Source organism: Peromyscus leucopus, chromosome 1, assembly GCF_004664715.2.
Source record: "Peromyscus leucopus breed LL Stock chromosome 1, UCI_PerLeu_2.1, whole genome shotgun sequence".
Lineage (NCBI taxonomy): Eukaryota > Metazoa > Chordata > Mammalia > Rodentia > Cricetidae > Peromyscus > Peromyscus leucopus.
Window position 1 is genome coordinate 20159612 of NC_051063.1, and position 144179 is coordinate 20303790.

Sequence of the window (144179 nt, forward strand, 5' to 3'; positions counted from 1 at the left end):
CTTACTCCCAGTTTGCTCATGTAGATTTCATCTATTTCTCCTTATTAATAAAAAACCCAGAGACATGTAGACAAATTTCTAAGTGGTCTTGTTAAATAAAAAACACAGAGCCAGAAATGGGGATGAAAATCTGACAGAGATCAGAGGAATCAGAACAGCCACCAGCTAACCTTACCTCACCACGCTGCAACTTCCAAAGTGCGAGCTACTTCCTGTCTTACCCACGCCTTTATTGCCTTGCTGTTCTGCTCTCTCATTGGCTATCTTAGCCCATCTACCTCACTTCCTTGAAACTGCCTATCTGTACAGACCTCAAGGTCTCTACGGTTGGTACTGGGATTAAGGCATGTATCACCACACTTGACTCTGTTCCTTAGTATGGCCTTGAACACAAAGAGACCCTGCCTGCAAAGTGATCAGATTAAGGGCATATGCTACTACTACATGACTTTTGTGTTTACTTATTCAGCCATATGATCACCAGAGTAGGCCAGCTCAGGTAACCTCTCGACTATCGCCAGTAGTCTATGGTAGGGTCATCCTTGTGGATTCCTGGGAACCTCCCTAGCACTCTGCTTCTCCCTATTCCCATGGTGTCTTCATTTATCATGGTATTTCTTTCCTTGCTCTCCCACTCTGTTCTCATTCCAGCTCAAACCTCCTGTTTCTCTAAGCTCTCATCCCCCCCCCCCGTCCCTTGCCCTCCATTAACCCCCCTCACTCCCAGTTTGCTCATGTAGATCTCATCCATTTCTCCATCACTGGGTGATCCATGCACTCTTCCTAGGGTCCTCCTTACTAACTAGCCTCCCTGGAGCTGTGGGTTGCAGTCTGGTTATCCTTTACTTTACATCTAGTATCCACTTATGAGTGAGTACATAACATATTTGTCCTTCTGAGTCTGGGTTACCTCACTCAGGATGATATTTTCTAGTTTCATCCATTTGCCTACAAACCTCATGATGTCATTGTTTCTCTCCGCTGAGTAGTACTCTATTGTGTATATGTACCACATTTTCTTTATCCATTCTTCAGTTGAGGGGCATCTAAGTTGTTTCCATGTTCTATTACAAATAAAGCTGCTATGAGCATAGTTGAGCATGTGTCCTTGTGGTATGATTGAGCATTCCTTGGTTATATGCCCAAGAGTGGTATAGCTGGGTCTTGAGGAAGATTGACTCCCAATTTTCTGAGAAACTGCCATACTGATTTCCAAAATAGCTATACAAGTTTGCATTCCCACCAACCATGGAGGAGTGTTCCCCTTGCTCCACATCCTCTCCAACATAAGCTGTCTTTAGTGTTTTTGATCTTAGCCATTCTGACAGGTGTAAGATGGTATCTCAGAGTCATTTTGATTTGCATTTCCCTGATGACTAAGGATGTTGAACAATTCCTTAAGTGTCTTTGGCCATAGCTTCTGTTGAGAATTCTCTGTTTAACTCTATTGCCCATTTTTCAATTGGACTGTTAGGTATTTTGATGTCTAGTTTCTTGAATTCTTTGTATATTCTGGAGATCAGCGCTCTGTCAGATGTGATGTTGGTGAAGATCTTTTCCCATTTTGTAAGATGTTGTTTTGTCTTATTGACTGTGTCCTTTGCCCTACAAAAACTTCTCAGTTTCAAGAGGTCCCATTTATTAATTGTTTCTCTCAGTGTCTGTGCTACTGGTGTTATAGTTAGGAAGTGATCTCCAGTGCCAATGCATTCAAGACAACTTCCTACATTCTCTTCTATCAGGTTCAGAGTAACTGGATTTATGTTGAGGTCTTTGATCCACTTGGACTTAAGTTTTGTGCATGGTGACAGATATGGATCTATTTGCAATCTTCTACATGTTGACATCCAGTTATGCCAGCACCATTTGTTTAAGATGCTTTCTTTTTTCCATTGTATAGTTTTGGCTTCTTCATCAAAAATTAGGTATTCATATATGTGCGGATTAATGTAAGGGTCTTCAATTCAATTCCATTGGTCCACATGTCAATTTTCATGCCAATACCAAGCTGTTTTTATTACTGTAGCTCTATGGTAGAGCTTGAAGTCAGGGACCGTGATGCCTCCAGAGGTTGCTTTATTGTACAGTATTCTTTTAGCTATCCTGGGTTTTTTGTTTTTCCATATGAAGTTGAATGTTGTTCTTTCCAGGTCTGTGAAGAATTGTGTTGGAATTTTGATGGAGATTGCATTGAATCTGTAGATTACTTTTGGTAAGATTGCCATTTTTACTATGTTAGTCCTGCCTATCCATGAGCATGGGAGATCTTTCCATTTTCTGATATCTTCTTCAATTTCTTTCTTCAGAGACTTACAGTTCTTGCCATACAGGTTCTTCACTTGCTTAGTTAGAGTTATCTAAAGGTATTTTATATTATTTGTGGCTATTGTAAATGGTGATGTTTCTCTGATTTCTTTCTCAGCCCTTTTATCATTTGTATATAGGAGGGCTACTGATTTTTTTTTCGAGTTAATCTTGTATCCTGCCACATTACTGAAGGAGTTTATCAGCTGTAGGAGTTTCCTGGTAGAATTTTTGGGGTCACTTATATACACTATCATATCATCTGCAAATAGTGAAAGTTTGACTTCTTCCTTTCCAATTTCTATCCCTTTGATCTCCTTTTGTTGTCTTATTGCTCTAGCTAGTACTATATTCAAGTACTGGGGAGAGTGGACAGCCTTGTCTTGTTCCTGATTTTAGTGGAATTGCTTTGAGTCTCTCTCCATTTATTTTGATGTTGGCTGTTGGCTTGCTGTAAATTGCATTTATTAATTTTAGGTAAGTTCCCTGTGTTCCTGATCTCTCTAAGACCTTTATCATGAGTGGGTGTTGGATTTTGTCACAGACCTTTTCAGCAGCTAATGAAATGGTCATTTTTTTTCTTTCAGTTTGTTTCTATGGTGTATTACATTGACAGACTTTCATATGTTGTACCAACCTTGCATCTCTGGGATGAAGCCTACTTGATCATGTTGGATAATTTTTTATGTGTTCTTGGATTTTGTTTGCCAATATTTTATTGAGTGATTTTCATCAATGTTCATGAGAGAGATTGGTCCATAATTCTCTTTCTTTGTTGCATCTTTGTGTGGATTGGGTATCAGGATAACTGTAGCCTCATAAAAAGAGTTTGGTAATGTTCTTCTGTTTCTATTGTGTGGAACAATTTAAAGAGTATTAGAATTAGCTCTTTTTTAAATTTCTTAAAGAATTCTGCCCTGAAACCATCTGGTCCTGGGCTTTTTTGGTTGGGAGACTGATATCTGGTTCAGTCTTTGTTCGGTGGGTGTTTTGTTCCTTGGTTTCTATTTTCTCTCTGGATCTTAGGAGAGTGCAATGGCTGTTTGTTGCCTGGTAGGAAATTTTCTGTGGACCCATTTCCCTGACCTGCTCAGCTGGTGTGTTCCAGGGTATGCCTGCTGGTGTTGGAGGCTGAAGAAATGGAATGAGTTGGGGTGAGGAAGGTTGGAGAAGATCTTTGTGATACCTTGGGGATGGGGTCAAAGAGAAAGGAGAGATCATAGCAGGTGTTCTATTGAGCAGTTTATCTCCACCAGCCTCGAAATATTCCAGAAAGTACTTTGTTGCCTACACCTCCCAATTAGTTTGCTCATGCATGTTATTTTCCCACATCTGACACTGCAGCAATCAGTCCCTTCCTAATTCATTGAGCCCTTTACAATAATAGAGTACATTGACAGATTGCCTTAGTATACTCCCAAGTCAAACAACAAAAATATTTTAAAATCTATTTTAATAAAGCAGTGCCTTTACATCTATGCTTCTTCCTATTAAAAATAAAAAATTTATATTGCAGAAAAGAAGGAAAATAAATATTTTATATTATATTGAATCTAAATCAAAGCAATAAAAGTATTTAAACTCCTTTAAGATATTCTTGAGAATTAGGCAACAATTTATTAAGAAGCTATTAATTAAAATCTTGGAACTATTCTTCTCTGAATGACAAGGTACAATAGGAAAATAAAACCCCATTATCATTTCAGGGGGGTAAGTTTTTCTAAGTAACACAATAAAATTATAACTACAATTTCTCCATCATTTAATAAAAAAGAAACACTCACTGAACACTAATTATGTAAAGGTGAACACATTTCTAGTGTCATTATCGAAGGAATCTCATATGTTTCTTTCTTTGTCTGTAAAGTGGATGCTCATTGTGAAAAGACCTTGTGAAAGTCAAGGGCTCAGAGGAGGAGACAGGCCTGGAGGCAGATGGAGTAGCCTTCTCCCTAGAGGTGACAATTATAGTAATGGAAGTGGGAGATTTCTTTTCCTACAACCCCTAGAAATGAAAAGGGAGAGAATGAGAAGGGACAGAAAGATGTCACAACAGTGTTACCTAACAAGGCGTCTCAAAAGTCAGTGGCATCTAATAATAAGGATTCATCACCATGCTTAGGTTGTCTGGGCTGACATGTGGGTTTTGTTGTGTAGCCCAAGCTGACAGAACAGAAACTACAGAGGAGACTGTCTTCTAAAGGCACCGACATACATATAAGAACAAACCAACTACATAACCGTATTTAAGCATCACTTCAGTTTGAGTTCATTAGCATCACATGGACCACAGCTTGAGCCTGTTGTTTAAAGAGCTGCTGGGACCACTCACGGGCAGTCTTTGTGTGGACACCCATTGTTACCTCTGTTTGATAAATACCTGGGAGTGTGATTGCAGCCTAGTGTGGATAATGTGCCTGCTTTATAAAGAAAGCCTCATTTGTTTTCCAAAGTGGCTCTAATCTTTTGCATTTTTACCCACAGTGAGAGTTCATGGCATTCTAAACATTTGCCAATGTGCAGTGTGTCATCTTTTTAATTGTAGTCACAATGACAGGTGTGCAGAGCTACCTTACTGTGGATTTTATTTGCACTTCCCTAATAAGTAAGTGCAAAAATATTTCCTGTGCTTATCTGCCCTCTGAGTATCTTCTTTAGAAAGATTTCTGTTCAGCTACTATGACCATTTTGAATGGACTGTGGCTCTCTGTGATATTAAATAGCAGGTGTATATTGAGTCTGGAGACACAGTAGATAAATGTTTCTGTGGTGGTTTGAATGAAAATGGTCTTCACAGGCTCATAGGAAGTGGCACTCTTAGGAGATGTGGCCTTGTTGGAGTAGATGCGATCTTCTTGGAGTCACTGGGGGCGGGCTTTGAGGTTTCAGAAGCTCAAGCCAGGCCCAGTGTGGTTCTCTCTTCCTGCTGCCTGCCAAACCAGATGTAGAACTCTTGGTTCCTTCTCCAGCACCATGTCTGCATGCATTTTGGCATGCTTCCTGTCATGACAATAATGGACTAAACCTCTGAACTGTAAGCAAGCCCCAATTAAATGTTTTGTTTTTTTTTTTAATAAGAGTTGACATAGTCACGGTGTCTCTTCACAGCAATAGAAACCCAAACTAAGAGTTTCCATATATTTTCTTCAAGATGGTAGATTGTCTTTAAACTTTCTTTTAGAACTTACTTTTATATGTATGTGTGTGTGCACTTGTGTGGATTTATGTGTACCACAAGTGTGATGGATCCAAAGGAGTCTAGACTTGCTTGAACTGGAGTTACAGATAGCTACGAGCTGTCATGTGGGTACTGGGAACTGAACCCAGGTCCTCTACACAAGCAACAAGTGCTCTTAAGCCTGGAGCCATCCCTTCATCTTATCTTTTGGCTTTCTTAACAATATTTCTCAAATAACAAAATGTCTTAAGTTTGAGGATAAAATCAAATTCATCAAATTTTTAAAATTACAAGTTGAGTGCCCCACTTAAGAATTCTTTGTCCATTAAAAGCTCAAAGATTTTGTCTGTGTTTTTAGTTTTTTATCAATCTATTTCTTACATATAGGTTTATTAGTGAATTTTTATATGTGTTTAGAGGTAAGGTTGAGGTTCATGTTAATAAACATATGAATTTTAATTGAAAAAGCTACCCTTTGTTTTTGGTATACTCGAGGGAAAATTGGTCTGATATGAATGTGTCTATATTGGGGTTCTTTCTTTTATTACATTGTCCTGTGTGTCCATTCTTATGACAATAGTAACCATTGCCTTGGTTATGATGAATTTGTAGTAGACTATGGAATCAGTTGAAATCCTCCACCTTAGTTATTCTATTCTGTTTTGCCTATTCCAAATACACACACATACACACACACACACACACACACACACACACACACACACACACACACCCCACATGCTGAAACTTAAGACTACAATCATTGTGGAGAGAATTAAATCTTGGCAATGCTAGTTTCCAGTTGATGGACATGATGGACATGGTATATCTCTCTACTGGTCAAGGATTATCTTTTAAAAATTCTGTCAGTAACCAGGTAGTGGTGGCACATGTCTTTAATCCCAGCACTCAGGAGGCAGAGCCAGGCAGATCTCTGTGAGTTCAAGGCCAGCCTGGTCTACAGAGTGAGTTCCAGGACAGGCACCAAAACTACACAGAAAAACCCTGTCTTGAAAAAAAAATTCTATCAGTAATATGTAGTGGGTAGCCATTCCAGCTTTGATCTGGAAGTTCCAACCCCCATTGAGACTTTGGTAACTGTCACGCCTACAAGGCAGGGCCAAGAGAGGACCCTTAAGACCCGAGATCCAGATATGCCGCCACTCTTGGTTCCTGGATCCTGGACACTGGAGGTAGACCAAGCAGAGTTCTCCAGAGAACACCACTGGACTGCACTACGTCTTTCCCAGACCCTGTAACCTACCTATCCCTTCATTTGTAAGTTATGCCACTAAATAAACCTCCCTTTTAACTATGTGGAGTGGCCTTAATAATTTCACCAATTGTAATGTCATTTTTGATGTACATGTCTTATACTTATTTTGTTAATTTTATTCCCCCTTTGAATTATTTTGTGTTCTAGATATTATTGTGTATTTTCTAAATATCCTCTCTAGGTTTTTAGTTTTTATATACAGACATACAACTGAATTTTCTGTTGACAATATATTTATAGATGAATTATATTCATTCCAAAACTTACTTAGTTTTAAAAGCTTTGGGGTAGAATTCTCTAATTTTTCCCAACAGACAATCATTTTGTGTTTTCATTAGCAAAGTAAGTTTTATTTATGTTTCTTCTTCCTCTCTCTTGCTGCACTAAACTATCAGAGAGTCTAGATAGGCAGCATTGAACGTAAATAGTGAGAATGAATATTCTTGCCTGGTTCTCCATTAGGGAGATGGCATTTCAGGCCCTCACCATTAAATATAATTTTAGCTATGTTTGCAATTTCCCTGTGTCAATTGATAAAATTATCTTAATGTTTTAGTTACTTTTCTATTGCTGTGATGAAACACCATGACCAAGGCAACTTACAGAAGAAAGAATTTAATTGGGGGCTTGCTTACAGGTTCACAGGGTGAGTCCATGACCATCGTGGTGGAGAGCATGGCAACAGACAGGCAGACATATCACTGCTGAAGTAGCTGAGATCTGACATCTGATCCACAAGCATGAGGCAGTTTTAAAACCAGGCATGCAAACATAGGAGCCTATGGGGCGGGGTGTGTGTGTGTGTGTGTCACAGTCTCATTCAAACCACCACACTTACATCTTACATTCATGGGTTTATGTACAAATGAATGATGAGATCATCAGATGGACTTATAAATGGATGTTTGCTTCAGTTTTTAAGCTTTTTTTTCTTTTGTTTGTGTGTATTGTGTGCATGTCTGGTGTGTGTGTGTGTGTGTGTGTGTGTGTGTGTGTGTGTGTGCATTTACTTGTGTGGGGACACAAATGTATACATATAAGCATGTGTGTAGATATGTATGTGGAAGTCAGGAGTTAATATCAGTATCTTCTTCAATTGCTCCAGCCTTATATGTTGAGGTATTTAGCCGGCTTGTTTCTGAGGAGCCTCTGTCTCCACTTCCCAGGGATGGAATTACAGGCAGGCTGCCATGCACAGCTGTTTTTTTTACATGGATGCCCCAGTCTGCACACTTCTGCGTCGAGCACTTTACCCATGTAGCCTTCTCCATAGGCAGATATTTTAGTAATATGATGGATCGTATTGATTGCTCTTTAATTATTACATCAAAATTGAATTCCCCTTTTTATATTTCATTTGATTTGACTTTCTAAAAAACTTACTAAGGCTTTTGCATCTGTGTTCATGGAAGATATTGGTCTTAAGTTTTATTTTTCTAATTTTTATTTGAAGTAATTCTGGCATCATAAAATGAGTTGGGAAGCATTATACTCTGGAGGACTTTGTGTGCAACTGGTATTATTTCTTCATGAAATATTTAATATAATTTACTATTTAAATCATCTGTGCTTGAGTTTTCATGAAAAGATTGTTTCCCTACAAATTCAATTTCCTTATTAGATATAAGGCAGTCATATTGTCTATGTTTTCTTAAGTTTGTTTTGATGTTTTTTCTTTTAAGTTTTGTTGGCATACATCTTACATAGTGATTGGTTTCATAAACACATTTTCATTGAGTGTAACATGTACTTGACCGTCTCTCAGCCACTCCATCCCCCATCTTACCCCTCCTTCCTCCTCTTTGTCCTTCTCCTTCCCCCAGATGGTTTTACTTCTAGTTTTCAACATTGGTGTCAGATATATACACACAAGGTTTTAAGTATTCACACACAATTTGAAGTCGTTTTTAGTTTCATCTACAGTATCAAATTTATTCTCTAAAATTATCTATAATATTTCGTCTTTAATATGTTGACATCAACACACTTTTGAAATAGTGTATACTTTTACTCATGATTCAGATAATCCCTGTGTCCTTTGTTTCTATCACTAATATGACTACAAACTTACAATTCAGTATTTTAGAAGAACTACTGCTGACATGCAGATATGTGTCCTCTGCCTCATCAATTACATATTATAGAATTATATTTCTATGATACATTTTCTTCATTGCCCAAAGCCTTAAAAGTTCTTCATGTAATCCTAATAATTGTGGTTGATATATTGTGAACCCCAATAAACGTATTTGGGGGTCAGAGATAGAACAGCCACTATATTAAACATAGGTTTAGGCAAAGGTAACACATGCCTTTAATCCTAGCACTCAGGAGGCAGAGATCCATCTGGATCTCTGTGAGTTCAAAGCCTGACTGGAAACAGCCAGGCATGGTGACACATGCCTTTAATCCCAGGAAGTAATAGCAAGAAGCAGAAAGGTACATAAGGTGTGAGGACCATGAACTGGGGCCTTTGTTAAACTTTTAGGCTTTTAGCAGCAGTTCAGCTGAGATCCATTCAGATGAGGACAGAGACTTCCAATTTGAGGAAACAAGATCAGCTGAGGAATTGGCGAGGTGAGGTTAGCTGTGGCTTGTTCTGTTTCTTTGATCTTTCAGCATTCACCCCAATACCTGGTTCTGGGTTGGTTTTTATTAATAAGACCTTCTAAGATTTGTGCTACAAATGGTATTGCTGGAGATTCTAACATCCTTACCATCAGTACAGACCTTATGTTCTTACATGGTCAACAGAGCGCCTGCACAAATGTGAAGATCAGGTCAAATGAACGACAAAAGAGTGACCCTGAGCAGTTGTAAGTTTGTAGAAGTTTTACATGGAAAATGGATTCCAGGGGCTCTGGTGTGGCTTCATAGGTAGAGGGTTTGTGCTTGTAGGAAGCCTTGAGTTCTGTCTCCAGTGTACACAGGCCTATAATCCCAGCACTCAGGAGGTAGAGGCAAAAGGGTCCAAAGTTCAAGTTCATTCTCAACTACATAGTGAATTTGAGGCCAGACTGGGCTACATGAGACACTATCTCAAAATAAAATAAGTACAGGAGTTTGAACCATAGTTCACTGGTATAGAATTTACTTAGAACGAATGAGCCCCTGGGTTCAATCCCCAGTACTGTCAAAAATAAAATTAAAAAGTAAAAATGCTACGCTTTTCAAATAAAGTACATGTAAATACAATGCTTCTTATTTGAAAATTGATTTTCACTGGATTGGCAATCTGGTCTTAGTCTTCCTTTCTTTCTTTTTTTTGTTTTCTTTTGTTTTTTGTTTGTTTGTTTTGTTTTGTTTTTCGAGACAGGGTTTCTCTGTGTAGCTTTGCGCCTTTCCTGGAACTCACTTGGTAGCCCAGGCTGGCCTCAAACTCACAGAGATCTGCCTGCCTCTCTCTGCCTCCCGAGTGCTGGGATTAAAGGCGTGTGCCACCACCACCCGGAGCTTAGTCTTTATTTCATTGTTCTAATTCTTCCTAAGAGGGACGTGAAACTTTTAGAATTTCTTGTCAGTTTTCAGTAGCGCAATGTTTAAATCTCCACCATGACCATTTCCCAATGTCCCTTTGTCTGGTTTGGGCCATGTTTCTGTCTTAATGATGAAATTGTCCTTCATCTGTGTGTGTACTGCCACTCTCCTACAGCAGAGGTTATGCTGTCTAAACCTTCCCGTGAGGCACCATGGAGTTCTCAGGAGCTGTCAGCCTCACAAATGGGAGAAGCTTGGCTTCTCAAGGGGCTGATTTTATGTGTACTCTTTTTTTCTCTCCATCCCTGACCTAACGTTCATTTCTTGAGACTTCAACACCTTCTCCAACACCAGTCTCTTTCTTGAGAGCTTTTGCAACACAACAGAGTTGTCCAACCGGATGCTCCCAAAAAGAACTTGGCAAAACCACTCAGATCCCTTCATCAGCCACACCTGTCCCACTCGCAACTGCTGCCAGGGAAGCGCAGTGGCAGCCCTAATAAACCAGCTGACCTTTTCCTAGCACAAACCCAAATGGATGCCTTTCCACTATCAAAGAAAGAGATCAAATCAAATGTATTCAGAGTTAAACAAAGTGCAAAGAAGTATAATTTAAATCATTGCAAAAGAAATCTAAAACCCATCACAAAGTTAAAAGTAGTGTGGACAGCAAGAAAACAAAGTATATTGATTATCTATTGCAATGGAATAAATTACCAGACAAGCTAGCAGCTTAAGACGATGTATATTATCCCATCATTTTTATGGGTCAGGATTTAGGAGGAGCTTATCTGGCTGGATCTCCTCAGGGACTAATAAAGCTTCAGGCAATATGTCTGCCAGGGCTGTAGTCACCTGAAGGCTTGACTGGAGCTAGAAGATCTATTTTTCAGATGTCACAGGCACAAGCTGATAGAAAATCACCCCTTTTGGCTTGCTGGAAGAACCCAGTTCCTTGACGGAAACATGCCCATCTGTCTATTTGAGGTCCTCACAAAATGGTAGCAAGATTCTAGGCAATAAGTGATGGGCATATGGAGAGAGCCATCAATCTTTCTATGACCTAGGCTCAGCCTCATATCATTCATGCCCTATTGATATGTTACAAGTAAGCCACCAAATAGTGTCCCTACTCAAGGGGATTAGTGCTGTGGGATGTTCTGTATGGCAAATGTGTTGCTCTGATTGGTCAATAAATAAAATACTGATTGGCCAGTGGCTAGGCAGGAAGTATAGGCAGGACTGACAGAGAGGAGAAAAAAAAGAACAGGAAGGCAGAAAGACACACTGCCAGCTGCTGCCAGGACAAACAGCATGTGAAGACACCGGTAAGCCATGAGCCACGTGGCAAGGTATAGATTTATGGAAATGGATTAATTTAAACTATAAGAACAGTTAGCAAGAAGCCTGCCACAGCCATACAGTTTGTAAGCAATATACGTCTCTGTGTTTACTTGGTTGGGTCTGAGCGGCTGTGGGACTGGTGGGTAACAAAGATTTGTCCTGACTGTGGGCAAGGCAGGAAAACTCTAGCTACAGATTAGAATTAAAAGTGACTCTGAAGAAAACAGGTATTAGGAAATCTGTGGACATGTTTCAAAATTACTATTGGTAAAAAAATCTATCAAAAATGTAACATCTTCACCACATTGCACAGGGTTATACTGTATTAGAAAATAACCAATATCAAATAAACAATGTCATGTGTGCAGTTTAACATTTGTTGAAACTCTGTGTGGTCTAAGATTGGGTGAGAATGTCACTTTATGTACCATGTCATAGTTGTAGAGTGCCGAACGCTGTTCTACTTTATCATGTGCAGGTGTACAAAGGAAAGGCGTCACTGAACAAAAGCAGTTTGCTCCTAAACACCTACTCCCAGAGTGCTTTGCTCATAGAGAGTGGCCATCCACATTGCTTGCTCTTTCCTCCAGTTCTGGGGGAAATGGTGGTGTTTTAAATAAAACCAAATTCCAGTCTTTTCCATCGCTTTTGTTTCTTCTTGTTGTTACTCCTTCTTCCCCTTCCCCTCCCTTCCTCCTCCCCCTCCCATTCCTCCTCCCCCTCCCCTTCCTCCTTCTCTCTTCTTTCTTCTCCTTCTTCTTCTGGCGAAGGAAAGAACAGCCATGCAAAAATGTTGCCTCCTTATATACAAGAGCTCCAGCTATGATGTGACTCTTCCATGTGTTTTTATTCAATGACGAGTGAGAATGGAGCTAACCCATCTTATTGGAGTTGTCAATATCGTTTCTGTGAGTGGCTTGACCAAATGCAGTTCAGATAGAAATCATAGCATTGAGGTCTAAAGGCTCTGAAGTCAGTGGCCTGAGTCAAGCCCCATAATCTCTATGACTCAATTTCACTGTCAGCAAAACTACTATAAATAACAATTACCTCAAAGAATTGTCATTATAACATCACTGAATTATCTATAGAAAATGCCAATGCTCCAGATATTTATCAAGAAATAAGTATTCAACATTTGAACAATTATAATTATATCTAAATTTCAGTCTAGCTTATTAATTACTGAGGAAGTGAAAACAAATCATCATGATTTGTACCAACATTGTATTATATCCATTCATCACCTAGAAAAAAAAAACACAAATTTTTTGTTTGTTTGTTTGTTTTTTGTTTTTTGTTTTTCGAGACAGGGTTCCTCTGTGTAGGTTTGCACCTTTCCTGGAACTCACTTGGTAGTCCAGGCTGGCCTCGAACTCACAGAGATCCGTCTGTCTCTGCCTCCCAAGTGCTGGGATTAAAGGCGTGCGCCACCACTGCCCGACATATTTTTTAATATATGTCTAAATCTATAGCTATAACACTGCCATAGAATTTGGTGGAAAATTAACTCACCCAGATACAAGCAAATAATGAATTCATGTGGTGATATTTTATTTGTTCAACCCAATAAAGTTTATCTGAGGATCAGAGGAAAAAGCCAGCCACTATATTAAATGTAAAAGTCAGGCATCCCTTCAGGAGGCAGGGATCTGTCTGGATCTCTGTGAGTTCAAGGCCACACTGGGAACAGAGCCAGGCATGGTGGTGCATGCCTTAAATTCCAACACTAGTTAACCATAGAAGTCTGGAAGTCTGGACAGACAGATAGGAAGTGACAGAGCTGGGCAGGAAGAGGAAGTGATGTAGCTGCACAGAGAGAGCAAATGAGATAGCAGAACAGAAAGGCATATATAGGTGGAGGTATACAGGAAGTGGTTCTTTTGGAAGCTGAGGTCAGTAAGGTGAGGTTGGCTGTGGCTTTTCCTATTCCTCTGATCTCTCAGGTTTTAACCCTGATATCTGGATCCAGGTTTTTTACTTAATAAGACCGTTTAGCAATTCATCTACAGATTAGCAATCCTTCATCTTTCTCCTGAGGAAACTCACTCAAGTTTCCCAGTTGGCAGCAGGTATTATCAACAATTGTGAGCAGGAAGGGATGCTCTATGTCATCTTTAGTGGGAAATCCAGCCCAAAGTTTGGCTCTTTTTCAAAGCTAATGTGTAACTGTCTACTCAACCATTTATTGTGAACCAGTTTCCTACTTTTGCAGAAATAGAGACTTAGAAGAATGAGTAGATAAGAAACTGACTTGTGGATTGACCTATCCATCATTGACTTGGGTGTGGGCTTTTGATGAGCTATTGTATCACCTCTCATGTATCAAATAGCTATTGCTTCCAGTTATATATATATATATATATATATATATATATATATATATATATATATATATAATATATATTAGACTTTTATATATATATATAACTTTTCCAGATATATATATATATATATATATATATATATATATATATATATATATATTAGACTTTTAAATTAAACTGTAGTGAATCTACTTTGACTCCTTTTTAAATTGTTGTTGGTTTGATGAAATGCCTAATGTATATGTTTCCACAAAGGCTGAGAGTTTTATTATCATGCAAGTCCATAAGATAGAAGCAGTCTACACACAAAAACTGTAAGACAGCAGACCACTCAAGGGATGGAAAGTTGAGAGGAGAGGGAGATGCTGCATAGGCCAGAAGTCACAGCAGACTTGACAGGAGAGGGTAAGACTGAAGGGAGCCTTAGAGCGGGAGCACACATTTAATCATATATGTGTGTGTGTGTGTGTGTGTGTGTGTGTGTGTGTGTGTGTGTGTGTGTAACCTGCTCAGTCTGTATAATGTTACTTGGAAGTGTGTTTTCAGGGCTGACCATTTGGTATTGGAAAACCAACTGGTGTATCCTCCCTTACACTGACTGTTTCCACACTTTAGGCATTCCTTAGTTGCCTGTAGTTCTTTGTTAGGGTTGAGGCCTCGTGGTCTTTTCTCTGTCCACTTTGGCAAGTCCATTAGTGTCATCCTTGTTCAGCTCACATTTGGGCAGTCATGTTGGTGAGAGTTTATGGATGTAGCTTCTGTTTTTACTAGGAGACAGTTCTCATAGAAAACTCTCTGATCCTCTGGCTCTTACAATTTTTCTATGCCCTTTTCTGTGGTGTTCCCTGAGTCTTAGGTACAGGAGTTGTTTTGTAGATTATATCCACTGGGACTGGGCTCTATAACTCTGCATTTTGATTGGTTGTGGTTTACTGTAATGGTCTCTGTCTATTGCAAAGAAAAAAAATTTCGGACAGCTTTTGAAGGAAAATCATATATCATAGCATGACACTGGGAAGGCTCAGGGCTTGCCCAAGAGACCCAAAATAGAGTTTGACTAGAAAAAGTGATGATTTTAGAGCCACCCTATAAGGTCCATAAGATATGTAGCACCAGAGCTCATGTTTAATGTCTGCTTACAAACTGTACTTAAAAAGCAGGTGGCAAATTGAGAGAGTGGGGGAAGGACAGTGGTCACAATGCATTGAGGACAGGGTTCGTCTCTTTGGCTTCTATGCATCATCAGATATTCTGTAGCACCAAAACACACATCTTTGCCCTTCTGAAAAACAACCTATGAAAGGTATCTTTCTCTGTCAAAAAAGAGAAAGCTTTCTTTGGATAAAAAAGCAGTATTAGGAGATCATTACTTAGATTGTCGTGGCGATGGTTTTGCTGTGAATTGGCAGATTTACAAGTCTTCACTCCACATATTTATGACTGGTGGGGAAGACAACCAAAGTGGATATATAGCTCCATGACTTTGAGTCAAATTCAAGAGTCATTTCAGTGGCTTGCCTTAGCATTCTACTGTGCTTTTCAAGAAATGTAAACCAAGGCTTTGCTCAGTTACCTCTTCATTAAAAGCTGTGTCCAATACTTAATGTTTTGGCTGGAGCAAAAATGCCTAAATGAAAGGTCATCCTCATGCTCTGTCTTCCCATGCTCTGTCTATTGCACCCAGCTAACTGGCTTTATTTTTCTTAAATGAAAAATCTTCACTTCATTGTTTCATTTCTGCAAGGAAATTTATATTTTAGTTTTGATGGATTAACACCCATTGAAACAGTGATTAGAAGCCTTCTGCACACCCATCCCACACAAGGTTCAGACTCTGGCTGGGAATGCTTATGCTTCCCTGTCTCCTATGCTGTCACAAGAGAAAAATATTCTTGAGAGAAAAGTCCAATCTGATGAAAGTCATCGTTCCCCAAGAGTGTCTGCAGGTGGGTAGAGAGTGGGAGGAGGCAGGGGACACATGATGATGTAGGTGCAGCCTGAGGAAGAAGGGCATTGAGTCAGAGCAGTATTAACAAGAGAGTTGATTTTTCAGACTAGATTCTCGAGGCTCCCCTAAAATTACCACAGTGTTGGATAATAAGAGCAGTTAGGGGATTTTCTTCAGAGTCTCTGTGACTTCCGTTTCGTGATGGCTTACTTTTGTGACTCACTCACATCCCCTTTCTCCCAGCATCACACAGAAAGTAGAATGATGAATATGTTCAGATAAACACATATGTTAGAAGGAATAAGGGACCATCATCAGATAATTTATGTTGATGATTTTCTCCAAAATAAGGAACAAGTAGAAAATGTCCCCAACTTAAAAAAACAGAGAAAACTTCAACCCAAGAGTTTTACAAGGGAACAAAACATAGAGCTAATTTTTTCTTCTCAGAACAATCTCCCTGAGGCTGCAGACACAGCTGTAAGAGCTTGGGTGGGGAATGAGAAAGGACCAAGAATGCCTAAAAACAATGGCTTGACCTAAGGGCCTGAATAGCAATCAGCTCCCTCTCTTCTCCATAGACAGAACCTATAACTAACTGAGAATCTACTCTGAACAAAATCACCACAAAAATACTGTGAGAATACCTCCTTTGGAAGAAATTGAGTAGACTATAGCCCAACTAGTAAAGAATTAGGAAAAGTAGTACATTTGATACAATACAAAATAAAGACAATTTAGATTCTGTGGATCTGCCTTCCGTACCCCAAATTCAGTGCTTGGCTCATAATTGTAAATCCGTGACAACAAGTGTTGTCAGTCACAAAACCTCACTCCTACATCTAAAGAGTCGTAGTCATCATTTCTCCACTCATAATATAGACTGACAACGAGGTCTATCAGATGTATCATCAAAACCTCCAGCATAGACGGCACGACACTTTCGATCATAGAACTTGGAGAAATCAAGCTGGTACTGATCTGAAAGCCTCCACACTGATGGTTAACTCTTGTGGTGTCAGAGGGTTTATGCAAGCTGCCAAGAGGGGAAAGTTATCAGTAGTCTTACCCTGATATAAATCCTACAAATCACTGCTGTGAGATAGTCTTTATGTATGCTGTGGATATGTGTTACTACTACTGGTTAATAAAGAAGTTGTTTTGGCCTATGGTAAAGCAGGATAAGAGCCAGGCAGGAAATCCAAGAGAGGTAAAGAAAGAAGAGGGTGGAATCAGGGCAGACACCATACAGCCCCTCAAGGAACAAGATGCCAGCAGACTGGTAATAAATACCATAGTCACATGGCAAAATATAGATTAATAGAAATAGGTTAATTTAAGATGTAATAGCTAGCTAGCAATAAGCCTGAGCCATAGACCAAACAGTTTGTAATTAATATTAAGCCTCTGAATGATTATTTTATAAGCTGCTGTGGGCAGGGTGGGACACAGGAAAACTTCAGTCTACAAATCACAGTAACTACTAGCCTGGCAAGATATGGCTGATGGTGTGATAGTGGCATTAATATCTTGGAGGTAACTGACTGTGGTCTGATTGGACTTACGGCTCACCAAACTGGGGGGCAAGACTCATGCTTAATACTGTAAACCTAGCCTTGAACCAGTGCTGGAAAGCTTATAGACTCCAGAGAAGAACCAACTACCACCATTTTGCTAAACTGATAGCCTTCTAAATACTTATCCTTATACCCACAGATAAATAAAGCTCTCACCGTTCATCCAAGAACCTTCTTTCTGCAGCTGTAGAAGCTATTATGGAGAACCACAACTTGTTAAAGTACCATGTGCAAGTAGTTGACCCAGTTCCAAATGGGACATCTCTAACACAGCCCCTACAGCCAACGATCAGGAAACATTCTGGGAGAGGGAGCAGAAAGATTGTAAGAGCCAGAAGAATGCTGTGAAAGAGTGTCATTAGGCCATGGCAGGGATGCTGCACCGAACCTCAATAGCTGTGGTTGCCTGCACAGGACCTGCAGAGAGCACACCAATTAACATTCTAGCATGATTGGGAAAGGACTCGCAAGGTCCGACCTGTAGTTGAAGAGCTCTGGGAAGTCCATAGCTTCTGGGGGAGTGAGGGTCAATTTTCTCCAGGGACAAGCCCCCTAATAGATTCCTCATGTCCAAATGGTCAGCCCTGCACCCAAGTCCATCCAGCAACACTAACTGAGCCCACATAATTAAAGAAGAGGGCGTGAGTTTGAGAGAGCGATGGAGGAAGCATTGGAAGGGGAAGGAAGAGGGATATGATGAAAATACATTGTACTCATGTATGAAATTTCTTCAAAAATTCAAAAGTAATTTTAAAAATCTTCAATCATGAATGAAAAGAGAAAATTAAACAAATATAAAAATGGAGAGGGGGATCAGAGATAGTATAGTAATAAAATATAACAATATTTTCCTAGGGAAGACTTGAAGAAATACCACCTTCATAAACAATAAACCAAAAATGATAAAAATAGCAGTCACAGAATGACAAGTGGTTCTTATAAATATAAATATGTATCATTACCAAAAAATAAAAATAAGGAGCTAAAGAGGTGGCCCAGTGGTTAAGAGCACTGTCTGTTCTTTCAGAGGACTCTAACTGGGTTCCTTGCACCCACATGAGGGCCTCACAACTCTCTGTAACTCCAGTTCCAGGGGATGAAACACCCTTCTCTGGCATCTTGGGGTACCAGGCCACACATGGAACACAGACACACATACAAGCAAAACACCCATGCAATAAAAATAAAACATTTAGAGTATTCAAAGAAGGGAGATAAAGACAAGTCACTGGGCAATAATCAATTATAAAAAGAGAATTAGAAAGAAATTATAAGTGTTTCTAGAAGGAAAGAGGACTAAGAAAAAGAAAAAAGAGGACATGTACAGACATAGTAAGATAAAGCATTTCAGACATGACCCTGGTCTGCTGGCATACTTTTGAAATTACAAGGGGTTGAAACAGGAGTGTGTGTTCAAGGCCAGCCTGAACCATCTAATGAAAGCTCGCCTCAAAATATATTGTTGGTATAAGGGCCAGGAACATAGCTTGGTGGCCTAGTAATGGCCTGGCATGTGCAAGGCCCTGCTTCATTCTCCAGTATGAAGGAGAAACATGAGTTTTAAGTCTCTAACAAAAACATTTACACTGTCTCTCACATTCCCCCTTGCTCCACCATGTAGATGATATAAATTGTGTCCTACGATAGGTGAACTCTCACAAAATATCCTAAAGTGGGAAAATAATCCAGTTAAATCAGTTGTATTTTCTCTTGGAAAGGAGGTGTTTAGTGTTGTGTTGTGTTGTTTTAACTCAATGTGATTAGCTGATTGACAGGGGCTTTGTCTTCTGTTATACCACTGTGCTATTCCTTTTTTTTTTTTTAAATCAGGCAGATAGAATTTTACCTGGTTCCTTTTAATTAAGCATCATTGATTATATACTCACTAAGACATTAAAATTGCAAAGTAGTTAAAGAATAATCTATGCTCCCACAGCCCCTTGTTCTCAATCCTTTTCCACAACTTCTGATGTTGACTTGTTTTCCTTCCCACCTTCTGCAGGCAGGCATGCAGGGCCTCACTGTCCTCTGATTGCTAGACCCATTTAATCCTCTCACATAAGACTTTCCACAACCTTAGGGCAATAGAAAAGGAAAGGGAAACCACATTTGCTGAGCCTAAGATAGACTACCACATTGTTGTACTTTATTGGAAATGCCCCTCAAGGCCTATGTACTAATGGCTAATCTCTACCTTAGCACTGTTGGGAGAAGGTGGAAATCTTGACAGGCAGCGCCTAGTGGGAGGATTTAGGTCAATGGGGGTGCATCCTTGAAGGGGTTGCTGAGAGACAGGTCTCTTCCCTCTCTCTTCACATCCCAGACATGAGGTAACCCACTTGGCTCACTGCTCTGCCATGACAGGCTGCCGAGACACACCCTCAAAAGCAAAGGAACCCTGATTATAAATGGAGACCTCCACCACTGTGACCCCAAAGTAAATCCTTTCTCTTTATAAGCCAGTCAGCTCAGGTGTTTGGCTAACATTCATACTTATTGTTTAATTTTTCCAGTACTCCTATGAGGCCCATGTTATTTTCACTTTGATGAGCTATTATGTCAACATTCAAACTGCCATTCTCTGTTTTGAAGACCTGTGATTGGCTAGTTTATCTGGATGCCTCCTTTGTTCATTTCATTATCATGTAGTTACTTTTCCCACTGGGGAGAATACGAAAGTGTGTTGTAAGAAAAATCCTATGATTTGCTGTAATGATTTGTATGGCAAGATTGAGGACCTTTCTGCTTGCCCCTGTGTCCCATGGGATTAAATCACAATGATGGGAGAACTTTAAATTCCAACATCTGGAAGACCTGCAGGCCAACAGTTCAAAAGCAGCTGGCCCTCCTGATTTCATTATAAAGTCGGTCTGCTGTGGATATTGTTCTATATAAATAAAACACTGATGGCCAATGACCAGGCAGGAAGTAGGTGGGACAAGGAGAGAGGAGAATTCTGGGAAGCGGAAGGCTGGGGGAGAGACACTGCAGCCACCGCCAGGACAAGCAGCATGTAGAGACTCTGGTAAGCCACCAGCCACGTGGCAAGGTATAGATTTATAGAAATGGGTTAATTTAAGATAAAAGAACAGTTAGCAAGAAGCCTGCCACGGCCATACAGTTTATAAGTGATATAAGCGTCTGAGTGATTATTTTATAAGTGGATTGTGGGACTGCGGGGCTTGGGGAACCTGGAGAGAAGCCCTCCAGCAACAAATGGCGCCCAACGGCTCGAGTTTCCATCTTAAACCTGAGAATATTTAATAACTAATTCTAAACAGAGCCAAAACCAGGTTCCTGCTTCTTGTCTCGTATGGGCAGCTAGACGCCGCAAAACGCAAGTTTGGACACTGGCGGGTTCCTGGCGGGTGCGTTTGACCGGCAGTATGGCGTAAATGAGGTGTCTGCCAGCGGCACATTAAGCTGTGTGGTAGATTTAGTCTTTACTATTATTTAAAAAAAAAAAAAGGTTTCTGGGCTACACGCTGCTTTGATAAAAGCTTAGACCCACTATTTCTGAGACTTGATGACTCCCAGAGCTGGCGGAAAACGTACCACTGCCATGTTGGGAAGCTGAAGTGGGCGGAGCCAGCAGCCACAGCGCCGTTTCAGGCTTACAATGGTGCAGTTTAAAGCAACAGGCTCAAGGCTCAAGGTAATATAAAAAATAAGCCACGTAACGATGGCTACCACACAGAGAATCTGGATTATGTTGTCTTTGATATTCGTAACTGAAGAAAAACATTTGATTGCAAAAGCTGTTGAGTTATGCCAAAATGTATATTTTAAAAGTACCTTGACTTCAAAATTTGGATATAAGGATATGTTACTTTGGAAAAGAGGTTCTGCTTTTGTCTCCACAGAAAGCCAAAGGCTGTGGATTTGTTCCAGATTAAGATACATCAGGTTTCACCAGCCAAGACCCCTGAAAGGTCTCCGATGACACCATGGCCCAGATGATCCAACATCCAGACCGGTTTCAAGGCAACTGGTTCACACAATACAGCCTCACGGACTACCCCATAGGTCTAAAATTTTCTTTGTATCCCCATAAGATACAGCGCCCCCCTCCAGCAGGAAGTAGTAAGAGATGCTACGCCCAAATTCCCAAATATACCAAGCTGGCTTTAGAGGTGGAATTGGCTCACTCCCCCTCTAAACCCAGACATATTGCTTTAAAAAAAAATGGTTAAAAGATTCTTGTGTCCCAAATCAGAAGAGCCCTCTGATGTGGGACAGAGAAAAACCAATATTTTTATTTAAAACAGGTTGATTATAAATGTGATCTCTTTCTGAAAAAGAAAAGGGGATATAATATAGATATATAGGAGGATATGGAGATGATAAGATAAAAGGGTAGATTAATGAACCTACTTTTAAAGAACAACTTGTTTAAAATGTTTTACATTGGTATAGATTTTAGTTTATGTTTAAAATGTTTTACATTGGTAAAAATTTTAGTTTATTGATACAAACTTAAAGTTAATTTTGTTATACTGTATATATATATTTCTATTCTTGTTTGAGGTATTATGTTTAACTCATTTAAAATTGTAATGGATGATTAAAAATAGATTAATAATCAGTCATCTATGATAATCATATTTGTAGCCATGTTAGTTAAGTCTTCTAGGTATACATAGATATATTTCAGATAGATAGGTAATCTTCAAACACTTCATAGACCTAGAGAATATGGCATTTAAATAACTTAAAATTCTGTTGATGTGAGACACAATTGCTCCTGGCTGCACCAATTGATCCCGAGAGAATGTTGGGCTTCTAAGACATTTCCATTTGGAAGTTTGTCTTCTTGGCACAAAATGACCTACTGGACAAAGAACTGCCCTTGCCTTGACGGCTGACAGTACAAATGCAATGCTGTCCTTTCTGGACAAGCGGGACACAAGGAAAGCGACCACTGTACTCTGCCAAGACAGGGTAAGATGGTCTCTCAGAATTCCTGCTTCTGAAAATGGTCTGTCAGATACTCTAGGCCTGTAGCCAATTTGCATGCACCAACAATGCTGAGAAACATCAGGTAACTGTCCAGGCTGCCAGCTGTCTCGGTCTACTCTTGCAAGATTCCTGAAGTTGCTTGCATCCGTCTACCATTTCTCAGGTACCATTATGTTCCTTCTCAGGTCTTTGATGTGGTTGAAAACTAGATAGTTGTAATTTCCTCAGTTATGATAAAAGATAGGTTAGATATAAAACCTTAAACTCACAAATATAAGATAGATAGGACATCTTCTTTAATATTGTAACTATAATTCTTGCTCGGTAATTGTTTTGTTATATGTAATTTTACCATGTTAAAGTTAAAACCTTCCTTTTTAAAAAAAAGAAAAAAGGGGAAGTGCTGTGGATATTGTTCTATATAAATAAAACACTGATGGCCAATGACCAGGCAGGAAGTAGGTGGGACAAGGAGAGAGGAGAATTCTGGGAAGCGGAAGGCTGGGGGAGAGACACTGCAGCCACCGCCAGGACAAGCAGCATGTAGAGACTCTGGTAAGCCACCAGCCACGTGGCAAGGTATAGATTTATAGAAATGGGTTAATTTAAGATAAAAGAACAGTTAGCAAGAAGCCTGCCACGGCCATACAGTTTATAAGTGATATAAGCGTCTGAGTGATTATTTTATAAGTGGATTGTGGGACTGCGGGGCTTGGGGAACCTGGAGAGAAGCCCTCCAGCAACATCGGTCTGTGCTCACAATCCAAAAAACCGGAGGAAAAAAGTGAAAAGGTTTGAAAAAAAGTCTTGACACATTGAATACATAGACTAAAAAAAATGAAAATTTGAATTCAAGACTTCTGATTTTAGCATGAAACACAGTTAAAATAAAAATACAAAGAATGAAGGAAGAACATTGCCAAAGGTGCCTACAATCTGAGCAGGGCCCACTTAACAAACACAGCATCAACTGCCCTAGATACAGGGCTGGACATCTGACCCTTTGTATTGACCATAGCTTGACTCTGGACTGCAGAATCCTAGCTAGCTTTGTTTGTTTGTGTGTTTGTTTGTTTGTTTTTGTGTTGCTTTAGCTTGTTTGTTTTACCACACTTGTTCTTTAAGAAATTCTGAGAGGAATCAGTTTGATGACCTGGAAAATTACTATTAAAATCCCCAAACATTTGGCCAGAAAAACAGTGGGAAACGTTCAACTTCTAAACCCTAAGTTTATCACCATTGACATATGTTCCTCCTCCCTCTGGCAAAAAAAAAAAAACCTCATCGGTAACCTCATCGGTAATCAATGTTAGGAAAACATTTTTAAGATAATAAAGGTGTGAGAAAAGGCTTATCCTGTAGGTACTGAAGCTTTTGGAAGACCTGAGTCAGAATGTGGTAATCTGTCACTTGGCGGGTAAAATCAACCTACCTTACCTGTAAACTTAGGCAATTTGGTATAAATTTAAAACCTGTCTTACCTCCCATACTTGGCCAAGAAAACTCTTGCCTACAATTTCTTATAGGCAATCCTTCTGAATTTTAATGCTTCCCAGGGTAGGAAGCTTATCCCTTCATAAAAAACCTTTTAGATTGAGAAGAAAGGGCCTCACTGGTAGATGTATGTCCACAGAGTGTGCTTTTGAAGGTTGTACCCAGTCCCTTGTCCCTTCCATCCTCCTTTGTATCCTGTTCAGTGTCCCCCACTGCCCTGATGTTTGCCTCACTAAAGTCCTAGCATCTACAGAACCAAGAACTCTGGACCGACAGGTCCAAAGCTATGAACTAAAAAAAAGAAAAAAATCAATCTTTGCTTCTTACGTTGCTTGTTGGGTATTTGGGCACAGCCACACAAAGTCTGATTAGCACAATTAGTATGAGTATTTTTTCCACACACATTTTATATGCCTACTTTTGAGAAATGACCTCAAGACTATGTCTTCTAATTTAATTGTGTTGTTATTATGAATTTTTGTTATTGAGTTGTTTAAGTTCCTCACACAGTCTAGATATTACCTCCTCGTCATATGCATAACTGCAAATATTTTCACCCATTTTGTAGATTGCCTCCTCACCCTGTTTCCTTCACTACATAGACACTCCTTTAGCTTGGTGAAGTCATAGTTCTATTTCTTTGTTTCTTGTGCATTTGAAATCTTATGCCCCAAGCCTTGCCTCATACAATGCCATGATGATTTTGATTTCCTGTGATCCTTCTCTTCTTGTAGTTTCACAATATTATGTAGTCTCACAAATATTATATTTAAACTCATGCATCTACTTTGAATTGGTTTCTATATATGATGAGAGACAGAGGTCTGGTTTCATTTTTCTGCATGTGGATATCCAAATTCCCCAGTATACTTTATCAAAAAGACTAATTAGCCTTTCTCCACTCTTACTCTTGGGAGTGTTGCCAAAGATCAGGGTGGTTTATGTGCTACTGGTCATCGTGTCTGTGTTCATGGTTATGGTAACTTTGTGGTATGTTTTAATATCAGGTGGTGTAATGATTTCTGATTTGTTTTTTGTGTTATTTTTCAATATTTCTTTGGCTACTCAAATATTTTTGTTGTTTTTTAATTTTACAATGCTTTCTTAGTTCTATAAAGAATGTAATTGGTGTTTTTCTAGGAATTATATTGAATCTAAAGATTATTTTAAGTAGTATGTGTAGCTAGAGTTTTCCAGCCTTGCCCACAGTCAGGACAAATCTTTGTCACCCGCCAATCCCACAGCCGCTCAGACCCAACCAAGTAAACACAGAGACTTATATTGCATACAAACTGTATGGCCGTGGCAGGCTTCTTGCTAACTGTTCTTATAGCCTAAATTAATACATTTCCATAAGTCTATACCTTGCCACATGGCTGGTGGCTTACCGGCATCTTCACATGCTGCTGGTCATGGCGGCGGCTGCAGTGTCTCTTCGCGTCAGCCTTCCACTTCCCAGAATTCTCCTCTCTCCTTGTCCCACCTACTTCCTGCCTGGCCACTGGCCAATCAGTGTTTTATTTATTGACCAATCAGAGCAATTTAACATACAGACCGTCCCACAGCAAGTATGAATTGATAACACTGTGAATTATTCAAATACACAGACATATGATGTTTTCTGTGTGTAGGTGTGTGTGTGTGTGTGCCTACCTGTCTGTGTCTGTTTTCTGTGTTATTGTCCATATGAAAAAGCACTCTCTCACTGGATTGTATCAGCAGCTTTGTTTTTAGATAGAGTCTCACAATGTTGCCCAGGCTAGACTAAATAACCTAAGCTTATGGACACTGAATTTGCAATTCTCCTGCCTTAACTTTCTGAGTAGCTGGGCTTAGAGGCATACACCACCAACCCCAGTTTTCAATTTCTTTCATAAATATTTTGCAGTTTTGATATTGTGGGTTTTCTCTCTCTTTGATGAAGCTCACACCTAAGTGTTCATGTGTAACTAGTAGAATTAGGGTTGAATTCTATTTTTGGATGATGTTTTCTCTTCAGATAAATCATTATTGTTGTACAAAAAATGTTGTGAATCTCTATATGTTGATGTTGTATCATAACAGTATCTAATGATCCTTTGTATTTCTGTAATGTCAGTTAAAATGTCTTTTTATTTGGTCTCTGACTTTATTTGAATCTTTTTTTCTAGTCAAAGTATTTGTCAATTATGTTCATCTTTTTTTCTTGTGTGAGTCTGTATGCAGGCATACATGAGTTTATCGGTTTGAAAATCCAGCTCTTCATTTTGTGATCTTTGGTTTTTAGTCTCTTTTATTTATGTCTCCTCTGAGGTTTGTTATTTCTTTCTTTCTATTTATCTTTAATTTAATTTATTATTATGCTTTTTCCTCTTAAGTTGCAAGCTATATTATAATTTTATAGAGCTACTATCTTCTATGTGGTTCATCCTTAGTCAAATGTAAATAAGTATATATATATATTAATATAGTTGAAGGGGCTGTGTATCCATTTGGTTTGGGGAGAGAGAGAGGTGTATATGTGTATACTAAGACACAAACATATGAGCAGCACTAACTGAACTTAGTTTCATATTTTTTTATAAAGATATAAAGTTGGGAGGGGACATGTTGAGGGAGGAAATAAGGGAGGGTAAATACAATCATATATATATATATATATATATATATATATATATATATATACATGTACAAAACTCTCAAATAATAAAAAAAATTAAGAGAACTCTATGATTGCATCAGGTTCTGGATACTCAAGGATATTTAAAGTCAACTGGTTGTCAAACTCAATTCCACCTACGGCACCAGCCCTTTTACTGTGGGACATGGCAAGTTCACATGTGACGGGGATAAGGGCAGTGGGACTTTCAGTTTCCTGTTCAGCACTGAAATCATCAGAGTCCTTCTCTGAAATCTAATGACCCTTTCTAGAACATAAGACTTGTTCCACCGTATTGCTTTGTCTGATGCTTATTCAGCCCTTTGTGCTAGAAAAGGCAGCTGTCCTTGGGTCTATTTAGAGAAGACAGAGAATGACTCATCTGAGAGATGGGAATCTAGAACCAAGAGAGAGACTGCATCCTCTCTCTGGATGAAACTTACTAAGTGACACCCAGGTGTTTTATTCGTAGCCAAGTTCTCCAGCTGTTAATCCACCTCATTTTGATCATCTAAGAGTTCCCATGCTGGCCACAAGAACATCATGAAACATATTGCCAGACACACACTTCTCTAGGTCAAGTAATCAAAAGTGGTCTTGAAGATAAATTATTCAAACATTTCCTTGGGAGAGGCATGCTGACAGATGTTTTTCTTTCATTTTTTTAAGAATATAAAAATTATTTAAATGCTAGTCTATCTTGTGAGAGCTTAACAATCATTTTACTGGCCTATAGATTTTTGCGACACACCTTTATGCATTTGGATAATATTCTCATCAACTTTCATCAACTCACCCTAGTTGAATCCTGCTTCCGTTATCCAACACAGGAGTCAAGATGCAGCTGTTTTAGGTGGTCAAGAATGACCAAGATTCAAGTCTAACATGAGAAATCTCTTTTCTTTGGAAGTCATTGTCATGTCACTGTTGGTCACCTGTCAACTTGTTGATACCGACTCTACAGCCCTCTGCCTCTTGAAAATCTCCCCTTTCCTGATGTCTTTGCTGTGTTAGGTCTTCTAACATATCCTAGATCTTCAGCCTATTTAATAGGCAGGAGCAGGTACTTAATGTGCCTTCTCACCTCATCAAGAAAAGACACCAGATTGCATTCACAGCAAGCAAAATGGTGTGCTCAGGAGCCCCAGGTAGGCAGCCACAGTTGTGACAACACAGTAGTGCTGTCATCGAGTATTAAGGGCATTGGCATAGGTACGGTACATGGTCCCCATTTTGTTGAGTTTTCTATCATTACATCATTCACAACTCACCCGTCCCCAGTGCTTGTCTGGTTGAACTCTCTCTGAATCTGTATTCTGCGGCTCTTTTCTTCTGTTTCTCTGTTCACTGCCTCTGAACACGAGCACCTCCCAAAGTCCTGCCTTTTTTCTTTGTGTGTTCTGTCTCGAAGGTCTTGTCTTTTCTCACTTCAAATCTATTTCATATGCAGATAATTCCCAATCTATGTATCACAGCCCAGCCTTCCTCCTTTGATCTGGTCCTCAGACAGCAGACTCCTCAGACCTTCTCCTGTTCTGTAAATCTTCACATACCCAAGACAGATGACTTCACTAACCCGGAATTCCTTCTCTCACAACTTAGCATCTTTGTCTCTCCCTCCTCCCCCGCCCTGTAATAATTGCTCCCTGGATGGTATGGCTGTCACTTCCTCTTTACCTCCACGGTTCCTGCTCCATTCTGTCATGTCCCCTGCTATCATCCTAGCTCAAAAACTTATTATATGCTGCATGATTGCAATAATCTAACTCAGTGAGTCCCAGCCCTGGCTGCACATTAGAATCACCTGGGGGAGCTTTAAAGAAATCCTATACCTGGTCTTAACCTCAGAGATTCTGATTAAATGGAACTGGGGTGGGGCCCTGACACTGCCATTTAAAAAACAAAAAACAAACGGAAGAGCTCCTCTGGTGATTCTGTACACTGCTGGGTTTGAGAACTGTGAGGTGCAGTTCACTTTCAATTTTCCTCTCATCTTTAATCTGTTTTTCCAATTAGGTTATGATTTTAAAGGATTCCTTCTTCAGACACTCACCCATGCAAAATTTAATTTGTTAATGCCTCTGTGGTAATTTTCAAGCTCATTAGCTTACTTCTGCCAGTCCTCATAATCTGACCCCAACCCATCCTATCAGCATGAATCAGTGATCCCCTAGCATTTCACCTAGCGACTGACTCTGCCTCACCATCTCCTACCTCCTGACGTCTTCACACTCCTTTCTGAACCCATTTCTGTGCACTTAGAATTTGGGCAATGTGTCCATGCTCCAAGGCCCAAACTTCTCTTCATTTAGGTACCTCCTCACACCTTTCCCTCAAAGCCAGAACATTTGGTTTGTGCCAGAGTCTGCACATAGCCCCATAAAGGATCGGAGTTTGTAGTTGCTGAACAGGTTCAAATCCTTCTTTCTCTGCTTCTTACTGTGGGGTTTTGAGGAGTTTGGGGGGGGGTGGTTCTCCTGAGCTGTGTTTCTACAACATCTGTTCAAAGCCTATGGTGATACCAACCTCCTAGAGCTTTCTGAGGAGATGCCTGAGTAAATTTCTATGTGGAAGATGTCTAGTCCACAGGAAGTGATAGGGAAATGTTAGCATGGTTACTTTTGTGATGATTGCTGAACACATGTGCTGTCACCCCAGATGTATTGTGTGACATTGGAGTACAAGACATTCTTCCTACAGTTCTTGTCTTGACAGCATCCTGAGCTGTTACATGGAAAGTACTTAACCTAACTATTAAATGAGTAATTTGATAAGTAATTCTAAATACGCCAAATAAAATGTAAGTAACTATGATCTTAGCCTGGCTGGACCACCCATTGGGAATGGAAGGGTTTAGAGAAATTGTTGGTTACAAGCTACTGTATAGCCTCAGAAAGAGATGGAGAAAAGCACCTTGCAACCTTTTTAAATGTTTGTAATTTTCTGGATACAGTTCAAGTATTAATTTTTAAGGGTCCACAAATCTCTGGGGATTCCGCTAAAATGTTTGTATGTCCTCTCACAAAAGAATGTTCATAAGACCCTAACACATCCAGATCAGCCATACAATATGGAATGAATACTTCTGAGACCCATTTCCTGGTCATTTGCATTCTGGAGCACAAACAATATTGGGGAGTGGTTCCTGTTTTGTTTGAACGCATCTCTGATTAAGCTTCATGCAGACACATCTCTGGGGGGATCACATGAAGGGTGTTTGGGCTATAGCACTTCACTCTTTCTGAAGATCAGCATGTCAACTTTTTCCTGGGGTTCTAGGTTAAAGATGTTTCTCTTTTCTTGCTTATTCTTTTTAAGATTTTTTTCTTACAATTTTTTCTCCTAATCTACAAAAGAAGAGATGCTCTCATTCAATAGAACAGATATCCATATATATGTCTCAGTAAGGGTTACTATTGCTGCAATAAAACACCATGACCGAAAACAAATTGGGGAGGAAAGGGTTTGTTAGACTTTCACTTCCACATTACCGTTCTTCATCAAAGGAAGTCAAGGACAGGAACTCAAACAGGGCAGGAATCTGGAGGCAGGAACTGATGCAGAGGCCATAGAGGCATGCTGCTTACTGGCTTGTTCCTTGTGGTTTGCTCAGCCTGCTTTCTTGTCCAGCCCAAGCTGAGGGTGACCCCACTCACAATGGACTGGGCCATCCCACACCAATCACTAATTAAGAAAATGCTCTACAGGCTTGCCTACACCCTAATCTTATGGAAGCCTTTTCCCAGTTGAAGCCCCCTCCTCTCAGGTAACTCTAGCTTATGTCAAGTTCATATAAAACTAGCCAGCACACCATATAAGTAAGGAGGAGGCAAGAAGTATTGGTGAAATTATTAAGGCCACTCCATGTAGTTAAAAGGAAGATTTATTTAGTGGGTAACTTACAAATGAAGGGATAGGTTTGTCGTGGGGTCTGGGAAAGGTGTATCTCAGTCCAATGGTGTTCTCTGGAGCTCTGCTCTGTCAACCTCCACCGTCAAGGGTCCAGGAACAGAGAGAGGACTGGCCCATCCAGATCTTGGGTCTCCAGGTGCCTCCCTTGGCCCTGCCTTGTAGGCGTGACAGTTGCCAAAGCCTCAATGGGGGTTGGAACTTCCAGATCAAAACTGGAATGGCTACCCACTACAAAGAAGTCTTTTCTTCCCTGTTCTTCTCCTAGTCACCCACTGCTATTGATGTTCTCTTGACCACCATGATGCTGTCCCTGCTAGCCTAAGACTTTACTGTTAAAACTTTCCCAATCCCCTCTATGAGATTTCTTCTGAAACCCAGAGGACAGTCAGGACACAGCTATCCACAATCTGTCTGAATCATATTTCCCAGATAAGTAATTCCTTACCCCTTATCATTCTTGAGGGAATTATTCATTTAAAAACTTTAAAAAGTATTTATCTTTATTGTTGTGGGCACATACTTTTCACTGTGTAAGTATGGAGGTCAGAGGACAACTTGGTGAAGCCAGTTCTTGCTTCCCATCTTTACATGGCTTCTTAGGGTCAAACTCACTGCATCTGGCTTGTGGGGCAAGTACCTTTCTCCACTAATCCATCTCATCAGATCCACAGAAAAACTTCCCTAAAGATTTTTTATGTGTGCATGTAAATGCTATGGTCAAATGCTAGTTTGAATTGTGTAATTTCTTAAAAAGGAAACAATAGTACTACTTTCATGTCATCTGTATATTACCTCTTCTCTACCCTGAGTCAATATTGTGTTGAGATTGAGAGTAAAGATGCATATAGAGGTTGACATTGGTATCTTAATAGTAAATCCTCATACAGCCATCTCATATTGTTAGTGAACATCATAATCCACTCACATACCCTGGCACGCTCAATCCTCAGAAGCACACATATTAAGTAGATCCATTGTCCTGACTGCTCAAACAAGGACACTGAAATGCAGAGAAGCCCAGAGGCCTTGAAATGGGGCCGAGCTACACCTCATGCATGTGGCCACCATCCCCTCTCTGCCTCTGCTAAAGACCGAGCTGTGAAAGCCCAGGACCAAGGCCAGCCACAGCCCTGGTTTGGTTTCTTGATAACTTCTTCGAGGTCAGTTGTTTAGGTGGCTGATTCTCTTTCATAAACACCACACAAAGTTCATGCACAGCCTGAAATTTATGGTGGAATTCAGTGAGGGCTCTACAAAAGTCTTGATGACCTCACAAGTTCCCTACTCCCAACTGGACTCTACAGCCTCGTCAACAAAGCTGTCTTCTGAGTGTTTTATATTATGTGTATGTGTGTGTTGGTGCTGGTTTGTGCACATGTGTGCAAGTGACCTCTGAGGCCAGAGACGTCAGGTCTGCTGGAGCCGGAGTTACAAGAAGTTGTAAGACAGTTGTAGGTGCTGGGAATAGAACATGTGTCCTCGGCAAGAGTGCTTTGTATAACCACTGAGCTGTCTCTTCAGTTCTGTCTTCTGAATGTCTACATGGACCCTTCCGTCTGTCAGGACAATTCCAGTCATTTTCATTAGTCACAGCCTCCCTCAGATGATGGTAATATTGATGTATATATGCCACCAAGAAGTCAGTTCAGAACTTGGAAACAATCAATGTGTCACAGTTAGATCTTGGTTTCTAAAATGATTCTCCAGTGAACACAACTGAAGCTCTTTAGAAAAATGACAAGGCTCAGGACTGGAAATGGACAAATACAAGATAACCCTGGAGCATCTTGGGGTACCAAAAAGCTATACTCAAATTGTTTTCTCAAAAGCCACGATGATATAGAGACATCAAAAAGACAAAGCCAACTGAAAAGAACTCCCAGAAATAACATCTGCAATGACTGGAGCAACAAAATAAAGTTTTATTAGTTTGCAAACAAAAGAACAGTTATGTGTGTGTGTGTGTGTGTGTGTGTGTGTGTGTGTGTGTGTGTGTGTATGTATGTATGTATGTATGTGTGTATGTATGTATGTATGTATGTATGTGTATATATGAGGCTATGCTAATCTAAATAAATGACAAAATTAATAAATACATAAGAGAAAAGAAAGATTTCCTAGACATGCAAATTCCAAGTAAATCCTGTAAACACACCACCCTAAAATAGGGAAAACTGAACTTCCCAGACTTAAATACAGACTGTGTGTAGTGTCTTACTTCCAAAGGGCACAGTAATAGAAAAGGGAGAAAATAAAAGCAGTAACGTTACATTGAAAAACCTGGCAAACATTGCTGCAGTAAGGTGGTCAATGCCAATAATAACACTGGTAAGAGGCATTGATGGTACCCACTGTCGATATGATGTGTTGAGAATAGTTCTTGTGGTCTTCCTCCCTCCAAACACATCTCCGTTATCTGAAGCTAACCATGACAGAACTATCAGACAGATCTTACTAAGGGATGTTCGACAAAAGCATCTGAGGAGGAATCATCACAACTGTGAAGGCCATCAGAAAAAATGAGAGTCTGGAAAACTGTTGCAGCCAAGAGGAGCCTAAGTAGACAGGATAAGAGAATATATCAATCGTGGAGGAGAAAAGTGGGTAGTGTTAAAAGTTACAGAAATCTGAAGTGTGGGCTTTGAATAATCCTTGTGTATCACAAAAAGTTAAGCAACAAATGCTCTATTTTTAATATAAGATTCCATCAAATAGAAGTTAAATTTATGCTCTCGGTGAACTCTATACTATCTGCATTTTTTTTTTTTTTTTTTTTTTTTTTACAGATCTTGGGTTACTCTCTAATTGGACTTAAGGCCACGTTCAGCAAGAGGGAAATCATGACTTGTATTGGAAACCCAGCCAATTACCTGGGGCTAATGAGGATCTGGATCTTAGAGGATAGCACACTACTGCTACTTTTCTAGACCAGCATAATTCCCAACTACATTCTAAATAATTACCTTTATACCCCATATGAATGCAGCTCTCACCCCTCATCAAAGAAACTTCTCTTTGCAACAGACAGAGACCATTACTGAAAACCATAACTGATCACAATGCAGAGAACAAGTGACCCTGTGTTGTCCAGTCCCAAGTGACATATTTATATGGAACCATTGTTCCTAAAACTCAGGAAATCATGGGAGATGGGATAGAAAGACTGTAAAAGCCAGAGGACCAGGAGGTCTGCTGACAGACTATATCACCTGGAAATGTCAGGGGAGCTACATCCATGAAGTCTCAACAACATGGCTGTCTACACAAGACCTGAACAAGGATGACAATGATAGGGGAGAAACCTCAAGAGGCTTCAACCCTAGACAAAGAACTATAGGCAACTATAGAATAGTGAGAGTGAGAGAAATAGTATCCCTGCCCCCAGATAGAGTCACCCAGTGGATTAGCCAATACCAAGTGGTCAGCCCTGGAATTATAGACATACAAAGAATAGCACACCACCAAAGAAAAGGAGGCCATGAATTGGAGAAAGAGCAAGGGGAATACACGGAAGGGGTTGGAAGGAAGAAAGGGGAGGGGAAATTGTATTATATTTTCATTTCAAAACCATTTATTTAAAAAAGTAATTGCAGGACATTTCCTGCCCAAAGTTGTCTAGAGCTGCAGTTACATGATAACCTGTCTCTCAGCTAGCAACTGCCTAGCTCTTGCACATTCCTCTAAGCTCATTTCAGCATGGGGGGTTACACAGGTGCCACAGTACAGGTGTAGAAGTTAGAGGAGGACTTTTGGGAATCTGTACTTTCCCTCCAATGTGGAATCCAGAGATCAAACTTACATGGTCACACTTGTGTGACAAGTGTCTTTGCCTTCTGAGCCATCTCACTGGCCCCCAGTGCATTTTTAGAATTTTTTTTTCAATCATTTGTGTGTGTATGACTTTATGTGTACGTACGAGCAAGTGCCTGAGGAGTCCAGCAGCCTTGGATCACCGGTGGAATGGAATTACAGGTGTCTGTGAACCAACCAAAATAGGTATTGGGGGTCGAATTCATTTCCTCTGCAGGAACTCTCTTAATCCCTGGCCCTCTCTCCACCCTCGCCACACATGATGCGTTTTTATTTGTGCTTCTAATACTATGCCTTTCCTGCTCAAACAAGATAACTCACAGATGAATTCCTTCCAACTTCACTTAAACAATAGGCTTGATTGCTATATTTCTCCAAAACAGAGGGTTAAAATGGATGAAGTACCTAAGGGTTTCCTAAAGTAAAAGTAAACATGAGGAGGTCAGAAGTTTGGTGTCCCGTCAGACCATTGCACAAATCTGACCCTGCTGAAGAAGAAAGGGAAGGCAGGATAAAAGCATCCTAGGTAATTGTTCAGTATAAGAGAGGCTGGTATATTTGAAGATGACCTCAAAGCAAAGCTCGTTGTCAAAAATATATCATCTCCTAGATTAGACCTGTCTTGGAATCCCTTCTGTGCTCACTTGCTGGCCAGAGCAACCTCTGCACACGGCAGCTGGACTCATTTATGAAGTTTGCTTTCTATAGGGGACATTATGGCAGCTTTTCCTTGTAACGTGGGTCATATCAGCAGGGGGCACGAAGCACATGGCTCATCTACAGTCTCCATCAAACGGTCTTACTCTTTGACATAAGAGAATTTGGGGTAACCCCACATAGAATGTTGCACATCTGAGAGTGAAATTTAAAGTGCATGTGATCTGTATTTTCATCAAAAAAAGTCTTCGTTCTGAATCATGCCTTGGTTCCCAGGTAAATCCAAGAAGGTGGTAAGCTACAGCGAGAATGCAAAAGTGCGATGAAGTTAGGGACGCCCTTGTTATCCACAGGAATGTTTATGCTGTCTTCAAAATGTATTCAAAAAATCATATATTTCGGGGGTTACAATGCATTTCAACACATGTACCTATTCTATAATAATAAAATCCTGCTAATTAAATTATCCATTATCTCCAACATTTATCATGACTCTATACTGAAAACACTCAAAATTCTCTTTGATTATTTTATTTTAAAGTTTGTAATGTATTAACTATAATCACTGTATGGTATAACAGAACATTAGAACCTATTCCTCCCATCTAGTTAGAACTTAGTACCCTCGGTCCAACTTCTCCCTACCCCTCTATATATTCATTCTCCAATCTCTAGTAACCATTATTTTATTTTCTACTTTTTAAAAGATTTTCACTTTTTAAATTATTTGTGTGTGCACATGCATGTTTGCACGTGTGTGTGTGTGTGTGTGTGTGTGTGTGTGTGTGTGTGTGTAAGAGAAAGAGAGAAAGAGGGGGAAAGAAAGAGAGAGAGAGATTGTGAACATGAGACCAGTTGCCTGAGGAGGCCAGAGAGGGTTTTTAGATCTCCCTGGAAGTGGAGTTACAAACAGTTGGGTCCTGGGAACCAGATTTAGGTCTTCTGCAAGAGCAGCAAATATTCTGAATGGGCGAGCCAACTGGTACTTCCTGCTATTGTGACAACATCTTTTGACTCCATATCATATGATATGTGTCTTTCTGTGCTTGTTTTTTTTCACTGAATATGTTAAAGAACTATTACTTACACTGTTTTTACAGATATCTAGTTTCCCCTTGTTGTAAACACACCATATCTTCTTCCACACTTGTGGCTTGTTACTTAGACTGATTTCAATCCTTATCTGTTATATAAAAAAAAAAAAAACTATAGTAAGCATGGGATACATGTAACAAGTCTACATACTGGCATCAGTTCTTTCAGAAATATACCCAGTGCTAGGGTTTCTAAATCATATGACTGTTTTATTTTTCATTGTTTGAGGAACTACTATACTAATTTCCATTGTGGCTGCACTAATTTACCTTCTCTCCAACCCTGTTCAAAAGCCCCTTTGTCCTACATGCTCAGTAACATGTGTTTTCTTTGGGAATCCTTCTAACTGGACCATGGTGATGCCTGGTATTGGTTTTGATATGCGTTTCCCTTGTGATTAGTGGCACTCAGCCTTTCTTCTGTTCTTCCTAGGCATTCTTCTGTCCTCTTTGGAGAAACGTCTATCCATATAGAACAGACTTCCTTTCTACCACTAAGCAGTTAGAGTAACCCTTTGCCAGTCATGTGGTTCTCAAATATTTTTTACCCATTCTGTAGGTTTTCTCCTCACTTTTTGATTATTTCCTTCACCATGTAGAAATTCCTTACATTGATATAATCTCATAAAAATAAACTTTTGCTTTGGCTATGGGTAATTTGGGAGTTAGATCTTAAAAGATTCTTGGCTATTTCAATATCATGAAGCATATTTCCTACATTTTCATCTAATAATTTCATAATTTAGGTCTTATATTACCCATTTTAAGCTAATTTTATGATGGTGAGAAATAAACCCTTACTAAATTTCATTGCCTATGTGTAGCCAATATTGCCAGCATCTTTTATTAGAGAAAATGTTTTTCCTCATGTGTGTTTTTGGCACATTTTGGTCTCTCTAAACTGTGGCAAGACTATCCACTTTGACCACTCCTATTCAACATAGTATTCCCAGCCAAAGCAAGGCAAGAAGAAGAAATGAAGCACCCACCCATGGAAAGGAAGGAGTCAAATTGTCTCTGTTTGAAGATCAGGTGAGCATATAAGTTAAAAGTTGAACAGTAACATGATTAGAGCTAGTCAATGAATTCAAGATAGTTGCAAGGTATTACATTTACATACCGCAGCATTCAGAATTGAGCAGCATTTCTGCCTGCCAATAGTGAGCTCTCTGAAGAAGAAATTGAGAAAAGTCTCAACAGTACATCAGCCTGGGACTCAAAGTTGTAAACAGTTGATAAAACCAGTGTTTAGTTCAGTTAGTCCAGTACATTTTAACTTAAAATCTATGTGTTACCTATAGTGATAAAATGGTGATTTCCCATGACTTTGATTTATATAAATTGAAAACATTGGTAGATGTCAGAAGGGTCAATGTGCTATTATTCAATAATTAAATTAAATTATTTAATATTACATGTGTTAAACTATAGGTGGCTTTAGGCAAGCTCCTTGGCTATGATGAGGTCTATCCTGATAAGCCCATCATAAGTTGAAAATATCCTAAGTCAAAAATGCATCTAATACCCTTAATCCACTGAACTTCAGAGCTTAGCACCCCAGCATGTTGTAGGATATCTGTTGATTCCTCTTGTAATGGTTTGGCTGACTAAAACTGCAGTTTACTACTGCCCAGCATCCTAAGGTGGTGTCATACTATATATCACTATGCTAGGAGAAGAGAAAGAGTCAAAAGTGAAAGTACACTTGCCGTGGAACACAGACCATAAAGCTACATTGTTCTCACAATTGTGAAATTGAAAATTTTTAAGTCAAATCACAAGTCAGAAACCATCTGTACTTGTTAGCACCTAACTAGAGCATGGAGCTGGCAGAGCCAAGTCAATCAGTGGACAACTAACTAGTCAGCAGCTCATTAATGCTGAGAAAGGCACTGCATAAAGTAAAAATTAATATTTACTAAAATTCTAAGTTCCATCCAACTCTCTGGTCTCCCTCTGAGATCCAAGATCAACTTTTCAAAAATTAAATAAGAAGTGTGGTTCAATCCAAAAGACCCAGGCCAAGAATAAGGGAGTGGGGCAGAGTCCAAATAGCTGCATGTTGTGATGTGTTGTGTTATGTTGTGCTGTGTTGTGTTGTGTTTTCTTTTCTCCTCTGAGGACCACACACTATAGAGTCAGTACTTCAATTTGGGTATGTTCACAAAGACATGTCACTCTACCATTTTCCATGGCACAGAATCCACAAAAATCCATTTCAGTATCTGATCATTCTCTTTCCTCAACCCTAACAGCATTCAAAGCAAATTCATCTACCTTGACCTACCCAGCTCTGAAATGTGATACTCTGGAAAAGGTAGGCACCAAGTCATAAAATGGATCACAGGGGGTGGATCAACAAAACAACACTGGTACATATCATTTATTTTTCAAGTCAGTGAGTATATTTGAGATCACGCCTGTGTAATCTAGGCTTGGGCCCATCTCACTGGAAGGTGCAATGATAGAGTGTGTCTACAAGCAAAACCGTTTGCAAACAAGCACAGCCTGACTACGTGGCACTTTATAAAAGTCCCTGCCTCCAACTCTATATCATATCTCCACTTTGTGGGGAGTTCACAGGGCTTTGTCCCTGCTCACCTTCTTGATAGGACAAGATGCTGTGTTGCATCTTGTGAGCATCCCCATGAGGCCACTGCTGCCACAGTCATGACAGAACAAAATTTCCTGGGGATAACCATAGCCCCCAGAGCACTCAGGAAATTGTTTCTCTTCTCTCTCTCCCAAACCAGAATGGATCATCAGACACTCCATTGTGCCTACCTCCACTCAAAGTGTGTGAGACGGAGGCCAGGTGGAGAGTAGACCAAATGATTACATGCAGCAGAATTTCTGCATACTCAATGAGCCTCCTCTATGCTGTGTTCAACACTGTAGAACCTCATGCTGGCTTTCTGTTGCTCATGGTCATGGTAAGTGCTGTCCCCAAAAGAGAACCTTGGGCATTAGCATTTCTTGGCATTTTGAGGAGGTGGGGGAAGTGGCAGGGTCCAGTTGCCTGGGAAAAACATTTGTCTCGCGTCTCACAGAAAGCTGAAGAACTCAGCTCAAGGCCCCAGTAATGCAATGTAAATGGGTCTTCTTTACACACACTGGGAAACGGGTCTGTGATCTGAAGGGCCTCACTATTAGCCTAGAGATGCTTCACTCTTTCCCCTGAACACAACTTGTTCATCTTTTCTTCTTCACTGGTTCTTGCTTCTGCATGGAGAGAGAGCACTTTTTCTTCAGACTATTCTTGTCTGCATCTGACTTCAGTGCTGCTTTGGCCCTCATTGACCTTATCAGTGTTGCTACTGATTTCTCTTGTAGACATTTTCTGGCTTCACCTTTGTCCCATCTGTACTTTTTACAGTGCCACCCAATCAGAGCACCCCTCTGCTGTGGGATGGTCTATATGCTGTGAATATGTAGCTCTGAATGGTTGATAAATAAAATGCTGATTGGCCAGTAGCCAGGCAGGAAGTATAGGTGGTATAAGCAGACAAGGAGAATTCTAGGAAGAGGAAGGCTGAGTCAGGAGTCACCAGCCAGACACAGAGGAAGCAAGATGTGCAGACAGAACTGAGAAAAGGTACCAAGCCATGTGGCTAAACATAAATAAGAATTATGGGTTAATTTAAGTTTAAGAGCTAGTCATTAATAATCTTGAGTTAATGGCCATGCAGTTGGTAAATAATATAAGCCCCTGTGTATTTACTTGGGTCTAAGTGGCTGTGGGACCAGTGGGTGAGAGAGATTTGTCCTGACCGCAGGCCAGGTGGGACACAGGAAAAAACTTTCAGCTACACCCCTCCATTCTGAATGGTTACCTGGACCAATGGTAGTGTTCTTAGATCTCTTGTCTTTTCTGGATTTTTCATTTTTCTCCTGAAAAAAAAATTGGTTGATTGTTGTTTTTGGCTACCCAAAACATTTTCCTTTAAGATGCTTCTGTGTTTAGAGAAATTCCAAGGTTTTAATGTTGCATTCTTCTCTTTTTTTTCCATATCTGCCAATTTTCAAATTTATAAACATTATCTTAGCACTGAACACAGGCATAATATTGACACCAGAGGCAAGAGTCTGAAGTCTTCATCAGCCCCTGACATATCTTGGAGAAGTGCAGGTTCCATCCTAAGTCAAGAGCAAAGCAGAGGGAATAAGAGCAGGTCAGGGAAGATTTCAGAAAGGAGAAAGGCAGCCATCAGTGCTCAAAAATATACTACTGAAATCAAGTTTGGGAAGTTCTTCAGAGTTATATGAAATTGACTAAGAATTATAATGGCCATCTAGTTTGCAAAGTACCAGTTGGCCCCAGGTCCCTCTGTGCAGAGACTACAAACACAACTCCAAAGAGCCATAACTGAAGTCCCCTGGACCTAGAACAAACCACATTTTGAATAATAGATCACATTGTCTAGTAATGACATGCCTCGAAGGCTGACCAGATCATACAGCAGGCAGGCTAAGATCAAATTCCAGGTGAGCTGTATGTCTGTTTTTCCATCTATCTCTGTATCTCCCAGGTTTCCTTTTTCATGCACTTCAGAAATGACATCTGAACTCCTTTCATATTTTAAGATGTGGTGATCCTAGGAGACATTTTATCAGGGATGCTTGAAAGTGGAAAGGATCATTAGTTGTTCACTAATACAAGAATCATCATCTTGGAGTATAACCTTTCCTCTTGGTCCCTGATCAGCTGTCTATAAAAGTGTTGAGGAATAATGAATGACCAAAAGGAAGTCCCTGGGAAGAGAAGACATAAAGCAGACATTTATCAACAGTGGGCCTGTGTTTCCCTGTAACACTGCAGGACCTAGGAGAGGCTAGAATGGAAATAAAACTTCATAGCTCAACCCCACTTTTCTTCCTGCCCCCTTCACTGCGGAGTCTGGAACTGCACACCCTCCCTTCCACTGTCTGCCCTGCACTGTGAACAGCCATTCCTGTGTGTGTATTGACACCCTGCCCTGCCCAGGTCTGTCTGCCTTCACCCCCTCCACCCACGTGGTCACTTCTCATACCTAGGCTTGCACTTGCCTGCAGCTTTGCCCACCCTAAGGAGGAGAACCTGGAAGAAAATTCTTACGAAGAGGCCTTCCTTCAAATTCTGGACCCACTCTGGCATGGGAATCCAAGGTCTAGATACTATGGAGGGCTATGGTTTAAACCCCAAGAGACATCATTTATTTCTCCCACCCCTCCCCCGTGCATAGGGTGTGTGTGTGTGTGTGTGTGTGTGTGTGTGTGTGTGTGTGTGTGTGTGTGTGCAATGTATGTATGTGGGTTCCCAGGTCCCAGTGCATGTGTAGAGGTCAGAGAACAATTCTGTGGAGTTAGTTCTCTCTTTCTACCTTTTAGTGAGTGCCAGGGAGTGAACACAGGTCATCAGACTTATTTACACAGCAAGTGTTTTTACCTACTGAGCCATCTTGCTGTCCCAGGAGGCTTTTCTTCTTAACCCTCACATTCTTAGCCCAGGGTGAAAAGTTCAGCTCCAGGAAGGCTGAAGAAGACCCTCCAATATGCAGAGGTGGGGACAGGGTACCTTCTTGCCCAGGGCTTAGGGTGAGTTGGCTATATTCTTTCCCTAATAGAAAAATAGAAATATGATTATCCAGACATTAACCTGGTCATATTGTACATAAAGAAACATAACAAGGATAACAAACATATAAAAATATGAAAGGTCCTAATGGTGGATATATGAAATTGTTTTTTATCACAAAGCCAATGGGAACAACTGTAACCTTTATATATGGGCTTCCATATATCTTTAGGTGTCTCTATGTAGTTACATTTGATTGTTGTTATGTCCAAGCATGCCACCACCTTCCTTGACATTGTGTCATACAGCCAAAGAATCAAATGCAACTTTGGAGGAACATGGTGTCATCCCAATCTGCTACTGTATGTTCCTCAGCTGGAATTTCTTATGATTTTCAACTCTATTTCTGAGAAACAACAGACCCAAATCTCTCATAATTCCTTCCTAATGCCATGTTCCTCAGAGTCAAAGCCAACTACCATTCAAGCATGATTTGTTATGTGCACCACTGGCTATTCATGCATGTCATTTAATACACACCCTGTCCGTTCTACCATACCTGTGACATATTGTTAGTCCCACTGAACAGTGAGGAAACCAAGATTTGGGTTTATGAACAGACTCTGTGATGATTCCACAGCAGTGATCAGATGAGCTTCTTGGTCACAGACCTCAGTCTCCAGGTCAGGTCCTCCCACCTCTGGACAGCAGTCTCAGAGGTCACCCTTGAGACCAGGACAAGAGCAACAGGGCCTGGATACTACTGATGCCCCGAGCCAGCCCTGCTTGTAGTAGTTTGAATGAGACTGCCCTCCTTCCCATAGGCTCATATATTTAAATGCTTGCTTCCCAGTTTCATGGACAGTTGGGAAGGATTAGGAGGTGTGGCCTTATTGGAGTAGGTGTGTGTGGCCTGGGGTGGGATTTGAGGCTTCTAAAGCCCACTCCAGGTCCAATATCACTCTTCCTGCCTGTGGATCAGGAGGTAGCTGTCAGCTACTTCTCCAGCACCATGCCTGCCTCCCAGCCTGTTGTCATGCTTCCCACCATGACGACAACAGGCTAACCCTCTGGAACTGTTGGCAAGCTCCCAGTTAAATGCTTTCTTTTATAAAAGTTGCCTCGCTCATGGTGTCCTCTTCATAGCAATGGAACAGTGACTAAGATACTACTTACGTGATGAATGTCTATTCTAGGAAACAATAAATATGAATGCTAGTTTGTAGAATAAGTTCTGCTTTAAGGATCTGAGGACTTTTCAATCAATATTTTTATTGTTATTTGTGATATTATAATATAATTACATTATTTCCATATTTCCTTCCTCCAAACTCTCCCATATACCCCTCCTTGCTCTCTTTCAAATTAATGGCCTCTATTTTCATTAATTGCTATTACATGCATATATGTTAGTATGTACATATATATTCCCTAATATAACCCACTCAGTCTGTATAATGTTACTTGTATATATGTTTTCAAGGATGACCATTTGGTATTTGAAACCATTTGATATGCTCTTTCCTTGTGGTGGTATTGTGTTCCCCCAAAATATTGTGCACCCTAATAAACTTACCTGGGGTCAGAGACAGAACAGCCACTAGATACAAAGGCTAGAAAATGGTGGCACTCACACCATTAATCCTAGCATTCCAGAGGCAGAAATCCATGTGTTCAAGGATACAGCCAAGCATGGTGACTCACACCTTTAATCTCAGAAAGCAAGCCTTTAATACCAGGGAGTGATGGTAACGAGCAGAAAGGTATATAAGACGTGAGGACTAGAAACTAGAAGCATTTGGCTGGTTAAGCATTTGGCTGGTTAAGCTTTTAGGTTTTGAGTAGCACAGTTCAGCTGAGACCCATTCTGGATGAGGACTCAGAGGCCTCCAATCTGAGGAAACAAGACCAGCTGAGGATCTGGTGAGGTGAGGTAGCTGTGGCTTGTTCTGGTTCTCTGATCTTCCAGTTCACCCCAATACCTGGCTCAGGTTTGATCTTATTAATAAGAACTTTTAAGATTCCTGCTACATCTCTTTCCTGGGGAAGACTATTTCTCCAGCTCCTAGCTTTCCTCAGTGGCCTGTAGTTCTCTCTGCGGACTTTTCCCCACCCACTTTGACACGTCTACTGTTGTCCTTGTTCAGCTCATGTTTAGGCAGCCATGTTGCTGAGACTTCATAGGTGTAGTAGCCTCTGACATTCCCAGGAGATAAAAATCTCACAGCAAACTCCCTGATCTGCTGGCTTTTACAATGGATCTGAATTTTAAGCTAATATTTTGTTAATGAAGTATTATTGAGGTTTTCATTGGATTGCATTAAATTCATAAGTTAATTTGGAAATGTGCATTCATACATAAAGGAAAGGGTGAGCACAAACATTTCTTTCTATCTTTTCTAACTATAGAGCCTTTTCCCCTTTAAGTTAATATTTTTAAATTGTTTTTCTCTTCTAATGTTTCCCTAGCAATATTTGATAGTCTTTTTCTTTCTTTTTGTGTGAAAGTCTCATGTAGCCCAGGATGACCTTGAACTTACTATATAGTCAAGAATGACACTGAAGTCCTGATCATTATCCTTCTGCCTCCACTCAGAAGTTCTGGGGCTCTAGGTGTACACCTCCTTACCTGGCTTTGGTGATGCTTTTGATGGTCTTTTCTGAGTTAGCAGAAGCCATCACTAATGCAGCTACCTAGCTGGTAGGGAAAGTACTACTAATCTAAAAAAAAAAAAAAAAAAATCACAGTTTTTTTTTCCTTGCTGGAGTACAAACCCAGAATTCATCAAAACCATCAGCTTATCTTCTATTTTCTTTATCACATCTTTTAAATTCTCTTCATGGTCTCATAACTATTTAAGAATCAACCAGCTTGGTGATGGTGGCACATGCCTTTAATCCCAGCACTCCAGAGGCAGAGGCAGGCAGATCTCTATGAATTCGAGGCCAGCCTGGAGTGCAGAGTGAGTTCCAGGACAGCCAAGACTACACAGAGAAAGCCTATCTCAAAAAAGAATTATCAATCAAGAAAATCAAGTCTACTTTTAGGCTACATACAAACAAAGCATATTTGTCCTTTAGTGAGCTACATGTGTGTACGCATGTGCTTGTGTGTATGGAACTGTAATGTTATGGATACTATTGTGTAAATCAAGATGCAGTACTCATTTACATGTAAAAGGCTTGCTAACATAAATGAATTTTAAAATATTGTGAATGATAGATAGATGATTCTTAGATATAGCAAAAAAATCATGAAAAGGATGACTGAAGTTTGGAAAACACATTTCTCACCCAACTGCATCATTTTGGGCTAAGGCACAGGGAGGTGAAATGACTTGCCCAGGGCCTCAGGGTTAATTAGTGAAAAAATGAGGACCAGACTCTCAGTCTCCAGGTTCCAGGCAATTTGCTCACATCAGTAATGCCCCACTTTTGGATTCCAAGCATCATTAACCTGCTCTTATATGATTCATATTACGAATAAATTTTTATCTACCTCTGACAAATGCAGAAGATTCTAACTTTTATAATTGAAGTTTCAAAGACAGAAAAGGCCTCTGGCTCCCTCTGAGTAAAAAGCATACTCAGGTATAATTACAATTTGTGTTTATAATGTGCCTTTCATTAGGGGCCTGGAATGAACTCTAGAAAATTGATCTGATGACTGGTATTGTCCTTATTTCATACACTGGGAAGCAATCACCCAGACAGGTTAAGTGAATCAGCTAGGGTCGGCTAGAATGTCAATCACTGAAAGAGACAGAATTAAATGTCGAATCCTAGCCTCGTCTCTGTGGGTTTTGCTTCTTCCTGTTCAAGCTCCAATCGCTTCCCAGATTGGGGATTGTGGGGACCCCTGTTCAGTGAGACTTGGTCTAAGAGTTCAACTTTGTACCTTTCCAAAGAGCAAATGATTGCTGTCCAGCTCTCCCATTTTCAGGGCCTTGTTTGGTCACATTAATCAGGCATAGAACCACACTTAAATCTGTCATGCATTGCTCTCCTTAGACTCTTTAAAACTAGTCTTGTACTTCTTGAGATCTTTATCTTGCCTGTTCCAACACCATGGAGAAACAGTAACTAACTACCTCCAAGTAAAGCAGGATCCATGCTGAGATGTCTACACTCTGCACGTTCAGCACCCCTAGCTCCATCAACCTCAGTTGCCGCTAGATAAAAGAAAACCAATGAGTAAATTCATTCTCTGGGTCATTTACTTCCCACTGTCTTGGCACAGTGGGGCATACAGAATGTGTGGCCTATACTTGACCACAAGAGGTCAGCGCCCATTGATCTAATGTCCTTCAAATGCCCTCTAGTGGTTGAAGGCCATAGAAGAGAGAAGAACCTGTAAAGAACTTGCATCTGAACTTAGCCATCTCCTTTGTTGTAGTGACCCATTAAGCTGTCTCCTCCACAGCAGATGGTGTAGCTGGAGCCTTTTCTCTGTCCCACCTTATCCCTCAGCTGCTTGTAAGTAATCACCCAGAGCCTTAATAATTTTTTATAAATGCTTGGCCTATTGTTCAGGCTTATTACTAACTAGCTCTTACAACTTAAATCAAACCATTTCTATTCTATATTTTTCCACATGGCCAGTCTGCTGGCATCTTGCCCCTTGGGCAGCTAGATGATGTCTGCTCTGTCTCTGCCTTTTCTCATCTCCATCTTCAGTTTGAATGTACCACCTAACCTTATTCTGTCTCACCATTGGCCAAACAGCTTTATTTATTAACCAATGAGAGCAACACATATTCACAGCATGCAGAAAGACATCTCGAAGCAAGATGGGGGCCTTTGAAATGGCTGCAGTTACTAACACACTGCCATAGGGTACTGTGTACATCATCTCTTTATCAGTTCCTGGAGTGGGGGGTAACATACCAAAGCACTCCAGCCCAAGAAGCTTAACAACAACAAAAATATGTTCTTAGAGTTTTAAAAGGTGAAAATCACAACTCAAAATGTTCTCAGAGCCAATGTGGTTTCTCATGGCTTCAGAGAACTTTCTTTTCTTGTGTTTTTGTGGCCTCTGGCATCTTCACACAGCCTTCTTCCTTCTAGGTCAATCTTCAAATGCTTGTGTCCAAATCTTCCTCCTCCCTTAAAAATACCAGTCTAACTGGAGCAGGATCCATTCTAGTGATCCTGTCTTAACTTGACTCTATCATCAGAGGCTCGATACCCAAATCAAGTCCCGTGTATTCTGATAGGGAGTTAGTATTTCAACCATCTTCCATGAGGCGCAATCAAACCAATTACTTTGGGGTATGTAATCAGAGCTTTTCTGCGTCCCAGCCTGCCCGGTTGGGACAAATCTCTCCCACTCGCGTCCCCCAAGTAAACACACAGAGGCTTATATTAATTATAACTGCATGCTATATAGCTAGCTAGCTTTCATATCTTAAATTAGCCCATAACTATTAATCTATATATCGCCACATGTTCCGTGGCTTTATCTGCATCCCATTACATGTTGCTCCTTGGGTGGCAGGATGTTGTCTCTCTCAGCTTTCCTCCTTTCTCTCTCTTTGAATTTCCCACCTGCCTCTAAGCTGCCTTGCCATAGGCCAAATGGCTTTAGTTATCAACCAATCAGAGCAACACATATTCGCAGCATACAGAAAGACACCCCCACACACACACACCAACAGAGGCTCTATATCCTAGTCAAGTCATGTGGACTCTGACTGGGAGTTAGTATTTCAACCCAATCACTTTGGGATAGGCATCATTGTTCTCTTTTCATGTGTAGAAGCTGAAGCATGGGTAGGCTAACATTCCACCCACAGTAAGAGAGCTGGAAAATGGTATGTAACACAGTACTGTGGTCCAAAGGCCAGATTCACTCCATCCCTTTGAAGCTAAGAATGGCTCCGAAGCCTGGGAACTACAGGTGAGGCTTGTCATTACAAGAACCTACAAAGGAAATCTCTGAGGCTAGAAGGAACATTCAAGATCTACGACACACACAAAAAAATGCTAGCTCTAACGCACACTGGGTTCTCACCAAGTGTCCTGCATTGTTCCTATCTCTCCGTGTGCTTGGAGTCTTTGAACTTGAACAGTAACCCTGACAAAGGTCTCATACCCATCTCAAAAATGAAAGAATTGAGTCTGAGTGGCTAGATAGGCTGCCCCGGGTCACTCTGTTGGAAAGTGGCTGAGCAGAGATTCAAACTCTGGAGCCCTAAAGTGAGAATTTAGCCATATGCCTGAATTGGAGGTATCTGGTGGTCTCCTTGGTCTGTCATCCAAAATAGCTACTTTGTTCTTTTGAAAGCATTGTCTCATTATCCTAACATAACCATACACTTAAACCATAGCCTCAGTGGACAGCAGAACCCACACCTTATACTCACATGTATAGCATGGGATTCAGGGCTGGTTATACCTGAAACTTCTGGAAAAATCATTTTTAGGATGCAATTATGGCCAACCTAGTAATGCTATGAGCAGGAATAAGGCTGCTGGGGCTCTTCTCATCTCACAATCCACACAGAAACTTTCTCCACATCTTAGAAAAAGGTGCAAACCCAAGAGTGAAGACAATATGGTCAACAGGACACATCAGAACAGGTCTTCCCGGGAGTCCCTGTCCCTGATTATCTCAAAAGAAGGTCAGCTGCTCTGCTCCATGGTTTGGGTATTGAAGACACGGGAAACTCCCTTATTGAAAGCCATCTCTTGCACAGATCAGTCCTAGATATGGCGTTACAACTAACTCTGACAAGGGTCCTAAAACACATGAGGCAAGGATGCCAAAAGAGGCGAGATGCTGCAGACGGCCCTTGCCTCTTCCCTGTGAATGTTCTAAAATAACCTCACAAGGAATTCTGCCAGTCTCATTTGGAGGTCTTAGAAATCACACCATTCAAGTCTTCCACTGGGCTGCTTCAGGCCTTGGAAAATAGCCAGCTTCTCTCCAGGCTGGAGTGTGTACGCGACTTCAACCCTGGGTACCCATGGAAGAGGAGAATGCCCTGCTCGGTGCTATATGTGGATGTGTAAATTACAGCAGATGATGCACTTAGCAATTATGTCCTTTGCATACATAAGCAGGAACAACAGCTCCCAAACTGCCAATATCCTTCTCGATTCTCACAGAACGACTGTGTGTCACACGGTCACGCAGCAGGGGGCCTGGAAATGAGATGAAGGAACGGCACAGTCTGAAGTTTCAATTTTGGAGAAGCACCCCTCCTGCGGCCATGAACAAGCAAACAAGAAAGCCTTGGAAGGTTAGATGGCCCGGCTGAACTCCCCCATTGTTCTCTGTAGGGACTCTGTGCAGAGGAAGTCAGACGACGACGAGGGGCCAAAGGTGTGAGGAACCCTCACTCTTGGCACAGCTTTATCACTCCCTGCTGGATGACCCAAGGAAAGACACTAAGTAGTTGGGAAATGGTCAGAAGGCTTTGACGAAAACAAGGAGGCAATATCCCAAGTTCAAATGCCTTGGTGAGGCAGGCAGGAAGTTTACATGAGGACTGTGGGGCTGATAGAGACACCAAGAACCTCAGAAGTTGCACTCACCTCATGGCCCCCACTAAAGGGTAGCTCTATTTCTTATTGATAAGTAGAGTAAATTCTAAGTCTTTTGGAAAATCTGAAAATGCTTGTGTGAGAAGAGGAATATATGAGTGACTGAGTGTGTATGTGTGTGTGCAGAGGAGTGTGCATGTTTATGCTCTTTGTAGCTATTAGCAACAAGTTTAAGTTATTTTAAAACATTGAAGTTTATATCAGTTATCTATGCTGCATAACAAATGATCCCATGTGATGTTTTTAAAATAACCATTTTTACCAGAACTTGTGGTCCAGTGATATGAGGGTCAGTCTGAGTTCTTTACTATTGGTACCCTCTAGCATCACCTGGGCCAGCTGGGGATCATGGATTCCTTTCTTTCTAAAATGGGTCTTCCCTTCCTATCTGGCACCTCTCTGTGCTCCTGTGGTTTTGTTTTGTTGTGTTGTTTTTTGGGTTTGGGGGGTTTGTTTGTTTGTTTGTTTGTTTCCCTCCCTTCTTGTAGCATCTCTCTAGGGCCTCTCCATGTTTGGAGCCTTCTCTTACCATTGTAGTCTTAATAATTGAGTTTTGTACAGCAATTGGCTGCAAGAGACAGTTAGCAATGGCTCCCGAACCCGTTCAGGGCGATGCATGGACCAATCATAGCATCATTTCACTTGTTCCATTAATCAAAGCAGTCATAGTTCATACCCAGTCCCATGAAGACAGAGAAATTGACTCCAACTTTGGATTAGGAGGGACAAGGTCATGCCCACAAGAACATGTGGGATTAGATGAGGAACCACGGCTTAGGCACCTTTAGGAAATATATTTTCCCCCAAGATCTACCAGAACATATGTGGAGTGACGATGACCCTGGCCCACTAGCTTGCAGTGTTTTTGTTAAAGGTATTGTTAACATACTATGGTTGAGTGTATATTCTCAACCACAGGCCTGGTCTCAAAATCTTTCTGTCACTTACTATCTGAACCTTCTCTGGCAATTTTCTTAACTTCTGTGGGTAAATAATATTATTTTACCCATCATAGGGATTTTCTCAGATGAACAGAGCTAAAAATTTTAAAGTAATTAGAACAGAATGTCATACAGAATAAGCATTCAGTAGCAATAGGCAGTGTGTTTCTTTGCAAGGGTTTCCATCAGAAAATATCATCAGCCAGGGGTCTTCAAAAGCACAAAACATTATCTCACTGGTCTAGAGACTGGAAGACCAAAATCAAGGTACCAATAAGTTGATTCTTTCTGAGGACTGTGCGGGAAAGATCTCTCTTGTCTTCCCTGTGTCTCTTCACATCATCTTCGCCCTACATGTAGATCTGCCTATATCAAAATTTGCCTTTCTATAATGGCACCAGTATATTGGATTAAAGACAACCATTTTTAGTTGATTATCCCTATAGAGACTCCACCCACAAATGAAGTCACTGGACATTCAGACTGCAATATACGCTTTTTGCTTGGACATAGACTAACCCATCAGAGACATGACTGTGTGGTTCATTCATTTCAGAGACATCTCTGGTGGAGATGTCAGATATAGACAAGACAAACTGTGCACTAGAGAGATTGTATATATCATTCTCAAAGAATTTGGACCAAGCCCGCAGAGTACAAAGGCATCTTATCAAATGCTCTATGAACAAATCTGTGAGTAATGATGTATACTGGTAACATTTGGAGTAGAAAGAGTCAGGATCTGAGGTCTCCTTGCTGGGATCTGTAATGGGGCACAGAAGAATACCTCTGGGGTCAGCTTCTCTTGCCCACATTGGCATGTGATCCTCTGGCTCTAACATAGCTATCCCTTGACCTCACCAGAACTTGGACTGTGCTATGCAACATCCCTCTGAGCCTTCTAAATCAGCTAGAGTCATTAGTTCTGTAGTTGAACCCAGACACTGCCTTCAGGACCACATACAAATCTTTGTACCTAACACGCATCCCCAGATATGAGACCTGAACCTCATCTGCCAGCTTCCTCCATTCATGAACTATTTGGGGGAGGAGTGCTTGGGCAAGACTGCAGGTGTATGCTGTGGAAGATTACCTCAGAAGCAGAAGATAAGAAAGAGATGTCTAGTTTGAGGGGTATGTGAGAGAGTGCTCAGAAGTAAGGCAGTTGCACCCTTAGAGTATGTGGAGAAACAAATCCTGAAGACCAAATTCTGATTTTTCAAATATTTCAAACTAATTACCTGTCCCCTGCTTTTCTTGTGTACCTACTCCCCACATAGACCCCCAAAAAAGCTACTTTCGAGACACACATTGCATATGAACAGTCCTTAATAAAGAACCATAGCCAAAGAGACTAAGTCAGCCAGTCTAAGGCCTCAACGTTGGTTTTGCCACCAAATTTACTACTTATAGACAGACCCCAAGTATCGAGATGTGGGCGTTGGAGGGTGATGTTGTCATAAGTTTGGAGGCATCCCATGATGGAGAGAGCTTTCTTCCTCTCTCTGCTCTTGGCTGTATCAAGATGGAACAAGGGTACAGGCAGCTGCAAGCCAGGAACTGAGTCCTCACCAGAACCCGGCCATGCCAATCTCAGACTTTCAGTTCCAGAACTGAGATACATAAAGATACAAAAATGATGGAAATAATGACAAAAGAAAGAAGTGAGAGACACGAAATTCCATCACTTAACTCACTTGTGTATGATAACTTGTTTTAGAACTCAAGAAACCAAACGTCACTTGAAGACAACCACTCTACAGATGACTCACCATGGACCTCTGGGAAACTACAAGTGTAGGCTGAGTATTTCCTGTTCTCATGTTACACATTATCATATCTATGTCACTGAAGACTGGGATGAGATAACCCCCGCCCCCATGGTGACTGAGCCACCAACCAGGAGGAGAGAGGCGGGAAAATGACAGCTATATCCCTGATGTTGCCTTTTCTCCAAGTCCGAAGCATCTCATTCAGTAAGCATCTGGGGGATGGCTGTATCTAGGGACCACATTGGCCTCTACTGTGGAAGACAAGACTGCAGGACACTGGCAGAGTGATTAGACCTTCAGTTCCCAAACTGGAATACCAGAGTCCAAATTCTGCTTCCCCATCTTCCCAGCTCTGGTACCTTGGGTGATTCACTTGCCTTTCTTTGTCTCTTTTCACATCTGTAAAGGGAAGACAGTGATCACACATACCTGTGAATTAACCACTGGAAAGCATACCAGCATGAAGGCTCATGAAGCACCCCAGGAATGGGAGGAATATGAATTCGTGGACTACATAATTTAGTGCAAGTCTGGAAAGCCAAAAAATCTGAGAAGCAGTCTCCAGCCAGGACGGAGAATGCATGGCAACCGTCCGTGTGGTCTCCTTGAAAGGATCTACTGGTGGATATCACAGAGACAGAATAGTATCTGCTCTCCTTTCCTAGAAAGAAAAGAATCTCCGCTTTGGCAAGGGCATAATCAAGATAAGGGCCATCTCGTTGAGAGGCAAGCTTGCAAGTGTAATCAGAACTGAAAGCTCCTCTAGTCATCACGCCCCCTCCCTTCTCTCCCATCTGCTTCTGAGCCAACCCCACCTTTAAAAAGACAGCATCACCAGGCTCATAGAAGATGAGTTCCGGGAATGAAGCTGTGAAGACTTGTGTTGCCTGAGCTCTGCCTTCCTAGTGCTGTCTTTCCATCCTGAGTTAGCACATAACTATAGACATAAAGTGTTTGCCTACCCATTATCTCTTCTGCTTGGACATATGAAAGTACAGTGCCACAGACGCATACATGCCCTATGCTGGGTGTGTTCTTAATAGCCCCAGTATTTGTCCAGACTACAGCAGTGATTTTTGGAAAACTCAGTGATTCTATAGAGAATTTGACATAGCCAAACCTAGATATTAAAATAAACCATGGAAAGAAGAGATTGGGGTCATATCCATTGTGATCAACACAGAACAAATAAATAAGAACTTATAAATAATATGTTGTTTGAGAATGGGAGAGTGGGTACTTTAGAAACGGCTGTCCAAACACAGGCCATCAGAACTGGTCTGGGGAGTCCACTGGCTGATACCACAGGGCTTATGGAAAGGTGATTCACTTTGGCCTCCCATCCTACTTGTGGGCACTTGGTGTCCAATTTCTTTTCAACACTACTACAGACCTGAAAAAGAAAATGGTGTTGGCTTAAGTTGCATGTGAAAATGAAATTTTAGGTCTCAACCCAGCTCTTGTGGCTGAATGTAGCACTGCATAATTTGACATGATTCAACTTGATTGACAGTGGGAAGCTGACAGCAAGCCCTCACAGGTCATGACAGAAGAGTGGGTTGGCAGAAAGGCCCGAGAGCATACTGGGTAGCCAACTGCACTCAACTATGCCCTCTCTACAGATGAAAGGAAGCAAGGCCCCAATAAGCATGTCTAAGAGGATGGGAGATGTCTACAGAGCAACCATGAGAAAAAGAGGTGTTTCATGCCTGATCAAACTTGAACACAGAGACAACTCCCCAGGGAGAGAAAAAGCCCAGAGAGAAGGGACCCTCACCTGCTGTCTGTTAGCAGGTGGAAAGCATAAGCATTCTGACAGCCCCCAAGGTCCTGTTTGCCAAAAACCTTTCACCGCCAACCCATCTTCGTTCTGATTATAGCCATCTGGGCACCACCATGCAAACTTTCTCCAGTTCTGTTATTCGCCTCCAAAAGATTAATGATTCTGAGGGTACATTGAATTTATTGGCAAGAATCCTTGAGTTTGATATTTCCAAAGTCATTATTGTTTGATAGATACTGCATGCTCAATTAGCATATGTCACTGGGTACCTGTCTTCTGAATTTGGTCATACATCACCTTTCTCCCCCATGTTCATGAGCTCTGAGAGATGACCTTACCCTTAGTTAATAATAAACATGGATTTGTCTGTGGCAGCCCTTGATTAGTGATATTTCAGGGTGATACTCTGAGTATAAGTATTCTAGGGTCACAGGAAGGGGGTCTCCAGACTCAGAAATGGAGAGTCTTCTTCCTCCATTAATGTTTTCCTGCCCAGATAACTGGATGCTAAGGTAAGATTGCCCTTCTCTCAAATGAAATGTAAGGTAATACCCAGCAGCCACAGGGAGCTGAAGGTCTTTCACACACTTCCAAAGGACCTTGGGGAACTAGGATTCCATAGCCAGAAGGCCAGGGTATACAGGGAAAGGGGCTGAAGGGTGTGTTTTAAGAGTTGTTCCTACGCTGTGGGGCTTCTGGCCTCCAGAAGACGTGGAGAAGAACATCAGCCGCTTCCCTTCAGCCCGCCCCCAGCCATGCTGCGATGCTGGCTTTACCATCTCCAGAGGATGTGAGAGGCCAGCAGCTCCAATGTAATGAGGGACATGGATTTGGACAAGTCTGCATGCCGGAGTTAGTGGAGTGTGAGATTTGATTCCTAAGTCCTAAGGTACTGTGGGATAGGCGAAGATTAGCTATCTGGGGGTCATCTTAGGACCAACTTGAAACGCAGAGAGAACCAAATAGCAACACCCTAGAAATGAACTGCAGTCTCGGAGGGTGCAGGAAAATGCTGTCATGACTGTCCACCCCAAACAGATATGCATCAAACCCTGTTAAGAAAACTGCGGGTAAATAGCCCCATTAGCAAAACATTTCCTCTAAGCCTACAAAAGTGCCGGAGTGAGTGAGTCAGTTTCTAAAAATACCAAGAGCCAGCCATGGCAAGGCACATTGGTAGTCTCAAAATTCAGGAGGCAGGAAGATTGCCAAAAGTTCAAAGCCAGCTTGGTCAACATAGCAGGTTCCAGACTAGTCAGGGATTAAAGCAACTCTATTTCCAAAAAGCTGGGGTGGGGGGTGACTAAAAAATAAAGCAATAGAAATGATCAATTACATAAATAAAAGTGATATACGTCCTATTCCCCAACCTATCTCCCGTCCTTGGTAACTTGCTCTCAGGGCAGCAAGTTTGTAGGGTGGTAATGATATCCTTCTCTCAGAGTGTCTGCAGACAGGGCACAGGAGTGGGTAAAGAATCCATCAGCATGGAGAACTCTCAGAGCCAGAATAGCACTGCCTGAACGTCTGATTCCCCCCGCCCCCACCTCTGTGTATTGACAGTTCTGAGCAATGCCTGTGGTCAGCCACTCTTCTCATGGTCCAGACGCTGGCCACTCTTGTGAAGAGTCCCAGCTCACAGATGCCATCTGATGGGAGGAAGGGAGAGAAGCCTGACATTGAGTCCAGTGGAGACTCTTGGATGCCATTCATCTCCTTTCTGCCCCACTCTACTCAGCATCCTTACTAACAGATCAAGATCATGTATGTAGCTGGATGTGATTATATGTGTATCTATTAACTAGGAGAAGGTAGAAGATTGTGCACCTACCGGAAGATTCATATAGAAACTGTCTAAGAATTGCACAGACTGCAATAAGATGCAATGGGCAGAGATGGGAAGCAAAAGTGGTTGCACTGTGGTTGCTCATGGGTTGCATGTGTTCAGCATTGGGCCCTGTGGAAATACAGAACTGTCCTGCACAAACAAGGGCCTTGGCCTAAGGATGTCTTGACATGCAGGGAACAGTTGGAGAGCAAGCAGTATGGCACACATTCAAGATCTCAGCACTTGGACGATTGAGGCAGGAAGACTACTAACTTGAGGGCAGCCTGGGCTACATAGGAAGAGATAGAAAGAGGGAGGGAGAGAGAGAGGGAGGGTTAGCACAAAGACAGAAGAACTTAAGAAGTTGAGTCCTGGATAATGCTGAGCTGCCAAATATAGTGATCCCCAAGCTTCCATAGTATAGGAAGCTTACTGAGATAATACATGGCCCTTTTCTTTAAGCCATTTGGAGTTATTTTTCTGTTACTTAAAGAAAAGAAAAAGACTGATATAAATCAAATTAAGGGGTTTTTTTGCCATAAGAAGTTTAGAACTGAATACACATAGGCAGAGGGGTTACCTGGAGTGTAACTCACACTTAAATATTGATACCAACCAATTATTTATTCATTTATTGTAAACTAAAAGAAAGGCACACTGCTTTGGAGAGGGCTTGAAAGTCTCTGCCCCATGCATAAGCATATTGTGCTTGCTTACCCTGGCTGCCTGGGAGAAACAAACAGAAATCCGAAGTTCCAAATTAATATGGTCTTCAGGGCCACATTCAGTCAGTCAAGAAACAAAGCAAATGCAGAAGTTGTATGGTTTAAGTGTAAACTTTCCCCATAGGTTAATGCGTTTGAACACTTGGTCACCAGCTGGTGGAACTGCTATGAGAGGCTGTGAAGCCACAGAGCTGGGAGGCAAGACTTATGGCTAGTCCCTGAAGGCAGGCCTCTGAGCGCAAGAGGCTGCCCATGGTTCTGTCTCGGACTTGCTGCTCCTTGCCTAGTATCATGTGAGAAGCTGCTGCTGTAAGCTCCTGCCACCATGGATCAAGCCATTTTGGTTGTCATGGCTTCCCCACTAGGTTGGACTCCATTGTAGCTAGAGTTTCCCTGGTCCTGCCTGGCCCGTGGTCAGGACAAATCTCTCTCACCTGCCAGTCCCGCAGCCACTCAGACCCAACCAAGTAAACACACGGAGACTTTATATTACTTACAAACTGTATGGCCGTGGCAGGCTTCTTGCTAACTGTTCTTATATATTAAATTAACCCATTTCTATTAATCTATAAGTTGCCACGTGGCTCATGGCTTACCAGTACCTTAACATCTGCTTCTCATTGTGGCAGCTGGCAGCGTCTCTCTGCCTCAGCCTTCTAGTTCCCAGAATTCTCCTCTCCCCTTGTCCCACCTATACTTTCTACCTAGCTACTGGCCAACCAGCACTTTATTTATGGATCAGTCATCCACAGCACTCCATTCTCTGACATTGTGAGCCAAATCAATCTCCTCTCGTTTCCAATGCTGCTCTCAGGGTTTCTTTCACAATGACTAAGTTAACCAATACAGAGAAGCTGGCACCAAGAAGTGGAGTTGCTCCTGTTATCAACCTAGCCACATGTTTCAGAACTTGTTCAAGGCAGACCCGTGGAAGAGTTCGGTGCCCTAGGGTGCTGTCGGCAGAGTTTAACAGGCCTTTCTGGAGGAGTTGGGAAGACAAGGATGCAGGCAGAAATATGGACAGTGAAGGACAAGCTCATGGGATTTCAGAGTAGAACAAGAGGTCTACCAGGAGCTAGGCTGGAGGCCGTTCATGCTCCATTCTGGCTGTGCTCTGCCTGTGCCCTGAAGTTCAAAAGTAGTGGATATTTGTTTGTTGGAAGAAGTTTCAAGAGAGCTTAGCATTTACACTATAGCATGACTGCTGCTCACTACAGTTAGCCAGTTTTACATAAGAACTCAGAGGAAAAAGCAGAGAGAAATGATATGGAAAATGTACATTTGGAGAGGAAAGGGGAGGACTGTGTGAAATTTCAGGGATGGTAATGGGGACAAGGCATTCTAAGTCTGGATATCCCTTTACTTAAGATCGTTGATTCCCATCCCCAAAAGCCCACTCTAAGTTAAAAATAGCCTAAGCATATATAAATACATACATACATACATATATGTGTGTGTACATATATATACATATGCTTAATACACAACTGTATTAGTAACTCGTTACTGTAATAAAATACCCGACAAAGGCAACTTAAGAAAGGGAGCCCCTGACGGCTGCACAGTTGAAGGTGCAGCACATCAAGTTTGGCGGTAGGCACATGACCTAACAAATTGCATCTCTGTTCAGAAAGCAGAGAGAGACTACGGCTCGGTTCACAGTCTCCTTTTCCTTCAGCCCACAACTCTAGCCCATGAGATGGTATTGTCTATATTCCTGGTGGGTCCTCCCTCTTCAGTTAAACGTTTCTGGAAACACCCCCATAGACACTCCCGGAGTTGAGTTCCCATGGTGATTCTGGAGCTCATCAAGTTGACAGTGCGGATTAGCCATCACACCAACTTGCCAAAAGAGGAACACAGAACACTGTAGAATTCCAGTCTCTGTCTGCATGATCCTGTGCCTGACCAGGCACTGTGACTTGATGCCACTGGCCAGCTATTAGTCACCCAGGAGAAGAACAAATTAAAAACACAAAGTATAGATGTTGCTGAATAGTACCACTTTTCACTATTATAAAGCTCAATATTTCTAGGTTGAACCATTCTAAGTAGTGTACTGTCTGTATCTAAAACAGGGTTGTCAATTACAGACACATTTTACTAATACATAGATCTCTAGGATACACTCATCCTGTGTCCTCTTTTCCTTGTCTGGGAACATCTATTCTAAAAAAAAGAAAATGTCGGGGCTTTGAAGTTCTTTAATTTCAATCAATCAATCAGTCAATCAATCAATCTATCTATCTATACCACTTAAATAAGGCATATTCTATTATTTAGGATACTTGTCTTAAATATTTGCATGATGTATATGTTCAAGGGTTAGTTATGCTTAGAACCATCTTTCCCCATTCTACTCAAAAGAAAGATATGTATTGATCAGTGATGCCCTTCACGGAATCAAAGCCTCTTGAGTTGAGAAACAGCATAGATTTTTCTAGCCTCTAAATACATACCTAGATATATTGCGCACACACACACACACACAAAACCTGTAAATCTGTTTAACAATTTTTACTTATTCTGTTTAAGTAATCTTTTCAGGGGTTGGGAAAGAAGAATTACTCTGATACTGTCTCTGTAATAAGACAGAAGGAAGTCTGTTTGCTTTGTGGTTAGCAGTTGGACCACTCTGCCCTCTGTTTCCATGGCAGACCTTCAGATACAACCATGCTTTAACACACTGGACACCTTAAGGGAAACTCAGTCAATGTGAACATGGTAGCATAGTTATCCACGATGGTGTAGATCTAGCCAACAGTGCAGTCACCACTGTTGTATAGGAAACGTGATTAGGAGCTGCAAGGCTGAGCTCAATGGAATTTCTTCTCTTGAGTCTTCTCAAGACAACCACATTCCATTAGGAGAACTGCTCTCTCCCTCTGCTGTGCTTCTGCTTTAGCTTGTAAAGTAGGAATGGGTTGCTTCTACATGTAGGGAAAAAAGGAAAAATGCTAACTTGTTTCTGGCCCTCAGGGGTCATTCCTCCCAAGGGTTGAGGAGCACCACATCGAATTGCTGACATTCATAAAAGAGCAAACAAACAAAAAAAAAAAAATCTGAGTATTCACAGCCAAGCCCCTGACCCCTCTTTTGCTAACATGCTGGAGAAATGAATGTGTTCACCCAGCTAGGTGAGACCTGGTGAGAGCCCAGTGTCTCCCTCTTGCGGCAGGCTAGAGAACCTTCTCTGTCCTTACAGTTGATCTGGTCAAGGCAGGCAACAGATGCTCCTTGATATGGGCCAGAACAGCTTCTGTCTTATAGGTCCTATCCTTGTAAGCATAGCTCCTCAAATCTAGATGCTGCAGTAGCATCCTCTAACCCAATTTGGCCACCAATAGAAATGATAGTTCAGGTCTTTCTTTCTATGTCCCCAATGCTTCTTAACTTGACTGGGAAAAGACATAATACCAAGAGGAATGGAGAACCAACTTATTGTAGCCAGAGGTTTCTCCAGTCCTGCCCAGCCCCACAGTCCCTCGGCCGCTTATAAAATAATCATTCATAGGCTTAATATTATTTACAAACTATATGGCCTATGGCAGGCCTCTTGCTAGCTAGCTCTTATATCTTAAATTAGCCCATTTCTATTAATCTATGTTTTGCCATGTAATCCGTGGCTTTACAGGTTTGTTGGCATTTCTGCTCCTTGGGCTGCAGGCTGGTGTCTCACCAGACTCTGCCTTTCTCTTTCCTGTCTCTCTCCTTGGATTTCCTGCCTGCCTCTAAGCTGCCTTGCCATAGGCCAAAGCAGTTTATTTATTAACCAATGGGAGCAAGATATATTCACAGCATGCAGAAAGACATCCCCCCAGTAACTTATATTGCTTCACTTTCAATATTTAGACATTTTTTAGTGTGTCATTCTTTACATTCTTTAGTGTGTCAAAGTCCTGTCCAAGTGTGGCTCTTAAAATCAAGCAAAATAATGGAATATGCTCCCGGTGTTCTAGACACTAAATCTTAGCATTGAAAAAACCTGAGTTATAGGCACCATCACCACACAAAGTCTGGGCACTTCATAAAGATGCCATGCTTTACTTGATGGGAGTCTCCCATTGATAAGTTGCACAATGGCTCCAGTCAGTGGCTCCACCCCCATCCCTGCTGCCCCACCTCTTTCATCAGGACCTCTTCTCCTGGGAGCCAGATGCTGACAGGACTTTAGAAACCTACGCCCAGAAAAACCATGAGTAAGATAACTCCCAAACAAAAACTAGTCAGAAGAAGCATGCCATGATATCCTGTCATTTCCGTTGCTCACAGCTGGCTCTGGAGCTCTTTCCAGTTCTAGAGGGAGGGGGCATTTCATTTCGTTTCCAAACTGGGGGAAGCAGATGCTTGGGGAAGATCCTGCTTTTTGATCTGTGTTCTAGCCATCTCATTTTCCTGTCCTCTGGGCTCACAGACAAGGGAGGACACCTATCCTCAGGAAGCCAGGCTTTATCCTCACTCACCTGATAAAAACAGCCTCCATGGAATGTCTCGGCCCCAGAATAGATTCCTTTAATAAAACCAAAAGAAAGGTGTGCAGGTCGGTCAAAGGAAAGAACTACCTCCCTTACATAAAGGAAAACTGATTCTAACATCCCCAGGGGCGAGATGGAGAGTTCTCAGGTGCACAGGGGTTCCCTCTGACCCAGTCTCTTCTCTGGGTTTTGATATCCTTTGATATTGAGTTTCCCCACTTCCACACCTGTCAGCTCTGGGGGTACATGTGCCCCTTTTTCCAAGATGCCCTAACTTGGTTTCACTCCAAGCAAGGCCTGGGGAGCAGGACCTTGGGTGGTATTAGTTTCCTTGAGAGACAGTTCCAGAGCGCACAGCTAAGGGATCAGGGAGTGAAGCAGGAAAAGGGGAGAAGCAATAAAGGGTGAGTTACACTGCTGAGGTAACCCCGGTCTCAAAGTGCCTGGAGACCTTTTAGAAAGCCATGAGACACAGCTTCCAGATGTGGGGAGGGCCACTGTCTAAAGGTTCCCATACAGGAACTGAATTCCTGAGTCCAGCATTTAATTAGCTGAGTGGGTAAAGCTCTCTTGATTTTGGAGAAAGGACCCATGGGAGAAGAAGGAGGAGGAACAGGTATTGTGGTAGACAATACAGGCACACTACAGACTACTCACATCACGTGACTCAAGTGACAGCAGCGGATGCATGAGGCACATATAGGTGTGAACAGCATTCTTCTTGTTTGCTATTAGCCTAAATCAATATTTAAGAACTCGGTCATTCAAACTAATAAACAAATGCCACAAAGACACCTAGCAGATTAGGTCCTCAAATTCAAGTTGTTGATCGGCAGTAACTACAGACTCTTCAGGGATGGCCCCTTCTTATATATCGTCACCATAGTTTCTCCTCTCAAAGCAACTGTGCCTACCTCCCCTTGACCAACACACCCTTCCTCTTAATGAACAGACTACCAGATCATTGTCATGGTCAAAAGGAGCAGCTCAGCCTCCAAGGAAAGCTGCTTTTCTTGTCTGAAAAATGACTTGTGCACATTTGCCCCTATAACAGCTTTAAATGGCGTGCTCACGGGCACCACACTCCTCAGCTCGCCCGACTCTACTCTGCTGGAATCCCAGCCCTTTCCATGCTGTGTGGCCTTGGGCAAGTTACTGAGTCACTTGGTGCCTCCATTGCTTCATCTCTAAAGCAGACATATTTTTTTTAAAAATATCTAATCCACGTGATTTTTAGGATTTAATGAGTTCATAAAGGTACGGTGCCTGGCACATGGAAGCACTGTGCAAACATTGGCTCAGTAGTAGTAACTGGGCCCACACACAAGCAATTTTCTTCCTCTCTCTCAGCTGAGCATGACGAAGTGGCCTTCTGTTGTTTCAGAGTCATTCCACAATGGCACTGCTACTTGGTAGTCACAACCTGCCGTAAAAATCAGCCCAGAATGTTGTACTGCAATGGCCTTCTTACCTAGAAGGCAATGAGATGCTAGAGTCCCATAGCCTTCGTTGATGTATGTGTAATTAGCCAAACCTAGTAGACTCATGTCTGACCTTTTCTAATAGCCTAAAACTGCAAGACAGATTGGCCAAGCTAGAGCTAGAGTTACTCTCTCATGCAGATAGAAATTTCATCTTTAAATGTGATGTACTTCTCCAGAGTTCCAGGTAGACCAAACTAGAATTTTCCCTCGAAGCTTCCCAAAGAGTGTGCTAGCAGTATTTACTACACAGTTGTCTGGTTGGACTCTATTTTCTGTTGTTCTGTCCACTAGATGAGAGTTCAGGAAAAGCCAGCTTCGGCAGTCTGGCTGCTTGCTATCACAGAAGTCTGCTTTGCCCTCTTCTGACTGCCTCTGGGTTCCTCGCTGTGGCCAACAGGATGTAAGCATATCTACAAACAGGAAGCCATCCTGCTCTCATCCCTCCTCTTTGGACGCCTACTTCTGAAAAATTACCACAGAGGTGTAAGGCTGCTTCCGCTCACAGTGAAGACTCAAGGCTTTGGTTGCTCTATAGGGAAGCCACCAGTATAAAAGCCACCGTAGAACACCTCAGATTTGCATTGGCCATAGCCTTCCCTCTCCTTAATTACAAACCACAAATCACTCCACCTCCTCCGGTACAGAACAATTGACCTCTACTCCCCCCTGGTGGACCATTAGAGTATGCTGGGTGAGTCACTTCTGAAATTGCCATGGGGCCCCTCAAGACTTATTAAATCAAGCTCCTTCTTAGGAACCTATCCTGCTCTAATTCAACATGCTGATCATTTAGAGCTAGAAGATAATTTACCCCCATATGGCCTAGTATTTTTTGTCCTATTCTTCCAGGTTTTTTTCCCCTATTATCCAAAGGTAGCATTCGTTATCATAATTGCCTGGCGACTTGTCTGTCTCCTTAAATAGACTAGGCCCAGCCGAAACCCAGCAATGTTAAGTGATTTTCTGGAGGCCACATAATCGGGAGAGGCTCCCGATATAGAAACCGGGTTTCCCGCTATATGGTCTGTTTTGCTGTTCATTGGCAGCAGCGTCCCGTGTTCTGAAATCTCTTTCCGAGCAGCAACATTGAGATGGCAAACAGGGGTGCAGAGGATGGAGGTTCTGCTCTCAGCTCAGTCACATCCTGCCCGTGCTTCTCATCTGAACAATGATGGCAGTTTCTGCAGATGAGTGCTAACATCTGGTCTAATTCCACATGTTCAAGATTCAAATGGAAAGGATGGTGATTCACTCATGAGGAGGGTGACTCAATCATTCATTCAACAACTATGTCTTCGGTTCACAGTTGTTTATTCAGCATCTACTACTATGTGGCAGATTGGCTGCCAAGCACACTGGTGAAAAAAATTACAATGACCCTGCCAACTGAGAAGCCATGTGGCCATCCTTGTGGTACCACTGGGCCATATCCCACATCATTTATCCCAGTAAATAGAGTGACAAGGATTTCATAAGTACTGTTATTGATGGATTCTCTCTAGGACAAGTATGTGTGTGCTTGCTTCTATAATGCTACAATACTGACGAAAATTGCCACACTCAAACTTAGCATCTCTCAAGTTCTTAAAGCAAGCAAAAACAAACAAACACCAGCATGACCATGTCCAGCCCGGATTCCCCTTCCTGTTAATGCATAGCCTCCCAGATCAAGCCACTGATGCTGTCTCCTACCAAGATGCCAACAGGAGTGTCCAATTAGTGCCAATTTGTTTCTTGTAACCTGGGCACCTGTCACCAAAGAGCCTGAGAAAAATAACCCACACAGTCACCGTGGCTCCAAACAGTGCTCAAACTCATCATCCAGAGGTAAATAGGAAGAATTCAAATCCCACTCTAGAGCCTCCAAGGGACCCAGTCCCTCCACCCGTGGTCACAGTTATGCTTTATTTCCGAATGACGGTGAGACACCGGCAGGCAATTGATTTTTTTTTTTCTTTAAATGCGAGTTATCAGCCCTTCCTTCCAACCAGCTGCGGGCTTCCCCCTGGCAGTTCAGGACTCATAGTGATAATGGATTATCTTTCCTTTTAATAGCAAACCACTTTCCACTGAGATGGAATGAAAGTTGCGGAGGAGAACCAAATCCACCGAGAACTCTTTAAACTCTCTTTGGGAAGCTCCCCTCTAGTTTATGCATTTAGGAAAGAAAAAAAAGAAAAGAAAAGAAAACATAGCCTTTAAAAACTAACCAGGTTTCTGCTGCGTGGTTGAGCCAGCCACCAGGGTTGTACTGCTTACATCTGAATTAGCACTGCTTGGCAATCACTTTCAGACGCTGCTCTACTTCATGCGAGCCGTTTTGCTCTCTGGGTGTGCAGGGGTAAGGGGCAGATGCCTTCGAAGGAGCTATCCGATGGAGATTAGGAACGCATAATAGACAATAAGCAAATGAGCAGGCAGGACATTTTTACAAAATCACCCAGGCAAGAAAATCAGCACGTCTTACTCTTCAATAGTGGGTCCATCTAGCCTGCTGCTTTTACGGGAGCAGAAATGCCTAGAATCTAAATCTGCCACAGGAGGGGGTTTTTTGCCTCCTCACAGTGCTGTGAGCTGAATGGTAGATTGCATCACCTCCATTGTAAGGCCGCTCTCATTATGAGAAACCAAACACGGAGTCTGGCTCCTAACTGGAGTATTAATAATGAAAATGGATTATGTGCATCCTGTTTGCTAAGCAATTATCCCAAGGCAGGGATTGAGTCCAGATTTTTTGCCTCACTGCCTGAGTGGCAGGCGTGAAGAGATAGACAGGTATTTGCATGCAGTGTCTCTGACCTGGAGAAAATGTCAGCAGCTTGGGAAACGACGGGAAAGCTGCAGGTGCCTGGGTTTGGCAGCCTATTCTTGGAAAAGGCAAACAAAGGGGGAAACATTGGGATTGGCCTTGATGGTCTAAAGACAGCTGTCAGAGGCAAGGTGTGACCCTCCTCTCTGTTGTCCATCTTCGGCTTTTTCAGTAGCTGGAAGTGAGTCCAGCCCCTGCCTTCTCAAGGAGCTGAAGTGTGTTTTATGTGCTTAATGGAGAGCCGTGTGCTTGCCAACCCTTCCGATGGCCTGGATCTGAGCTGTTTGACCTGGGTACTCTTCAGTGCGATGAGATGTTTCTCCGAGGCCTTGGGTCTAAGTGCTTTGCTTTGTCTCCTATCCTCTGTCTTTGCAAGGTGCTCACCTCCTCTACTTCCGGGTAGCCCTGCACTGTCCCAAGACTCTACTTCCAGGCTGACATGGTGCCTGCTTAAAGTGGTTCAAGACATTCAGAGGAATTAGTTTCCTTTCTGTTGCTGTGGCAAAAACACTGGCAAAAGGCAACCTGGTGAGGAAAGGGTTTATTTCGTCATGCAGCTTTCCCAGACCACAACCCACCATCGCAGGAAGTCAAGGCAGGAACGGAAGCAAAGGCCACAGAGGAATGTTGCTTCCTGGCTTGCTTAGCTCTCTGTCTTATACAGCCAAGGCCCCCCTGCCTAGGGATGGCACTGCTCACAATGGGCTAGGCCCTATCACATCAATAAGCAATGAAACATTTGCCCCACAGGCCAATCAGATGGAGGCAATTCATCAACTAAGACTCCCTCTTCCAGGTGACTCTAGTTTGTGTCAAGTTGACAAAAACTACCCAGCATAGCAACTCGCAGCCAACAACTGTGTGGCCCCCAATCTCCCCCATCCGACATCCTTGTTTGTCATACGCTTTCACATATGATGCCACACTAAGAGATAGCAGCGGAAGTTCATATGCACAAGGTGCGTTGTCCATAGGACCAGAGAGGATGGCGTTGGAATAGAGGCAGATACCGTGCATATGAAAGTGGATACTCACAAGCTAATGGCAGCTTCCACGATGAATAAAAATTGCCTTGGGTGATGTGGATGCGATGCTTATGTATGAAGATCTCAAAATAAAGGACTAAAAATATATAAACAAAAATTGTTAAAATGAAATTTGATTATTTTTTTTCAAGGCTGTGGAGGTAATGGATAAACAGACTGGCACACCCATGTAGGAGAAGTCTACTGACCAATTCTACTTACACAACACTGTCAATGAGTCTTGTTATTCCAAATGAAGGCAATCAGACTGAAAAGCCAATATATTCATGGTTCCGTCCTGGAAAATGAGACTTTAGTAAGCACCCCAAACTGATCAGTGTGAGAGTTCACTTGGGAGGCGGGCTTGAAAGGATGAGCAACCAACCACAGTGTTTGTATCACCACAGTTGTAGCCCAGGAAGTCTCCATTCCTGGAAACGCCTCATTCTCAAGCAACGGGGAGACATCATCACCTGGCGATTTCCCCACAAAGGGTTACCGGGAGCTTTCACAGGCGTGGCACTGTCTTTCACTGAACCACACGCTTTCCTTAACATAAATTTTAACGTAAACAATTAGAAAGGCTTCCACTGGAAAGTGGGTTCTCTGTGCCCCATGTCCTCACTGCTGTCACTAGCTGTGTATGGCATGGCATCATTTTCCACCAGGCCACACGGGGCTGTCTTCCTCAGGTGCTACCTATCACGTCACCTCCAACAGACTCATGGATCTGTCCAGTTGTTGCTAGCATAGAATTTTTCTCCTTGAACATTATCAAATGATGGTTTTTTTTCCTCTATTTTTTTTTTCAGGTTGCGAGTTGACAAACATACTCTCTAACTTGTGTGTTTTAAAAACTGAACACAAGAAGTTTCTAAAGACTTGCCAGTTCCTAGAACTCTACCCAGGTTGACTAAACCAGTGTTGCAAGAAGATGCCTTGTGAGTCTGTGTATTTCAGAGTGTGTCATGTACTTCTTATTAAAAGCAATCGAAAGTGTCTAGAACAGCAGCTCTCAACCTGTGGGTTGTGACCCCTTTGTGGGTCGCATATCAGACATCCTGCTTATCAGCTATTCATAACAGTAGCAAAATTACAGTTATGAAGTAGCAACGAGAATAATTTTATGATTGATGAGGAACTGTATTAAAGGGTCAGAGCATTAGGAAGGTTGAGAACCACTGGTCTAAAAGGGAACCCTGGTGCTAGAGAAACCTCAACACCATCCTCAGGCTGGGTCAGACTTGGTTACATCTTCATTCCCACACCTCCAGTGTGGTTTTACCTAACCCATTAATCGAATCCAAGCACCCACTCTGCAGGGCTCCGGGAGGGAAAACAAACAAGTGGACAGAGGAAGTCCAGCCTCTGGCAAGTGGCATGAAGTGCCCCATCCATGCATAAGTCCAGGGACTGCCCTTCCTGGGGAATGAGGATACGCACACAGAAAAGCTGGGAGAGGTGCTTTGAGCACTTCCATAGAGAAGCCACAGCACCTGGGAAGCTCAGTGTTTATTCTATAGAGCCGACCAGAGAGGCGGGTTATAACATACAGATGAACAAGGAGGTGGCTTTATTACAGACAAACAAGAAGACAGCCTTTCTGGGATACAGCTGGGCTAAACAGACAGGTTTAGCTAATCTTGGTAGCAGCGGTCTAGGATAGCAGTCTTCAGGCCATAAATAACCAAGGGGAGAAAGCTGTGGTGGACCTTTTCTGCACACTGTCAGCACCTATACACTGACCTCCAAGGAAGGCTTTGCTATTTCTCTGAGCCTCACCCTAAGGTGGCGAGGTAGGGCAGAGAGGCAGAGGACCATTCCTTCACAGATCTGAAGCTTTGCCCAGACATGGGAAGTGCCCATGTCAACAGCATGCTTGCTCGGGGCTTCTTCCAGGCCCATCGTAACGAAGGACCTACATCAAGGTGTTACGGAAGTATTGGGCTTGCCTATGTATATAGAGCAGTCAGGAAGGACATGGTCCTTGTGGGTTTCTGGTTTTAACCTCATCTTCATTTCCCATGGGTGTTTAGTTGCAAATTGACAACTCTCTTTTCCAAGCCCAGCATTACCATCAGCAGCTGCCACAGGCTAGTGTCAGTGTCTGCCTCTGGAAAGTGAAGGGGTCGCCTCAAACACTGATCTCCAAGGTCTCCTTCGACGCCTGACATTGGATGTTTCTGGAGTTTATTATTGTAATCAAATAAAACTAATCTGATACATATTTAATGATATACATAATTGTTATTGTGCTGCATGGTAATTAGCTATCAGTGGTAAGCTGCTCACATAAATGACTGTAATTAGTGTTTCTTATACACAGTCAAACCCAAGTTTGGAGGTTTCCTTTCATCTCACTTGGTGATTCGACAGTGAGCTTCGGGGTCCTTACATATCTTCCATGATAATCTATGTCCTCCTCTCACACCTCATTAAGTGCGACTGACATTTTAACAAATCGGGATCCATTATTTTCTCTTCTCGGGCTGATCAGCCCCCACAGGGCTGCTGCGTCTCTGCACTGCTAGTCCTCCCATGCTGCCCACTCTTAGCTCCTTCATCTGTTGTCTTCGGTGGCCAGAAGGACCTACAGGGACTGCAAAGAATGTAGAGCCCTGGGATTGTGTGTAAGTGCCGAAAAACAACAAGAGGGGCAGTGTGTGAGGAGAGGTGAGACGTTTAGGATTCTGACTGCAGAAGGGGGCGTGTACTCATTGGCTAGGACCAAAAGGTCACAGTCTGCGCGGTTTAAACTGCAGACTTTTGTTCTTGCAGCTTTGGAAGTTGGACATCCAAGCTCGGCTTGCGGGTAGTCCCCTTCTTCCGGATTCCTACAGGGTGTAGGGATTTAGTGTGAGTGTGTGTTGGTGAGGGGATGAACAGATGGAGGTGAGGGGTCAACCTTGGGTGTTGTCTCAAGTGCTATCACCTTTCTTTCTTTTCTTTGGAGACAGGGTTTCTCACTGGTTTGAACCACCGAGCAGTCTAGGCTGCTGGCCATTGAGTCCCACAGATCTGTTCCCACCTTCCCAGCACTGGGATTACAAGCACACACTACCATGCTTAGCTTTTTACCTGGGTTCTGGGAATTGAATTCAGTTCTCCTTGCTTACAGAGCAAGCCCCTTAGTGACTAAGTTCTCTCTCCAGCCTGCAGTGCCCTTAATGGTCCAAATGGATCTCCCCGGGTTCTGATTAGTCCTTTACGCTACATGACCGACAGAGTACACTTTGTCTAGAACACTAGTTTCTATATCCTTAAATTGAAGCCATTAGAGATCAAAATCAGGGCTGATGTCTTGTTCAGATGTTTGCTTCTGAAAATATGTTTTGACGAAAAGAGTTACTCCAATAGTCAGCAGGGCAGGACTTACCCCTGTACCCCTGCCCTGCTTCTTCAAGCCACCTAGACGTTTCAGATAACTTCTAGGTTGCAAAGTCTCATAATCTGCTTCTGATGAAGCCACAGTTACTCATCTGCAGCTTGGAATGTGTATCCCACTGAGATGCAAATTAGAAGGTGGCTATTACTTGATAGGTGCTTGTTTTATGAGATCTTGCCCAGCTTGATTGGCATGCAATAATATTTGACAGTGACCAAACACACATACCCAGACTTCTGTGAACTTAAATCTTTGGTGTCATATTGTTGCCATGAACTGGTGAACCACAATGAGACAGACTGGCCTGAGTGGGTGTCATACAACACTGTGGCCTGAGCCAATCTGCAGCTGTCTTTGTGAGTTCTGCAGCCCCTACTCACAAAAATCTTTCCATCTGGATCTGTTGACTGTTGGTGATCTGCACTCAGGATTGAGGAGGGGAGGGTCACTGGCCCCCACCAGAGTATCCAGCCACTTCATCCAGCTATATACAATTCTGCCCTAATTGCCTCACGGGCTCAGGAAGGAGCCAGAATAGATAGACTAGGGAGGACTTGCAGGGAGGGGGTAGGGTTCTATCTGTGCTCCATGGGAAAGGCATCATCCATGCTGAGTAAAGACCTGACCTTGTAGCTGCTTTGGATTCAAATAAGCCTCCCAAAACTGACTGTTTCCCCACAGTGAAGTTTGGTAGAATCAAACTTTGTTTTCTTATTGAGACTTTAAGAATGGGCAGACATTGCTTAGCCTCCTCCCCTGGGAGTGGGGAGGATTCTCACCACAGTGGGGCAAGAACAGCTGGCCCAGGTAATTATCAATAATACCATACATGCAGCCATAGCAGGGAATTGGGTAGCATGACAACACTGGCAACAGCAGCTACATAATTTTATTGAGGCCTCATACTTTACCAGTAATATTTAATTTGATGATCACAATTCTTAGAAGTGGTATTGGTAGTCCCATTGATTCAGATAAAAGAATTTGGCTCTGGGGATATAGGAATCTTAACCAAGCACTGAATGGAAGGTTCTAGATTAAAGGCACAAGCCCTTTCCTCTGAAGTCCTTATTTGCTAGTCTTCAGTGATGGACATTCCAGGATTAAGCAATCTTCAAAATTACAGAATTGCATTAGGGACATTTGTCAGGTGACATTAGATGCATTAAAAACTTCTAGGGTCAGGGCCAGCCTACGGGCTGAGGTGAATGTCCAGCACAAAGGAGGGTCCCTGACAGCCTACTAAGGTGACATCTTAGGGATGAGAAAGCAGGCAAGGCCAGTGAATGTGGAATGAAGCACCACGGGGATCTGTAGAGAAGGCAGAAACTTTTATGTAAGAATTAAGATTGAAAGTTGGGCCTGATATCACAGGGTCTGCAACAGCAGCTACTCAGGAAGGAGAGGCAGGAAGATCCCAAGCTCAAGGCCTACCTGAGCCACACACACAAATTCAGATAAAACAGAAAGAAAAGCTTCATGTTTTCTGGCTGCCTAAGACTACTTTCTCCCAGAACTTAGAAAAGGATGGAGGTCAAGGGATCCCTGACAGAAAGAGAAATGTTGTGAAATAATCCAGTCTGGTCACTGGAAATTTAGGTGATGAGACAGCACACGCCTCCCAGAGGGTTTGGAGGACCAGCTCTGAGGTTGTTTGTGGTCATCTGTCTTCTCCACAAGACACAGAAGGTTCATGCATGTGGTGGGTATCCCCCAAACATAGACTGGCTCTCATTTCTTATATAGAAAGGGCAGTCTAAATGGTCTCATAGAACCCTTTTTTCCTGGTACTAAATCTCACTGAAACAGATTCCTCAAAGTTCCTCTCAGCAAAGTAGCCTACAAAAAGATGAAAATTGATGTTCCAATAAGCATTTAAAAGCAATTTAAATATTTACTCAAGTCTCTCTGAGGTATGGAGGAAGTATATATTATATTTTCACACACACACACACACACACACACACCAATTCCCACCTATTTTTCTTCCTGAAGTGTCTCTCATTATTTACCCTCTGTGCATTCCTGCCTTTAAGGGTATCTCACTGGCGATGATGGGGGCAAACTCTGAAACCAGGAAACGTTGGGATATCACTCCAGACTGGAAGAGAAAGAATGTACTAGAAAGGAAAGCATAGTTTTTTATACAATAAAAGCAATATGACGACGGACATCCTAGAAGCAACAGCCAAGAGCCTTCCAGATTTGTGTGCTCTCAGTAGATCCTGATCATCACTTTCTCCCCTCCTACAGTCTGGGATTCAAACCCACAGAGTAGTATTGCCCACAGTGTGTGGGTCTTCTACCTCAGTGAACATTATCAAGACAATCCCCACAAGCCAAGCCAATCTAGGCAGGCCTTCATTGGGATTCTCTTCCCAGGAGATTCTAGGTGTGGTGCCTTTAATCCCAGCAGTGGGAGGGCAGAGGAAGGTGGATCTCTCTGAATTCAAGGACAGCCGAGTCTACAGAGTGAAATCTAGGACAGCTAGGGCTACATGAACACAGTGAAGCCCTGTCTTAAAAGACTCCCCACAAAAAACTAACTATAGCATCTCATTAACTCATCTTGGAATAAATGCCAACCTGCCCCCAACTATGTATCTCACCATTCTTCCATAGTGGCCTGCACATCATTCTTTGCCTCCATATTGCTTAGCCATTTGCAGTGTGGGTAACCCTGTGTCCCGGGCCTACACCTTTGTGTCTTTATTACGTTGCTCTGTTATTGTATTTTCCAGACTTACTCATCTAGTAAGGCCTCATGCAAACATGAACCAGTTCTTCTGTACTTATCACTGTGCTCCCCAGAGCCTGTGTCAGTGCGGGGACAATAGTAGATATTTATTGAGTGTTGCTTGAATGGGTGTAACTAAAAACAAAAGGAAATCATTGCCTTGCTTGGGTTCTGTGAAAATGTCTTCTGAGATGGAACTTTGCAGGCAACACTTTTGTGGGGAATAATGAAGTGAAAGTAGGTCAGTGAAGACAGAGCAGGAATGGTGGGACAAAAGTCTAGCCTGGGAGGTTACTCTTCAGTATTGTCCCTAACTGAGGTACAAGGCCAGGCCTTTATACCACTGGATTAATTATCAAGTGCTATTGTTCCTAAGAAAGAAGTGACATGTTGAGTGATCCAGCTGCCTTTGGGCAAGGGCGACTCCTTGAATAGATCCAGGTCTGAATCTTCCGTATCCCACCCTACCAGTGGCCAGCAGCCAGAGGAAGGAGAGCCTGGATCCAGAGGGGGATTTTGAACAATGTGATTAGTCTGTCTCTGGTCTGTTTCCCTTTAACCAATAGTACTCAGCAGCTGGGAACCAGTTTTCTAACTCTAGAAGTATTCCTCTATTCTAAATTTCATCTGCTAGCAACCTCCTGGACACCCTCACATTTGAATGTCTGCACCAGCACTCACTGTGTGAGTACTTAAGGAGCACCCACTGTGTTCTGGGTATTAGTCTGGTCCTAGGAATGCATGTGGCAGACTGAAGATCCTCTCTCCACTGAGACTTCAGTGGAGAATTCTTCAGATTTTCTAGAAAGAAAACAATTAGAAAGCTAAAAAGAAGAAGAAGAAGAAGAAGAAGAAGAAGAAGAAGAAGAAGAAGAAGAAGAAGAAAAGAAAAAGAAAGAAAGAAGAGGGTGTGGTGGGGTGGAGAGTGCTAATTAGCATGAACCAATCGAAAAAGATTAAGGAGTGGGGACTGGCAGAATTTTGAGGGAGACAGATGCTGTAAACCAGTCAGGCCCGAGATCTCCTGTAGAGGTGGCATTTGGACAAAGTCATTTAAATGTATGGAGTTAGCTCTTTCCTAGGAGAGAGGACAGTTGCCGAGGGTGGGAGCAAGCTTGAGCATTAGAAGGGAGTCTTGAGATCAATGCTTGCAAAGAAGTGAGAGAGGGGGAGAGGAGATGAGGTCGGAAAGAAGGGAGGAGCGGCTACAGACAGTACCATGACTTTATTCTGCACTCTCAGTGAGCTAGAAGCCTTGAGGAACTTGAGTAGAACCTTAACAAGGTCCGGGTCTAGTTACATTCTCTATGACCTCTCTGGTTACTGTAGAAATGGGTATGTGAGCAAAGCACAGATGCAGGAAGTCTGGCTAAGAGGATGTTAATATAGTCCAGGCACCAAGTGATGGATATTTGGACTAAGGTAATAGGGATTGAGCTCTTAAGAAGTGATTAGGTTTCAGCAACAGTTTCAAGTTAGTGCTGCCAGAGTTTGCTATTGGAACAGCTCTGGGTCATGAGAAGAGAGGAGTCGACTGAAAGGCTGTGGTGACCACTTTCTGATGGGAGGAAAGGCATCTCAGTGAGGTATGACGTATTTACAGAAGAGAGTTAGGAATACAGAAGAAAGTCAGGGGCACCTGTTGGACATTCCAATAGAAATGAATGTATGCAAAGTACAGGGTCACACCTCAGGCTGGAATATGATTGACAAGAGCTGTCTACACAGAGATGACAAGTGAAGCCATGGAAGCAAAGGAAATGGCCAGGAGAGTGAGTTTGAGGGGAGAGGAGAGGCGGGTTATGGGCTAAGCCCCAACACACCATACACGTGGCCTTCTAGTATATCCACAACCCCCAGCCGCACTCTCTGTGAGCCAAGAGAACCTTAAGTAGAGGTGTCTCCTGTGCCGTGTTCTGCATGGCTAAAGAACTTGGTCTTGAAAATGAGATACACTAATGCTGCAATATCATCTGCAGTATTCACCGTGGGAATTAGATGATTGACATCAAGTCTTTACTGACCTGTTTCATCCTCAAGCAGCTGTAACCTTTCAGTGGGTGGCATGGACTTCCCCACTCTCTAATGGCCCTGTGCCTTGACCTGTGCAGCCATAACTGAGTGGCTGGAATGCAAGATGGGACTTCAAATATGCTCTGGCATGATACATCTGCCATCAACATGATAAGAAAGAGTTTGGGTAGCAGGCACCTCCAAACTGGGACTCAGAATGTAACACGTGGAACAAAGCCACTTCAGTCTTCTCAGGGTAAGCAAGAGAGAAGCAAATGCTTACTGTTGCATGACACTGTGGTTCTATAGCTGTGGGCTATGTGGAGATAGCTGACCGAGGCAAGACTGACTTATTAATTGTATAGCTTTGTAGCCTTCATTACTTCATCTACCGAAAGGGGGTTGAGTATGTCCCCTCTCTGGGTGTCTCTCTGTCTCTGAGTAGTAATGAAGATTGAGTAACATAATAAATGCAAAAATCCCGATGTAGCACCTGGCCCAACACAGACGCATGTTAAAAGTTAATTAACATCTTCTGATCCCTCTCTTCCACCATTAATGGTCAACCTGGACTTTCTACACTAGCATCGGTTCTAAGTCAGCCCTGCCAAAGAGAAGGAATGGGTCCTTGTGTTGTTTGGGCAGTTGCCCTTGTAATTTAGATTTTCTACATAAGCCACAGCAATGTAATTTCTTGGATTTCTTGAAAAACAACTGGAGTCAGAAAAGCCAGCAGATCCTGTGCCATTGTTTCTTCGTGGGCCCAACTATCTTTAGAAATATAAGCCTATTTCAGCCGTGCACTCCAGGCACTCTGGGTCCCTGGAGAAATAACTGCCTTTTGTTTATGACGAGCCAGAGTGCTTGCACACGTGCACACGGTGCACCGAACATACTGCCCTTCATCATCCCAGGCTTTTGTTCATCAAAATAATAGCAAGTGGTGGCATAAAGCCATTCACTGAGAAATAATTCATTACAAACAAAATCATCCAAATGCCAGTTCTTCAGCCCAGAATGACCTTCAAAGCGTTGGCCCCCAAGATCCACCTGAAGCAGTCAGTGGCGGTAACACAGCATCAACTCCAACAATGCTCACTCCCTGCCTGGGCTGTCACCGACTCTGGGAGATCCTTTTTGTGCCTTTACTTTCTTCAGCTGACCTTTAGTCCTTACAAGCAGGAGGCAGACAGTTCAACCAGTCAAGCGACTTCATTTGAGGCTCTGCTGATGGGGTGGATGACACCCTGCTAAATGCCCACACCTCTTTAGACAAAGCAAGAAGTCTGAGCAAGGCCACAAGAGTGCTTTTGTGTAGATCTAGGGCATTTAATCGAGTATTAAAGGTTTTATTACAGACTTGAATCCCTGTCTGCAGAAATAAGACAATATGTATGTCCATTTTCTTTATTTTCTTAGCTCCACACAGAACAGCAAAAAATGGACTCATCTTATTTTTGGAATTTACCCAGGGGTTCTTGGTCTTTCTCCCTAAAATCTTTCATTAAGGCCAAGATATCAAGAACACTATCCCTGGTTTGGCTCCATGTAGGATACCACCAGAATAGCCATTGTCCTTGGTGCATTCCACAGAAGCATTTTGTCTCAGCTAGGAAATGCAGAGGACATGCTGTCCCTAGTGCCTGAAGACCAGACTGCACAGGAGTTTCATATGACTACCATCTGAGAGAGAACAGCTTATACTGAGGTTGATGAACACAGAGAGGGCTGGAGTCCTAGATCTTCCCATTATCCTCAGTGGCTTCTGGGCTTTACCTCTACCTAGTATCTCAGCACAAATTTACCTCTCTCCTTAATTACATTCTCTGTTCTCAATGTCCTAAAAGGGTGCTGGATCTCTTCAAAATATTTTTAAATGAAGAACAGAAAATGAAACATCCTTATCTTCCACTTTTTGTGGAAAAGTTTGGATTGGGGCAAGGCAAGAAGAAAAATGCAAATTCTTATCTCCAAATAGTGCCCTGCCACAAGTAAATTATTTTAGAGTTTCTGGAACACTCAAATCCATTAAAGGAAGGATAAAGCAGGTAACTGAGAAAAGAAAAACTGGAGACAGAACCTGCCTCTTTCATGGAGCACAAGGAATTGCCTTAGACTGTTTTCCAAAACCTGAGAGCCTGAGGTAAAAATTTGTGTGCATAATTTAGTAGGAAGTCTACTCTCAGAGAGCCAGAACAAGGGGCAAGAAAGAACAAGGAAGGGTCGGGAGAGCCAGTGTGAGACAATACTGAGCTGACTACTTCAATATTGTGGGCTGTGCTTTAAAGGCTGAATAAACTCTATCACAGGATAAGACACCTTAAATGTTAGAGGGATACCCTCCCCCCCCCCGCCCCAATTCTCCATCCCTCACTACTCAAACTCAACTTGTAGAGTCTGAATGAATCCTCCTGAAATTTGTAAATTGAAACCCTAATCACCAGTGGGATGGAATTATGAGGTAGGGCCTTTGATGGGGGTGGGGTGGCGGTAATTAAGTCGAGGTCAAAGTCTTTCCAAATGGGATTAGTGTCTTTAAGAAAGGCCTTGGAGAGTTACTTTTCTTTCTCCTGTGGGAACACAGCAAGGAGGTGTCATCATCAAGTTAGATATGGACCATCACTGGATACTGGATCCATAGGCACCTTGAACTTGAATCTCTCAGCCTCCAGAATTGTAAGAAATGAGTTGCTGTTGTTTCTAAGCTATCCAGTCTATGGCACTCTGCTTTAGCAGCCCACTATGAATCACAATGGGTAGTTTCTGCTTGTCTGTGCTGGGTGCCCTCATCTATGACTTGATGTCAACTGAGAAGCCATGGGCTGGGACCCAGAAGCTCTTGGCATCACCTGTGTGAGGATAGTTGGAGCACACTGAACTGATCATCGCAGAAACATCTGGAATGAAGCACAAATGGAGCTAGAGGCCACTCAAGCCTTGCCGGTATGCCAAGCAGATCTGTGTGAGGTACACTGAAAGGCACAGGCCATGGCAGACATACTAGGAGAGCTGGCATGTGTGCAGTGTAGGTTAGACATACAACATATAACATATACAATAATACAGAAACCTATAAGGAACTAAAAGACAAAAGTTACCACATAAAATAAAAACACATTTAACTTATTGTCATCTTTAATTTTAAACCATAATTGCCTCTGTCAAAACTGCTACTTATTGAGTCATGAGGATTTATTGAGTTCCTCAATCTGGCAGTGAGCAAAACACTTGTTGCCCCCATGCAAGATGATACCATCTAGTATTTAATTTAAATATAAATTAAATCATCTCTTCCTGTTCCTCTCCTCCTTCTAACCCTATGTCCTCCCACTTCAGTCCCTCTCAAATTAATGGCTTCTTTTTCTTTCATTGTTATTGCTACACACACACATATCACACACACACATACACACACACAGACATGCACACACATACACACACTCATATAAAACCTGAGTGTTGCCTGAATGTATATGATTTTAGAGCTTATGACCACTTGGTAATGGATAATCAATTAGGAGCTTATCCCTGGGGAAGACTAATATTTTCTCTCTCTCTCTCTCTCTCTCTCTCTCTCTCTCTCTCTCTCTCTCTCAGCAGTTATTAATTGCCTGTAGCTCTTCATCTAGCAGTGGGATCTTAGAAGATTTCCCTCCATTCACTTGGGATGTCAACTGCTCTTACATGTTTGGGTCTTGTTTAGGCCGCCAGCTTGATGAGATTTCATGGGCATAGCTTCCCTATCATATCTAGAAGAAAAACACAATCCTCACCACAGACTTCATGATCCTCTGGCTCTCACGATCTTTCCTCCCCCTTTACTTCAAGGTCTGCTGAATCTTAGATATAGGAATTGTGTTGTAGCTATATAAACTGGGGCTGACCACCCCACAGCCAGTATTTTTTAAATACTCATAAAGCTTGTAAAATTCCTTGAAAGTTAGTGTTGAACTTTTTAAATCTTTAATCATCTCAACTCTTTATGTGGATTGAACTGTTTTTATCTAAACAAAAACACTCACATCAAGAAGGGATGGGTAGTCAGCTCAGGCTGATTGAGTTATCGGGCCAAACAGAGCTGCCAGTATAAAAAGGAGGGAAATCCCATGGGCTTAGGGAAATGGCTCTCCTTGAAAGACGCAGAAATTACTAAGTGGATGCAAACATTTTCAATGTGGAGTTTGCTGGCATTTTCTGAGTCTCCCTCTCTTTAATGAGTGAGGTGTATTCTTCTGGAATAGACCACAGGGGACTAGCTCAGCTACTCACTCATAATCATCTCTCTTCCCCAGAAATAACAGGATTCTCCTTGCTCAAGAAAGTATATAAGCAGCATTGTGGTCTCTTTCTAAATGGAGACTTGCTCCCACTGGTAAGCTCAGGGGACAGCTGTGTAGGAGTAACCAACCGTCTTATTAAATAAGAAACACAGAACCAATGTAAAAGAGAAAGCCAAGAGGTCAGAGCTCAGAGCTAAAATCTCACCCTTCCTCCTGCCATGGTTCCAGCTTCCCCAAAGAGAGCTATTTCCCTGTGTGTAAGTCGTTTTATAGTCATTCTGCCTTCTCACTGGTTGTAAACCCAAACACGTGACTGTCTCATCACTGTCTGTATGTACAGCCCTCTAGGTCTTAAAGGCATATGTTTCCAATGCTGGCTGTATCTCTGAACACACAGAGATCTATGGGATTAAAGGTGTGTGTCACCACCGCCACACTCTGTCTATGGCACTAATAGCTCTGACCCCCGGGCAACTTTATTTATTAACATACAATCAAAATCACATTTCAGTACAATTAGAATACCACCACACAGCTGATTGTCTTTAAGGAAGTTTAACAAAGATGACTGACAAACTCTAAAATTTGAACTGAAAAATTGTATCAGGTTTTTAAATTATGCTCCTATCAATCCAATGGTTTTATTTTTGTTTCAATCAAAAATCGGCATATACGTCAACAGCATACCTGGGAATTTGTGAAATTTAACGTTCCCATTCTATGTGTGAGGAAACTGAATCTTAGCTGAGGTCACACTCAGTGAATTAGTGACTGTAGATGGTTTATAAAGCAAGGGTTTTTTCTTGTGTACAACCTTTCCCAGAAGAGACATTAAGATAATTTGAACAATTTTTTACTATTTCCTCCTTGGTCATACAGGGTAAGCTCTCTCTATATATATAGCAAACCAGCTCTGCCTTGAAGTCTACTTAGACAAATTATTTCCTTGCTCAACAGGCCAAAAAGAAATTGTTCCGTCAAAAACTACTGCTCATCAATATTTATTCAGGCACCCTAATTCAGAGCCCCAGCTCAGACTTGATTCCACTTCCATTCTAACAGCTGCACTGAGACTCGAGTCTATTTGAACAGGATTTTTTTTTCCTCTTTCATGTAGAACTCCATTCCATAGACTGGGTTACTCCTTAGTTGGAGATTAGCATTAGTCCAAGTACAGTCCTCTTTTATTTTTGTAGGAAAATCAGTGCCTATAACCCTTTATGCCAATGCAGAATTATAATTCAACATTAGTGTTACAGTTGGAATTGTGCCCCTAAAATTCATGTGTTGTTGTCTTACTTAAAAACCAGATCATTGTGCATAAAATTAGTTAAGATAAGATCTAATCCTTAGGGTGTATCATAGTCTAATAATTATTTCAGGGTCTACCTTGGTTGCTTTTCTATTACCGTGAAGAGATACTATGACCAAGGCAAATTATAAAAGAAAGCATCTAATTGAGGGCTTGCTTACAGTTCCAGAGGGTGAGCCCATGACCATCATGACAAGGAGACCATATGGCAGCAGGTAGGTATGGTACCCGGAGCAGTAGCTGGATGCTTACATCTGACCCACAAGCAGAACCAGAGAAAGCTAGTGAGACTGGGCCTGATGTGAGCTTTGGAAACATCAAAGCCCACCCCAGCAACACACCCTCTTCAACAAGGCCACGCCTCCTAATCCTTCCCAAACAGTTCCACCAACCAGGGGCCAAGCAATCAAACATATGAGCCTGTGGGGGCCATTCTCATTCAAACCACCACAGGGTCTGATGTAGCCTCATAGGAATGGGGTCCTGATAGCAAGGGGGGGATGAACATAAAGGGAGTCACACATAGACAGAAGATGAGGTAAAAAGACTCAAGGAAAGCCGATAGCTGACCCCTTCTGACAGCCTCAGAGGAACCAATCTTGATTTGAAACTTCCAGTCTTCAAAACTGTGAGACAATAAAGCTCTGTTGTTTAAGCCACTGAGTCATGACGCTTTTGTAGGCAGCCCTACAAAACTAATACCAGATGTAGACTATTTCCCAGCAGTCTCCTTCCTGGTCCGTCCTCCTGACTTCCTTTCAAAATTAACATGTCCCAATCTCTCATTTACCACTGTCCTGTTTTATCACTATTAAGAAGTATTTTGCCATACACACACACACACACACACACACACACACACACACACACACTCACACACACACACACACATACCTTGAGACATGTTACTCAAATTTGTTCGGGTTTGAGTTATGCCAAAAGGTCTATAAGGGCATTGCAGGCTATGCTGTCTTGTATCCGTTTATGTATAGCTGTAGCTTGTTTCTTTTCTGCCAGCTGGCATTCCATGAAATGACTGACACATTTCTCACTAGGTGGCCTCAAAGTGGTGTAGAGAGTGCAAGCCCCGCTCTCACGCTCCTCCAAAACGCTGCTCCATGGCCCAGAACCCAAAGCGTTCTCCTCTAACAGCTGTGCCACCTTCCACCTTCGGAGATTTGGTTCTGTGATTTGGACTCCCTACTTAAACTCATAAAGGTCAATGACAGAGCAGTGAATCCTGAGAAGGGTAGATGGGAAGGATAAAGGAAAGTGCGGTAGATGCTGGAGAGGATACTAAAGTCCCTTGCCTCTCTCTGGCTTGCCTCCTCAGCAAAGCTGAACTCTGTGGAGTAGAACCCCATAGTGCCACACAGCAAACCACATAACCACAACTGGAGGATGAGCCCCCAGCTCCGTCTAGCACTATTTGTGGGCTGATCTCATCTTCCTCAGGACAGGAGTGTTTGCCTAGGAAGGGACTCGGGACTTTGTGCTGAACAGGCAATAAACTGAGAATTATCTACCGAACTGAAAGTTAGGTTGAGAGTAAGACAACAGTCTGTTTCCCCTCCTTGGCCCCATTTTAAAAGATGGTTCTCGTCTGAAAAATTTCACAGAACAGTACAAAACAATTGGAAAATATGACTTTTCTTAAGCCTAAAACAAAGCAGCCTGGCCTTCTATGCAGGCATGTGGACTTCGCTAATCTTCTAGACTTCACTAACAATGGTAACTAAGCTTTTTGGGTGTTCCTTTTTGGATGAACCTAGGCTTGGTCACGTGACATCATTCTAACCAATGAGAGCTGAGTTTTAGTCTAATAGTGAGGTTGGGAGAGAGCTTTAGTTCATCTGAAGAAGGAGAACACAGAGCTCTGCTGCCTCAGGCTCCTCGACCCTTTCACAGCATCCCTCCCTTATGCTTGCTCCTAGCTGTGGTGGCCAGATCTCTGTCAAAATGGAGCAGATAAGAAACATGAGGCAATGGGCCTGATACACCAACCCACTGAAATTCAGAAGCCTGCAGATGCCTCTCCTTAGAATTCACATTATGCAAGAAAGACTGACATTTCTTTATTTCCATCAGTTTTCCTCAAGGTTCCTGTTACTTGCAGCCAGAAACATTGTTGAGTGATGGAGCTGGACTTGACTTCCTGAGAAGTAGGTGGAAGTGAGTCTGAGGACTATGTGTTGGAAGTCTGCGTGTGGAGGAGGAAGGATCTGAAGATTCAGATCTCTAAATATAAAGTGGAGCATCTTAACTCTTTAGATAGGTAAACTGAGGCAAAAAGAAGCAAAGTGTTTTGTCTGTGGCTTCCTAACTCTGGTAGGAAGCAGCCTCCTGGCAAGCGCTAATCTGTGCACGTGGTCTTAAACAGAGAAGAGGCTGAAAAGGGTGAATAAAGCCTGCAGTCGCCAACTCCCTTCCTCCCCTCATTCCCAGCTCACCTGTCAGTCCACCGGATCATCTGATCATGATTTGACTCTCCCTCAGGCAAAAGCATCTTCCACACCAAAAGTTACGTACTGCCTCCATCGCTCTTTCTGCCATGAAGTAACAGTGACGTTCTTAGGGAATCCTATAGAATAACTTTGAAGTAATGCTTCTCAGGTATTGGGAGAAAACCCTAAATGTTGGTGATGGTGCCACACAGGATGAAGCATCCCCATGCCTGCTCTTTCTTTCTTTCACAAACACAGTTTACCCTACAAACAAGCTCACACTCTTTGGGAAAGTATATTCTTGGAATGTAATCTGCTGGGAAAGATGACCAAGAAATGACATATGGTACAAAATGATCTAATCACTAAGGGAACAAATATGGAGTGCTTGGCTTTATCAGCAGGAGGGGGGAGCAGCATCCCGTTCTCACTGCATAGGGTACGGATGTATGTTTTTCTAGTTCAGTGCCCATCAAGCAGTCTCAACAAAGCTTCATTCTGGTGTCTCTGTGCTTGGTTCCCAGAATGCTGGGGAAAACTTTCCACTAGTAAATTGCTATAGCAAAAGTGATAGAGATCATGAATGCTTCTAAAGTCCGTATTAAAGTGTACATTTCTGTCCTGGGATATTGCTTCCCATAAATATCTCTCCTGCAGCCATCATTTGTATCACAAAGAACATATTTCTACTTGTGGACCCTGTTGTTAGTAGCTGTATTTGAAGATGGAGTTCACAATAATGAGCTATGCCTCAAGAATTTGGAAGTGCTGAAGTTGGAAAGGACAGAGTACAGAGTCCGCACTGATGGACCAAACCTACTACATATAAAGACACCTTAAACATAGGATGTCTCCAAGCCAGGAAAACAAAACTATGGGAAGAACAAAGACAAATTTCACATTCTGAAAAATAGCAATCAGGAAGAGAGATCCTGGAATGGAGGTACAGGCCAAAGGAGTTAGAAAGGCCTAAACAGACTCACCAGGAGAGACACATCTTATTCAACCAACCTTTAACATCCAGATTGTACTGGCAAACTCCTGAATGAAGATAAGGATATTACATTAATTCAACATGATACCATTCAGTGTTAGAGTTGCCTGACTCTTCTTTTTTTAATTTTATCTTCAGCCATCATTTCTTGGTAATATGGCTGCCTGTGGGACCAACTGTCAGAAAGGATACATGCCATAAAAGGTATTTCAGTACCCAAGATAAATGTTCTCAAGTACAAGTTAATCAGGGTTCTAATTTTCTGGTTTTCTATATCACAACCAGATTGTTCACGTTGAGTCTCTTCCTGAGAAGGCACGTGATTTCAATGTGTGGAAACCCAGTTTTACATGCCCGAGAGACTGAGGACTGACCCCACAATGTGGCAGGCTCCACCTGCTAACCTCTCTGGTTTCTGCTTCTATAACCTTGGGGAGGGGCCTTATGAATCTTGTTAACTTCAGCTTTCCCAGGACTGTTGAGTTCCATTTATTTCCTGAACCTCGGCAACTTCTCTCCTCTGGCCAAGGGGGAATGTTTCTGTTAGGTCCAAAGGAATCTTCATTTCCCAAAACTCCAAAAAGCAGTCCAAACATCCAGAAATGGGCTCAACCTAAACTATAGAAAGATTTCTGGCAGTTAGATAAAAGCCAACATTCCTCAGGAACCTGTGAAGCTGTTCCCCTCTACCAAAGAGTCATTCCCCCTATTACTGGACAAATGACTCTCTGTGGGGCCTATTAGCACATCAAAGCCCATGCTGGCCTCCAGGCTCCCTCATATCACAAGTACCTGTTACACATTTCAAAGTCTATGCTAGCCTTCTAGACCTTCTCACCTCCTGCCTTACTTCAAACTCCCTCCAGCTCATGGGCTTCCCTCCCCTCAGCTACTCATTCTCCTTATTACCCTGCTATTTTCAATATTCTCTTCTCTCTCTCTCTCTCTCTCTCTCTCTCTCTCTCTCTCTCTCTCTCTCTCTCTCTCTCTCTTCCCTCTCTCTCCCTCCCTCTCTATGCCCCACCCCCTTTCTCCCTCTGCTCTGCTCATGGCCAGGTCCAGCCTGCTATTCAGTCTTCTTCTTTCTCTTTCTGCCCTGAACTCTTCCAGATGCCTCTGGCTATACTCTCTCTCGTATCTACAACACAAACTTTCCCCTTCCCCGTACCATGAAGTGGACATGTTGTCAGTTTTCTACTGTTGTGCCCGAGCACCAATGTGGTAAGGCAGAACTCCTGATCTATCTATGCACCCTGCTCTCCTGTCAAAGGAGAACCTTAAAGGATGGGAAACCCTGAGTGCCACCTGCTGAGGGCATCCGAAGATGATAAGAGAAGGGAGTATAGCGCTACCTAGAGGGAAGCCTTGACATTCACTCTTTCTTCAGTATAGTTCCCGGAGTATAACTGAGTAAAGATGAGTTCTGAAATGATTGAACACCTGACTGGGTGAGGCCTCCCTGTTAACACCCCAGCCATTCCTTCTGGCCAAAGGAAGGTTTCACTGGCACTGTGAAACCTGTGGGTGGGGAAGGCAATGACTGATTTGTATCATCTGAGAACTTGAAATTTTATCATCATCCAACATTGTCTAAGGCTGAAGGAGCTGTAGCTCTAGCTGAAGAGGTCGGCAATGCTGACCTTGTTAGATGTTGCTATTTGTGCTAGTCACCTACTGAGGACACAGAAACTTCATCTGAATGTCTGATCATTAAACAGACAACCCACTGATGCCCGTGGCAACTGGATGAGGAACTGAAACAATAGCAGAGGTGTTGTGGAAGGGATGAAGAAGTGAACTGTGTGGGGACCATGGAAGTAGTAGACTAGGAAGCTTCGGTAGGCTTTGGGATCACTGACAACCAAGAAGGTTGAATACTTGTTGCCTACATTATTCCTGTGGGATTCATCTGCAAAGCTAATAACACCATCTTCTATATTAACCATCTTATAAAAAGAAAAGTCAATCCCAAGCAGGAGATAGGATATCTAAGCAAGCTTTGCTGGCAAAAGAATGCCTACCATTAACCAACTAAGTTTGTTCTCTGTGGGCAAATAAAAACCAAGCCAAGTCCAAGAAACCATTGAGCAGAGGCACTTAGAAGATAAAATAGAAATAGTATTGAAAAGGAAGGTCTACATGAGACATGCAGAACCCAGAAGTCCAGTGAACATGACTAACACAGATGCTACTGCCTTGAATTTCCATAGCAGCATCACACCGATAGGTACACAAACATGTGTGAACATATGAAGAGGGTGGCGTGGCCTGAAAGCAATTTTCTCAGCATGGGAAGAAACCACTTGTCAGTGTAGAAGGTAAAGAAGACAATGGTGATGAGAACCCCTTGCAGAAATAAAACTATCATTTTTAGAAGGATTGGACAATAGGTGAAGCTACCCACCCTATTTTAAGTAAAAAAAAAAAAATGACTAAGATAATTGTAGTTTTGGAGTTGCAGAGGAAAGAGTGAAAGCAACCTCGTCCATAGCCCATCATCAGCAAGTTCCTTCTCACTGCAACTGCCTGCATCTAAGTTGACACAAAATCCTCTCAAATATTCCCATGCCTGGTTCCTTGACACATCATACAAGGGCCCATGGTGACAAAAAGTATTAGAATATGTAATGTGACATAATGACAACCTATAGATTGAAGAGGGTGTGGTTCTCATTTTGGAAGGAATGGTTACTACCCTCCATTTTCAAAGTGAATTTGGCAGATGGAAGAAAAGGAAATACGTCCCATGTCTGCAGGATTCAATGAAGGGACTAAGCTGCCACACCAACCAGCTGGGTGACTCCAGATAACTTGGCAAGCCTCTACCAAAATAATCTCTAGGAGGGCATGAAAAAAAATAGAGTGCAGATTTTAACTTAGGAAGAAATTTTGTTTCTAACCTGAAAAAAAAAGAAAGAAAGATAAGTGATTGGGTTGTGGACATCAGCCCTTTCTGGGGTATTATGCACCCATTTTAGTATTGCGTCTAAGTACAGGCATTTTTAGGGGTAGGAAATACTCCCTTATATTACCATGAGCTTCAAAAGGGAAAGCTTGTCTGAAGATACCTTGTTTTGTTTTTATATCCTCTCAAAATGTGGACTTGATCTTTTTAACCCACCAACTTGAGCTCCTCCTTTCTCTAATTACATGGTTTGAGTCATCACACTTACATGGATTTCTTCTGATTTGACAAATGGCCAACTCTGGAACCCAGGTTTCCCAGAAGTCTTTCACAAATATCCCCCATGGTAACTACATGATCACCTTGCCTGACCATGATTAAAACTTGGCAATTTGAAAGGCTCTCCCTGAGTGTAAGCCTAGGGGGGAACGGAGATGGAGGAACATGCTGCCCTTCACAGACGCTCAGCATTCTACATCAGAGACCTCAAAGTATCTGATCCAAGTAATCCTTTCTACCGAGATGAGGAAATTGGCCTGTGAGGTTTTCACATAGGAACATTATCAGGTTCCCTTCAGTCCCTGATGCAGCATAGCCTTTGAAAAACTCCTTTTATCAAAGTAGTGTCTGAACATGAAAATGGCGTATGAGGATAATCTATAAATAGCAAAGGCTGTTTTGATTTGAGAAAGTATTCATTGTCCCCCCTCACTGAGGAAATTAAGAATTTTGTTTACTTCAAACATCTATTTTCTTCTTCAAATTTTCTGTTATTTTACTTCCTATATACTTTTTCTTAAGCTACTTTATTTTATTATTTTGTGAAGGATATGGGTGTGCATGCCATGGCACACACATGGAGATCAGAGGTGACTCGCATGAGCTGGTTCTCTCTTTCCACCACGTGGGTCATCAGGATTAAATGAGGATGCTCTACCCAGAGTCAGCCCTGTCATCCATATCTCACCTCCTATTCTCAACTCGGTGTCTGCGTTAGGTTCTGAAATGGTCGCTGGAGAGAGGTTTCTCTCACTTTTAATTAATTGGCTATCAGAGGTGAGATGAATGAGTAAAGTTGCTTCTTTGTTCATGCAGAACCAAGTGTGCTAGGGTTACATTTGTTTTCCAGGCATGTCACAAGGAAATGATTACTCTACCATACAAAATAAAACAGGCCTAGAATCTAGGTCAAGTGTAATCTCTAACACTTCATCAAGGACTTCACATCATGCCACAATTTAATTTACTTCATACTTTGGCTGTTAGTCCTATATATTTTTATGTTTCCCTGGCAGTATAGACATAGTTTCTCCCTCAGAGAAGAACTGTGTGGTTCCTTGTTATAGTCGCTAGAGTCCTCTTCCTGATACTTAGGAATTGCTCCATTCTTCCTCTGGAAGATGTTCTTGGAACTCATTGACTTTCCATATAAAGTAGACCAATGGCTTTCAAGGCGTGTTGAAACATATCTCAGCCCTTGATTCCATTTCATCACTCAAGAAAACAGAAACCACTCTAGGTAGTTAAAGCAGAGAGGGATCCATTCAAGTCATTCATTACAATGTATCAGAGGGACCTAATGAACAAAGGATAACTAGGTGATATGACCCAGGGACAGTACATGCAGAGACCCACTTCTGCTCCTGCAGAACCTTCTGAACTCCACCTCCTCTTTTCTGACAAGAAGCCATTAAGTCTCCATTTCCCCTGATGTTGTAGGAAGGGTTATTCCCACAGATACGATGGAAAGTTCTGGACTGTGGCTTGTCAGTTACACTAAAGCCACTGAAGTCACTGCTAGGTCAGACCATCTACCCCCTACCTACTTCTAGTTTTATTCACAATCCTCTCGTTGTGGGAACCAAATCAGAATCCAGCTGGGTGTAAAGTCTTGGAAAGGTGACTTTAGGCTTCAAGTCCCCAAAGTAAAAGGAGTGAACAGAAGGTCAGTATGAAACTGAGCCCCATCAAAAATATATCTCAAGCAGAGCTGAAGAGATGGTGCAATGGTTAAAAGCAAGACTTGGCTCTTTGGAGCACCCGGATTTGGTTCCCAGGACCTATGTTGGGCAGTTCCCAAGCCTGTAACTCCGGCATCAGGAAATCTGGCGCCCTCTCCTGGCCTCCACAGGCACCTGTATTCATGTCCAAATACTTACACACAGGTGCATACATATGCATGTGATTAAAAATGGAATTTTATTTTAACAATCTGGAACAGATTTAGATTATATGGTGGTTAGATTTAACTGTTATTTTGACAAAAATCTAGAACAATCCCAGGTAGTGGGTCTCAGGCCATTCCTGTGGAGAATTATCTTGATCACACTGATTGCCCACCAACTGTGGCGGCACCATTCCCTAGGCAAGGGACACTGGGGTGGACTGTAGAAGAGCGAGGAAAGTAAGCTGAACACTAGCAAGCATGCATTCATTTTTCTTTTCTTCTGAATGCAGAAATAATGGGACAAATTGTCACATTCCTGATGCCTTGGCTTCCCCACCATGAGGGACTCTAACCTGGAACTGTGATTGAAATAAACCTTCTACCTCAAGTTGCTTTCACTGTTTTTTTTGGGGGGGGGGTGGGGATTGGTTTTTTCAAGACAGGTTTTCTCTGTGTAGCCCTAGCTGTCTTGGAACTCACTCTGTAGACTAGCCTGGCCTTGAACTCAGAGATCCATCTACCTCTGCCTCTGCTGGGATTAAAGGCATGCACCACTGCCGTCCAGGTCATTCGGGTCTTTTAATACAGTGACAGGTAAAGAAATTAAGACAGATTGCATCCACCATTTTTACAGCTTATTTGGTTTTTTGTTTGTTTGTTTGTTTGGTGGGAGATTGTTTAAGAACTTTTAGTTCTTCATTAATTCCTCAGAAATTATACCTGGAAAGTAAAATATTCTGAGTCTTTCCATATTGCGAAATGTTTATATTTTCTCTTACATTCTATCATTTGTTCGGCTAAGTACATTGTTACTTTAAATTAGGAGATATCACTCTGTTGTCTTCCAGAAACAAGATAAAAATCTTGAAGAAACAAGTTCGTTCGTACACGACCTTCTAAATTAGAACAACTGATTGCTTCTGTGCCAATTAGCTTTGCTCCATAACAAATCACCTCCACCCACTGACCTGAAGCAACTGCTTCTCATCATTTGTGCCTCAGTGGGAAGTGCTTTAGAACTGGCCAGGCTTACTGGACCTCGATGGTCTAAGGTGGTCCCGGGTGTCTGGTCTCAAGAGAAGGCATGTACCTAATTTGAAGTGGCTTGTCATTGCTTGAGGTGGCATTGCATCATCTTACAGGCTAGCAGATCTTCCCAGGACAGTCTTAGGAAGAGCAAGCCTCATTGAGCGAATTCTCTTCTGCTTGCCTGGTGTCACTCTACTGTCCTGTCGGCTAAATGAAATCAACTGTAGTTACACTGGTTGAAGAAATGCATAGCTGTGAAATGCATGGAGCCCTAAAGGATGAAATAGAAGCAGAAAAGCAATGTAATACAATAATCTCTAGACAGACCGCCGTTACTACATGTGTTTGCCGACGATTCTAGTGTTACCTCTTTTCCATTGTCTATTTGCTGGGTGCTAAAGATGCAAACACGACTAAGACATAGTTTCTGAACTAAGGAGGTCACTGGGGTGAGGCAGTCTCACCCAAGTAACCTTTAATTAAGATAACTGCATGAACCCACCTCAGTTGAGAGAAACACAGTGAGTAAATTAAAAGAGCTCACGGCATGTCATTTGATGAAAACCAGCAAACCCAGGCTTGGACAACTGGCAACCTTTTTGAATTCCAAATACAAGGGAAGAAAACGCTGGAAGCATGGGGAAAATTAAAAACAGGAATCATCAAAACAAAAGGACGTCAGGTTAGCCTCACATTGTACTACAATTCTGTGTAAAAACTCATGGAACTAAATTCTGTTGTTTTACAGAAGTAGCAGTTTAAGAATTTTTTCCCCAAATGGTCCATTTCTTTATAGAGAAAATATATTCAGATTACTAAGCACCCTCCATTGGAAAAAAAATGAGTCTGCATTCTAGTTAATGGCAAAATTAATTTGTAATAGGAATTCTAGAAAGGAGATTCAAGATATAAATAGGCTTGAAGGTCATACTTTCTCATTTGACATTCAAACCCAAGGACCCACTGTGGTGGTATTGTGTTCCCCAAAATAGTGTGCACACTAATAAACTTATCTGGGGTCAGAGAAGAGAATAGCCACAATATTAAACATAGAGGATAGGCAGTGGTAGCATACACCTTTAATCCCAAGAATGAGCCTTTAATCCCAGGGAGTGATGGCAGATAGCAGAAAGGTATATAAGGCATGAAGACCAGGAACTAGAAGCATTTGGCTGGTTAAGCTTTCAGGCTTTGGAGCAGCACAGTTCAGCTGAGACCCATTCTGGAAAAGGACTCAGAGGCCTCCAGCACCAAGGAAACAGGATCAGCTGGGGATCCGGCGAGGTAAGGTAGCTGTGGCTTGTTCTGCTTCTCTGATCTTCCAGTTCACCCCAAAACCTAGCTCCAGTTTGATTTTATTAATAAGAACTTTTAAGATTCCTGCTACAGAATAGAATTAGAAAATGATCTTAAAGTCCACTTTACTGCTAATGTTAATAATCTCAACTAGATAGAATTGATGTGTCGGCTTTTATTATTTTTAGTTGTGGGTAGGAAGGGTTGTACATGTGGGATCAGCTTTTTTTGGCAGCCAGATGTGTCTGATCCCCTCTAGCTGGAGTCATAGGTGATCTATCCAACATGGATGCTGGGAACTAAAATCAGAACCTCTGTATGAGTAGTACGTGTAATTATCACTAAACCATCTCTCCTGCCCCAGAATTTATACTTTTAAAATTATAAATATATAGACTGAGAGTGAGGGCTACAGCCCACTGGTAAGAGTGCTTGACTGACATGCTCAAGGCCCTCAAGGCCCTGATTTTGATCCCCTGTATGCAAGCAGGCAAACAAGCAAACACAGAGGCCGGCATCATGCTGTCTCCTCGGAATCCCGGGACCCTGTGGACAGATGTGGGGAGAGCACAGAACGTGTGAGGCCAGTCTGGACTAGAGCATGAGATTCAGCTTGAAAAAAAAAGAGGGGGGGGGGAATGCACTGTAAAGTACATCATGAATGACCTAAGCAATTAGAGATTTTGATTGTAAAACATTTTCTATCACCAAACTCTCTTCCTATTATCATCATCGCATGGCCTGTGATGCTCTTATGCAAAAATAAGTGGGAGTGAAAAAAGAACCACTACAATAGTAAGAGCTGTTATCTCCGGGCAGTGGAAAAACAGTTTCCCCCTTCACTTCACTTTCAGAATTTATCAAATCATCTACAATCAGCACATATTTTATATAATACAATAGCATATCAAGAGAGGCAACTACAGCTCCTGGTGCCTTATCATGGCAGGCATTGTTCTTGCTTCTATCAGTTTGCACAGATTGTCCCTGATTGGTACCCTTCCTTCAGGTGTAATCCCGGGACCCAAGCCCTCTCTGTTTCATGATTGTGTGGCTCTCCACAAATGACCCTCGAGTTTTTCTCAGATACTGTGTCTCTTCCTTAATTCTGGATTAAAATGGTGTCCTGTGGAAGGAATGTGTGAGACCTGCCTGGAAGTCACATCACCACTTTGTCTATGTCTCCACTGGCCAAACCTCAATCTCTTAGCCACTGCTAGCTTTAAGGAAAGCTGAGAAATGAGGTCTAGCTGTGTGCCCCGGGAATAAAATCAAGCACTGTTGAACACACCATAACCTACTCTTCCAACCACTAAATAGTCCTTTTATCCATGTTGCCGTATGTAAAACACGTTTGCCCTTTTCCAAGTTTCCAGAAAACTTGGAGAACATTCCTCAGTCTTTGATTCTCTTCACCTAGGTCAATTATGGGTCTCTGCATTAACTACTACATATACTCTACTGCAATTAGAAGCTTCTCTGATAAGAGTGGAGAGATGCATTTATCTATGGGTATAACAACTCATTAGGAGTTGTTTTAAACTACCTCTTAACTGCATAATAGTAGTAGGTTCTCTCCTGCTTATCCATAGGTTCTTAGCCCAATAATGAGTTTTTAGCTTGTGTAACAGGGCTTAAATATAATCAGAAAGTAGTTGGTTACTCCCATGATGTCCATGCTACTACTGTGCCAGTGGGCATTCCTTGCCAGACTAGTCATTATTATAGTTCACAGGGTCCACAGCCAGGTGAGATCAGCGATTACATTTCTCCTCTGGTATTGTACATAGTACCTTTTAGAGCTATGAAATCAGCCAGTTGGACTGAGGTTCAGGTCAGTTCCAGTCTGAGTGCCTCATGTTGTTTGATTCAAGTATGTGGTGTCTTCAGGAATAGGGTATTAGTGTCAGATTCTAGAGGGTAACCAAGAATATGGCCAATAGCCTGTAACGTTTGTAGAGGTCTATGGAACCTCACCGACCAACAATGCCAAAAGAACTAACCCATTCTATGGGATTCTCATCCATAAATGGAACATCTGTAATACAACCACTTCTCTCAAAGCTCATGGATCATGGTGGAAGATAAGGTAGAAAGAATGTAAGAGCCAGAGGCATTGAATGACTACAGGAGCACAGTGTCTTAGATACAACAGAACAGGTATATGCATGAATTCACAGTGGTTGTAATAGAGACATAATGCCTGTGTAAACTGAAGCAGACTAACTCCCGGCATGGAAGAGAAGTTACGCATGAAGTCCCACACATAACCAGGCAGTTATTGGCAATTGATAGCTGCTAGGAGAGTGGAAGTCCATTTTCTTCAAGAGTGTAGCCCCTGGTAGTGGAAAGCAAAACATCCAAGAATATTTGGGAAGCACAAACTGAACTAGCCTAGGATTTTGTTGTTGTTGTTGTTGTTGTTGTTGTTTTTACGAGGGAGAAGTTGAATGAATGGTGAGCACATACAAAACTCTCAGAACTAATAAAAAATCTGTAAAAGGGAAAACTTGGAGAGACTTTCACATCCCTCCCCACAAACACTGTGCCCATTTCAAAGCCCAGAGGATGTACAATCTTTCTATACTCCAAATGTGGCTCCTGTGGTCCAGTGTCTTTCTTAAAGATTTATTTTATTTTTATTGTATGTATGGTCTGTGTATGTGCACACATGTGCATATTTGCAGGTGCCCACAGAGACCAAAAGAAGGTGCTGGATCCCATGGACCTGGAGTTATAGGCAGCTGTGAGCCACCTGACGTTGGTGCCGAAAACCAAACTCAAGATCTCTGCAGAAGTAAGTGCTCTTTACTACTGAGCCATCTCTCCAGCCCCACATCCGGCATCTTTTGACTTAAGAAGACCAGTCTTATCCTTCTACCTGTCATTCATCCCAGCTCATCCACTCAAGAAGCCAAAGAGCTGGAACTAGAATAAATATTCCCATGTAGAGCATGGATAAACGGGGACTGTGCAAACAGCATCACCATCATCCATAGAACTCTTCAAAACCCAACCAAAACCCCATGCTTACTAAATACTTACTTCCCATCTGCCCTACCTCCAGGACACTACCAAGCTCCAGCATGCTTCCTGTGTCTGTGGTTTTGATCACTATCAGTAATACGGAATCCATATTACCGACAGTGATTTAGTATTTATTTCATTTTGTCTGGTTTACTTCATTTAGCGTAATTTCTTCAAGATTCAGTGGGCAAAGGTGCTTGACACAAAACCACAGTGACTTTGGCCAACATGGGGGTCTATTTTGAGTGCCATGGGGTAGAAGAAACAATTTTGGTGGACATAAAGTAGTTCCCACCAGAGATGCTAAGATTTTTTACATTTCAGGAGTGTAAGGTACATGTCACACAACTCAGAGTGGAACTCAGAGCATGGCCTGTGGGAGTCAGTTCTCTCCTTCCACCATGTGGGTCACGGGGTTCACTATCATGTCTGCAGTGAGTGCCCTTACTCACTGAGCCTCCTTCCCAGCCCCCAAAACTAAACATTTTAAGCTTGTTCACACCCTTTGACCAAAAGCTGCTACTTCTAGAAGTTCTTCCCTTGGGGTACCCCTCAGATACGGTGTCCACCCTTTCTTCTCCCTGCATCCTGGGCTTCTTGGGCTCCTGACCTCTTAGAGTGGACCAGAAGAACTAGACTTAATGCACCCCGGCTCCCCCGGGAGGACACACATTTGAAGTGCCTGAATTACTCCAGCATACACAGGGTTTCTATCTGGAGGCAGGTCCTGCAGCTACCACGGCTTCCCTTCCGAGTCCCCTGAGTTCCGGCTACTTTATCATTTGCTTCACTGTCTCATTTAATGCAGCCCCCACTTCTAAAATCATTTGTGTTACTCCGTTTGAGTGTGCCCTCTGTTTCCTGATAAATACTACTACTATGCCTTCCTAGAGAAATAGATAGAGTTCTGAAAAACATACAAAGATGTTCAGCATGTGAAGAGCTAGCTCTGAGGTTAAGAGTACCGACTCCTCTCTCAGGAGTCTGGGGTGTCAATTCCCAGCAACCACACAGCTAACTATCTTCTGTATCTCCCTTTCAAAGGGGATCCAACAGTTTTTTCTGGCCTCTAAGGCACTGCATGTACATGGTGCGTTAATGTACATGCAGGCAAAACACCCATACACATACCCCCAAAACTAAAAAATATCTAAATGAAATCTAAAAAACAGTATGTTCAAGACATCAAGATTCACACTGAAGCATCTCTGGAACCAATGGTCTAATAATTAGAAGCCAGGAAATATGTTTCTGTGGGTCATGACCTTAAAGAATGCACACGCTAGTATTGGGGGACTTCTCTGACACTTTTCTAGATAATCTCAATTCTGGAGAACTCTGGGCAAGCTGCTCCCTTGACTTTCCCATACCCTGTCCCATCTTCAAATGTTTCCCTCAGGAAAAAAATAAACTGACTAGGGATGAGATGTTTGCGTCTAAAGGAGCAGAAGACCTAGATTGCCTTACATGGAACAAAGGTAAGAGCACCTGGAAAATAAAAGCACGCAGCAACAAGGGCAACCTGGAGACTAAAATGAAGTGGGGCAGATGTGAGGAGATGAGCCAAGAGCTTTTCCAAGGAGGTGCCTTTTCCACACATGAACCCTTAGCACCTCCTTTGAGAATGCTTCACTCTTCCAGCCATTACTCACTGGAATATCTTTGACGTTTCTCCATCTTTAGGATGGGGAAAAAGAAACAGAAAGCCGAGCTGGCCCACCACCCCAAGTGCACGTTCCCATGGTAAAGTATTATACAGAATATAAAAACTGGGTGTGGTGACACATGCTTGCAATCGCAGCACTCAAGAAGAGAGGGAACTCAGGCAGAAAGACTCCAAGCTTGAGGCCAGCCTGGGCTATGGCATGAGAGCCCAGCTTCAAAACCCCAAACAACAATAACAGAATTGTAAAAGTCTGAGGACTTGGCAGTTTGTGTCTATTGGTGAAATTATTAAGGCCACTCCTCTTAGTTAAAAGGGAGGTTTATTTAGTGGCGTAACTTACAAATGAAGAGATAGGTAGGTTGCAGGGTCTGGGGAAGGTGTGTCACAGTCCGGCGGTGTTCTCTAGAGAACTCTGCTCAGTCTACCTCCACCAGAACAGAGAGAGGTGGTGCATCCGGATCTTGGGTCTTCAGGGTCCTCTCTTGACCCCACCTCGTAGGCGTGACAGTTACAGAAACCTCAATGGGGATTGGAACTTCCAGATCAAAGCTGGAATGGCTACCCACTACATGTGTCTATTGAAACCTTCTTAGATTTTATTTATTTACTGTGTGAATGGGGGTGTCACATGCCACAGCACACGTGAGGTGGTCAAAGGACAACTAACAGAAGCTGGCTTTCTCCTTCCACCATGTGCGTCCTAGGGGAATCAAACTCGGGTCATAGGACTTGGTAGCGGGTGACTCTACCCACTGAGCCATCTCCCCAGCTCAGTTTTCATCTTTTAAAGTTAGGTTGTATTTTCTTCTTGTAACATTACAATATCTTTGAAAATCTAAAAGCCCGTGTGGAGGGAAGAAAAAAGAAAAAAGAATTGAAGGGGATAAAAGGCATCGTTACAGCATTTATTCAACACATGTTGACTACACTAGGGATACAGCAATAAATTAAACAAAATCCTTGCATTTGAACAACCAGCACTCCAACGGGAGAAGGCTGCAGCAGGCCATGAGTGACATTGTAATTAGCAATAGTGTGGCATCCCTGAAGTGCAGAGCTGGTGGGTGAAGGGCACTGTTTGGGTGGACACTCGGGGGTGGCATCTCTGTGGAGCAACATTTGAATCGAACAAAAGCCACAGCTGAGAGATGAATGTGGCAAGGAAGCCAGCCACGAGGTTGTTCTGGGACACAGCAAGTCATCGTGAAAACAGCAACTACGTGACCCAAAGGCAAGAGCACGTGGGGCAGACTCGGTATGCAGCGGGGCCTGCAGGAGGAGACCCCTGTGAGTGGGAGGAAGAGCAGCACCCCGTGGGCAAGGGAAAGCACCTTAGCCCGGGAGGCCACAGCGTGAATTTCGGCTGATATTCCAAATGAGACAAGACATCCTTAGGTGGCTGGATAAGGGAGTAACACAGTCTGCGTGACATTTCAAATAGCTTACTCCACTGATTCTGTGGGAAATATTACTAGACTCCTGTTCACAGATTTTGAGGTAGTGTTTTTTTTTTCATTTCTTTGTTTTTCTGTCTTAACAATAGGCATATTTTAGTTTCACAAGCAGAAAATAAAACATAAAGTGACAGAGGGCAACAGTACTCATTCTTTACTGCTCTGTCACAAACTCTCAAAACTCAGTGACTGAAAACAAGTATCTGTTACCTTGTAGCTGGGGTTAGAGATCCAGGGGAAGCCTGGCTACATAGCCCCAGCTCACCTGCAATCTTGTGCCAGGCAGGCGGAAGGCATCTCAGGACGCAACAGAGGAAAGATCTGCTGCCGGAGCTCTCTCGGCTTACTATGGACCAACCTCGGGGGCAAGAAACCCTGTGTCCTTTGCCAAATGGGCAGCTTCCCCCCAAGTGAGGGTATCCAAGAGGGAGAAGAGTGTCTTTTTAAATCACCCAATTTCAGAAGCAACGTATACAGATGATCACATTCTACATACACAGGGTAGTTCATCAGAACCAGCAGGCCGGAGACCTTGGGTCCATCTTGGAGGATCCAGCCACAGCAGCCGTTTCCTCCCTACAGCTTGACTCACTGAAGCAGGAGCGTGTCTGACTGCAAACCCTCTTTCTAACACATGCCTCTGACAGAATTTCAAGCACTGCCCAGCACAGCCAACTGTTGGCTTTTCTCCTCTCATTGACTCATTCCCTTGGCATCCATGCCAGATCCACATTATGTTCTTCTTCACTCCCCACATTAATTATTTCTTATACATTGGTTAGACGTGTGATCTCTTCCCTCACCCCCTCCCTCCCTCCCTCCCTCCCTCCCTCTCTCCCTCCCTTCCCTCCCTCCCTCCCTTCTCTCTCTCTCTCTCTCTCTCTCTCTCTCTCTCTCTCTCTCTCTCTCGTCAAAATCTTATATAATCAGAATAGAAACCTACAGTGAGGAGGAGGAAGCACGGTCTTCAAGATTCAGGATGAACTTTCTAGCTGCTTCCTTCCGAAGAGGTCCTGATAACAGGATCGCAGAACACCCGCAAACCCAGCAGCCACAAGGTCAAGCAGATATATGCAAGGGGAGAACTAGGGACCAGAGGGGAGGAGTGAGTTACACAAGTTTGCTACTGCCTTGTGTAGTTACCCAAGTGTGATGGTAAAATGATGGAGGCAGACATCAGATGGTTCTCTCACTCTGTACTCAGACTCCACTACTAAGTAATCCTCTCTGTAGGGTGCTCCTGTACCTTGCTTTTAAGCAACTTGGATTTTAAAAAATAGTAGCAATAGGGGCTGGAGAGACGACTCAGGAGCTAAATGCACATACTGACCTAGCAAAGGAACCCGATTTGTTTCTGAGTACTCCCTACATACATTGATCAGCTCATCTATAACTCTCCAGCTCTGGGTGATCTGGCACCCTCTTCTGGCCTCCAGAGACACTGCACTCATACGCACATACCTACATACAGAATTAAAGATAAAAAATTTTAAATATTAAAATAGCAGCAATAAAAAGGACCTGAAGTTCAATCTTGTTTAAATGTTATCATTCTTCTCAACACAAAAATACATCGTTAGAACAAGGCCTCTCTTTCGGGATATACACACCTTTGCTCAACAATTTTCTCAACCATTATTCTTCCCTTTGTATCCCTGGTTGCCCTTTCTAGACCCTCGTCCCACTCCCAAGTGACTCCATCTCTAGCATACAAGTTGCATATGCCTTATCCTAAAAGGTTGGGATGAGTGTTTCTGACTTGGAGCCATGTGTGTACACATAAGGAGCTATCTTAGAGGGATAGGACCCAAGTCTAAACACGGAGTTCCTTTTAGTTTCGTAAACACCTTATTCACATAGCCTGAAAGCAATTTTAAAAACGCTTTAGGAGCCCATGGTTTGACTGCACCCTGTCATGTAATACTAACTACAGAATTTCCACTTGGGGCATCATGTCTGTGCTCAAAACACTGACTTAGGGTCGAATTTCTGATTTTGGATTTTCACATTGGGGGTGATCAGCTTATGTCACTCTGCTCTGATTTTAGGCTTTACCTCATCTCCCTCAAAACAGAAATTCACCCAGACCCTTCATACTACCTTAGCCAAGCAGGTTTACAGATAATGTTTCTCTGCACACCAAATTATGGTCTAGAAGATTTGTTCTCCACTTGGATGGATTCTTAGGTAGCCATCAGGTGGCCAACAGCAGTGTGGAAGATAGGGAGTCCCCGAAATCTCAGTAGGTACGTTTATAAGAGTCTAAAATTAAGCAAGAATCAGTTTCTTTAGGGTAGATGAATTAAAAGAGAAGTGTCAGAATGGACTGCCCATTATCTGAATCACTTATGAATACATTAGCATTAATTAATACATGCATGCGTCTGTTTTACATTAATTTGTGCTGTTGAAATATATGTGGGCCGACCATCTGCCTAAGGGCATGGGAGAAGTGTTCCCAGAATTTGCTCAGCAGCCATGAACGAAAAGGTTCACCTTTGTGTTCTCTGTCCATGTTTGGACAAGAGATGCTTCCGCTGCTCAAACAATTAGGAAAAGACTTGTTTACAGGGGAAAAGAGCTAAGACAAGAAAACGATGGTGTCAGCAGCTCTTCTATGCAAAGCACATTAGAATGACGTTGTGTTTAATGTCCGGGGCCTCTTCTGCACCAGGCACTTTACAACTCTATCTGCATGTGTTGAAGCTGGGAAGGAGAAGAGGCTCCTGCACATCTGTCCAGGTGGCCCCAGGCACGTGGCACAGGTGACGAATGCAGTCCGCCTCAGTGACCCTGAAGGTCACTATGTAATTACATAATCACGTAAATGAATGTAACTCCATGGAGGCGGAAAGCAACACGGAATAATTAGTGTGTCCAAAGTCACGGAACCAGGATATGTGCTCACACCAGCGTCCCTTAGAAACAACTGCTTTTTGAGAACATGCGTCAGCTGTCACAAGACAGAAACCCTGGGACTGAAAAGCTCCAGTCCTTCCAAGTCCTTTCTAAAAACCAAGAGGGAAACACAGGAATAGAAGACAGCTGGAGGAGAAACCAGAAACGGCAAACAGAGTTCTGGAAAAGTGTGTGAAGGTAGGGAGCCAAAAGAAAGGAGAAAAAAGGAAGCTAAGGAAACGGGTGAGGAAAAGAAGCGACCGGCGAGTCCTGGAGAAATGGGGTGCCCTCTAAGAGGAAAGTCATCAAAATGAATAACATTCTTGAAAACTTCTGTCACTAAACAACCAAAAAAAAAAACAGTGTATTTTAATCTTTTGAGTGCCCCAAGAATCGTAATTCTAGGAGAAATTGCTTGTGCTTTCTATCAGGGCCTGGGGTGGTGTGGTATTCAGTCCTCTTCACTACCTCAGCTGGAGAACGACCCTGAGATGGATGTGCCAGGGACTTAACCAACATGGTTACATTATGAAAACACAACTAGGACAGTTAGTCCACTGAACTAACGGCCCGGGAGGGAACAGAGTGGGCTTCCGGCTCTATGTGGTCAGAGTGCAACGATGTCCCCATAATTATTTCTCCTCTGTCATTCGGATGCAAGTCTCATCCTGACTCACCACACCTCAGCAACTGGAAAAAGGGAAATCTATATGCCATGCCACCCAGAGCATCCGCTGGTTGCCCAAGCTAATTTCCCAGGTCCCACTGGCAAGAGTCTCCTCTGTTCTCAATGGGAGCCATGTTTGACACGTACAGGAGTCTACTTGACGGGATTGAGAAATACCTAGGTGCTGAGTAAGAATAGTGTTTTTTCAGGTGTGACTATGGCTGCATGCACAGGAGGGTAGCATGTAAGTCTGAAAGATCTAGGGAAGGAGGTTGGGTTCCTAGTGTGAGTGGGCTGGGGGCTCAGACAGAATGAAAAGAAGGCAGATCGGTGTCTCTCACTGGGGTGTGGGGTTCCCTGGTGTCTTGAACTTAGAACTCCAGGCTTGCCGGCCTTTGGACTTCAGGATGCTGTCACGGGCTCCTTCCCAAGTACTCAACCCTTTAGTCTCAAGCTGAGTTACCCACGTGGTCTTCCTGGCTCAGAGATTTAGAACTTGGATGGCACTATGGGATGCACGTCCCAGGGCCTTTAGCCTGTATGTGGTCTCCAGGGTGGTTCTCAGCCACCATAATTGCAGGAGCTAATTCCTATAATAAATCTCTCATATATTCTGCTGGTTTTGTGTCTCTGGAGAACACTGAATAATAGGGCACTTTTATCTTTTAACCAGTAATTGTAAACAGAGGGTTGATGTCTTGGTTACTATTTTGTCAACTTTACATAAGCCAGAGTCATTTGGAAAGAGGGACTCTCAATTGATAAAATGCCTCTATGAGATTGGCCTATAGACAAGTCTGTTGAGCATTTTTTTTTTTTTTTTTTTTTTTTTTTGGTTTTTCGAGACAGGGTTTCTCTGCGTAGTTTTGCGCCTTTCCTGGAGCTCACTTGGTAGCCCAGGCTGGCCTCGAACTCACAGCGATCCGCCTGGCTCTGCCTCCCGAGTGCTGGGATTAAAGGTGTGTGCCACCACTGCCCGGCATCATTTTCTTTTTTTTAATTAAATTTTTTTTCATATAATATTTTGGATTGTGTTTTTCCCTCCCCTAGCTCCTCCCAGATCTTCTCCACCTCTCTACCCACCCAACTGTTTTCTCTCTCCCTCTTGTACTCTGTTCTGAACAACAACAAAAAAAACACCAAAACTCATAAAAACACAAAATCAAAAATCAAAAATCAAAACAAACAAAACCAATATAACAAAAAAATTATACCAAAACAAAGCAAACCCCCCTCTACACACACATACACACACACACACACACACACACACACACACACACACACACACACACACACAAAACCATAGATCTGTCTTGTGTTGGCCAACTACTCCTAGAAAGGAGACCTGCCCTGGAGTGTGGTTAATATACCCAGTGGCACTCCATTAGAGAACATGGATTTTACCTCTGCCAACAGATATCAATCTCAGATAGCTTCTTGGTTAGGAGTGGGATCCCAGGTCCATTTCACCCTCTCAGTGCTGGGACTCCTTCTGACTTGAGCCTGGGCAGGCCTTGTGACTGCTACCACAGTTTCTGTGATGTAATATGTGCATCAGTCCTGTTATATTTGAAAGACACTCTTTTCTTGGAGTTGTCTATCACCGCTGATTCTTACAGTCTTTCCACCTTCTCTTCCACATAGACCCCTGATCCTTGAGGGGAAGAGTTTGATAAAGACATCCTGTTTAGGACTGAGTGCTCCAAAGTTGCTCACTCTCTGCACATTGTCCAGTTGGGAGTCTCTGTGTTAATTCCTATCTACTGCTCTGTGGGCATAGCGATATGTCATTAGGAGTCATTTCTCTGCTATGTTCCTTTTAGCAGAATAATAGTAGTATGCTTTCTACTAGGCACATGACCTATTTAGTGTCAAGTTTTTACCACTGTATCAGTGTCAGGTATGAGTTATAGCTCATGGAGCAGGCCTTAAATCTAATTTTTAAAAAAGTGGTTGGTTATTCCAGTAACATTTGTGCCATTACTATACCAGTGTGTCCTGTGGGCAGGTTGCTGTGGAAGGCTGCAGGATTTGTAGCTGGATGATATTGATGATAACCTTTCTCCTCTGATATTGTGCAGAAAACCTTCCAGTATCATGAACACGAGTCAGTAGGGATGCAGCTCTACCTGAGCACCAGCTTGTTGAGCATTTTCTTGATGAATGATTGATGTGAGTGTTGCTATCCCTGGGCGGGTGGTCCTGGATTGTATAAGAAAGCAGGCTGAGCAATCCATGAGGAGCAATCCAGTCAGCAGCGTTCCTCTATGGCTTCTGCTTCAGTTTCTGCCTCCACATTCTGGTCTGGAGTTCCTTCCCTGACTTCCTTCAATGATGGACTAAGGTGTAGAATCAGAAGCTGAAATAAATGCTTTCATCCCCAAGTTGCTTTTAGCCATGTGTTCTACACAGCAATAGAAACCCTAACTAATGCAGAAATTTGTACTAGGCAGGGGAATATTGCTGTGACAGACTTGACCATGTGTTTTGGGAGGATTATGGAAAGACTTTGGAACTTGGCACAAGAAAAATCATTGAGTGTTCCAAGTTTGGTGAGATGTTGCAGGAACTGAATTGAGAGCAATTCAGACATTGGAAGCCTGGCCTGTGAAGTCTCAGAGGAAAGCAGACTAAACCAGGGCCATTTGTGTGACGTCACCTGTTAGGAATCTATTGTGTCTGGTCAGCTAAAGCTTAAGCATTGACCGTGAGACCAACACAACACAGGTTACCTGAAGTTGAGAAATTAGTTGTGATTAAGAAGAGGCAAGCATCCTTGAGGTAAAAATCTTTTTGTTTGTTTGTTTGTTTGTTTCTCTTTTCTTTCCTTTTTTCCGGAGCTGAGGACTGAACCCAGGGCCTTGTGCTTGCTAGGCAAGTGCTCTACCACTGAGTTAATGTCCAACCCCGAGGTAAAATCTTTTGAGAAATGCTTCCTCAGTCAGCACACAGGTAGCACTGGTTTTGAAAACATGAAGCGGTTACAGAGAGCAGCTGAAGCTTGGCACTATGCGAGGCCTGAAGAGGCCATTGGTAAAAGGTACAGCCTCAGTCCTGAGTTGTCTAGGAAAGCAGGCTGAGCGAGCCGTGAGGAGCAAGCCAGTAAGCAGCATCCTTCCATGGCTTCTGCTTCAGCTCCTGCCTCCAGGTTCCACCTTGAGTTCCTGCCCTCACTTCCCTCAATGATGGACTGTGGTACGGAATTGTAAGCTGAAATAAACCTTTACCTCCCTAAATTGTTTTTGGTCATGGTGTTTTGTCACAGCAGTAGAATTCATAAATAAAACAGCTGGCTTATATTAGTAACTTAAGCCTGCTCTCCATGTCCTGTCTCTAGAGTATGGTAGAGCATTGATTTCTTAAAACAGTGCTATGTAACTATGCTGTCAGATAAAAATCAAGATAATTAATTAAAAAGTGGGTGGACATTTAGGTAGGTATCATCTGTCTGCCGTAGCAACTATGGTGGGATTTATGATATAAATTTAATTATCTTTACTTCCTCTCTATCCATGAGAATAGTGTACTTTTTAACCTATACTGAAATTGAGGTTAAACTGGTGATGTAACTGCCTCTGCCTTTGGCTTTGAACTTGGTCATATGGCTTGGTTTGGCCAATGGAATGCTAGCAGATAGAACACAAACCCCTTTGGGTTAACTGTCTCCCATTTCTGCCATCACTCAAAAAGCACAAGCCAGCTAGTCTACCTGTCCAAAAGGACAAGAGACAGGTGAAGTGGACCTGGACTTAATCTACAGCGTGGAGGCCTGCAAGCCCAGAATCCCCGCCGTCTGTCCGTCAGCCCCCACGATCCACGGACTTCTGTGCAACACCGAGTCACAGCTGCATTAAGCTGACAGAGCTGAGTGTTTTGATACACAGCATCAATGTGACCAGGATTGGCTGGGAGAACAACTAATTCCATTCAAAGTGTGCTATTTTCTTCCCCAACAGCACGGCATCGCTCTGTCCCTGTATTCTCCGGCTGCAATTCTAGTATGGGTCTCAGCTGAAAATGAAAGCGGTGGCATGATTCTCCATTTTCCATCTCGAAGAAAGATATAATACAGTCAACAGCTGCTTTCAGAGGTCCTTCAAGAGGGCTAGCGCCACCACCACCACCACCCCACAGGCACACATACGCCAGCACCACCACCCCTCCCCGTGTGGTGTGGTCTGGTCAGCTTCATCCAGCAGAACTTACAGCCCTTGCTCCCAAACCCTGCCAAAAGCTTGCGCTATTGAAATGGCTGTACCTCAAACTGTCATGTGATTCCTGTATCATAGGAATTTTGGAAACAGATGGTGAGCACAGAAGACAGGGGCGGCTGTACTCTGCAGATGGGGCAAAGGGGAATGAGTGAACAAGGAGGTGAGAAGTGAGCAGATCCTGGAGGAGCGCTGGAAGAGAAGAGAAGTGCCAACAGTTGGCCTTCTGTCTGAAAATGCTCCCACAGGTTGCAGGAAGATGGAAAAGCAAAGCACCTGACAGGTAGTTGGGGGTGGAGAAGAGACAAAAAAAAAAAAAAAAGCTGTTTTGCTACAAAAGCGAGGAGGATTACATGGTTAAGCAGCTTTTTTTTTTTTTTTTTAGTTCACACTAGGAAAATAGCAAAATTCATCAGTTCACCTGAGTTTGACCTTTGGGTGGATGGCGTCTTTGCTTGAGGCTATAGGCAGTGTGGCAGTTGAAGATGAAGCTCATAGCCATGAACCAGATTCAGATAAATGACCTGGGACACCCCACATTCCATATGCCACCAGCGCTCAGCTCCCCAGAAATCTTACCTTCTGGGAAGGGGGCTGGTTTCTGTGGCCGTCTCAGATGGCTGCTCTCCTAATTCTATCATGAAATGTATTTCCCCTCGAGCTGGTATTTATCGCTGCGCTCTGGCACAGCTCCCGCAAGGCTGCATCTGCACCACTAAGCTGGGGTTACGTGTAGTTCATTAATATGCAAGAGGGGCCGTGAAATCATTCCTGCTTCCGACAGGAGCTCCCGCCTGCCTTTCTGGAATGCTTGTTTCTGAAGTGGTCTGGCACACCGACTTTCCTGGTCTTCTTTTAATCAGCTCCATCTTGTCATATTCATATAAGGAGTTTAAAAAAAAAAAAAGAAAAAGCTGCTTGCTGAAAACCTCAAGGAAGGTGTTGTGCTGTCTCTCTCTCTCTCTCTCTCTCTCTCTCTCTCTCTCTCTCTCTCTCTCTCTCTCTCCACCCTCCCCACCCCCTCCATGAACACATCAAAGTAAGAAGTGACACGCAGTGCCCCGGAGCTCTTAGCAACATGCTTTTAGGTTTGGAAAATTTCATTTTCTACCTTATGATGATTACATGAGGAAAGATGAAATGTTCGCTTTGAGGTTTATTTGAGAAAGAGATGTAATAAATGTTGTGGCTTCCCACTGAATGGAACAAATCTACTCTGGCCCTATGAGGATATTAAAAATTACATGTGTGTGTGCATGGACACAGCCTGTGTGGCTTAGGTGGCATTTGTGGTCCCAGATGCTGAGAAAGGAGACCTGCGGTGGCTTCTTCCGGAAAATGCTGAATAAAGTTTTTCATTTTATCCAGCCTTGAATGCATTTGATTCCAAACGAAAATGAGTTCCTGCCCTGTCTGAGCCACAGCAATCTCCTTTAAACCAGTCCCCCATCCCCACAAACACACTCATTAATGCACATGTGCTTTTGTACACACACACACACACACACACACACAAACACGAGGAGACAGACTGAGTCACACAGACCTTCCGAGCGTACAGGATCCCCTGAAACTCACAAGCATGCCAGCCTGTTGAGGAATTAACCGTGTCCCTTTTCCAACAAGTTCACTTTTCAGAATACCACAGAAAGCAGAAGATCTTTGTGTTTCATTCTGGCTATGAGCATTTTTTTGTTGTTGGTATTGTTGCTCCTGTGTTTGGTTTTAGCCTGGGGAACTTTCTTCTTGGCTAGGAGCTAAATGGAAAATAATCAGTTCACCTATCACAGGAAATAGAACCAGCAAGGTAGGGCACTAACCTCATGACTTCAGCCCTGCGTGTATCCTTTAATGAGAAAGAATGCTAGGAGAGAAATCAAGTATTCACCAAGTTTACCATTTTCCCACACGTGGAAACATGCAATCTCGGGCTCTCCAGATCTCCAACATCACATCCACTGTTCTTTGTTTGGCCCGCAGCTGGACAGTGCAGGTTGTAAGAGGTAGGGTCTTCCAAAGCATGGCCATCAGCTCCACTCAGAAAGGCCACCCTCCACAGACAGTCAATCATCACCCACCCTCAGGGTCAGTCCCGCAGCCTCTTGTGAGGATGCTGAGCATTCGGGTATGGGGCAGAGCTATGAGGTTTTCACTTTGGCTGCAGACAGGAAGGGCGATCTTGATCTTTTTTCACAAATAACCTCCAACTCCAGCTTTTTGGTGATGAGTAATCTTTGTTTACTCTCCTTCTTCAGGCGATAAGAAACAGCTTTGGTCGAATGCTCACGGTGTCCTCTCACACAGGCTCCCTGCCCTGATCCTGCTGGGCTCTGTATTTAAAGTGAAATGGCTACCTCTAAACATTTTTATGGATTTAATGTTTTCAATATTTTGACATCAAGCCCCACACTCCCACTGAGGCAGATACAATTATGATCCCTCCATGTTAGGTGAAGAAACCAGAGAAGCAGAGATCCCAGGGTCGACACAATTGTCCTACATTGAAGGACTGAGGGGTTGACCCTTGAACCCAAAGATTCCATCTGACTCCTGGGCCAATGCTGTCAACCACCAAGCTATGCTGCCTCCTACTGGTAGGAGGTTCCTGGTGCACCCTGGTCTTCAGTTGCCCTTGTGTGTATAAGGTGCTGTGATGTGTGTTCACAAGTTCATTTCTTCTGTACAAAGTGAGGTCCTGGAATAACCTTAAGCATTCATTTTCCTGTGTTTGATATCTTCAGAAGTGCTAAGTGAATTTTTTAAAAAGTTATCCACAGTATGTCAAAACATTTAAGGGATAGTAAATGATGAGTGAAATTCAAGAGAGAAAATAATTAAGCATAAGGTGTGTCAGAAGAGCAAAACCTATGCAGCGCTGGACTCAAATCATATGAGGAAAGTAAGTGGCATTTTTATGCTGCTCTGACCCCATATCAGCACACTCTGTCACTGTTTCAGAGAAAGAGATGGCAAAGAAGAACTCGGACACCAAGCTGCCATGTGTATTCCTAACTGAATAGAAAGGACCACAGGATAGATATTGAGAAACCATGTTATAGGTCCATGTTTGCTACTCACTAGTTATCTAATTCAGGACAAGGGTTGATTTTGTTGTTTTTATTCTCTCTGGGCTTTAGGTACTTAGGCTATGTAGAGAAAAACCTGCATTAAAAGATCCTGTAACATGGAAGGAAAGTGGAGGTATAGCATTACAAGCATTTTACAAGTAGAGGAATACGAATAATTATTATTATCACCCAAACTGTGCATCATTAAGGGCCTTCATAAACCAAGCATTTTAGTACTGGTGCTGTCCAGTAAGGCATTATAATCCCCACTTTATGAAGGCAGAGACTATGGGTCAAAGAAACTACAAAATGTGCTCAAGTTTACCGAGCTAGCAAGTGGCTAGGCTGGGACAGAAATCCAGGTCATTCTGTCTCTGTGGTCCACATTCAGAATCATGAGAGGCCCATTGCCATGACACTTCTTAGCTAATATCCCTCCTAGGAAGCTGTGTCATTTTTATGCAACTAGCCCCCAGTGTCTGTCTGACTCCCATAAGCACCTCTAGCCTGCCCTGAGGTGACAGCCACTGGAGAGAGCTCTCCTGGGCCCCCTCTGCACCATCAGGAACTGCTTGGCAGTGCTGGTTCCATGGCGCTTCCCCGGCAGCAGCGGCTTCTGTTGCAAGACCAGAAACACACTGAGTCCGGACTGACAAACTGTTCCCTAGAAACCAGCCCTTTCTGCTTCTCTCCCCATAGACCTGGAAGCAAAATCCCCTTGTTAATACAGGGGGATGCATCATGTGACTCCGTTGTCTCAGGGGCTGTCACTAGCCCACTCAATCAGTGCTTATTTGCAAAAAAACAAAAACAAAAACAATCCTTCTGTCTGGATGACATCAAATCTTTTTTCTTCAATGTCTCTATCAACTCCCCTTCCAAATTTAAAAATGTGCTTCCTTTATTCTGTCAAAGACATCAATAGAAGGTCGATACAAAGCATACGAACTTCTAAATGAATCATTCTTTGGGTGTGATCATTATATGCTGAATGTCTTTAATAAACACGTTAAAGTCTACTAATAAAACCCTGAGTCTTAAAAATAATTAAATTCCCCACAGTTATGAATTTGTGCTCTAAATAAGTCCCCCTCCCTAGACAGCTTTGAGATGGGTAAAGCTAGACAATGACTGGAATGCATGGGTAAAGACTGCTCCTGGGTGGCTGGTGCCCAGACACAGCCTGATGATTACTACACTCAGAGACGTTACCAGAAGCAGAGGGAGAGAAATACCCAGAATGGTCCCTTCCTCACATCCTCCATCAATCAATCAATCAATCAGTCAATCAATCAATCAATATTGAGGAAGCCCAAGGAACATACTTGGCAAGGGTCAGTGATCTGGAATAGAATACAAGGCAGGGTTAGCAAGCTTAGGGAACATAGTCAGGAATGGAAAATGACTGGGCCTGATTTCATCCTGCAAACACTGGTTAAGACTTTTCTGAATAACTGATCCTTATCTAGATGAAGACACCACTGTGTGTGGTGCGTAAGTACACAGACCATCTGCACACAGTAGTTTGTCCATATATATGACTTACAGCACCACCCTGGCAGTGACATTTTGAACTAAAAATTGGTGTGTGGCTTGCTTTCTTCAGTGAAATACAAGTGGCATGGATGCATGCTCTGTCTGAATCTAAGCCACACCGTGGCTCTACCATCTTCTCCCTCCTTCTGCCGTGAGATCTGGGATACCTCACATTAGATAGTGTGACTATGGGACTTACTATTCAACTGTGACATTGCATTTGCTGTCTTTTTTTTTTTTTTAACCTATTCACAATGGAACCCATTATCGTAAATGTAGAGGTTGCTTCACTGGAAGAGATGCCTAGCATTTAAAGGAAAAATAATGTGTATGTTATTTGAAACTAACATGTTACTTAAAAATAAGCTTATCATATGTTTCCCAATTTTCAGATACCTGCTATTCATAGGGAATAGAATGATGACACTCAACTTTACACTGAATTCAAAGCAATTAATGCCTGAGAACAGAATCTCTGTGCTCACCCAGTGAGCCCCCAGCTCTGAGATGAGTACATTCTAATAACACTTGTAGATTCCCAGAAGTGATCTTTAAAAAGAAAAGAAAATTCTCCAGCCATGCCACTCCCTTGCTTAAAACCCTCTGGCTAACTCTCTGCTCTTTCTCAGCTGCCCGGCTTCCCAGAAGATAAAGAAACAGACTGATGCTCAGCATCCAGTCTAACCCCCATTTATCTGTCCAGCTCCATTTGTGCCCAGAAACCTGACTTCTTCCTATTATCAGTAATTGCCTTTGCATAATCTCATGCTGCCCAAATGTCTTTTCCTACATGCCAAGAGTGTCCTTTCAAACCCACTCTCCCATCTTCCTATTGGCAAAACCTTCCTCTTCTTTCCAGTAAGTCCCAGCTCGCATGTCTCCTCCTCCGAGAAGCCCTCCTAAATGGGGGCTGCCTGAGTGGCTGTCTCACAAGTCCTGCCCACAAGCACTGTGCCCCTCTGACACTCTACTTTGTCCGCCCGACCATGGAACCTCTACAACAGTATTGTCTTCATCGCTCCCTGCACTGTATGTGCAGTGGCGGCCAGTGGGTTCTAAAACATCTGCTGGATACATGAATGGATGGAGGAACGAGTGAATGGATGACGAGTTTCCCTCTGCCTTCACTTGCTGCTCTGAAATCACAAGAGTCGCTGAAATTTGTGACGAATGCCAGCTGAGCATGGAGGCACGCACGTGTCATAACAGTGCTCTGGAGGCTGAAGCATGGGAATAGTGGGTTTGAGGTCATAGATGACGTTGCAAGACCCTTTCAGCAAAACCAAGAGGGAGAAGGAGAGGGAGACAGAATGGATCCCAGATGCCTCCATGTCAAAATTCATTTTGATTACAAAACGTATTCTAAGGACAGGTACGATGCTTTATAATATAATATGCAGTTGACTTTGGTCTCTTTTGAGTAGAGTAATTTAAGTTTACAGTGAATAAGAGTCAGAGACCACCCCACTCCCTTCAGGTAAAAAAGAGATGTGTTGAGTAGAATGTAGTTAAGTTAGAAGACAATGGACCTAGAGGCTCTTGCACGGACCCCCTATTTTGTTATTCTGTCGTTTTCAGTGAATCTAGAGGCCCTGCACTGGCCCACCATTCTTTTGTTGTTGTTGTTGAGTTTTGAAGTTGTATTTTAATGACATTTCTCCCTTCCCTTTTCTCCCCCTAAAACCTACCATCTACTTTTTCCCACTCTCTTTCAAAGTCATGGCCTCCTTTCATTGTTACAAAGTGCATATATGTATTTATATATATGTATATATATAATATATATACATATATTTGTAGTGCATATATATTCCTAAATATAACCTGCTGAGTCAAAATAATGTTATTTGTACGTATGTTTTCAGGGCTGACCATTTGGCAGTGAACAACCAATTGGTGTACTCTTCCCTGACAATGGCCACTTCTCACACTTCCAGCTTTATTCAGTTGATTGTAGTTGTTTATGTAGGGTCGAGAGCTTGTGGACTTGTTTTAATGCAGTTTGGTCTGTTCATTGATGGCCTCCTTGTTCAACTGATGTTGGTTAGACTTTTCAGGTGTAGCTTCTGCTGTTACTAGGAGACACAATCTCATAGCAAGCTCCCTGATCCTCTGGCTCTTACGACATCCCTGGCCAACAACTCAAGAGAAGGCTTCTCATGCCTGGTATTGGGAATTTTGTTAGATGGTCTTGGACTCTTGGAGAGGGCACCATCAGCCCAGAAGAGAAATGTTCATTAAAACTATATATGTATATTTGCATACTGAATCATGTGCATTATAGGGTTTTTTAGGTAAATAGTTAATAAATTGTGTAATTATTTGTGGACCTTTCAGGCATCTATGTTAGTATTTTACCTCCCTCCTTCTCTTGTATTTACCTCACTCCTCCAACTGAGGAACCCCCTTTTGTGCCATTTCCCTGATCAGAATACTTATACCCCACTATTCTTTTTATCCTATGATAGTGTGTACTACTACACCTGTGTTTAGAGAAAAGTTTGATTATATGAGCATTTGTAATAGAAGAAATACAAATTCAAAGAGAAATATATAGAAAATAATATTTGATATTAGAATAAATTCAAATTTTCTAATTTTATTTATATCATTTTATACCTATTAATTATTGTATGTGCATTCATTTTACATGTGTGTCCATGTTCGTGTGTGTATGAACACATGTGCCCACACATGTGTGTGTGAAAGCCACAGGTCAATGTCAGGCATCTTCCCTTGTTTTTTTCCACCTGCAAGTCCCAGATATCCTCCTGTCTCTGAACCCCCAGGCCTAGGATTTCAGGAACATTACCCGGATTTCTACATAGATACTGGGAATCTGAACTCAGATCATTATGTTTGGGTGGCAAACACTTTACTGACTGAGACACCCCTTCAGTACCCGATACCTGTTAATTAAAACTTATCATTAAAGGCTATGATAAAATTAGATCCTCGCATACTTCTAAAGGCATTGTAAATCATGGCAACCCTTTGGGAAAGCCGTAAGGAAACCTCGAACAGAAAGCATAATGCTCATACTGCTTTGACAAAGCAGAAACACTAAGAACTGTTTGTAAAAGAATATTTATTAGGACCGCCTCGATACGCAACAAGATGAAGCGGCATATGAAAGCAGGAGAATACTTTTCAGTCGTTAAACATCATAACTATGCAGCCAGCATGGAAATGTGGGAAGACCGTGATATAAAATGGATCTCATAGAAATCGGAATAGCGTGTGTGTCATGGTAGCAACCTTATAAAAACTTATTCTAGGCAGGCATTGAACAGCAAATTTTTAAAAAGTTGTGATAGGCAACTTATGGGAGAAAGGGTTTATTTAGGGTTTATAGATTCAGAGGGTAAGTTTGTGACCATCATGCCACATGGAACATGGCAGCAGGCAGGCACGGTGCTGAGGCAGAGTTGAGAGAGCTTACATTTTAATCCGCAATGGGGGGGGGGCACTAACTGGGAATGGCATAGGTTTTTGAGACCTCAAAGCCCACCCCTAGTGACGCACCTCCTCGAACAAGGCCACCCCTTTTAATGTTTCCCAAACAGTTCCACCAACTGGGACCTGAGTATTTAAACGTATGAGCCTCTGAGGGTCATTCTCATTCAGACCATCACAGACTCCAACCAGCAAGGCTGCAGGTAGATAAACTGTTCCCAGTTCAATCTGAAGGCTTTAGGGCCTGGGGCTTCCTGAAATATGGTCTTGCTTGCAGTTATTCTCAGAGAAAGAATGGACTTTGATTCAGGGAAGACTGCAAGATGCTCTGTGTCTGTGGCTCTGGTCACTAAAGACAGAGCATCACTTCCCAGTGTTGTGACAACCAAAAATGTCCCCACATTCCCAAATGTCCTTTAGGGTGGGAGGAGGCCTTTTCTATTAGAAACATATTAAGACATTGACACTTGTCTACCCATAAATATGTATCAAGTACCTTTCCTATGCCAGGCACTTTGCTGGCACAGGAGATGTTTTGTGGGGAGGACTAACACTTAAAGTGTGTTACAAGGTGTGACAAATGCTTTACCAGTCCAACGTGCCGTGAGCACAAAGGGGAAAAGGCATCTACTGTCTAGAGTGTCCTAGCCAAGCTTGGTGACCTGTCATCAAGAAGTGACTCCAAGGAGAGATCCAGCATTGCTGCTCAGGAGGTCCCTCTTGCCTTGTCCCACATCTCCATCATGCTCTGCTGTGGATATCGCTATATGTAAATAAACCTGATTGGCCGATAGCCAGACAGGAAGTATAGTCGGGACTAACAGAGAGGAGAATTGAGGAAGGAGGAAGGAGAGGAGAGATGGCCTGGAGCCGCTGCCAGGACAAGCAAGATGTAAGGTACCAGTAAGCCACGAGGCACGTGGCAAAGTAAAGATTAATAGAAATGGGCTGAATATAAGAGTGAGAGCTAGACAATGATAGGCCTGAGCTAATGGCCAAGCAGTTTAAATAATGTAAGAGTCTGTGTGTTTATTTTATAAGTGGGCTCTGGGACTGGCGGGACTTGGGAGCTGGAGAGAAATTCTACAGCTACAATGCTCACATTTAAGGCCCTTGCTAGACCTCCAAGAACGCGAAGTTGATCCCATGAAAGATGACTGTCACAAAGGTCAAGTGTATCAGTCCCACCTAGCTCAGAGTTGTTTCTTGGGAAAACATGGTGGTGTTCTTTCACCTTGAGAGATGTAGCAGAGATTCGCACTTGGTCTAATTTGTGTTCTGAGCTGAGGACTGGCCATGTCTGAAAATATCCAATGGCATGGTGGAGTGGGCTGTCTACCAGCATCTGTTTTGAAGTTGGTTTCCCTGGAATGTCATCTGAGTCCCGTGGAGAGAAAGATTGTTTGCCGGGGCCAGGAAGACTGTCCTCCCTGGGGCTCTGTGAGACAGAAGGGCTCAAGCAGTGTGTACCCAGGTACCAGGGTGAGGCCCCAAAACAGGGACCGACGAAGAGAGGATTGGGGCAGGAAATATTCCTTTCACCTCTGCCGTCCTTTGCTCCCTGAACTGCTCTGTCCCCTGAGGCACGGACAGGGACCTCACGGGCAGCAATGAAGTGGGGAGAGGCACTCTTTTGCGTGGTTTCAGGAGTGAGAAACCTTATCCACATGGATTATAACAAAAGGAAAACAGGCAAAGGTTTAGTAAAAATAGGTGAGGTGGCTCCTGCCTTCTGAGATTTCAGACTGGCTGGTGGCATGGACACCTGAACTATGATTTTTATTCCTGTTAATGTGATTTCATTTATACCCACAACCCAGGAAAGCTTCGGTTACTGTTATTCACCACAATAAGAACTCCTGTCAGTATGGCATTAGTGGAGACTGTGCTGTCTGGAGGCCAGCTCCCAGCATGCATTGCTTCACCCTCCCACCCCAAGGCTTGAGATTGGCTGTGACAGAAAGGCATTAGCACAGAATCCCACTGCCATGGAAACCTGAGTTTGGGATGGCCTGCCTTTCAGTGGACAAAGACAGGAGAGAGCAGTTTCCTCAAAACCATTTTATTTTTAGAAAAGCACAGAGTTTGCTGAATGTTCTGGAACCTGGACATGTGACTATATCTGACTCTTCATTTCTGCAAGGTTCAGGCGTTCAGAGATTCCGGTCCCGCCCCAGCATGGGGTGGGAGTGGAGTCTTCATTCCTGAGGCCTTCCCAGCTTAGAGAAGGGAAGGATGCTTCGTAGATGCGTGCTAGGGCCGATGAGGTGACTGATAAACTTTCGGTTTCCCTCCGAGCAATGGGCTTTTCCTACAACAGCCAATACAGAGACCGTAAGTCCTATCCCACATGCACTTCGTACAAGGCCACTCGGGCTTTGTACCTCGGAAGTGGTGGGTGTATTGCCTATCCCTTGGAGCCTGTGTGCACCGTTGTGGTGGCTTGACATATAAAGTACAAAGCACAGAAGTGACACTAGGTGACTTCTAAGCCCTGGATATCAAGTGTCTCGCTGTTCTATCTTGGGGTCTCTGAAGACCAGCTCTGAGAATTGTCCTGGTGACCCAGCATGGAAAGGGAGGCTCCCAGTCCCAGCGCAGATGAACCCCCTGACAGTAACTGGCCACTACCTGACAGCCCTCTGAGTGGGGAGTCCTACAGGGCTCCCCAGTTTCTTTCTTCTGCCCAGAGGCCACAATGTCTGTCCTCTAGTCTAGAAGGTCCACCATGCTCGGTGTTATTATTTTCCTCTATCATGAAGTAGGGTTAGTTGCTTTCCAGCCCTACTGGTCTCTGCTTCAGAAATCATCAGCAACTGTTTACACACACACACACACACACACACACACACACACACACACACACACACACACTAATTCGCTGATTTTGTTAATTCTGGCTTTTCTTAAGACAGCTGCAGAATTTTAGGGCTGCGCCATGACTTTGGTGTCCATATTCTGGGTGAGTGGCTTTCTAAATCATTAAAGCCCTAAAAAGGGACTTTTCTCTAAGCACACTGTAGCCCAGGAGTACAAAATGGTCCCCCCTGTGGCCTGATGGGTCACACTGCAGGGAGATGAACAGAAGAGCTGGGGGTGCTGACCGGGCATCCTAGGGTCCTCTTTCCCACTCATTTAATGTGGTCCTGAGAAAGATGTGCCCTTGTCTTGGTCTCATTTAAAACAAAGGCCTCTTCTCCGTGATTTCTTCCATTTTAAGTCGAAGCCAGCACTGGCTGCTGTTACACTAATTTCACTTATTCTCACCTCATTTCAAAACCACGTTATGCTCCCCGCCGCATTCCCACCAGCCATTTTCTTCTACAACCTGTAGGCTTCCTGCAGAGAGAGGACAATGGGCAAGTTAAGTGAGAGAGATGATTTACAAGGCTTTCTTCTTTTCTGCTCTAATTTACGGGAAAATCATCCTTGCATGGGAAGACAAGGCAAAGCCACACATCACCGAAGGATTCGGAGTGATGGAAAAGAAAATGGAAAAATGGGATAGAGTTTATATTCGTAATACCAAATAGATCTGAGAGTCATTTCTCACTCGTTCCTCAGATATTAGGATAAATGCCCCTTTGTAACTGAAAAAAAAAATTGCCTTTAGTTCAGACAATACTTTCTTTTTATTCTTTTGCAAAAATTAATTCGTCTATCTGTTTCAGCTAGGATTATATTCTGCTACATAAAATAGAAAATCCGAAAGAAAAGAAAAGAAAAACCTCTGTTGAGAGGTTTAAAGCCACACCGGTCTATTCTTTCATGTAAAAGACATCCGGAAATGAGCAGTCCGGGGCGGGGAGGGCAGCACTACAAAGACGCCAGGAACCGGGACAGCTCACATCTTTTCTGCTTTACCATTCTTAGCACATAGACTCCACCCTCGCTTGGCTGCTGGGGCTCCAGCATCTTGTCTCGGGTCCTGGCAACCAGAAGAGGAAAACACACAGCATCCCGCTGAGGCGGAACCCCTGAAGAATGCCCCTGGAAACCCTTCACAAAGGTGCTGCTTACACCTGCATGGCAAGTGCCTGGTCACCTGATCAGTCCTGGCTGCCTAGGAAGCGAGACAAATTAGCATCTGCTAAGGTTCAGACATGGCCTGAGTGTGTCCTTCAAAGATTTAGGTGTCAAAGGCAGATCGCCTGTGTGGTCAGGTTGAGGCCCGTGGACCATTTAAGACAGTAGTTCTCTACCTTCCTAATGCTACCACACTTTAATGCACTTCCTCGTGTTGTGGTGACCTCCCCCCCACCATGAAATTATTTCATTACTACTTCATAACTGTAATTTTGCTACTGTTATGAATCCTAATGTAAATATCTGATATGTGACCCCTATAGGGGCCGCAACCCCCAAGTTGAGAACTACTTATTTAAGAGGTTCAGGCCCCACCCTCCGAAGAGATGAAAGTCAGTCTCCCCAGTGAGTGGGTTACAAGGGGTTTAGTTCACCGAGTAGGCTGTTCTCAAAGCAAGCCTGGACACTACCCCATCTCCTGCTTATTGTCACGTGATCATCCTCTCTTCTTCTTCTTCTCCTCCTCCCTCTTCCTTTGAGTCTCTTACATGTACTTCTGCAACATGATGTCATCCACTCAGCTGTGACCCATCAAGATGGCTCTCACAAGAAACTGACCAGATAGGGCCACCTGGTCTTGGATTTTTATGCTCCATAGCTATAAGCCTAACAACCTTCTTTTCTTTATAAAGTGAAGTGTTCTGCTGTGGGATGTCCTGTATGCTATTCCTATGATTGATTGATAAATAAAACACTGATTGGTCAGTAGCCAAGCAGGAAGGATAGTGTAGGTGGGACAAGGAGGAGGAGAATGCTGGGAGGTGGAAGGCTGAGAGAGGGAGATGATGCCAGCCGCATGCGTGATGAGAAACAACATGTAAAGATACCGGTAAGCCATGAGTCAGGTGGCAACTTATAGATTAATAGAAATGGGCTAATTTAAGATATAAGAACAGCTAACAAGAAGCCTGAGCCATTAGGCCATACAGTTCATAAGTAATATAAGTCTCTATGTGTTTGATTGGGTCTAGCAGCTGCGGGACTGGCGGGTGAGAGAGATTTGTCCTGACCGTGGGCCAGGCAGGACCAGGAAAACATCTGCTACAGTGCTCAGCCTCCAGTGTTTTGTTATAACACAAAGTGGACAAAGCAACATCATAGTCCATAGAGGCCTTTTCTCCTAGTTCCTTGAGAATTTACTATCAATATTACATAATCTAAGATCTACCTAGAACTCTCATCTATTATTGTGAGTTCTATGAACAAGTACAGCTCTTTACTTGAGATATAAACCCCTTGGGTAAATATTGACCCGAGACAAGATGCTGGAGCCCCAGCAGCCAAGCGAGGGTGGAGTCTATGTGCTAAGAATGGTAAAAAAAATTTTAAAAAAATTACCAAATTACTTTTACTGTATCATTCTTAACTCTTGGTATGGGGCTGCAAAACATTGCCATATCCCAAAATGACGAAGGTTCTAGTTCTCATGATAAGAAGGAGAATAGATGTTAGAAATTGCCGATCTGTTCGTATTTTAAATGCTCCAGAAAGTGTCATGGGTGAAAGGCCTATTCCCCAGCTGATGAGCCTATGAAAGCTGATAGGACCTTTAAGTGAGGTAAATGAGAAAGAACTCTTGAAGGGGTATTGGGACCTCAGCCTCTCCTCCTCTCCCTCTGCTTCCCATTTACTTGCAATAAAGAGGTTTGCTCTATATGTGTTCCATAGGCCCAAAAGCAATGGAGCCAGCCTACCACAGTAGACCCCTCCAAAACCCTGAGCCAGAACGTACCTTTCTTCTTTTTAACTTATTTATCTCAGGCATTTTGTCACAGCAACTCGAAACTAACACAGTCTGGGATAACATCATCAATACCTGATGGCTGATGTGTAATATATGCATATTTTTGTGCAAAGGAAGGATTTTTTAAGTGTTTCCTCTGCCCTCATTCCAAAACAAGATCTAACGAGAGTATGGCACATGACGACCACCCTCAGTGAATTTACAGTTTTAGCAACCCACTATACCTGCTTGTAGAACACAAAACAATACAAGGGGAATGAAGTTGGGCTTCAAATTAGTGCAGACCATAGAACTAGAGGGAGCTGAAAGGGGTAATTCTGAAAGCTGGGATCAATGTTTCATAGAACAAAACAGAACCTGTGATGGGGATTGGAAAATAAGATGTGCCAGTATGATATGACCACCCAGCTGGGACACAGGATGCCCAGATAATTTGGTTAAGCATTATTCTAGATGTGTCCACCTGGCTGTTGCTCTATGACATTAATATCTACACTAGGCTAGGGAGAGTTGACTTCCCTCCTGGATGTTGGCATGCCCCATTGGAAACATGAAGAGAAGAGGAACGCAGAGAAGAAAGGAATCGTGGATCCAAGCTGCTCTTTGACCCCTGGGGTTGGACTTGAGCTGGCAACATGCTGGCAGGTCTCCCGGCTTTCCAAGGTACCACCTTTGGGTCTGGGGACATCCAATCCCTCATAATTGTGTGAGCCAGTTCCCTGTGGTAGATTTCTTTCCATTACTTCCTTTCATCTCCCTGTATGTCAGCTATCACTTCTTTTCCTCTAGAAAAAGCGAACACAATAAGTGTGAAAGAGAAAATTTGGCATGCTGAGCATCTCCTAAGCCCCTAGCCCAGTGACAAACACAGGGATGGAGATGAGAGCTGGATCTCCATTTCAGACCCAACTCATGGGCTACTAAAGGAGAGGAGAGGAGACAACTTAAAATGCCAGCCTGTAGCAAGGCTACCATGGAAGGACACATAGTGTTCTTGAGACACAGGGGGTTATCATGACTCAACTAGAGGTGACAGCAGTTTCATAAGGTTTTTCAAAGGAAAGGTGGTGGCAGTGGGGATGTGTAGACAAGACTTGAAGGGAGTATATGAATTTTATTCTTGCTTTTGTTGAAGAGACATGTGTGTATTTTAAAGCTGAGAATAGAGTACTAATAATGGAGACATCAAGATTACTAGGGAAAGGGAGGATGGTTGGTAAAAGCAGAAAGCAGGAGAAGAAACTTGATGCACATGGGACAAATTCAGTCTTTGCTCAGAATGGGGATAGGACCCTGGGGCAAAGAGCTCACTGCCAACAAGGTGCTTCTGTTCAGCAATCCTAGATCCCAAGCATGGGAAAGCAGAATGGGGATAGGACCCTGGGGCTAAGAGCTCATCACTAATGGGCCCCTTAAGGTGCCTCTATTCAGCAATCCTAGATCCCAAGCATGGGAAAGCAGGCTCAAAATAGGAAAATTAACCTTCCTAAGGAACAAAGCTACTGGATGCATCACTAGAGTCTCGTGCTCTACAGGCATCTGATCCTGACCTTGAAGAAACTCTCCAGGCAGCAGGGCCTAGTGGGAGACCCCACAAGGATCTGCCTGGTCACCTCTTCCTCCTTACTCTTTCCTCTAACATCCCACATCCACTGTCCACTTGGTGTTCAACTCTTCCCACCTCTCCCTCCTCATACGGCTCACTGAAGTCTCACAGAGCCAGAGGTCATCCTTTCAATGTCCCATGTGTGAGTCTGTTTTGTGTCAAGCATTTGTCACCCCTGTGATGAGTGAGACAATCCCTTCTAGGTCCCAAGACCCTGGTCACAGCTACCTGGAACGTTGCTCTCACAGATGGGACAGCCACGGATTCAAGTGTCTTGTGGATGCCTGGAAGTAGACCTGGAGGATCCTTCTGGCTGTTGACCAGTGCCACACAGCCATTCTGCAACAGAGCATAGGAGATAAGGGTCATAAAGGGCCTGAGCATATTCCAAGGACACAATTCAGGCTGAGCAGCTTTGATTTGTATGATTTATAATAAATGCACTAAGAGCACCATTTATCTCCAATACTCCAGTAAGATTATTAACTTTTTTCTTTCAAAGATAAACTTGATTGCATTACTTATTTATACTATGTACATTACATTAGATATAAAAAAATGCATTGGGGTAAAAATATCATATACAGTTTTTTTTTAATTAGTGCCTTTTATCCACTGCTACTAAGAGCTTAGATTATTAGAAAGGAAGGGTCTTGATACACAGCTCACCACAGATCTGGGTATTGCTTGTTTCCCACTGCACATTTTGCTAAACCCGACAGACAATCTAGAAATACCATCTCTGCTCACTCTCAGTTCCTCATTTTTGTATCAGAGTTTGAGTTTTTGTGTTGGAATCTATGACTTATCAGGAGGAGCAGCATGAGGCAGACATGGAGCTGTGTGTGTTTAAGTTTAAAATCTGAGTACAAATATGGCTTTTGCAAGCTGGGGGTGGGGTTCACAATTAAAAACAAAACTATCATTATAGTTTTCAAAAAATGTAAATAGGGATGATGAATAAATTTACTAGATGGTTATTAAGAGTGATCAGTATGCTAAACACTTTATGGTATTATTACATTCAGTCTTGACAACAATCCTCTGAAATAGCTATTATTTTCTCCATTTTACAGATGAACCAATTGAGACTTAGGTGAACTAAAGTATCCATGAATATATAAATAAGCTAAAGGTTAACACTATGGACTTGATTGTAAAGATTCCTTCATAGCCATCATCCAAAACTGCCTTCATGTAGAACCCTAATTCTAGCCCTTGGAAATTCACCTAGAGAGGAGGGAAATGTCCAAATCAAGACAAAGAAACTCATGTTAGGAAAATGTCCCACATTCCAAGAAGGCCAGAACCGTTCAATTGTACAGCCTTATCTTACAGTGTTCCCTCATTCTGGCTGTCTTGCCTTTAGCTGTTGTTATTATTGCTGTCGTTTTCTTTACCTTTTAAAATTTGAAAACTTCGTTTTTAATTAGTGGATAGTAGTTGTACCTATCTATAAGCTTCTCTGCTAGCTATTTTGATGTGTCTGATGTAATAGCTGGAATGCATGCAGGTCTGTCCCCCAGCCCAATCCACTCTAGTTCTTTAAAGGACACTGCCCTCTGTTGGTGGGCCAGTAGGAGGGGCTTTGGTGCTCCATTTAATTATGCTTTCTTACAAAAATCTTTAAAGTGGGCTCACCAAGTACAATGGCTTGCTCCTTTACATTTTACAGTGTGCTATCCACATGGCATCTCATCTGACAGCCCATGGGAAAATGGGGTTCAGAGACTTAAAGAGCGGGTGCAATGGAGCAGTCTTCAGTAGTCCAGAGGGGAGCTGACTATGAGGTTCACCTAGGCTGTGTTAGCTCCAATGTTGTCATGGTTCCCCGAATCAATACAGGACAGCAAACTGAGTACTCAATGGCATGATCACCACAAGACCTGACTTGGGAGTTTTTCAGGGAAGTCCAGCAGTTTTCAAAATAAGGAAACTAATAGTGTGGGCTTTGCTTTGGTTATGTATCCCTTCCCAGCCTTCCCATCCCAGTCAAGGCCCTCTCTGGTCCTTCCTTGGGTTTCTTGGATATGTGCATATTGGGAGCAGAAGAATGAAGTAAGCATAGCCTCAGTGTGCAACTTAACCTCACACAGGGGCTCTGGACGCAGAATCATTTATTTAGCACCTTCCTGGAATGCTTCACCCCATGTTCTAGCTATATCCTTTCCATTTAAGCCATGCCAGAGCTCCTGACACTGCAAGAGAGGAGAGAGAGAAAGAGAGAGAGAGAGAGAGAGAGAGAGAGAGAGAGAGAGAGAGAGAGAGAAAGGGAAGAAAAGGAAAAAAGAAAAAAAGAAAAGAAAAGAAAAAAGGAAAGGAAAGAAGAGAAAAGAAAAGAAAAAAGGAAAGAAAAGAAAAGAAGAAAAGAAAAGAGAAACACATCCAGACTTGAGCTCTCCTTGACTGTCTGAGAAACACTGACTCCATTCTCAAGGCCCAGCACAATTGTTAATCTCTGTGGTGGTGGTCAATGTGATTGGATCTGGGACGAACTAATAAATGTGTCTCTGAGTGCGTCTACAATGTTATTTCATGAAGGACTAATGAGGTCAAAGACCCTCCCCGAGAGGTCTGAGGGAAAGCCCTGCCGTGTTTCGCTTGCCCTGCCATCTCTCCCAGCAGGTGAGGTCCATTGATTCTGCTGCTTCTACTGCATCCTTTGCTGGGAGTAAAACCCAGATTCTTCAGCCTTCCAGTGTGAACTGAAGACCAGTAGTTCTCCAGGAATCCTCCAAGCCTTTAGAACCGGATTATGATTGCTGGAATATCCAGCCTCATGGACTGAGCTCCAGTGTTCTCAGCCTCTCTGGTGTGCATACCACCATTTTGGACTATCGGTCTGGCATTGTGTAAGCCAATTCAGAAATCTCCGTTTAATGTATATTCTTTGTATCTGTTCCGTTCCTCTAAAGAACTTTAACTAATATAAATTTTCTGCAAAGGTACCCTAGCTTCTATGCACCAACAGTGTTTATTCAGCTTCTAGTGAATAACTACTTAAGCCTAGTTATACACTTCCATAGTTTTCTTTCTACTAGAATGACCAGCCTTGCAAGAACAGTAGCCACTCCATTCAGTTTAATACCTACCACCTAGCTGCATGTATCTAGTAAAAAGGCTCTAGCCCAAGTGGGTTAGTTAGTTACTGCTTTTCAGCTAGATGTGCTGAGGGTCAGTCACACAGCAGGACATTTACCCACCTGCTTGTGTACAGTAACAGTCATAACAACCCCGTCAGGTGGGGTCCATCATCACCCTCATGCTCCAAGTGAAGAAACTGACCTCACGTGGAAGAACTCCCCTAGTTACAGAGGGTAAGTAGAAAAGCAAAGCCAAGGCCTGTGCCCTTGGTGACTCTGCTGCCGTGACCCTTGTTTGTTAGTTAAATATGTGTTAAATGATGAACAAACCAATAGAGATTCTCGCAGTGTTAGAGGTTAGCTACTTTGGACTCTTTAGGCAAATGAGGGAGATTAGGGGAACTCAATAGTAAGAAATCCTGGATTTCAAATTCCATCAAATGCAAAATCTGTGTTCACTTTCTTCCTCTACGGAGGTTCTGCCACACCATCCCGCTTCCACTGCCTCTCACGAAGGTTTTGAAAGGAATGGTCTGCTTGCATCATGTCCTCACCGTAATTTGTGATGGCCACTGTTCTTAACCAGCCATTTGAAGACCATGGGTGAAATTTAGAAAAGGCACAGTGAGATATAGAACCTTTGGATGGATTTCATTTCTTCCTAGTTGTATTGAAGGTGGTAGAAAGGGGAACAAGAGATGAACTCTGGCATTCTCAAGGAGGAGGAGATAGGAGCCATTCTCTTATGTGTTAATCATAGAATAGGAAAGCCAAGTGTGGCAGAGCAAGCCTGTGTTCTGTGCTGTGTACTCAAGAAAAGGCAGCACTTAGGAGGCTGAGGCAGAAGGATTGTTGAAGCTGGGTGGTGGCGGCGGCGGCGGCGGCGGCGGCACACGCCTTTAATCCTAGCACTCGGGAGGCAGAGCCAGGCGGATCTCTGTGAGTTCGAGGCCAGCCTGGTCTCCAAAGCGAGTTCCAGGAAAGGCTCAAAGCTACACAGAGAAACCCTGTCTCGAAAAAAAAAAAAAAAAAATTTAAAAAAAGGATTGTTGATTTTAAGGCCAACCTGGGCTATAGAACAAGACCCTATCTCAAAAAGCCAAAAAGGTATAGGTAGATGACAGATAGATCAATTGATAGATAGATAGATAGATAGATAGATAGATAGATAGATAGATGATAAAGAATAATCAAGAATGTATCTCTGAACTGAATCTGCTACTGAACTGTGAGCCACTACAAAGTAGAACTGAAAGGTGTGATAGACTCAGTTCTTTCCTTTTTCACACCCACAATATGATCCTACTGTAATCTCTCCCCTAGACAAGTAATATCCTGAGCCCCCCAAACATGGTTTTATCATCTGTGGCAGAAACAAAGTTGGACCTCAAATCTGCTCAACTTGTGCAACCCCCAGGCTATGATGCAATATATATTTATATTTACAAATTATTAAATTATATTTACAAATATAAATATATATTTAAATTATGGCTGAAATAGGGATAGAAGCAAAGTGCCGGGATCAGGGCAAGGATAAATTGTCACAGAAAAGTGGGAACTACTTTATGAGTGGGAGTCTTTTCAGCCTTCTCTGACCATAGGGAAATGAGCTCTTCCTGGAGCCTAAAAGAATCACACCATTTCATAGAGAAGTGATACTACTCAAGGAAACAAATCTAGAAAGATGGTATGCATGATGTTTGATGCACGCTGGTAAATTTATGAATGTTTTACATCCATTATTTATTTTAATCCCATCAGACTCCCACAAGGCCAGCAACATTGGCCCATTGAACGGCTGAAGAAACTGAAGTCCGGCAGTATTAAGGGATTTGCCCAAGTTCAAAAACATCATAATTGACAGTATGAGGACTTAAAAGTAGATCTTGTATGGCCTTGGCTTTTCCTATTTCTCCACGCTGCCTTTGGAAAAAAAAAAAAAACATATAAAAGGCAAATGAGTGATTGATGTTGTTCTTCCTCGAGGACATGAAAGGAAAGTGCAAACAGCACAGTCATGTTCCCTAAGAAAATCTTTTAATTACAACCCAAAGCGCAGCACTACCGTGATAAGCTGATTGTGAGCTCACTTGAAGTCAAAACCCTTCACAGCGAATTCACTGGCCACACTTGGGCTCTCTTTTCTATTAGCAAATAGAGAACCCTAGGAAGGTATGCTTTATCCAGCTTAGACCAAAACGTTAGCCAGTGAGACATCTGTAAGGATGCCAGCAGGAGCCAGGGAAGAAAAAGGCAGAGTTTGCAACTCATTATGTCTGCAACTTCATTTGGGAACCTACTATGATTACTGCTCTGAAAATGAGGTACATTTCAGTTGAAGACTCTTTCAGGGAGCCTGGATCCTAAAGGCTCTGAGTGAACAGGTTAGCAGGATTGCCTGTCTGGAAGAGTCTGTCTAAACTCATGGCTTCAAAACCAAGTTTGTGGCCCAGATGAATATCATGTCTCAGCTGATACTTGTGATTGGTGATAGGTCACTGCATAAATCACAAGGTAGCACAGGTCCTTGGCTTCCTGAGGTAGGCAATGTTTCTGTCATTACTTTTAATTACTTTTAATGAGTGAATGATCTTCATCACTCTTACTAATTGAACATTGTTAATACCTGCCTCTATATATATCATATACATATTCCATGTATACATTATATACATATTATATATGTGCATATGTTTGTGTATATGGGGCTGGAGAGATTGCAGATAAGGGCACCTGTTGTTCTTGAGAATGATCTAGGTTTGGTTCCCATCACCTACATGGTAGTTCACAAACATCCATAACTCCAGTTCCAGGGAATCCAATGCTCCCTTCTGACTTCTATGGGCACCAGGCATGGATGTAGCAAAATGTTTGTATATATATATATATCACATTGGTTCAGTTGGCCAAAAATACTCTAAGATTTTATTCTTTTAGGGATTTTCTGAAGCAGGCAATAAACTCATAGAACATTAGTTTATTTATTTTTTTTATTTTTTTATTTTTTTGGTTTTTCGAGACAGGGTTTCTCTGTGTAGCTTTGCGCCTTTTCTGGGACTCACTTGGTAGCCCAGGCTGGCCTCGAACTCACAGAGATCCGCCTGGCTCTGCCTCCCGAGTGCTGGGATTAAAGGCGTGCGCCACCATTTATTAACCTGCTTGCTCTTTGTGTTACACCATTCGTGTGTGTGTGTGTGTGTGTGTGTGTGTGTGTGTGTGTGTGTGTGTGTAGAATGTATGTGATGGGCTCAGTGAGAAAAGGCTTTCTATGAACACATGAGGATCCAAGTTTGGATCCCCAGTACCCATGTAAAACTGGATGTAGTAGCTCATGTCTATAACCCCAGTGTTTTTATGGAGAGATGGGAGTACCCCTGGAAGCTCTCGGGGCAGCTAGCCTGCCTTGCCCCCACTGTGAACAGTGGCCCTGTCTGAAACAAAGTAAAATATAAGGACCAGCACTTAAAGTATGTCTGTCTTTTACACATGGGCTGTGTGGATCCACATTCAACATATATGAGCATGTACAAGTATGCACACACACAGGATGTTGTGTGTGTGTTGTATTTACACACACACACACACACACACACACACAGAGAGAGAGAGAGAGAGAGAGAGAGAGAGAGAGAGAGAGAGAGAGAACAAACTGAACTGGAGTTGAACAAGTGCTGCTCCAGTTATACTAGCAAGTGATGGTGATGGTCCATGGTAGATTAGGAAAAGAATGTTTGAAGGGTCCAAGCCCAAGATCTGCCAGTACTTAGGAGATGGAAGAATGTGGAAAAGGAAGAAGGTTCTGGAGGAAAGCACACTACCAGAAAAGCCAATAAAATGCCCTGTTTTAACTAAATTCACTGTTCCCATTAGGTCACTCTTGACAATAACACATCCGATCTTGAATTAATTGCTCAGTAAAAAACATGATAGCCAAACTCTGTAGAATGTTGTGGCAAGAACAGTTCACCAAAGCCACCGAGTTCATCTATTCATTTTTTGAACATTCAGATCTGCAGTTTTTACTGTGTGTTCATCTCATTGTTTTAGACAACGAAAATAGTAACTAATCAAGAAGTAAAAAAATTAATTTCCCAGGATTGATAGCCAATCGATTACTTGTGAATATCTGACATCAATACTACTGCTGCCTTTCTGTGGGACTGAAAATTTAGTCATTTGAAGAGTTTAGTGATTATAGTCCCCTCATGACCCAAATAATAAGTATGCATAATAAATGGCAGAAGAAATGAAGGTGTGATAAGTCATTTTCATCCAAATCCCAACAGCCAGCTGGAGGAAGCTGAGCTTCCTGTTGTCTCATTATGGAGAACGGAAGGCATCAAGTCTTCCCATGACAAGACAGGACGAGAGGAGAGGGCTCCAGTGTCAACACAGGTCCTGCAAACTTGGTCCATAGGAAGTTTAGGGGATGAATCCCAAGTCCTGAGCTCCCACTTTAGAGGCATGTCAATGGTTAACTAATTCTCTTCATTTGTAGAAGGAAGGGGGCTGTGGAGAAGAGGGCTCCAGTGTCAGGCAGAGCCTTGTGAATCTGAAAAGACAGGAGACGAATGGAAAGATAGCATGATTTTCATGGACCAGTGCCAGGTTACTATAGTTTCGTCCCCACTAAAGGGTACACTAAGTACCAAGCAAGAGTGTTGTGGAATCTCGTGGTAAAAATGGAACAAAGCTGAACTCAAGAGGAGGACGTTGTAGCCGAAGCTGTCTGTCCTGTGCTGGAGGCCAGGTCAACCTGGAAAGTCTGAGACAAGAGCAAACACCGAGAGCCTGAGGTTGGTAGATAGCAGGATATTCCAGGTATTCCTTTAAGGTAGGGTCCGTCTTTCTAGGTCAGCCCTCTACAACAGAGATGAAGCCAACAGTCAGGCTGAAACTGAGCCCCTGTTTCCTATTCGGGGAGACTGGCAGCAATGGAGTTCAGCAGTTCGAGTTGAGGATGCAGGTGGGCCACGTTTAGGATGCAGAAGTGACTCCTCGGCAGCCACCACCTCCAAGAATAATGTAGGGCTTTATAAGAAGCTGGGTGCTACACTCAACACCTTCGTAATTGCAACATTTCTTATCTTCCCCATTTTCATGGGCCAGAGATAGTGTATGCAGGAAAGTGGTGCCCATATGAGTTTCTGTTTTGACATGTGCAGGAAAGTGATGTCCATTTCTGTTTCTGTTTACTCAAGTTTATAGCCACCATACAGCTCTGATGAATCCTCCCTTTGCCATGATACTGAGGCAATAGTATTCTAATGCCATCTTTATTAGTGTTCGGCAGATCCCATACTACTGCATATAGAAATAGTGTAAATCACCAAACTAGAGTTTGAGGTCCATAAAATGCAAGGTTATGAATATTTCATTACTATACATTTTATTTCCCTGTCTATTCTGCATCTCCCAAAATGTTGTTTGTTTATTTATTGGCTTGCTGTTGAGCAGGAATACTTAATTCTTAATATCAGGTGTGGACTGGTTCACCAACCCCAGCCCTGAGGCCTGAGCTACATTGAATAATATGAATATGTCCCTCCCCTGTGACACACACACCTTTTTCCCAATCCTCCGACCCACAAACAACCGTGAGTAAAAGGAGTTTCACTTTCGTCATCTCTGAGCGGGTTCTCAAGACCCCCAAAATCAACTCCCAAACCTTTCTCCCACCAACTAGGGCTATGTGTTTCAATGTCTTTCAACGCCTCGTCGGATCCATTTTTGGCTAAAGGAGGCAGGGAGACTTCTGCTGCAGATCTTGGCAATGAAAGACACACGCAAGTGCAATTAGCTTCACTCCCTGAGCCGGTACAAATGATTTGTCTGAATCAGCTGGTCTTGTGAAGGATGCAGCCATTATCACCTGCTTCTGAATTTCTCCTTTAACCACCAAATTCCTATTAGCAAACAGCCAGGGGGATTCAATCCCAGCAAAATCAGACTCGGCATCCCCTGCTCGAGGTGCTACCTTCTCTCCAGCTACAGGGCATAGTAGATATTAATACGACTCTTTGGTACACCCTGCAAAATATAGAAAATGTCATAATTATATCTGCAATTCAGCAATGAAACAATTTTCCTTCTTTCTTCACTACCATCAGCATAATAGCAGCCTATGGGATTTGTATTTTCTGGCTGTGAGCCCTTTTATGGGCTGTGGAAAAAAAAATACAAGCAGGTTAGTTTCACAGCTCTGAGAAGGCCTCGTGACAGAAATATTGCTTTTAATGTTATTGTCTCTTTCTGGCTGGTCCCCCACTCTCTTGAGGTGGAGAGACAGTATGCTGAGACAGCAGAGCGGACATGTTTCTGACGAGCCCCCATGTTGCCTTTACTGGCTTCCACCACCCATGTGGACAGGGAAATCATTAACCAGCTCTCAGGACCCAAATGTTATCTACAGATAAAAGGGAAACAGGGTTGAGGTGGGGGGGCTAGTCTGAGGCGTGTGCAATCACAAGGAAGGAAGTTTCCCAGGTTTCTCATTGAGACATGAAAGAACACCAGAAAGGGGTGTTCGGAGTGAATCTTCATACCCCGTGCATTTTGCTAGCCAAGACAAATATCACAGCTCACATCTAACATTTGAGAAAATAGAGCCAAATAAAATGATGGATTAATAAGTCCAAGGACAGAATAATGGAAGGAAAATATATTATAGAGAGTGATGCCTGTGTCAATCTGAACAAGGCAGGCAAAAAAGAAAAAAGAAAGAAAAGGGAAAACAAGCTGAAATGGGAACGGGTGTTTGTCGGGGAGTACTATAGTAACCTTAAATAAAAATCCCTCCTGAAGTTATGCTACACATTAGTTAAGGCCACCAAGACCCCTATGATATGATTGTTTCCAAAGCAGGTACCTTTAGCCCATTTGAGAGTCTTCGTGTTATAACCTACGCTATGGGCATCGTGGATTGAACACCAGGCTAAATGTTCCCTCTGTAATTATTGGTAATAATATTCCATGCACATTTATATCCCCCATCATCATCTGTGATGAGGCTAATCCAGCACTTTCTGCATGAACTGCTATAATACCCAAAGCAGCAGGATGGAATATTATCAAGCATGGGTTTACCAATGGAAAGCCTAATGTGACAGAGTTCATTTCCAGAAAATAAGCTGGGGATGAAATTTGTTAGAATCAGCTATACCAACAGACACCTGTAACACTCTCCAGAGAGACTCACTCAAGTGACCATTTCTCATAATGGCTTCCTGCCAGTCACAGGAAGCATTCTGAACACAGTCCTGTAAAACTAAAGGAATACTGAGTCGAGAGGCAGGTCTTTAATGAGGGGTGCGGTGATCTGGATTCTGTTGGCATCCCAGCGACAGGCACTAGCCTGGCAGAATCGGGTGGGGGACACTGTAGTAAAAGGAAGGATATAGAAAGAAAACTCTCTAAGAATAAATATGGTTTAAAACCCTGTTCACTGCCCAGAGATTCCCTAGAGACAAATAGTTTTGCCATTTTATTTCAAAACCAAGTGAACAGACCAATAGTGTTGCCAGCAACAAATGATTATTCAACCAGAATGGCTTAAGACATTCTATAAGCAGAAAGGGCAAAAAGCTTAATAGTTACCTAAAAGGACTCTTAAAAAATTTGTTCTAAACCTTCACATGTGTCAGACCCTCTTGAACTCCTAAGATTATAATGAAGAGACCATAATGGTACTCATGTTCAAGGGAAAAAAAGCAGCATATGAAAATTCAAATTTACAAACCAGATCAATTAATGGGTGATTATTCACACTGTAAAAGGATTTATCGCTTTACAAATGGATTCCCTGCAGGGTTCCATTTTAATAACTGAGCTCGCTCAGTGTTAGGAGTCACTGCCAATTAAAAGTCAATCAGAAGTGAAGATTAAGCATCTCTGAAATTAAAATGTATGTTGACAGAAAACCATCCACAGACTTACAAAAATGCACCATATACAACTTCGGAGGTGCACAATGTATTTCCCAGGCTGTCACCGAGCAACTCCTACGTGCTCAGCTGGTCCTAAGTGTCACGGCCAAGGTACCTCAAAAAGTGTAATTAATGGTCCTGGCCCCTAAGACTTCCACAGCACGGAGGGAAGGGGTCACTGTCAGCATGCCGCTTGGGATGATTCTCTCAAGTAGAGGTCAGTCCTGGATAGTGTCAGTCCCCCAGTCACTAGATGCCATGGGAGGTCCTGTGCCATGCTATCGAAGACAAAAAGCCAAAATGCCTGCACACATTTCCCAGAGTCCTCTATAGCACCCCAACCCCACCCTGTTGAGAATGCTGTTCCACTAAGAAAGTCTGGTTGTTCTTAGGCCATTAGTATTTTCCTTCCAGTTAGGAGAACTGTTTCCTTCAGGTGATGGGAAATTTGAGGCCAAAAGTCACCAGTTCCCCATGGATTGTTTTTAATTACATAAATTTCCTTTCTTAATTTACCTAGTATCCTTAACATTTAAATGTGGCACGCTACTTAGTCCTACCAATTGCTAACATAATAACTGGTTTCCTTGGGCCTTTTCATACATACTTTGTTCTTCTTTAAGATTTTTAAGTGTGTGTTTTGCTTGTATGTATTAATGTGCACCATGTATGTGCTTGGGGCCAGAGGAGTCCAGGAGAGTTCATCAGATCCTCTGGAACTGGAGTTACAGGCAGTTGGGAGCCACCAAGTAGGTGACAGGAACTGAACCCAGGTCTTCAGCCCAAGCAGCAAATGCTCTTAAATGCTGGCATCTTTCCAGCCCCCTTATTTTGGTGTTATATGCTGCCCTCCCCATCACCCTGGCCCCGCCCTCTGGACCCCTCCCTCTCCCTGTAGCCCCCCCTTCTGCTTTCATGTTACACAAATTCTGTTGCTGTCCCTTTTTTCTCTTCTTTTTTAAAATTTAATAATTTTAGCCTTTTTCATGCATGATCACTGCATCTACCTCACCCCTGCCCCCCTCTCTCCTCCTCCAACTCCTCCCATGCACCTCTCCCAAATCCAAGGTCTCTTATTAATATTACTGGTGTGTGTGTGTGTGTGTGTGTGTGTGTGTGTGTGTGTGTGTGTGTGTGTAGAGTCATGCACATGTATATATAACCTGCTGAGGGTTGTTTCTGACTTTGCCTGTGTGTGTGCATGTGTCCAGAACTGAGCACTTCAAATTAGAATGTCTATGTGGTAGCTCATCCCTGGAGGACACTGACTGTCCCTCTCTCAGTAGGCAGTGACCACCCACAGGTCTTCCTCTGGAGAGGAGACCACGTAGAATTTCCCCTGTCCACATTGTCATGCCAACTGGTGCTGTCATTATGCTGGCCTTGTTCAGGCAACCATACTACTGAAATTTCAGAGGTATAGCTTCCCTGTCATATACAGAGGACAGTATCCTGTAGCCAATGTCTGGGTATATTGGTTCTTAAAACCTCTCAACTGCTTCTTCCAAAGTCTGCCCTGAGTCTTCAATGTAGAGCTTGTATAGCAGACACGTCCTGGCCACCCCGTGGTTACTTATTCTCTGCATCTTGACCGGTTGTAGATCTCTGTAATCGTGTCTACCTTTTGCAACAAGAACCTTCTTTGATGAGGGATGGGTGAGAGCTGTACTAATGAGCATGGACCACAGCCTGGGCCACAGCACAGAATGTGTGGCCCGGGATGGACCTGGAGTTTGGATAGCTTTATTGCTTGCTTGCTTTTTCCCTCTTCTCCCTTTAAGATCTCTACTTTCCCCCTCATGGCCCCCATTGGAGTTTCGTGACTGACACACACACAAAATTATACATACACACATATACAAAATGTAAGCTGTAAATTGAGAGAGAAAATGCAGCATTTTATTAATTTTCTTTAGAGAAAGTCAGGGCATTTGATATTTACTTTCTGAACTAGACTTTTTCTCAATCGAGTTATCTCCATACTTTCTTCACCTCTGTATTCCCCCTATCATGGTTCTTATTCTTTTCCAGGGTCAGCTTCCGCCTCTTCCCTGGAAGCTCTTTGGCTTTTCCCTTCTTCCAACACTGTGGTTTCAGAACAGGAAGTGATTCGGTGAGGATAGAGCTCAGTGATCCCATTGGTGTTGTAGAAAAAGTCCTCTGATGAACTAAAAAAAAGTCCTCTACTACAGCCTAAATGAGGAGAGACCTTTTGGAACAGCTGTGGGAGGTTGCGAATATATAAACAAGCCGAAGAAATGGAAGATTTTCTTAATTGCACTTGAGTTTTCTGGGGTTCAGCTAATACACACAGAACCTGAACTAGCTAGCCCACTCAGCCCATTTTCTCCAGTACCTTTCAGCAGCAGAAGAACATGAGAAGGAAAGAACATGAGACCTCCCTTTGGGAAGACATCCACAGCTGATGGATGGTTAAATGTGAGGAGAATGAGGCAGCTGGATATATGGCAAACACATCACTGAGGTGTGTTATTGTGTGGCAAAGTGACATGACAGGTGACCTGGACCATCCATGGTAGAAAGCTTGAGCATCCTCGGGTATTTGCCATGTTAACACAGGCCTCAAACATGTCATAGTTCTACATCACTGTGAAGGCTCCGATGTGGCCAGATGTATAGTTGAGGCTGGTGGAAACATGATAGCCCCTGAGGATGGTATGGAAATTCTTAAGACGGGTGCCAAGGTCATGTTGTAAAGTAAATGGAGGCAAGTTTGAAAAGAATGACTCAAATTTCCATCAAAATGCCTCTGGGACAAAAGATTACAAGAAAATATGCAACAGTTCTCAGCTGCCATCATATCAGTAGAACACATATGGGAACTCTAAAATGAGGCCTCATTTACACGGAATTTACACTGAGGTCATTATTCTCTGATGGATATGGTAGGTATTTTGGATACAGGGTATGCACAGTGCAACAGTCTGAGCATCAACCCTATGTCATACACGGAATTAAGCATTATAACAGTTAAGCATAAACAAGAGCCCAAGCAAGGAGGAGAGAAAAAAAAGAAGATTCTGCCTCCACAGGACTCCTCACAGGAGGAATGACTGACTCAGGCTTCAGGGCAAGAAGTTAAAGGTGATTCAGGATGAGTGCTAGTAAAGGGTACCGTGAAAACTAGGTTGTCTAGATGAGGAGAAAGCAGCACACACAGGAATAAAGGGAGGCATGGTGGGATGACAGGAAGTTAGGCTGGGAGAGGAGAAATGGTCGACACCAAATGAACAAGGACCTCTCCTGAGTCAGTCTGTGGAATTAGCCTCCTTTCCTGAGAGCTTACCAAACCATTAAGATGTCTCTACACTAGTAGAATGGCATCATCAGATCAGCATCTTAGAAGGCTCATTTTAGGTGCCTTTTAGAGAGTGCATTAGTCCGAAGAGGGTCAACTGGGTGGGATATATCAAGTCCAGTCACACTAAATTGTCATACCAGGCAGGAAGAGAAGTGGCTAAAAAGAAATATCCAAGAGTTCTGGCCTAAGCAAATGGAACTGTGATGGCACAAATCCCAGACATCTGAACATCTGGTTTGAAATGGGGTAGAAGGATGATGGCCCTATTTTATCCTGCATGAATTTGGGTATCTGAGATCTGCAGGCAGGTATGTCAGGTGAAGACGGCTAAATTGACTGGTGTGAATTGAACTTGGAAGTCAGTCAGGAGATCTGCCTTAGGATGGGGATGTAGGCACCCTTCCATGGAAGGAAGCCCCGAAGAGTTAGAAATGAGCCAGAGCCAAGGATTCCTGGTGGAACTTCATGGGCAATGACGTCATGGTATTTCAGGCAAGTGATCACACAGGTCTAATGAGCTAAAAGACCTCAGTGGTGAGGGCTGAAAAGATTTAAGTGGGGCTAACAGACATTAGAGAGCTGAGAAACTCTCCATTTGTGAAGCCCCAGGATGTCTCCAATTACAATAAATGCTTGGTTGACCCAAGTGCTTTAGAAACTAATCTTATTGTTATTTTTTTTCTATTTAGAGAATAATGACAATTCAGGTGTCTCAAAACAGATGCTGCTAGGAATTCCAATAGCCACTATGCACTATGCAAAGGACTTTTCTGCCCTACATAGTTATTGAGAGCTTAAGGCTAAAATCCTACAGTGTAAGGAAGGCATGACATTGTACGCTGTAGGTAAAGGAAAAATCTGGTGGAAGGTGAATATTTAGCCCAAGTAACTCTCGGTCTAATTTCATAATTGGTCCTTCCTTGTCCTGGAGTCAGATTCACTTTTTAAAAGCTTATTTATTTTACTTTATGTGTATTAGTGTGTATCTGCATGTGTGTATGTGCACCACATGAGTACAGTACCCACAGAGGCCAGAAGAGGGCATTGGGTCCCCTGGAACTGGAGTTGCAGACAACTGTGAACTGTCCTATGGGTGCTGGAAACCAAAAGTGTGTCCTCTGCAAGAGCAGTAAGCATTATTTTTGTTTGTTTGTTTGTTTTGTTATGTTGTTGTTGTTTTTCAAGACAGCTCAACTCTAAGCTGTCCTGGAACTCAAGGCTGACCTTGAACTCACGAAGATCTGCCTGCCTCTGCCTCCCAAGGGCTGGGGTTAAAGGCATGAGCTGCCACCACCTGGCCCACTGCCACTTCTTGATGGCCTTAAGGGACAGTCTATGTAATTTAGAAAACTAGGTTATCCCCATTCCATCTTTGAGCACAGGCATCCTCCACAGAACTTCGTAAATTCCAGGTACTGACTCTTTCATCCCTGGGTTCCGTCCTACACTTCCTTGGTAATTAAAAGAAATCATATTATAGAGTGATTCCCTCTGGTGCCTCACTTCCACTCTGACGCCTGCTTCATGGGCATGCCTGTGGCTGATAACATATGACTTCCTGTCTTTACCTTACCAACTCACCTTGAGCATCTGGCCAGCCCCTCTTTAGACAGCTTCTTTAGTGCCCCAACTCTGCCCCTAGCATCAACTACTAACTCATTGACAGCTCCCCAAATTACCTACAAATATATAAACCAACATTTTAAGACTGTGGTGATATATTGTGCACCCCCAATAAAGCTTGCCAGAGGATCAGAGAAGTAGAGCAAGCCACAGCCAACCTCACCTCATCAACTCCACAAATCCTCTGACTGAAATCCTCTGAGTCCTCACCTGAATGGGTCTCAGCTGAACTACATTAGTTCCTATTTCCTCACACCTTAAATACCTTTCTCTGCCCTGCCATCAATTCCCAGGATTAAAGACATGTGTGCTTCCCAGTACTTGGAATAAAGGTGTGTGCCACCACTGCCTGGCTCTGTTTCCAGTGTGGCCTTGAACTCACAGAGATCAAGACTCTGCCTCCTGAGTGATAGGATTAAGGGTGTGTGTCATCACTGTCTGGCCTCTATGTCTAATCCAGTGGCTGGTTCTGTCCTCTGATCCTCTGGTAAGCTTTATTGGGGTACACAATATATCACCACATAAAACTTTTCTTCTTTATGTGGTAGCAGTTTGGGCTCATTGAGGTCTTGGTTTTTCTCATCTATGCAATGGGGATAATTACATGTTTATTACCATATCTAGCTCATGATTACAGCTTGATAACGTCTTAGCCAGCATCCTCATTATTATTGAGGTTTATGTTCAGCTTCCTTCTTCTCTATATAATAAAAGGTTGGTCATTTAGCATCACTTTTTTATTTGGAAGATGTTATTATAATCTGTTTATCTATCAAGGCTAGAGGTTCCATTGAGAAAGAGTAAACAAAAGTACTTCTGCATATCATTGGGACTTATGGAAATGTTGGTTTGGGAATTTTTAAAAACAATGCATTCTTAGATTTTTAAAAATTAACTTATTTTTAATTATGTGTTTGCATGTGTGTGGGGATATGTGTAGGTGCCTTCAGAAGTCAGAAGAGGAGCTGTAGTTACAGGCAGTTGTAAGCCACCTATGTGGGTTCTAGGAATCAAACTTGGGTCCTCTGAATAGTAGCCTCAGAAAGGGCAGTATGTGTTCTTAAGCCATGGCTCCTACCCATCCTAAATGTTTCCAAGAGAATTGGCAACAATTACAAGACATGATGGCTGTGACCACAGATGTATGAATGAAACACCCGACTTAAAATGGTGTCATAAAGCCGCCTTCAATAACTGATACTTGAAAGTTATTCAAAGGTTCCCTAACTTTCATGGCAAGTTAAATTCTTGAAAAGCTACATACCTGAACCACAAACACTTAACTCCCAGTAAAATGTCTTTTTTTTTTTTCATTATTTAGTAATGCAAAGCTGTTCCAGTTAAGACTGAACCTAAGATGGGCTAAGCAGCACATATCCTGCTCCATTTACAAAACTGAAACTCTCCATTCTTCTGTTCTGCTCATACATCAAGGAATCTTCGCAACACACATCATGAAGAAGAGTGCTTTAGTGTAACCTCAGTGTCCCTTGTGTGCACTTCTGAGGGTGCCTGTGATGTAGTTCATACTGTGTGCCTATGTCCCCACTCATCATTTTTACCTGGGGTTACTAAAAGGATTCCACGTGGTGGGAAGCTCACCAGAAGAGCAGATGTAGGTCAGTTGATGGCCAGCCACTCACTGTCTACTCTTCCAGCCCATCAGCGTCTTTGTTCTGCACGTGTCCTGGCCCTCTGCTTACTCACGGTTTCTCTGTGTAACCCACAGCTCAGGTGCTACCTCTGCCCTTGTCTGGGCTTCAGCTCCCATCCTCAACTGCACTTGAAATTCCTAAAAGTAGGGGCATGATAGTCAAATCCCAGAGCACTTGCACATCTGCTTGTTCAGAGTTCCTCCTGCCGTCCTATCCTATCTGCTAGAAAATTTCAGGTGGGCCCCTGTGCCAAGGGGACTAGTCACTAGTCTAGAGCATGCTGCCAGGGCAGTTTTTCCCCTACTGAGACTTTTTCTCTGACTTCCATTTGAAATTTGCCTTGTTTCTTTGTCTTCTTTTTATGTTATATGGGGAATTTATAATGTCTACCTCTAAGTCTTTTTTATTATAGGAGAAAGGTTTACAAATTAATACATCAACTGAGAAAATCTTTTTGAGTCCTTATGAAATCAACTTTGCAAAAAAATGTGCTTTCTTTTTTTTTCTTTGGTTTTTTGAGACAGAGTTTCTCTGTGTAGTTTTAGTGCCTGTCCTGGGTCTCGCTCTGTAGACCAGGCTGGCCTCAAACTCAGAGAGATCCAACTGCCTCTGCCTCCCGAGTGCTGGGATTAAAGGTGTGGGCCACTGTCACCTGACTAAAACATGCTTTCTAAAAGAAAAAATAAAAATAAAATAAAGTTCAATGAGGAAAGTTTTAAAAAATAATTCTAATGAGATAAAATTTCGCTGTAATAGATCATCTTAATGTAACCCACAAGTGGTAGGTACATATTTGTTTTCCAGCATTATAGGCATATTCCTGCAGAGGATATGGCCTAAGCCCTTCTAAGGTCTACAACTGTATCTCAGTGGTTAAACACTTACCAACACACCTTTGGACCAATTTTACACAAATTGAAAGTCAAACTTTAACTTTGCTCAAATATGCAACTGTTTTAGGGCTGGGTAAAGGAAACTTTTCAAAAGAAGTTGGGACACAATGTAGTAACCCCAACTTAGTTATTGGTCATTGTTCATTGAATTACTCACTAACCACACAAACACTGCAACATCCATGTCTCACTTCTTCAGTTAAAAGGGCTTTCTGATGACTTTCTAGAACATTTCTGAATGCGATTGGAGGAGAAAAGGGGGAGGCCTCTGAAATGCCAAGTGGAGAATTCTAGAACATTCACTTAATGACCAAGTGTAAGCTTTTAGGAACAATTATGAATTCCATTTGAATTCCGATGTTTGACCATCTCAGCCGCCATGCATATTCGTGAATACAAATGAGCAAGCACACTAACTTTTTAGTCTACATTTTTTATTCATGATGACCTCATTAACCACCAAACAAATTAATCCTAATTGCAACCTTTTGAAACATTACTGTACTACGAGGTATGGAAGAGAATTACTGATTGAATTTCTCATTAATGTATTTTATCACTTAAGACATTACCAAAACGGTGGTAGAATGTTCCAAATACTTTCATAAAACAACCTGTCGGGGTGATGGCATGTAGGAGGAAGGTATGATGTAATCTCTCTAGGGAAGTGTATGTACGGGCTGGGGAACGAGGGGCTTTGTGTTCTTGGCCAAGTGCCAAAGTAGGCCTGGCACAGGTCAATTCGTGTAGTGGTAAGCTGCTTCCGGGGCATGTATTATCCTAATAGGAACCAAACACAGGCTGGATCAGGGACAGAGCCACGGAGAGCGATTACTAATCCTCGGGGCATCTGTCACTTGGGTTAGCTCCTAACCTAGCTACCCATCCTGAGTTACCATCAGTTACCTGAGTTACCATCAGTCCTGAGAAGAGGTTTGTGTTTGTAAGTAAAAGTGAGAATCACTGTCCAGGAGGGCCATCTTAAGAGTGTAAAGCCCATGTCCTATTGCTTTGGGACCATATAGCATCATAAAAGGCCTAAGTGAAGAAAAGCAGGTCCATCATTGCACAGTGGGATTCTGAACAGCTGCGGCATCTTATGGCTGCTTGGGCACTCTTGGCACGGGGGCTGTGAAGGTGCTAGCCTGCCGAGACAGCAGCTGGACCCGTCAGAGCCTTCAGTCTCGCCAGTAATGCCATCAGCGGGTACATCAGTACTTGGTGGGAGAGGCAGAAGTAGACACCACATAGGGTGTCGACACCAACATGAGGAGCTGTATCAGAAAAATGAACAAAAAAAATGATGCCTGCTCATGAGTCTGACATTTCTGAACTAATAGCTGATACTACCTAAGGGCTCTGAGGAACTTTGAGAAATTGGAAGAACTATCTGAGAAGTTTTCAGTGGGTGAAAGCTTATGAAAAAAAAAAAAAAGCCTCTTTTTCCTACTGAACTGAAAGGTTCCTATTGCTTGAACAAAGCCAAAGAGCTTTTGTTTGTCACCTCAACTGCCTAACTCCTGATCGACTGATGTCCTGGAAGCCCCCAACTCATGCCCATGAGCTACGCTGGTCATTCTTCCCCAAGGACAAGGAAAGTCACTTCACAGCTGCAGAAGCTTCAGGGGGATGGTAAAATACCATTTTGCCTACTTTCAGGGTTGAGGTGCCACCATTAAAATCTCTTTTGCTATAAAATAATGAATATTTTCTAGGGAGCATTTAATGTCATGTTGGCTCTTTTAATGATAAGCTTCGTGATGAGATATGAACCGGAAACAGACGTGGGCATGCTCTGTCTTCTCTCTGTGAGATGGTGAGACTGTTGGGAAGATAGAGACCATGGAGGTCCCAGGCTAGCCCCAGACAACAACGAGGAGAAGACCATAAATAACTCTTCCCAACACCTGTCAGGGTAGCATAGAGTGCCATTGCTCAGCCATGGCCAGGCACAGGGAAACATCTCTTTCAGGCTCATAGCCTCATCCAAGCAAGGGGCAGAGGTCCAGTCCTTTAATGCATCTGTGAACCGCACAAAAGGCACCACGGGGATGAGCAGCCCACCCTGCCCTAATGTGCTACAAAAGTGAGGGTGTGTGGAAAGTACCCCGTTAGCAATAAAAAAAGAAGGGCGTATTCAGGAGGTATGAAGCAGAGGTATAATTTGAACCTCAGCATAGCACTCATGAGGCTGAAGCAGTAGCCTGGGGCATTAGGCTTTCTATCTAATGAGACAGCATATGTGTAGTACTTACTGCTTTGCAACTCCAGACTGTAGATCTAACCAACCGTCTTATTAAATAAGAAACACAGAAACAATGTAAAAGAGAAAGTCGAGAGGTCAGAGCTCAGAGCTAAATCTCACCCTTCCTTCTGCTGTCCCAGCTTCGCGAAAAGAGACCTACTTCCTGTCGGTTTGTTTTTTTATAGTATGTCGTTCTGCCTTCTCATTGGTTGTAAACCCAAACACATGACTGCCTCGTCACTGTCTGAATGTACAGCCCCCTAGGTCTTAAAGGTATATGTCTCCAATGCTGACTGTATCCCTGAACACACAGAGATCTTATGGGATTAAAGGCGTGTGCCACCACCGCCACACTCTTGCTATGGCTCTAATAGCTCTGACCCTGAACACACAGATATCTATGGGATTAAAGGCGTGGCCACCACCACCACACTCTTGCTATGGCTCTAATAGCTCTGACCCCAGACAACTTTATTTATTAACATACAATCAAAATAATATTTCAGTACAATTAGATTACCACCACATTTCCCCTTTTCTATTTTAATAAAAAGAAAAAAAGCAAAAGGATATAACTAGCAAAAGAAAAACTATATACAAAAGTACAATAACTATATACAATATATACAAGTAATAAATACCTAAACAGGTATTTGACAAATCAGAGAAAATAATTCCATTTTCTATCCTATTTTGGTAAATCCAAGATGTATCTAATGCACTTTCTATCCTAATTAATTTTCAACTATAACTAACTAATCTTCAACCATAACTAACTAATCTTCAACTCCCTCAGAGACCCAAGAAGGGAATAATATTAGCTAACAAAAATAAAAACAGGAAGTGCATGCAAGCAACTTCCAAAAAATTTTGTGAGTTGACAGAAACAGCCAGCTGCCTGGGCAGTCACCTGAGGTTTCTCCGCAGTGTTGGGGCATCATCTTCAGCCTATAGGCTCAGTGTATCTGACAGACTCATTTGTGAAGTAGGATGTACACAAGGTCAACAGTTCAACCTCACATTGGGTGAGAGCAGTCCACGTACCAGAAACACCTGAATTCCACTTGTGTCCTGTCATGATTCAGGATTTTAAATTCTGGAAATTGTTGACAGTTTTTTAATTCAGCTGTCCATTCTTCTTGGCTGTGTATATATGGCTTCATCTCAGCATCCCCTTCTTCTCCACATCCCTCTATTAAATGCCAGTCTACTTTCGAGAGGCATGAGCTTTCAGCTGCTGTTCCATTGTACAACAGAATCCATCGGCCCTCTGCCTGTTAAGCTGCTTTGAAGAAAAGGCACCGTACCTTTTCCGGATGCGAAGGCCATTTCAGGGATGGGGCCGTATTGTCCTGGCCTCAGAAGATGCCTTTTGATAAAGCCATAACCACACTTGTTTTGGCAAGAATCAGTAGTCCCTTGTTTCGTGTTCTGTCTGTCCATTTTGTCCTGTTGATTCGAGGATACTTTGTTGTCCAGTGGCTAACTTTTGCCACAAGGAAAGTTGACTCCCTATGCAGTTTCTTCAATGCCCATATTTTCTCTGAAGTAGATTAGTACTGCCAGGAGCTGACATGTCTCAAAAAAGAAAAATTTTCTAAGTTATTAAAACATTTTAAATGCCATATTCTGTAGATCTCTGAAGGGTTTGAAGATGACCTGTCTAAAACATCTCTGCTTAATTTTTTAAAACATATCTAATCTGACTACAAGTTCTATGATAATGTCTAACTACTAGCTTTCATTTCTTTATATCCTAATAGTTGATAATAATAACATTCAAGGATCAGAAATTTGCATTACATTGTTAAATGGATGGAATAAATACAATTAGAAATATACATATAGCATTTTCTAACAATATCAATTTCAAATTTGTATACAATATAAAACAATCCAATCCAATGTAAAGTATTTAAAATTAGTAATTGTCTTTTTCTTTTCTTTCTTTTTTTTTTTAAACAAGAACCTTAAATCTAATCTCCTTTGCTTAGCCTTTTTCCTAACCCTTGACAATAACTTGTAACCAACCCCCTAAACACTGAAAATTATCCCAGACCCAAAACCCATTAAAAAGACCAAAAAACCACCCGCCCACACCACCTCTTTGGGAATGTGGGCATCATATTCTTAAAATTGCTTCCTGCTGGTATGGGCGAAGTTTTCTTTATCCTGAAAGAAAAATTTTAGGTTAATTGTCAAATTCTAGGAGAGGTAACTATATCCTTCATTATCCAGTCTGTGTATAATGCCAAAGTTCAGGGTTTATCTCAAGTCCTTATTCAAGTAGTCTTTGAGACTGGATCATCTCAGCTAGTCATCTCAAAATTGCTCTGAGCACCTTGTAGTTCAAAGCTGATCTGTGGATGATGTTTGTCAGCTTAATGATATTATTATTGTCCACGTGGAATTGTTGTTGTTGTGGGGCCCCATCTTCTTTCTGTAGACTTCAGTTGATGTTAGGCCTGGCCGTGATTTCCTGCAGAAAACTGATAAGAGACTCGAACACAAAAACATATATATGCAGCTAGCCTTTTTTCTAGAATTAGTTAGTACTCTATGTGACCATTCATATCTTAACAAGTTTAAAATGTATATATATATTAATCTTGTAAATTTTGATATAAAATTTATACTTTGAGAAAAGTTTAAAGAATCAGAATAGAATCAAAGAGTTGAGATTAATAATAGAATAGTCCCTTAATTAATTTTGCTTTTGTCCTGTACCATAGCAGAAGATGGCTCTTATTCTGGCATGATACAGGGAGTTTGCATTTTCCTTTTAACAACATGCTTGATTTTAAAGAAGGAGAGAGCCATTCTCCAACTCCAAAGTCAGCTTTAAATTTTAATTGAACTGGGACTATTAGAAGACCAATAGTGTTAAATCTTTAGAGAAAAGCAGAAACAAACATTTAGGAAGACATAAAAATTTTTTTAGATAATATATACCCATACACCGTTTCACTCTGTTTCTTGGGATAGATGATTTGTCACTTTTCTTCAGTTGTCTCATTTGTCCAGTGTTCTTCAGATTCCTTAACCTTCATTCTCCTAAAAGACAAAAACAAAAACCTTTCCCCAAGACTAATTTTGGGGATGTTTCCTTTTGACAAGTTATTATCTGATTAAATGAAAAGGCATGTGTTATTGATACAAGTTAGTTTAAATTGGATGTTCATGCTGGTTGATGAACTATCACCTCCTCAATTAAGAGGTCTCTCTTGTTCAAATCGAACCTTTATCAATTTTGATGGTACCCACAGCTTATCTTCTCCTGTAGAAACAAAAGCAAAACCCCGTCCCCAATGTAATACATACCCTGGTTTCCATTCTGAGGTCAGCACATCCTTAAAGTATATAGGCTGATTTAATTCTGTAGTTTTTTCTATTATCCAATGTCTCTCTGCAGCTGTTGTTCCTTTCTCATTGGCATTCAGAAAATTCAAAGTTAGAAGAGCATTATGCAGTCTATTTCTGGGGGTTTTTGTTACCCATTTCTGTTTA